This window comes from Protomyctophum bolini (genome assembly GCF_963924005.1).
Source record: "Protomyctophum bolini genome assembly, chromosome: 4".
NCBI lineage: Eukaryota > Metazoa > Chordata > Actinopteri > Myctophiformes > Myctophidae > Protomyctophum > Protomyctophum bolini.
The window spans coordinates 3,631,190-3,775,368 of NC_137865.1; the positions used below are offsets into that span (position 1 = coordinate 3,631,190).

Consider the following 144,179-nt stretch of genomic DNA (forward strand, 5'->3'; position numbering starts at 1 on the left):
ATCTTCATCTGTTGTCATACCTCCTTGTGGGTGCTCGTGAGAGCGCGTCGGCAAGTAGCAGGTGCTTTCCTGCAGGTGTATATACCAGCTCAAAATCATATCTCTGCAACTTCATCATGAGACGTTGAATTCTTGGTGACATGTCATTTAAGTTATTTTTGATAATCGCTACTAATGGACGATAATCTGTCTCCACAGTGAAGGTAGCTGTGAAACTTCTCTAGACCAAACACCAAGCCCAAGCACTCTTTTTCTATTTGAGCATATCTGCATTCAGTCTCTGTCATGGTTCTGGATGCATAGGCCACTGGTTTCCAATGCTCACCTTCAGCCTGTAGGAGCACTCCACCGATTCCATCTTTTGATGCATCTGTTGACACCTTGATCCTCTTGTTTGGGTCAAAGAAAGACAATGCAGGTGCAGTGGTCAGTGTATTTTATAGATTCTCCCACTCACTCTCATGTTTGGCTGTCCATTTAAATAGATTTTCCTTATGCAGTAGCTCACGAATGCAGGATGTTTTGACTGATAAGTTGGGAATGAATTTGCCAATGAAATTTAGCATGCCCATTATTGGTAACACACCTGACTTGTCTGTGGGCCTTGGCATGCTCTGTATGGCTTTTATTTTTTCTTGATCAGGCCAGTAGGCTACACTGTGACCAAAGGGAGTCCACATTTTAAAGCAACTGCTGAAGAAAGCTGCTGATAGTGACTCGGACTGTCACCTGCTGAGCTGCTGAACAACAGAAAGCTTCGTACTACATTGCCATGCATCTCAAATCAGCCAAGTAAACATCTGGAACTGAAACTGGAGCAGAAGATACTACAACAAAAGATGAAGCAGAAGTCATTCTATGACAGAGCAGCAAAACAGCTTCCACCACTGTCAAGCAATGACACTGTTAGGATTGAAGAGCCTGGTGGATGGAAAACAAAAGCCACTGTTCTTCAAGAAGTAGCTCCACGATCGTTCACTGTGAGGACAGAGGAAGGACAGATCTTCAGATGCAATCGCCGCAGTCTTCTTAAAACACCAGAGACTGTTGAGGAGCTCAGTGAAGGACCGACTGAGTCTCCACCTATCACAGATACACAAACACATACACAACCCACACCATCTACTTCTGTACTTAGGAGATCCACGAGAGACAGCATAAAGCCTGACAGACTGATCTTGTGAAACAGACTGTTTAAAAAAAAACTGCATTAAAAAAAGGGGAAAAAAAAGCATTGTAAAATTGAAAATATTGTCCAAGGTTTATTGCAGGAAAGGAAAGTCACATGATCATTTATGCTGACTACCTTAGTGTATTCGTTTTATACTTACTCTATGATTATTGTTGCCTTGTGATGTGTTTAGAGAGAGAAATAGCATTATTAGATATTTCACAGAAAGGGAGATGTGATTATCCTGATCATTATCTATTATCTTTAACCACAAGGTGTCAGTGTCTGCAGTGTCTGTGTCAGTAGTGAAATCCATATAAGGGCACACAGAGACAGGAAGTCAGAGGAGATAGAGTTCATGTCGAGGACAAACATTTGTATACCCGTTTGATTGAATAAAGAAGCCTTGGAGTCAAAGTACTTGGTCATCATTGGAATCAACAAACAGAACACATTGAGGGCTTATATTAGTGGAAATAGCCAAGACTGCACTTTTGCACAAAATAACACCTGGACCTCTTTGGTGGGGGACGTAACGACTTCAAATAAAGGTAAGAAAGCCGTCTAGCATGGAATTCTCCTTTAAATACAGATACACATTTACATTTCATAGCACTAATTCTGGAGATATACGGGAGCAGCTGGTTATTTATTCACAACGTATGAATTCTTGTTTCATGAGTTAGAGATGATGATGACTGCTGTTAACCCATTCTGACCGGGCACCCATTTTGGTGTTAGCATCATGTTACGCTTTATGTATTGAAAAATAGCAGATCTACAAGCTCATATCGCGCCACCGAGTGGCGCGCTATGAGCTTGTAGGTCTGCTATTTTTGAAAAATCTAAGAACGACTGACATTTTTAGAATCTGATCTCAGGTCAGAATGGGTTAATCAGACCAGTGTGTGTCCAGTGGAAACCTCGTATGAATCTGATCTCAGGTCAGAATGGGTTAATGATGACAACTGTCTTCTCTGACAGCTTTATATGAGCTCTAAAATGACTGCTGGGAGAGAACGATAGATAACGCTCCATGGCTGACAGCTTTTTACGAGCGCTGCTTACAAGCGGTAATTGTGCCGTGATTTGTCCTCCGGGAGGCAGGATGTGGACAGCATGTGATGTCTGTAAAGTATCTGGAATGATGAGAAAATTGTGTTCAGCGGTGTTTATGAACTTAAAGGACAACTTTAGTTTTTTTTTTCAACCTAGGTTCATGTTTTAGGTTTTTATTAGAGAGAGTAAAAGATGAACATTTTTCGTCTTAGTTTTAGTCGACGAAAACAACACTGGCGTTGATGTTTTGTTAACACAAAAACAGTAACAACAACACAATCCTTTTTGACCCGATGAGCTTGTACTTCGGCTAAAAAAAAAAAGTAAAAAAAAAAACTAAAAAATACGGGGAAGCAGCTTTTTGGTTCTACGGGCCGTCGGCATGGAACAAGCTCCCACTGTACCTTCGTCAGGCAGCCTCTGTAGACATTTTTAAAGCTCCTGCTCAAGACCCACTTCTACAACATTGCTTTTAATTGATCTTTTTTTTGTTTGTTATTCATGTCCTCACTGTATTGCATTACTGCTTTTTTTTTTAAATGTCGTTGCCTTGCTTATCTTTTATTCTCCATTGTTCTGTAAAGCACTTTGAGAAATTGAGAAATTATGTATACTGTAGATAAAGATCAGACACACTTTAATATGCTTCAGTTTATTTCATTTCACTAGACACGCACGCACGCACGCACGTACACGCAGGCACATACATACACACAGGCCCCCGTCTCTCTGCCCTCAGACTGTCATGATTGCCCAGATTTGACAGTATGAATGGAACGTTATACAAGTTTAAACGTGAAGTATAACGTATTTTTCAATCTGTTGTGAACAGCTATAAGAAGTATGAAGTATAGCGATGTAATTCAGAGGTGCTGTGGATGGAAAAGTTGTTTTCAACGGTGTCCTGAGCCACTGCACTATACACTTGGGGGTGGTTCCAGGGGGTACCCGGCATAATTAGTTAATAGCGTCAGAATCATTTTAACCAAATTTGACACTTATTTGATATTTGATATATCGCCGAAAATGCCAAAAAAAAGCATTTTCGGTTTGGTTGATTTGACCAAATCCAGTAAAACGCTGATGAATGGAGGAGTATGCAGCTGCGTCTCTCTCAGTACAGCTGACATTCCTCCCTGCACCCCCTTACACACGCACGAATGCACACACACACACACACACACACACACACACACACACACACACACACACACACACACAACTTTTCTTTTTTCACCACCCGGCAGTCTCAACTCAAGACAAGACCACTTTGTATATTATTAAACCAATCTTTGCTGTTGTCATCTTGAGTTAACCAAACAAAATCCACGCGTCAGAGGGTGTAACATTTAGCAGGTTCACCAGCGCTATAGTTAAGAGCCTGCATATTCGCAGCGCAAGGTAGCTTAATTATAACACCAGCTGCAAACGCTTCTGTCTTTGTGTGTGTGTGTATGTGTGTGTGTGTGTGTGTGTGTGTGTGTCTAACATGAAACTGAGATGACGTCCACGAGCATCTTGTTTATCGTGGAGGTGTTCTGGAGTGGGCTGCCTGCAGGGCCAGGGTGGTTCAACCTGGTGTAGGAACAGCTTCCTCATCCACATCCTGACATCTTCATATTTACATGGAAGCACCACTAGGTTGTCTCTGGGAATCACGCCCTATAGCTCTTTGCTGTTCATTGGGATGGCAGTGTAGCTCTAGTCACTAGATGGCACCATTATATACCAGAATATACCAGAACCTCTCAATGCAGTGGAAGCGGAGATTCTTCACCACATCCAGAATATAGCCACAAATCATTTGTCAAATGTCAGCGCAAATATAGGATATATACATATCAATTTGGGGGGGTTCCCGAAAAAGATGGGCTCCCGAAGTTTGAGAACCAGCGCTGTAATGGGAATTATGAACATGAGAATACTATTACTGCACTGTCTTGACATGCACGATCACATGAGTCATCACACTTAGTGTCCCTTTACACCTCACAGCATACCGGGAAGCAAGGCTTCCTTCTCAGTGGCCTTGTGGTTAGAGTCTCCGTCCTGAGACTGCGAGGTCGGGGTTCGATCCCCGGCCGGGTCATACGACCAAAGACTGTAAAAGTGGGACCCAATGCCTCCCTGCTTGACACTCAGCATCAAGGGTTAGATTGGGGGGCTAAGTCCCTGCGACATACTAGCGTCATGTCCAAGGCGGGGGTGTACTTGTACATCAAGCTGCCTCACGCTACGGAAACAGGACATAGGCTCCTGCCCTATATGGGCCTCATGGTTCGGCAAGGCTACTTACTTAAGGCTTTCCACCTGTTGGCTGCCTGTCAAACGAAGTGTTCTTACATAGCTCCTTGTTTGACCATGTCCACTAAACCACAACGCCAGTGTATTCGTGGTCTCTCGTTGTGTATAAGAGGGACACATTGTAAACAGCTCTGGCGGCTGCGTTGCACGCAGTCTCCCTGGAAGCTCTCGTATTGAAAGTGACATTGTTTCAGTCTGATGTATAAACTCTAAATAATCCACTATACCACCGCTCTTATTTCACCACTGGCTGTAGAGGTCATTCAATGTCATTCAATGTCTCGGCCCCCCCCATAAGATGCAGAGAGAGATTACTGGCTCACCTATATAATCAGAGCCATATAAGTCTTCCCACTCCATAAAAGGCCCATTTATCTGTCCCCCCCCCTGCTGCGTTGCGCCGCTGAGAAGCTAGAGCATTTTAGAGATTGACCATTTGTCAAAGCCATGGCGCTAGGCGGCCGCCACCGCCCGCTCCGCTCCGCCCCGCCCGCCCCGGCGCGGCCTCCGCGTTTTCGCTTTTCTTTGTGCTGTTGCACAGAAGATAGCAGAATTACGGGCAGAGTGTTAGCCGACATAATGCAATAGAGGCTCCCCCGTGGGCCCGGCCTAATGTGATTTCACCGGGTGCTGTTGTTCTGTCACACTGCAGTCAGAGATGCAGGAGATGCCTCGCTGAACTGAGGGGGACGAACGCAGAGGCAGAGAGAGAGAGAGAGAGAGAGAGAGTGCAGAGGACATAATGGATAATATCATCACTGTCGGGTGGAAACCTTGTGTGCAGTGATGGAAATTGACTGAGTACATTTACTCAAGTATTGTTACTTATTACAATTTTGAGGTCTAGTCTGTCCTATCCATCCTCTGCCACCGTTTTCCAGAGCCGTACCCGAATGGCTGGTATATCGGTGCATTAACAGAAAACAATCGAATATTCGACTATCATGAGGCTATTCTTGACACTGTAAATCAAAATGGTATCATTTGCTAATATATATATTTTTAATATATATTATTTTTTGGCTTTTCTACTGCAGAATATGCAGCATGTGAGCTCTGTTGTTGGTAGTTCTCCAACTTAAAGTATACTGATCCATTCCCCGGTTGATTGTTTTCATATCATGACATGACGGTCCCCGTCACTCAATGTAGGTGGCAGGCTGGCAGCATTCAAGAAAGCTTTTCTTATAGGAAAAAAAGCATGCGTCATGCGTGCAGGTATTCGAGCCTCAATTCTTAGGCTACTGGGGGGAAAAAACCCAGCAAATAAATATTTAAATAACTAAAAGGAACAATTAAAACCAGTGTTGGGCAAGTTAAGCTGTATGTAGCTGACCCCAACACTGCAGTGTTTGTTCAGTAACAGTATTAGCTCTATATGGTGACAGTAATCGTTGCTGTAGTTTTTGTTCTAACATTGTAAATAGCTCTATATTGTGATAGTAATCTTTGCTATAGAGTGTTTGTTCATTAGCATGGAGTTGTTCACTTGCTGAAAATAGCCGATCTACAAGCCGATCCACAATGCGTCGCATTGTGTAAAATGACTTATGACTTAAATACTGGATCTCTTGTACACTAGTCCCTTCCTGACATTTTAGTCTAGTTTGTATTTGTTGACAAAATAGTCAATATATTTAGTCTTAGTTTTAGTCATCGTGGCTTAGTTTTCATTTCGTTTCCATTTAGTTTTCCTCAGTGAAAATAGGTATTCGACGAACATTTTTAGTCGACAAAATCAACACTGCTACGCTCTGCCCACTCTGTTTTTCTCTCCCCCTTTGTGATGACCGTAGCTTAATTAGAGAGGCCGTCTAGTAATCAGGAAGGTTGTCGGATTATACCTCCCTGGCCCGGTCTAGCATGTCCCTGAGCAAGGGGAGTTTCGCACAGGCTGTATCCATTTGTCACTGGAAAAAAAAATACGTTCCATACAAAATTAGCGGAATGACCGTCCGGGTGGATCAACCGCTAGAACTATTATTCAATCGCGCAATTTGCTTCAGTTTTTGTTTACATCTGTTCTTCTAGATGATATGACAGGTTAGTCCATGCAGTGTTGTTGCTGCACTCTTCCTGTTCTACGTGGGCTGACGTTAGACCCCTCCTACGCTAAGGACCAGCGCCCTATCCACACTTTTCCTGGGCTGTGTGTGCGCTCCAGTTCCTGTCAATTTGATCCAATGAAAGCCAATGAAACTGGTCAGATGACCAATGATATCCAATGAAATCAACAGGAACTGGAGCACACACAGCCCAGGAAAAGTGTGGATATGTTTTTTTTTTTTTTTTTTTTTTGTCAATATACATAAAAAAACTGTTAGGAAGAAATCCCCCTTTAACTCCTAACTAACCGTTCCTTTTTATTCATGTTAAAATAGTGAAAATAACGGATCGACAAGCTCACAAGCTTGTATAGATCTGTTATTTCCGGATGTATCTATAGGATATAAATCTATGAGAACAATTTGACTGAATGAATGGGGGGGGGGGGGGGGGGGTAGTCAGTCACTCAATTCAATCATTGAATATTGAACACAGCATTTATTATAAATACATATAATTGCTATACGTACATATAATTAACACTATACATTTCATATATATTTATACAGTGTACCGTATATATACTGTAAATTACAACCACCATTACACAAATCCATGCAATAACATACATTACAGTTTGTGTATCTACAGTATTAATGAAACCTACAGTAGGCCTAATTCTGTAATATATAATACATAGAACATAGAGATTTCCATCTCTAGTATTTGTACACTCTATAGAACTATTTAAATTGCTGCTTTGGATATATTTTTTACCCATTTATTTTGTACCTTTCTTCTTTTATTCCCATTGGTCGTTTTGATATTAAGGTACACACAGTCAAACACTCAGTAGGCTATTACTTTAACTATGAGAGTGTGCAAAAAGAGAGTGTATACAGTATATAAACAGAACAAATGGACCCTTACTGTACGTGTCTGTCGTTCTGAGAGTGTATGAACAACGACAAGAAAAAAATCACACCCGTGTGAAGAAGTGAGATTTGCTCAGACACATGTGACGAAGATTCTCCATTCATTTTGTATAGAACGGAAATAATTGCTCGTCTATACATAATGACATCAATTCTCCATTCATTGTCAATGGCATTTAATGTCTGTGTTAGAACAAAAACCTATACATTTAGGAGGGGCTATATAAGCGCCCCATGAAAACCATAGCTCCGCTCGGCAAACATCACATTTCTCTTGTTGGGTCTCGAGCTAAAAGGTTTGGGAACCACTGGCAGAGAGAGTGTGTAGTGGATTTTGAATGAACGAATGAATGAACGAATGAATGAACGAACGAACAAATTCATTCATTCACGTGGTTGATAAACGTAAATAGCACATCAGGCACCTCCACAACATAATAATAGCAGACAATGTCACAGACGATAAAAAAAAAAAAAAAACACGATAAAGCCCTATAAGGCTTATTTCCACTGTATGGTCCTCCATTGTGGTAAACAATACTGTCTTTTGTGTGTGACACTATAATGTCGCCTCGCAAACCAAAAGGTTCCCCGCTTCACGGTGTGGACATTATCCGCCCAGTCGAGGAAGGGGCCGGCTGTGCTCCGTCAGTGCTCCAGCTCATTGTCTGTCCTGATGGCGGTCTAATAATCGACCCAAACGTCGACCCAATAAAGAGCAACATGTCCGACAGTGGCCCTTTTCACTTGGCTTCTCAATCTGGCCGTCTTGTTGAGCCTGATTTCCAATTAGGGTCACCTGTTACGTATTAGGCACGTCATTGCTGATTGGATATAGTGCTCAAGTGTCTGACAAGTGTGCGGGGCCTTTTCATTGTTTTTCAAAAGATACCCTTTTTAATGAGTGCTCCACCTCAACCAACGAGGGGCCTCGCTGTCCCCACGTTTGCCAATTCCAAGAGTGTGCATACTATAGCCAACACTTAACCCATTTTGGACTGAGGTCGATTAAAAAAAAAGGGCTTCTAAATCCTAACATTATTCTGAAAAACCCTATGTTTCTATGTGTCAGTGGTGCTCAACCTTTTTCATGTCAAAGGACCCCCAGAATTATCTCTATTAGGCCACGGACCCCAATCTCAAAATATGTAGTTTCAGGGACCCGGCCCCCAGAAGCCAATATTTGATATAGTTTTCACGTCTTTTAAAAAATAGCAGACCTACAAGCTCGTAGTGCGCTATGAGCTTGTAGGTCTGCTATTTTTCAATAGCTAAAGCATCATGCTAAGTTGCTAACACCAAAAGGGGTTCCCAACTAAAATGGGTTAACTCAGGACTTCTGAGTCACTTCCCTTCACACCCTCGGCGTGAGATCTGCGCCGCAGTGATTCCACATATAGGTGTCTTTCCCACTGCTGCCTTTGACCTCGGTTGGCTCCCACAGTGTCGGTTTCATGTCAGTATAGCCTCGAAAAACCCAGACGTTTTTATTTCCAGGGAGGAAAAAAAAAGTCTGGGTCCGAGTCCACTTCAATTCGGCATATAGAGTAGCGCAAACGTCGATCACTCTCTGCTGATTTCTGACCGTCTGCACCTTTGTTAAATTGACAGACACATGCACACCGCCCGTACACACACACACACACTCCTCTCTCTCTCTCTGTCGCTCTAATTAATTAGTCTCATGTCCAGCAGCTGAGCACAGTTTCTCTCGGCGGATCCTGCCGGGAGCTGCCTATATGCCATAGAAAGCATACAGTAGGTGAGTTCGAGGCTAGTTTGTCAGTTACGGGGTGCCTGACATTATAATTAAGTGCCCCAAGTCAGCCTCATATCCTTTTCACTCTCCGACCTCGTCTGTGACACCGTAGAGGTCGACGTTTATGACGACGGTATCTGCCCATGTGTAATGTGACAACGAGTGCCCCATTCAAAGCAATCTCGCGTGAACACTAACCCAGGGCCTTTTTTTTTTCGTGCCATGCTGTATGAGAGTGCCGCCCCAACAAAGCAGCAGTCGTCCGTCCTCCTACTGGACAGTAGTACTCTACATTTGTCCCCGGGGGTTGGTTCCTCTCTCTCTCACCTGCGGTCCATATATATCCTCCATGGAAAAATGTTAAACCGTTGCCAGGTGTGAGCTGCATGGTCTGGGGTCGACAGCCATGGGGGGGGGAGACAATCTGAAAGGACATCGAGTGTCTGCTGGTCGCCAATATCGAGCACGGCCGCACGCGCCTTAGCGCCGCCATGTTGTGTGTGGGCGGGGTATACAGAGACCGGTAATGACCGGTATTTTGGTGCCCCGCCCCCCCCCGCCCCTTCTTCCTTCACCTGGCCGGCCGGGAGGTTGTTTCTTTTGTGCACTTTGTGCAAATTAGTTCCTCCACTTGAAATGCGAAGCGCAGCGGCCGCCGCAACAACAACGCACGACTTCGACCGAAGAAGTGCAGGTGCGGCTCAAAAAAAGGCTTTTTCCGACGTCGTGGACACTTTGCTCCTTTTTTATATAACGAACGGCTCCTTTATTCACTCGGCGTCCTCGGAGGAGAGGAGGCATTTCTGCCGGGCCTCGTTGTCCTCCTCCTCCAGCGTTGTCACCGTCACCGTCTTGTTGTTCCTCTTCTTGTTGGGGTCCGACATCCACGAGTTGTGGACGACGGCGGCAGCGTTGGCGGCGCCGGGCAGAGGCTCCGCCTCCGTGATGGACACCGCCCTCTTCTTCATCTTGCTCTGCAGAACCTTATCCAACGGAACACAGTCGAGGAGTCAAGTTTGATTGACACGTCACAGGTTTACAGGTTAAAAAAACGAACCAAACTCTCTCTCTCTCTCTCATTAGAAGACAGTGCAGCACTAATACTATCTCTCTCTCTGTTTCTGGCAAACAGCGCCCCTACTGGTCATACTCGTGCTCATTAATACATACATACAGTAGGTGAACACAACATGAACACATAGGTGAACAACATGGACATTGCTGGTTTTATAGGAGTGGTTGCGCCACTCAAAAACTGGGGGAATTCAGTTTTTGCGCAAGCTCTATATCGTTCATGCTTTTTCAGAAAAGAATGGCGGAGGGTGGAGCAGAGAGAGGGAGAGCATAGGATAAAACATAGGCAAGATACAGGTCAAAAGAAAAGTCAAACATCTGTATTCTGTACATTATGTAATATAAAACATATTGGTGCAAAAAGTATAGTCGGGTACTGTGGGCTCCATCTTGCGTCACCCTTATCCCCTAAACTAATTTTGTAATTTTTTAGTATTTAAAAAAAGAATAACTTTTAAAATAGTTCAACTAGCCGATCTACATCGAGACATTGTGAGCTTGTAGATCGACTATTTGAACTATTTTGAAAGTTTAGTAAAAAAAATGGCAAATTAGTTTAGGGATAAGGGATAAGATATAGCCCTGTGTGTACATGAGGTTAGACATAAAGGTGAAATATACGTAGAAGGTGGAATTTAGCCTGGAATCCAGACTGATTTGCTGCGTTCAACAGTGGCCCTTTTCACTTGGCTTCTCAATCTGGCCCGTCTTGAGCCTGATTTCCAATTAGGGTCACCTGTTACGTATTAGGCACGTAATTGCTGATTGGATAGTGCTCAATGAATCACAGCAAAGAAGCGGCTAAGTGGCTAAAAATTCACATTGGACGTCTCCGGTCCCACCCCGCCCCCCCACACAGACCAATCAGAATCCCGAGATCTGTCCCCTTTTCAGGCAGGAAGCATGCCCAGGGAAAATAAAACGAATACATAAGTCAGCTTAGCAACCAATTTTGGGGCGGGAATCCCTTTTGGTGTTTTAAGCAGTATTACACTTTAGCTTTTGGAAAATAGCAGATCTACAAGCTTGTGTAGGTCTGCTATTTTTGAAAAATCGTGAAAATGTGATGCAAATCTTTGAATATATATATATATATATTCTTTCCGAGCAAACGTTTTTATAACTCAAACCTTTGTTTCTGGGGGTCGGCGGCCAATTACATAATATTTTTGGGCCTGCTTGACATGTTTTCAGAAAACTGTCAGGATTTTACTAGACAACGTTTATAGAATCGTCCCCATGGTCTAAATGGGTTTAAAGGTATATTCAGTGATTTCACTTAATTCAAATATCACTTATTTTTTTGTTTTGTTGTGATAATCCTCTCTACTATAGAGTGTGCTGACCATATAAGGAGTTCCTCCCTGTCCCCAGTTAACCCCTGGGGGATAAAAAACCTTAGGTTTCGTTTTTGACTCTATCCTGATTGGACGAAGGCTTAGGTCCCACAGCCAAAAACGAAACCTACGTTTTTTTGAGTGAAATCACTTACTCTACCTTTAACGCATAGCGAATCAGTCCATGGATTCCAGGCTATATATATATACACACATCATGCAGGTCACAGACCATATAACATAAGAAGAAGGGGGCGCAAATAAATAACTAACCTTCTGGAACTTCTGCCGGGTGAAGGCGTAGAGCAGCGGGTGGAAGACGGTGGTGCCGTACGCCATGACCAGGAAGGCCAGCCGCAGCCGGGCGGTGGCGTCGCTGGGCCCCGCCGCCAGGATGACGGCGTTGAGCACGGTGAGCGGCGACCAGCACAGCAGGAAGGTGCACACGATGAGCAGCGACATGCGGAACACGCGCTTCTGCCGCTCGCGCCGCTCGCGGTGCCGCTTGACGGCGCGCCGCAGGGCGATAATGACGGAGACGGACGTGCGCATGCCCAGCGCGGGGTATCGTCCCGCCCCGCCGCCGCTGCCGCCACTGGGGGCGGCGGCTTCGTCTGTGGCGTTCTGGCAGTCGCCGTTACCGCCGCCGTCGTCCTCGTGCTGCGAGGCGGTCATGGCGGTCATGGACGGTCGCTTTTTCCTGCTCGCCGCCTTGCTGTCCTTCTTCTTCTTATTCTGCGAGGCGTGGTGGTGGAAGCGCGCGCCGATGCGGATGTTGAGCGCCTGCGAGGCATTTAGAGGCAGGTTTATTCGCAGTGTTAATAGATACGTTTGATGCAGTAATAAGTTGTCCCGTCTCTGTTCCCTGGAGTGTGCAGCATGCAGTCCCTTCCTTGGAAGGTTTTTTCTCTTTTTTGATATCTATGCAAGTTTATTGGCGTTGCGAAGCACACTGTCGAGCCTGGGTATACATTTGAACTTCCATGCGCAAAGGAAGCTGTGTTTTGCGTCATTTCCGAGTTTTTAGACCGCTGGTAAAACACAGCTTCTTCTGTCCGCTCACGGAATCTAAAGTGTGCTCAGACCTAGCTCTGGTCCATAGCATTAATGCTTCGATTCTGCGAATTTCTTTCCTGCATTAAGGCTATGGGACTTTCCCTATTAAATCTCAAATCGAAATCAGACCAGCCTCTCCTCTTTAGTGGAAATCTCACGAACGTTTGACCTACTCACCAATACAAACACGGGTTGTGTCAATAGAAAGCCTACTTTCCTTAGTGGACGCACTCTGAGCCCCCCACCACACGTATAAACGGTACTTTTTGGCCAAAAAGGGATATTTTTTCACCGGAGGAAAAATATCCTCTATGAGGCAGTTCTCTGGGCAATATCAGTAGAGGGCGCAACGGAGTAACTAAAAATGTTTTTTTTCCGGTGGAAACAAAATCCCTTTTTGGCCAAAAAGTACAGTTTATATGTGTGGTGGGGGGCTCAGAGTGCTTCCACTAAGGAAAGTAGTCTTTCTATTGACACAACCCGCCTTTGTTTTGGTGAGTAGCAAAAACGTTATTTTTATTTACACTAAAGAGTAGAGGCTGGTCTGCATTCATGCGAGCGGCGGAAGTTGAAAGTAACATAGCTCTAAGGCACGCATTAGAGCTATGGACCAGAGCTAGCTCAGACCCTGTGTCGCTGCAGGCGGGCAGAGGCCTCGTATCTCCGTGCTGTCGCAAATTAATGCATACTGCATCGCACAAATAGCCGATCTACAAGCTCACACTCACAATGCAATGCGTCACAACGTGAGCTTGTAGATTGGCTATTTTTCCACCAGGCAATTGAAATATTTCGAGACACGACAATGATGTAATTTGTCTAAAGAAGAGGAAAAAACATCCGCACACTATAGTTTCTAGAGCTGAGACTTACTTTATCAAAGGCACGAAAATGCGTGCCTTCGACCCCGTCTAGCTCTTCATCAGGCACATGATGAAGAAAAACTCGAAACTAGTTTTTGCAGGATGTTTTTTTCCTGTTCTTTGATGTTTGCCTTGATGCCTGACATCAAGCACCTGGCCTACATATCTAGGCATTGAGATGTGCACACAATATTCTCTGTGTAATTTCTATTTATTTTAAACCAATTATAATGGTGACATTTTGAAATGAAACAAAAAGTAAATGAGTAGCAATTTATTTTTGCGAAAGCAGTGAGCACTGACTATGAGACTTAGCAGAACATGTCTGTCTGTCTGTCTGTGTGTCTGTCTGTCTGTGTATCACGCTGTAACACCACCCGCCCACCACCAGAGGGCGCAGCTGTATCACACACAAAACACACACACACACACACAAAAACTTAACTTAAAAAAAACTTAACTTAAAAAAAACTTTAAAAGAAAAAAACTTAAAAAAACACGCACGCACACATGAACACTAAAAAAACTACTTAAAAAAAACGTAACTTAAAAAACCTTAACTTAAAAAAAATATCTTAAAAAAAACACTTAAAAAAGGAGAACTTAAAAAAAGAAACTTAAAAAAGTACGTAATTTATTCGAATTGTTATTGCAATTTCCGAGCTGCGTTCGCGTTCGCGCGTCTTACTTGTTTTTTAAAGTAAAATAAGTAGTAAGGGATAAGAGAGAGAGAGAGAGACCTGCAGGATCTTGGAGTAGGTGACGAGCATGACCACGGCGGTGAAGATGAAGATGGGGATCTGGGCCAGCAGGTGGTAGTAGAGGACCGGTTCCGTGTGGTAGTGGCTTTTGGCGTGGAGCGCCACCGTCCGGTTGGGCTCGGTTCCGCCTCCCTGGGCGTAGAAGCCCACCTATAGGGTAACGGGAAGGGACCATGTGGAAGAAGATTATAAATAATGTCTCCATTATTGTGGCAAACAGTGTTGTTTTCGTCGACTATAAAACTTAAGACGAATTTTTTTTCGTCGACTACCTTTTTTTCACTGAGGAAAACTAAATGAAAACGAAACTGTGATGACTAAAACTAAGACTAAATCTAGGCCTATTGACAAGTTCTGTCAACAAATAAAACAATAAAAAATGCTAGGAAGGGACTAGTGGACAAGAGATCCAGTATAAGACATTTTACACTTGGTTGCATGCTGAAAATAGGGTGATCTACAAGCTCACAACGCATCGCAGTGCGACGCGTTGTGAGCTTGTAAATCGGCTATTTTCAGCAAGTGTAAAATCAGCCATTATACGACGGCATCAAGGCCCGCCAAAATACATTTCAGTCGACTAAATCAACTGTAGATTTAGTCAACTAAAATCTTATGATATTTAGTCGACTAAAACTAGACTAACACTAAAACATTCCGGGTGACTTAAATGTGGCTAACATCAAAACTGTCAAAAACAACACTGGTGGCAAAGAATAATCACAATCCCAGCTTGAGCTTGCCGAGCTGCTATATTTCCTGCAAAAGATTTCCTCACAATTAACAGAAAACAAAAACTACACCAACACAGAGCCCTGAGGGACTCCACTCAACCAACCATAGAGGGTTTTTGTGGTTCTTAAACAATATTATTGTGTTAATCAAAATGTGCTTAAAAGACTTCACACTGAAAATAGAAGTCGGAAACAATCATTTCTATTGCCTCTCTCATACATAATTTAACAGGAACGATAATGCAGTACATCATAATTGTTTCATTTCATCGGCATGGAAGCCTGCTTTCTACATGGCCGTGAAGATAAGTGACGGTTCATATTGTACAAATGACATTTTTATTTTTAGTAATTCACACAATGATTGAAAGATGTTTGAATTTGTTTAATTATATTTGTATTTATTGACACTGAAGTTTAATTATGTTTGTCATTGTCACCTGTCTCTCCTCTGCAGTGCTGGCACTCCTCTCCAGATTGGAGGGTGCCAAGTACTGTAGTGTAGAGGAGGAGTAGATCGAGGGGTGTTTGTTCATGTTTCTATCGTGTTTGGTCTTTATGTTAGGTTCTCTAAAATTAATTGGGCCTGTGATATGTAAATGCATATTTAATATTCCTTTAATGTATAGTGAGGTGGCATATTACTCAGCCTTAGAGCTATGGCCGTGTGGTTTGAGTTAATTATTTACCACTTAACTGGTTAGGGGATGGTTTGCCCCACCTGTATAAAAGCAGGATTGCTGCAGGTGGAGGCCGTTCAGTGTGATTTGAGGCCATAGTGAAAGAGACAACAGGGGAAAACGGCGAGCCAGGGCCTCTTTGCAGGAGGCATTTAAGCCTGTAACTTATAGGCATTTAGAAACAATGTTCCAAAAAAACTAAATGAACACTTGATGGCTAAACATAGAAAATAACAATCCAGACTGTTACAGGCTGTAACTATTTTTGCTATGTTTGAATTGAATTCCTGAAAAGAAATGGGGCCATTTTGTTTTCATTGGAATCCTGAAAAATAACCTTTTTTTATTTAATTTCAAATGAATTTAGTTATAGTTATGTCAACTTTATGAACTAAATCCAAACACATTGTTGGACATACAAAAGCGGGCCATGTTTGCATGTTTGGAATTGTATAACAGCTGAAATCAATAATATATCAGTATTCTGATATTAACCTGAGGGCCGCATTAAGTGAAGGTGGGCCAATAGCCTATAAGGTGATATTTCCCATGTATGAAGTAAGGTATTATTCATTTATGGAAAAAAAAACAACACAAAAAGTTTTAATATGAATAATGGAGATAAGAGGTTGCTGCCCGACAGGCATGTCGCCCGGTGTTGTTTTTGGCAGCAAATCTCTATTTTAGTTTAGTCATAGTCTCTGGAATGAAACTTAATTTAGTTTCAGTCACATTTTAGTCACCTGGAATGTTTTAGTGTTAGTCTAGTTTTAGTCGACTAAATCTACAGTTGATTTAGTCGACTAAAATGCATTTCGGCGGGCCTTGATGCCGTCGTAATGGCTGATTTTATACTTGCTGAAAATAGCCGATCTACAAGCTCACAAGTTGTCAGCTTGTAGATCTGCTATTTTCAGCATTCAAACCAAGTGGTAAAAGGACTTATACTGGATCTTTTGTCCACACTTCCTTTTAACACTTTAGTCTAGTTTTTATTTGTTGACGAAATTGTCAGTATATTTAGTCTTTAGTTTTAAGTCAGTGGAAAAAAAAAGGAAGTCGACGAACATTTTGTTGTCATAAAGGGCCTGGATTCTGTTTAGCTTTACGCTTGCGTTGTCGCGCCCCTCTTCAACAGACCTGGAGGAGACAGTGTGTGTTGATCCAGGCGCCACAATGCCTGCGTTAATAACCTCGCGTCACGTTTACGAGGCCCTATCGTTTTTTTTTTTCTTTTAATATATTTTTTAACCCATTTTTCACCCCTGTGCCAATCATCTACTGTGATCCTGGGCTCTACACACCCTCTGCCAACCTGGGGAGAGCAACGGACTTAACTCATGCTCCCTTCATGCCTGAGTGTCCAAGTTGCTCCTTTACACCTGACAGGGGGGAGTTTCCCTGGTTGGACGTATAGCGCCTGGAAGGAACACGTTATTCCAACCAGTTCCTTTCCCCTCCATCAGGCGCCCCGGCTGGCCAGGGGGAGGCAGTTTAGAGACCAGGATTACTGCATGTTTTTTGTGAGGGTACCTACCCTATAGGGGACACGGGGAGAACATGCAAACTCCACACAGAAAGGCCCTTTCGCCAACCCCGCCTTCGGGTATATGGGCACTGATGACGCGGAGGAGGAAACACGCCGCCAGCACCCACAGTGCCCCGAGCGGGAATCGAACCCAGGACCTTCTAGCTGTGAGGCGACAGCACTACCAACTGTGCCACCGTGCCCCGGCCCTATCGTTTTTTATAGTCGACAAAAACCACACCGTCGACGTCGACCTCCTCACACCACCCACCTCCATGAAGGGCACCAGGAAGCTGACCAGGCTGAGCAGCCAGATGGCGGCCAGCAAGGCGAGGGCGCGGCCCATGGTCAGTACGCGGTTGGCGGGCTTGACGGAGATGTCGTAGCGGTCCAGCGTGATGGCGAGCAGGTTGACGGCGGTCGCCACGCTGGTGAAGGACACGCAGGCCTCGTGGAAGCAGCAGACCAGCGCCGTGTCGCCCTGTGGCCAGCAGGGGGGGCAGAAGAGTAGTGTATGCTATATGAGACCTGACGAAGTTAAAGGGACACTTCACCCTTTTTGCAAAAAAATATATGTTAATGACGTTTAGAAGCTTTAGATCACTTTCCTGGGGGTATTTATGTGTGTAATATGTGGTTTTAGATATTTTAGATTGTAGCAGTGAGCCCGTTGTCTCTGATGTCATGGACACTGGGCTCACTTCCTTCCTGGACTACATGTTGTCTCAGTAAGACAGCTCTCCCCTATCCACAAGGAGGAGCAGTGCACCAAAGAATTATGGGAATTGTAGTCCAGGAAGGTAGTGAGACCAGTGTCCATGACATCAGAGACAACAGGCTCACTGCTACAATCTAAATTATCTAAAACCACATATTACACACATAAAGACCCCCAGGAAAGTGTTCTAAAGCTCCTAAACGTCATTAACATATATTTTTTTGCAAAAAAGGTGAAGTGTCCCTTTAATGAAAAGGTATGGAGTTGAAATAAACCTCGGTGGACTAGTAGCAGCTGGTGCGCCACAGTGATGATTGGAGGTATAATAAGCCTTGGATCAAGACCATATAACTCCAAAATGTTCATTTTTCAGGAAATCAAGAAAACCTTATATATTTTTTAAAACAAAGCAATACAGCCTCATCAAAGATGGTGTTGTAGCTTTATATATGGTCAATTACTTCCACGAGAGGGCGGAGAGGTGGTGGAGTTAGTTGCTTTATAGCAGACATTTTGATTGTCCAATGGAGTTAAGAGGTTTTGTCCAAAGCACTTTTTTACTACTTTCCATTGGTTCAATATTTTCGAACCAACAACAACACACATGACGTAAAGGGTGTTCAATTGCACTGGTTTATGCCAAAAAAAAAAAACTGTATCTCTCTCTCTCTGTTTCTGGCAAACAGCGCCCCTACTGGTACTCATTATACTGGTGCTCAATAATGAACACATAGGTGAACATGGGAACACGGACATTGCTGTTCCTTGGAGTGGTTGCACTACTCAAAAAAATATGAAAAAGTGCTGACCCTGGCCTGTATAGCCATGCATGTTCAGGGTTGTATATAGCACCAAATTCTGGGCCCTGGGACAAGCAATCTCTGTGGGCCCCACACGCAAAAAAATCCAGGCTTTTGAGCTCCCTCCACCCATAGTAAGGGCCCTATAGTAACTGACGCAACGCAAGGGAGAAATTTCCCTCACCCTCCGTTGCGTATAGTATTCTTGTGTCAATTACATTCGCCTCTGCAAGGCACTTAAGTGTGTCCTATACTTTCCCTCGTTACATGTATGGGAAGTATATGCGCTTTGCACGAAGATTTACAGTGACTATAGGGACCATGAGACCAAGACTAGATACGTAATAAGAATAAGAATAAGAATAAGCAATGAATGTCAGACTGGATAAAATACATCTGATAGTCTTGATTACCATTATGGTTAACCATTCAGGGCGGGAACCCCTTTTGGTGTTTCGAGCATTATGTTATATGCTTTAGCTATTGGAAAATAGCAGACCTACAAGCTCAAAAGCTAAAAGCTTGTAGATCTGCTATTCTTCGTGAAAAAATCGTGAAAATGTTGGCGCAAACTTATATATATTCTTTCATAGCGATTTGGTTTTTTTTAGCTCATATCTTTGCTTCTGGGGGGTGTGGGGTCCCTGGAACAACATATTTTCAGATGTGGGTCGGCGGCCAAATACATATATCTTTGGGGGTCCTTGACATGAAAATGTTTGAGAACCACTGATACAGAAACAGGTTTTTTTTCAGCAAACTGTCAGGATTTAGAAGACATTTTGTAGAATCGTCCTCAGGTCTAATGGGTTAGTAATAATAATAATAATAATAATAACCTTTATGGAGAGCAGGACCACGGTGATGGTGAGGGGGATACAACAGGTGCAGACCACCACGTCCAGAACGTGCAGGTTCATGGTGACCACGTTGCTGACGGAGCTGATGAGGTTGGACTTCATGCAGTACAGAGCCAGCACCGTCAGGTTGGAGCTCAGGCCCAGCACCATCTCCAGCATGAGGAACCCCGTCACCGACACCTGGATGGGATGAATACATAGGATTATACTACAACGGGTCGTTTCGAGGAAGCAATCTGATTGGTTTGAAACAGCCTTTTAGCCGTGGTTCAAACGAGCACCTGCGCGCTCCACACCTAATCAAAACAAAGAATTCAGCTGCTCTGTTCCCCCACTCGGTGGCTATAGGCTAGCTAGTTTCTTGGGACATCTGTCATAAAAAAAATATGTCTTTTCAGCGATTTTCTTATAGTTTTAAGGGTAACTGTTGTATAATTGCGATATTACACTCGAGGGTGTGTTTTAACGTGATTATTGCCACCGCAACACTGTCGTGGCAATAATCACGTTAAACCACGCCCTCTCGAGTAATATTGCTTAATTGTGTTACGGTTCGCTCTCCATCACCTCCACAATCCATGTGCTGTGATTGCTCTGTGCCAGTCAGCGCCACCAGAGGGTCCCATGAGCACTTCACAGCACACCTCAACGCAGGTGTTCCCCAGCTTCCTATTATCTCCACACCTGAGGGACATCTGCAAATCATCTCCTGAGGCTACAAGAGCCAGCCCCGCTCCGGAGCTCTGTGCCAGTTCCTCACCAGTCTAGGTTGGTAATGTTAGACAGCTGTGTTTAGTCATAGTCTTTGGACTGAAACTTCATTTAGTTTTCGTCACATTGTAGCCACCTGGAATGTCTTAGTGTTAGTCCAGTTTTAGTCGACTAGATGTCATAAGCTTTTAGTCGACTAAATCTACAGTTGATTTAGTCGACTAATGTATTTTGGCGGGCCTTGATGCCGTCGTAATGAGTGTTTTTACACTACAAGCTCACAGCGCATCGCAGCGCGACGTGTTGTGAGCTTGTAGATGTAAAATGACTTATACTGGATCTCTTGTGCACTAGTCCCTTCCTAACATTTTAGTCTAGTTTTTATTTGTCATCGTAGCTTAGTTTTCATTTAGTTTCCATTCGTTTTTGTCCGTGAAAAAAGGTAGTCGACGAGCATTTTTCGTCTTAGTTTTAGTCGACGAAAACAACACTGTTAGACAGCCAGACTTATAGGTTCTCAGTGTTTAGAGCTATAGCCAGTTAAACGTCACGCCGTTACTGTGCATTTGTATTCTCCTCTGTGAAACCTGCCACTGACTCAACCTTCTCTTCTCCAGTTTCCACGACCCGCGCTCTGTGGAGCAGCATACGGATCCCTGGCCTCTCATTGCCCTCCGTGTTTGTGAATAAAAGATCCGCCCGAGGGGGCCTTACTCTGCTTTGCCCTCTCCTTGTTGTGCTTTTGGGTCACAGCAGCACCACACTCGAGTCATAACAGTATGATTTAGAACCACCTCTGACACTATATATAACCTGTCACCAATATACCTGGAACTTAGGGGTGTCACAATTAATGACATCAAACAGGTGTCCAAAAAAGACTTCTTGTCTATAGGAATTGTTGTGTTTTACGTAATATTTGGTCTATTTGGGGAAAACGTCCAATTTCTCTTTTGGGTCTTGAGCTAAAACGTTTGGGTTTTTTGACCATGTATATCTCAAAAGCAACCAAATGTATGGCGCACCCCCCACGTCGGGACAACGCTCCACACGTCCCAAACTCAACGTTGGAGAGCTTCACTGGGGCCCTGGGTACGGGTATGGGATAGTACCTGGAAGCTGATAGGGTATGGGATAGTACCTGGAAGCTGATAGGGTATACGGGTATGGGATAGTACCTGGAAGCTGATAGGGTATGGGATAGTACCTGGAAGCTGATAGGGTACGGGTACGAGTATCCGGGTGCAGCCGGGGTCACAGTTAGGCTGATGGGCTCGGTGTTGTCGGTGACGGTGATATTCATGGTGGTTTCTGCTTCCAGCTGCAGGGGAAGGACGTGCATTCTCCTGGAGACGATGGAGGGACGACACACAGAGGGGCTGGTAAACAGCTCTGGTCCATAGCTCTAATGCGTTTAATTTAGAGCTATATGTTACTCTCAACCTCCGCCGCTCGCATGAATGCAGACCAGCCTCTACTCTTTGGCGTAAAAATTAAAAGAACGTTTTTGCTATACTCGCCAAAAACAAAGGCGAGTTGTGTCATTAGAAAGCCTACTTTCCTTAGTGGACGCATCCCACCACACGTATAAACTGTACTTTTTTGGCCAAAAGGGGATTTTGTTTCCACCGGGAAAAATATATTTTTTAGTTACTCCGCTGCGCCCTCTACTGATATTGCCCAGAGAACTGCCTCATAGAGAATTATGGGAAAAAAAATCCCTTTCTGGCCAAAAAGTACCGTTTATACGTGTGGTGGGGGGGGGCTCAGAGTGCGTCCACTAAGCAAAGTATAGGCTTTCTAATGACGCAACCCGCCTTCGTTTTGGTGAGTATAGCAAAAACGTTCTTTGTATTTACGCCGAAGAGGAGAGGCTGGGTCTGATTTTCAATTTTCGATTTAAAACTGAAAGTCCCATAGCCTTATACTATGCGCAGGGAAGAATCGTCGAAGCAGTAGAAGGCTATATGGACCAGAGCTAACGGGAGGCATGCTATGGTCCGTCGACGGAGCATTGGTTCGAAGGAGCATTGTTTTTCCGAGGTGCGTTTGGGGGCCGGGAGAGGGTTGGGGTTATAGGTTTATAGGTGTGCTGCTCCCGCGGGAGGTTAGGGTGAGGGTTTGAGGTGTAGGTTGCCGTTCGGGACCAATGCTCCGCCGGACCAAACACATGAGCCCCGGGGGAACAGCATGCAGTGATGGAAGACGTATACTCATAATTATGTTTATGTTTATACTCCCATTCTGGGTTAATGTTTGACATTTTCTGAAAAGTTCAGGTGAGTATTTAGAAGGCGCTTTTGGAATCGGAATAGTCGTAAATGGGTTAAGCAAATGTATCAACAATGCAATGTATATAGTCTGTTAATCTGTTATAGTCGAAGTAGAAGGCCTGTTTTCACAGCCAAATATGTTTGGGGGTCCTTGACCTGAAAAAAACATGAGAACCACTATTTTATGTTATAGGCATGAAGTCTAATGTATATGCATTATGCTATTCTTTAGATATTGAAAAATTGCAGATCTACAAGTTCATAACGAGCTTGTAGGTCTGCTATTTTTTTTTAATCGTGAAAATGTGGCGCAAATGTTTGAATATATATATTCTTTCAGAGGGAACGGTTTTCACTCAAATCTTTGCATCTGGGAGGTTCCTGGAACAACATATTTTCAGATGGGGGGGCAAAATAATAAAAAAACGGTGTCCTTGACATGAAATATTGAGAACCACTGATATAGAAACATGGCTACTTCAGAAAACTGTCATGATTTAGAAGACGTCTGATTCAGTTTTTTTTTTTAGGAATTTAATGCAAAAGCACGTTCCTAATCAGCAGCAGATCAGGACACACCTGGTTCCGTGTTCACTTATTTCAGTCTGTGTAGAAACGGTTGTAACGGTTTCCTTCACAGCCACACAGACCCCCGGTTCTTCTCATAGACCATTTTAAGCTCTTAAACCCAGGATACTTGGTTGGTTGAGCCTGCATGGCTCTGTATTATAGGCCTCGTCCATTTTTCCGTGTTACATTGAACTGATCCTTGCCGACAGTGACAGCATGATGTGCAAGCTTGCGCGACGAGTTGTGAGCATGCATGAGCTGCTGTTTTCACCAAAGATTAATGCTACAGTATATCCGTCCATCTTCACCAAGGACTACATTTACATTTAAGTTGTATTATTATTAATAATATTATTATTATGGTGAATCTGTATGTCAGCAAACAAGTATGTTCACAAAATGCATTATTGAATGCTTGATTCTCATTGGTCAATCGCTGAATTCATTAGATGGTTTTCAGTGTCTCCTTTTGTAATTTTTGTAATAACCGATGAACTCAATAACAGACCGATCAAAACACCTATAGGCTCATATCAATCTGCAGCTGCTCGATTTTGTGCCCCAACATGGCAGCCATGTAAACAAACACACAAATGATACGTATATAGCTTGCAGAGTGGTTATAGTTCAGTCAGATATACTCGAGGGGTTTCATGCCGTGCTCAAGGGCGCATACATTTACTCAAGGGGTTAATAAATATGCTGCATTACTATGTGGGTGTGTATAAGTGTGTGCGCAAAAACCCACACGTCATTCGCTGACGCGGCAGTCAGCTGACCAATTGGGCGGGCTACTTAAGCTCACTAGACTGCATGCTCTTCCTGCCTTCCTCTGCTCATGGTTCCTGGTTGTTATGTGATGTTTGCTCCCACCACCACCACCCCAGCACCACCGGTGGGCTCTGCTATTTATGCTCCCCATGGGGGTTTTATTGTATATCTATCTCCCTGCTCTTAATGTTTTATGTTGGTGCTTAATCGTGCCGAGCAGGGAGAAAATGCATTAGAGCCGAACGCCAAGATAAATGTATATCTATTCGTGAGTTGTCTGACTGAATGGCATTTACAGTAGCCTACAGCAGCTAGACTAGACAACACATGTAAGGTTTTTGAAAACATTTGAAGCAAGAAATAGACCAAATATTCATTTTATCAACACTTTTTATCAACATTCCAATTGGTGACGCGTTGCTGGGCACTGGCATAAATGAATGGCCTGCTTTCATTACCGCAAGCAATTACATCCTCCATCTTGTCGTTAATTTTGGTTCAATTTATGAATGTCCTTTTTAATTATGGGGAACAAGTTGTTCCCCATCTTTGCTGTTCTGCCGAAATGAACAATTAACAAGATGAGGATTTAATTGCTTGCGGTAATGAAAGCAGTCCGTTAATTGATGCCAGGTGTGCGCGGTGTAAAAGTCATTATAGAGAAATGAAGCCCAATCAGGGCTATGCATGCATCAGGGTCTAATCACCCTGTCTGGGTTTATTTCTCAACGCTGACCTGCTCCGCATTCATTATCCCCTGCATAACATACGTTTTTCATTTAGTTTTAGTCACATTTTAGTCACGTGAAATGTTTTAGTGTTAGTCTAGTTTTAGTCGACTGAATATCATGATAATTTTTGTCCACTACATCTACAGTTGATTTAGTCGGCTAAAATGTATTTTGACGGGCCTCGATGCCGTTGTAATGACTGATTTTATACACTTGACGCGTTGTGAGCTTTTAGATCGGCTATTTTCAGCATGCAACCAAATGTGAAATGACTGGATCTCTTGTCCACTATAGTCCCTTCCTAACGTTTTAGTCTAGTTTTTATTTGTGGACGAAATTGTCAGTATATTCAGTCTTAGTTTTAGTCCATCATAGCTTAGTTTTCACTCATTTGATAATCTTTGGAACACAATTCTAATTTGCTGTAGAAGAAGGCATGTCGCAAGGTGACGCTTTGTGCTCTTGTGTACATCTGCTGAACTGATGTTCAATCACATTGATGACATTGATGAGTGCTTTTACTTTTGATGCCAATACTTTTTCGGTAGGCTACTTTTACTCGAGTCAAACTTTGAGTCCTACTTTCTTTCACCACTGCGTATTGAGAAATGGACAGTAGTCAAGTAAAGTAAAACAGTACACATTGCATCTCACTTCAGTGCGGACTTAACTTAACCCATTTTGGCCTGACGTCGAAATTTAAAAAAGAATCTTCTAAAGAATCTCCAGTTTACTGAAATACTTATATGTTTCTGTATCAGTGGTGCTCAATATTTCATGTCAATAAGGACCCCCAAAAAATATATGTAATTGGCCACCGACTCCCGTCTGAAAATATGTTGTTCCAGGAACCTCTCAGAAGCAAAGACTTGAGTTAAAAAACGTTTGCTCTGAAAGAATATGCATTCAAAAAATGTGCGCCAAAAAATAGCTGACCTACAAGCTATGAGCTTGTAGATCTGCTATTTTAACATAAGGCTTGAAACACCGAAAGGGGTTCCCGACCCAGAATATAGGTTTTAAATACAAAAATCGGTGACAACACTCACCCTTTCCCTTCAGCACGAGCAGCAGCAGGTCTGTCAGATCAGATCAGACGTAATTCCCTTCAGCACTATGCGAGCAGTATAGGTCTGTGAGATCAGTCCCCGTGAGGTCCACCACACAGGTCACCATGACAACACTGCCTCGTCTGGGCCGGCCAAAAAAAGGCAAGGCAGCGCTTGTGAACCTCCACACTGCAGTTTGCAACAGCAACAGGGAGTGTGTGTGCATGTGTGTGTGTGCGTGTGCGTCTGTGTGTGTGTGTGCGTGTGTGTGTGGGGACAGTTTGTTTTGACAGCGGTATAGGAGTGTTTTCCAGTCGAGTGGATCACAGATAAACTGACGGTCTCATCTCCTGTTCCATGCGAAACTCCGTTTTATATTCCCAGGCAGGAAGAGACGAAGAAAAAAAGAAATATTCCCATACATCCAAAATGCTCGTATAATACTTTACTGTTTTTGTGCGAATTCTCGTCGTCCTCAGTGGACAAAAATGGAAATTATAGTTTGAGTTGTTATAATAGTCGTTGTTTTAGAGTTTGTATTCCACACATGAAGGCTGGTTCTTGTTCAAAGTGTTTGTAAAAGGTTGTTACTTTCAAAGTGTTCCACCTTAACGAGTCAGTGGAATTGGCTGTTTAGTTGCTGAATTATGCCAATTAACTATACGGTGGTTGTCCCGTCCGATCTCCTCTGTTTCTCCTTCTGTTTCGTCTTTGCAGTGGCATAAATTTGTCCCGTTCAATTATTCAAAGCACAGCTGGTGCTGCTGCTTAGCAAGGAATGGAAAAGCCAAAACAGTTTCTGTATTCCATTCACGGGCAGGGGTTTTTGTCGGTGCTGTAAATCAAACTGTGGACGTGTAGTAATAGTAGCCTGGCCTGCTTATCAGAACGGACAAAAGAAAAGAAAAAAAGATATCGGTTAATAGTATTCCAATGACGGAGGTTAATAATATCCATCCGGACCATGCAGCTTTGTCACGTATACTCGTTGATCGGTCCACAGAGTCCGTCTTGTCTGTCTGAGGATGAGGAGACCTCCTGACCTTTTTGTCATCTATCGTTAACCGGTAGCCGCTTGACCTAGCTCAATCGCTTGATGGAGGTCAGGTGACCCGGAGAAGATTGCTTATACATGTCTAATCACTTCTGTGCGTGCCGTGCATGTGCGTGCGGGTGCAGGCGTGCGTGCGTGTGGGGGATAGATTCAGCGGTTTATATAGACAGAAGGTCATCAGCATACAGAGGCAGAGGAGAGAGGATTCATTAGGCCGCTTTTGATTGACACCGCCGTGATCCTGAGATGAGAGGCGGGGGGGGGGGGGGGGAGGAAGGACACGGCAAACACCATCCGACTGGTGCTCAATGTGTCTTATTCACTGCCCTGGGGGGAGGGGGGGAGAGAGGGAGGGGGGAGAGAGAGGGGGAGAGAGAGGGGGAGGGAGAGGGAGAGGGGGAGAGGGAGAGGGAGAGAGAGAGAGAGAGAGTCAGACAGACAGACAGACAGACAGACAGACAGACAGACAGACAGAACTGTTTCACAAGGTGTCATCATGTATGACATGCGTCATTAAAATCTTCAGAAAATGACAGATCTACTATTTTCAAATAGATACAGTTTCAATAGGGCTGAAGTGGTTAATGTATGTTTTGCAATGATGATGAAAATCCACAAAGTTAACTTAGTAACTATACCGTTTTTCTAATAAGTGGAGAAAAAAAAATACAGCGTTTGCCTGTGAGTTGTATAGTGGAGTAGAAGTAAAAGTATTGAAAAAAAGAAAATACTCAGAACTCAGAAAAGTAAATGTACTTAGTTACTTTAAGTAAGGGTAGTAACTTACACACAGATACTATCCTATAGGTGTAGGATGACACATTTATCTCCTTAGCAAATCGACCAGCGTGCCGATGCGTTTTCTTGTCTGCAGTGTGTATCAATGGATCTCATTAACACTGATGCTAATAATAGCCCCCTCTGGGGGGGGGGGGGGAACAGACACAAACAGAAACATCTCTTTATAGGCATCAGGGGTTCAATAATTAATGTTAAATCCTCGAGGCACTGACAGAATGTGTCATTGACACGTTATCTGTCAGACACTTAACCCATTTTGACCCGGGGACGATTCTACAAAATGACAGTTTTCTGTAAAAAAAAAACAAACATGTTTCTATGTCAGTGGTTCTCAAATTATGTTATCTGTATTTGGTCCGCCGCCCCCCCCCCCCCCGATCTGAAAATATGTTGTTCCAGGGACCCCCCACCCAGAAGCAAAAGACTCTCTGAAAAAATATATTCAAACATTTTTTTGGGCCACATTTTCACCATTTTTCAAAAAAGCTCGTAGCTTGTATAGAGCTCAAAATGGGTTAATGGAGCACTTCACCCACTTTCAACCTTCAACCTTACCTTATCTTCCTATAATTGCTCCTCACTAATGCTCATTAAAATAGAGTACCGGAGTCCAGGTGTCACTCGTTAAAGTTTGTCTCTATAATGGAGAATTACATTAACCTGACTCTGCCAGGTGGGTGCGGTATTGGGTAACCATGTTTCCCCAACAACACAGCATCCATCTGAGATCGCTCAGGGGGGATTGAGCTATAACACCGAACCGCTCCGTGGTTCGAACCAATCGGCGTGAGCTAAGGGATATGTGCGAAACCGGATGTGACGCTATAATAGACACGTCAATATGATTGGTTGTGTTTGCACGCCCACGCGGTGATAGACAGACGGTCCCATCGAATCATCTACCAAGTATCTTGAAAAAAAAGGAACAGCCCGTCATCGAATTGGCTCCCGAGATCCCAGATCCCAATAAGCTGTGAAACAACCTTGTGTAGCAAGCTTCTTGGATCTGGCAGCGTCAGGTTAGAATTGCACGGGGTCATCTTAAAATCATATTGATAAGCATTGTGGTCCAAAAAGAAACAAACTACTAAAAGTCACTCCTATTTGATACAGTCTGTTTCTGGCGAATATGTAACTAATTTGGCGGCGGTAACAAGATGAACACGGTTCTTATTTGATGCGATATAAAAAAAGAGGAAAAGTCTATCGTCTGTGCTATATGGCAGAGCCGTCTAAACGAAGAGTTGCGATATTGAGGGGGCAGAAAACAGCACGGTCACGTGGTTCATGTTCTCGCGCGAGCCCATAGACTCCAATGCATTCCGTGAACTTCCGGTTGTCCCTATATTTGAAGCCTTCAAATAGGGACAAACCAATAGAAGTCTTATGTAGAAGAGCCGCCATTGACGATATGCACACGGCTGCCATCTTGCCAGCAAGGTGCTAACTATAGGTGCAACTTCTGCAATGTGTTTGTTTAATACAAATCCACTGTAGACATGTTATGAGCTACTCCCTGTCAAGAAATTCCTTGCAGATGATTTTTTTTGCTGGAGTTTGGAAGTGCTCGTTGACTATCACTCAACAGCCCAGCCCAAAACAGCTGGTACACCTGTTTTGAATTTGCACACAATGCAGGACGCAGCAGGAGGTTTTGCTTTACTGATAACGAGTGCTTCCAAACTCTGACACGTAGAAAAATAATCATTTGCAAGGAATTTCTTGACAAGAAGTTGCTTGCTCCAGCTTTAGGTGATAAGGGTGACCACCAAAAATGAAAGCGACTCACCGCTCATCCAGACACATCTCTCTGTTTTACTTTTTACTAACCACCGTTTCGGCACGCTGATGGGCAAGACCTACACATTTCAAAAAGCATTTATTTAAAGACCTTTTTAAGCCTCGTACAAAAGCCAACTCGAGTTGTGAGAAATCACGACGACAAACACAATTTAACGGCAGGATACACTTTTTTTGTGTGTTTTTCTTCTTTGTAATTATTTGTTTGGTCCAAAATATTTGTTGTTTGTCGTCATGATTTGTCACGACAAGAGTTGGCTTTGTACGCTTATATAAGGTCTTTAAATAAATACTTTTTGAAATGTCTATGGGGGAAAAATGCATTGGGAATTATTTCCTGGGCCCTAGCGTCGTCATGAGAGGGGGCGGGGCTCTATAGAGGGAGATCATGACAGGTAGATATACATATATTATGTATTGTATTACGTATTATATTATTGTTTTGTTATGATATATAAACACAGGGCAAAGTTATACTATATGCCTTTAAAGCCGAACAATGTTTATGCGCCGCAGAGCGCTTTCTGGTAAACACTAGTGTAATTTAATTTCCTCCTCGCTAGTAGTCGTCATGCTCAAGTCACTTCATTGATATTTTGATGCTATGTTCACTTAACCGTCTCAATGCTCATTTGAAGTGGTGGAAAGTAACTAAGTAACTAAGTACTCAAGTAAGTATTTATTTTTTACTTTACTGTAGTATTTCCCATTTGCAATACTTTCTTACTTCTACTCCACTACATCTCAGAGCAAATATTGTACTACTCCATTACACACTTATTGGAAAACTTTTAGCTACATGGTTACTCCTAGAATAATTATATCAAAACATACACTATAACCTGCACTTCTATTTGAAAATGAATATACAACATACGCAAAGCAACATTCTGCATAATGAGTACTTTTTCTCTGGCACTTTATAAGTGCATGTTGATGCCAATACTTTTATACTTTTACTCAAGTAGGCCCTACATTTTGAATATATCGGATTTTTACTATCAGAAGAATATAGTTTTGGTACTGATACTTCTACTTAAGTGAATACTAATGGTCAGGCTCTCTAGGTCACTTCATTGAAATGTAGATGTTATGTCTCTCATTACTCACTTACCGGTATTTATTTCTGCAGGAACATCGAACATACATAGCCACAAACGGCATTATCTTTTATAGATCGGCTATTTACCGCGCTTCAGAGGCTGCACTGTAAAAAAATAACACATTGGCACATTTGAAAGCAGCCGATCTGTTCAGCAATTTTTTCCAAAACATTTGAACCACACAAATCTTGTTTGAGAACAACTTGAACACTCACCGTGAGGCATGTATATGTAAAGCCAGAAGTTCCACAATCACACACCATCATGTCCTCATGACCCCATATAGTCTAGACTCTGCAGGTCCACATCTTCTATAGGTTCCTCAAGTCCACATCTTCTAAAAAAATAAATATTATTAGTCAAGAAGAAAATGACGATTAGAGATATTTTGAGCGGGACGTAGAATATACGCACATCGACAGGCTGGGGGTGCTGCAACATTGGCTAAAGAAACTTCAGTAGATATCCATCCCAGTATCTACTATAGATTAGAGATATCTTCCCAAATTGTTCAGCCCCTGGTGCCTTGTGGACAAGACCTCCAGGCTCGTGTCCTCAGGTCTTCTCTATAGACCCTCAGGCTCCTCGTGTCCAACATGTCTTTCAGCAGTAACGAAGCAGTGTTCCATGTCACTCATGTCATGTTCTCATCATCCATGGACAGGCTGCATAATATGGACCATATAGATACAGTCGATGCTCCTTTCCTCTACGGACAGTTTTACAATAGGGCATTTAGCAGGATCGCTCTTCAATCCCGGAGTGACTTACTATGTTATGAGCGAGGCAAATAATCACACGCTGAGAGTGCGTGCGTGAGAGAACAAGTGTGGTGGTGACTCCAAGGAACTATAGGATCCCATGGTCTTATATAAGTCTCCTCCACGCCAAAGCAATACAGTTGACAGATGTTGTAGTCCTGGCAGGGTACCGATATAATGTCCCACACCACTATACCGTCACGCGCAGTCCCTCTGTCCCCCCCGTCTGTCCAGACGCACAGAGAGACAGGTCTTTCTGTCTGTCTGTCTGTCTGTCTGTCTGTGACTGTCTCACTATGAACGCTCTGTCTCTCTGTTGCTCCCTCTCTCTACAATGTGTGTCTCTCTGTCTCTCTCTGTGTCTCAGTGTGGATGGGAGCTACGAATTGCCACGCGCTTGCTGTCGCTCTCTCCTCCTCCTCCATCCGCTGCTCTCTCTCTCTCTATCTCTCTCTCTCTCTCTCTCTCCCTCTCTCTCTCTCACTGCAGAGGTTTGCAGTGCTCTCCTCCTAGAGTCCTGATTGGGTCTTCTGTAATAAGTTTAACCCCCCCCCCGTGTGTGTGCGTGCATGCTGTCTGTGTGTGCGTGCGTGCATGCCTGCATGTGAGTGTGCATGTGCTGCACATATGCACATGGGTGTGTGTGTGTGTGTGTGTGTGTGTGTGTGTGTGTGTGTGTGTGTGTGTGTGTGTGTGTGAGAGTGTTGGGTTTTGACAGACTGCTGTGAGCTGTAATTTGTTGAGGCAGACAGACTGCTGAAGGCACACACACACACACGCACACACACACACACACACGTGCACGTGTGCACGCGCACACAGAGTAAAGTGTAGACAGTCACGCTGGAATGAGTTATTAATTTGGCATTGTCACAACGCAATGACACAGACATACAGTATAGAGATGACAGGATAGTGTGTGTTTTATATTCATTCACAGAACATGGTTCTTTTATGTGAATGTAATATGCACGAGAGAGAGAGAGAGAGAGAGAGAGAGAGAGAGAGAGAGAGAGAGAGAGAGAGAGAGAGAGAGAGAGAGAGAGAAGAGAGAGAGAGAGAGAGAGAGAGAGAGATCATCACAACAGTGATTGTAAAATGTACATATACAATTTACAATTTAGGCATTTAGCAGACGCTCTTAATCCAGAGCGACTTACATTAAGCAAGAACAAAAGCATGGGAATACATCACATAAAGCATTTATCATGAAACATGCATAAGCTAAGAAAGTAACAGTGGAATATCTATATAATGAAACTAACTATACATATAAACTATACATATATACTACTATGCTATACATATGTACTATGGCGTGCTATGACTATATACAATGCAATTCTGCAGTGCTGTCTATACATAACATGCTATAAGTCTGTATCAAATGCTATCTAAGTCTACAGAAATGCTATCTAAGGGGGTATAGGGTAAGTGCTATGGGCCATGATGGAGTCTGAGAAGGTGGGTTTTCAGACTATACGGCGGAAGATTGGGGAGTGATGCTGCAGTTCTGACTGCAATGGGAAGTGCATTCCACAGTTTTGGAGCCAGAAGGGAGAAGAGTTTGGGGACGTGTGGAGCGTTGTTGTCCCGGCGTTTTTTGGTGTTAAAATTTAGATTGATGTACACAGTGACATGACAGTGACAGTAGAGAGAGTGAGAGAGAGAGAGAGAGAGAGAGAGAGAGAGAGAGAGAGAGAGAGAGAGAGAGAGAGAGAGACAACATCATCACCACAACATATCGATTGATACGGTGATGGCGATTGATTGTATACATAATACAATTTAGATTGATACAGTGACACGACAGTGACAGTATACCGCATTAAGTGTCTCCTCTGCAGATAAGCGGATTGATGCAGTATTTAAGCTGTGTGTGTGTGTGTGTGTGTGTGTGTGTGTGTCCTGCTGCGCATACACTACTGTATAATATGTTAACCCATTCTGACCTGAGATCAGATTCATACGAGGTTTCGACTGGACACACATTGGTCTGATGAACCCATTCTGACCTGAGATCAGATTCTAAAAATGTCATTTTTCAAAAATAGCAGACCTATGCGCGCTATGAGCTTGTAGATCTGCTATTTTTCAATAGCTAAAGCATAACATGATGCTGACCTCAAAATGGGTTCCCAGTCAGAATGGGTTAACTCAGCCCTGTCCCACAGAGCCAGCTGCATGCACGGCAGACGAGGTGACAAGTCGCCGGAGTAAAATCTGAATCCCCCACCCCCCTTTTTCCCCACACTGTATACGTTTATTTTCCCTTTTTACCTCCCTTATGATGAAATCCTGTTCTGTTCTTTGACTATATAGAAGTGTCTATTTGTATACGTCTCTAAATGTTTTGATGAATTGAACACGGTGGGTGGACCCTCTTGTAAACAAGTGTAATGCTTAAATGGGGTCGTCCGCTCTACAGTTAACAGTTTTTGTATTGAGTCTGCGCTTGAAATGTACTGTAATTGTGCAAACTGTTAATAAATATTTCAATCAATCAATCAACGGAAACGCAGGTGCGCAACGGCATGGATTTTCGAAAACAAAATGTGTTCGACGCCAAAATACTGTGCTCAAGTTGCAGGAGACTCTCCGGTAAAACAATGAATGCTATATAGCCTTCCGGTATGGCATCATTGAAAGGAGTATAGCATTTGTATTTCTTTCACCGTGTAGTAATAAATGCTGCATTCGTGGTCTGGGGAGAGGGCAGTTGTTTTACAGACGGGGTAAAAGGGCAGGGGGCTGAACTGAAGCACCCTTTGACGTCTATGTGTGCACGTCCCTGTCGTCGAGTGACTCTCCATTCACGAGGAGCTATACTGCTATACTGACAGACCCTGCAGTGCTCGATCGATGGCCGTTATATACGGATGGCCGGCCGGCAGGCAGGCAGGCCTGGCCTCCCCTGACCTGACGTGCGACGTTCTGTGTCTTTCACCATTTTGGCATGCTATAGGGCGGCCCTATAGCATGCCAAAATGGTGGTATATAGCAGCTAGGCTATATATACACTCAGGGGAGGCCACACGTACGTCATTATCGGTGATGGCCGCGGCCCTCTTTGACGCATACGTCACACGTTCATAAAATGAACACTATATAACTAAATTCATCTGAAATGAAATAAAAAAAGGTTATTTCTTTCTCAGGATAAAAAAAAAAGGCCAATTTTTTTTCTTTTTCAGGATTTCAATTCAAATATAGCAAGAATAGCCAATCTATACAAGCTCACTGAGCTTTTGGCTATATTTTTGCTGCAACAGTAATACGCAACGTGTAGGAGTGTGGAAAATATAGTGCAGGCCCTCTCCCTGGTCAAAGTTGCCCACCCCTGGTGTACGTGGTGGTTGGTACCTTAGCCCTGGTGGTGGTACCTGAGCAACACACATCCACTCCCCATGACGTCCCACAGCGCTACCGTCAGTCCCCTTATCTTGTCTTGTCCTCCCCCCCCCCCCTCGGTCCAAACGCGTGGGGAGACAACCTCTCTCTCTCTCTCTCTCTCTCTCTCTCCCTCTGTCTGTCTCACAGTTTGATAAAGCACACACGCACGCACGTACCTGTGTGCGCGCACACATGCACACGGTCGTCATGCGCACTAGTCGCACACACTCGCACCGTTTTATCTCCTGCCTGCAGCAGGTGTAATATAAACTTGTATTTCGTCTCTGTCGGGTGGAAATAATAACAATGATCAAAACTGTTGTTACTTTTCGGGGGTTCAAATTGAGAAATATAGCAAAAGTATAGCAGTAGTAGTAGACGGAGTATAGTGGAAAGTTGGAAACATGCCCGACAGTCACAATTTGGTGCAGCTGTGATTTGCTCCAGATCAGCTCGAATGAGGCTCTGCTACTGATGGAGGGTCTGCTGCACAGCAGTGGTGCGTACAGTAACAGTATAAGTACATTTACTCAAGTACTGTAGGCCTACTACAATGTACTTTTGCTCACAGTATAGGCCTACATCTCAGAGGCAAATATTGTACTTGGGGTTGTACTTATATTGGGTCTTGTTCACGAGTGAGGGGAGGACAGAGAAGGAGATCAGCCGGAGAATTGAAGTGGCAGGGGGCGGTACTGCAGTCGCTGTTGTGACAAAAATAGAGTTGAGCCAGAAGGCAAAGCTCTCCGTCTACCGAGCAATCTTCGTTCCTATATACTCTCACCATATGGTCATGAAGTGTGGGTCAGTGTGGGTCATGACCGAAAGAATAAGGTCGTGAATATACAAAATTAGTTTTATTCGACGGGTTGTTGCTGGCATCTCCCTTAGGAATAGGGTGAGAAGTTCAGTCACACTGAGAGAGAGACTCAGAGTAGGGTCGCTTCCACTTTGTACATTTTAATTATTATTACAAAACATGCATTTTAATCACTTCAGCGCTATGTGCATATACATTTTCTACAAGCTCACAATTTGTAGATTTTCGAAAGATTTTTATAAACTTAGTCGTAAAGACTTTGATTCATAATCATAATCTTTTTTTCTTCTTCTTTTCTTCCCCTTTTTTTGGAAAGTATGGTCCTATACTCAATTAGAAAGTAATGATAAAGCAAGGTATATATATGCTTTATCGGGGACTGGAACTTCATTTAGTTTTAAGTCATATTTGAAGTCACCTGGAATGTTTTAGTGTTAGTCTAGTTTTAGTCGGCTATAGTGTCATGCGATTTTAGTCGACTATTCATCTATAGGTGATTTAGTCGACTAATATTATTTTTAATACTATTTTGGCGGGCCTTGATGGCGTCGTAATGGCTGCAAACAAACAGAAGAGCAGATCTACAAGCTGAGCTTGTAGATCTGCTGTTCTCAGCATACAAATATGAAATGACTGATACTGGATCTCTTGTCCACTAGTCCCTTCCTAAAATGTTTTTATTTGTTGACGAAATTGTCAGTATATTTAGTTTTATAGTTTTAGTCACCATAGCTTAGTTTTCATTTAGTTTCCTTCAGCGAAAAGTTTTCGTAGTTTTAGTCGACCAAATCAACACTGCTCCGCTCCCTGCATGCCCAGTACATAAATGCCGTGTCCCGGTGCACTTGTGGCCATTTTGTTTCAGCCTGCCACATCGGCACTTCAGTGGAACTATACCTGTGGATAGTCCAAAACGTAACACGGAGAAAGGTTTACTAAAGTATTGATGGTTTTAGGTCAGGGGTTCTCAACCTGTGGGTGTCACGGCCCCTGCCAGTGTCCTGTGTGTGTCTATTTGTGTTAGTCTGTCTGTGTGTGAGCATGTGTGGGCGTAGGCTTGGTTCCTGGCTTTCCAGATTGGCACACCTGGCTCTGATCATCCAATCTCACTCACCTGCCTGCCATCTTCTCATCAACCACCACTCCATAAAAGCCCTGGTTTCCTCGCCACACGCTGCCAGATCGTCCCACAGTTCTCCGTGCGTAAACGCTTCTAGCTGTTATTTCTTAGCGTTTCCTAGTGATAATTATTCCTAGTGTTTTTGCTCTACTATTGCTTTGTTCCAGTGTTTTTTTTTGTTTTGACTTTGGTTTTTTCCTTCTGCCTCAGTTGCCTGCCTGTTTGCCTGCCAGCCTACCTGCTATAGCCATGCAGCTCCTGCTAGCTTTCCGAAAAGTAGCCATTCTACAAGCTCATAATTTTGTTTAAATAAACACCCTTGGACTTTGCCCTCCTTGTCGTGTCTGCATTTGGGTCCGCCAGTTTGGTTAAACGTGACCAGCCACAAAACGTTGAGAACCCCCCATGCTTTTAGGTGGCTAAATGTCTGAAAATACACATTAATCCAACGTGCACTGATGACAGTGAGGTCAAACAAGTCTAGGAAGCTATACTACAATATGCAGTTGTGGTCCCTATAGCTGCTTGATCTCTCTCTCTCTCTCAACTAGGGGGTCCTCTGCATGAAAAAACATTTGGAGACCCGTGGTCTATATGGTTCGAAAGAGTCCGTTCCAGACATTGAGACACCTCAAACCTGCATGTATGGCAGCCCACGGCATCACAAAATAACAAAAACGGTCCCGTCCAAACATTCCATTCCAAAACTAGTCCGTCCCGGGTGTTTCCTGTCCCCCCTCATGATCATGATGACAGCCAGGGACGGTGTCTGGCTGGCTGACAAGCTGCTCTGATTGTTGTCTGCTCTGCTGTGTCCTCAGCCTGAATGTCCCCCCACACACACACACACACGAGTGAGCACACACACACACACACACACACACACACACACACACACACACACACACACACACGCACACACACACAAATGCTCCTCTGGGATCAGACGCCATTGACGGCACATGAAAGCAGCGACATGTCACATGGGGCTCGCTCGGCCCAGTAGATGACAGGATAGAAATGTCCCCTGTTCAATACAGCGTTCCTCCCAGGAGGACCATGCAGGCAAGAGAGATAAGACCACAGCTGAACTCCATTCAATGTTGATTGTGATTGATGCTGTGGGGAGAACCCAAATGCAGACACACAGTGACAGCAGGTATAAATTGTATATAGTATCAGAAAACAGTGTTGTTTTTGGAAGCAGATTTCTATTTTAGTTTTTTAGTCATATAGTCTCACCCGGAATGTTTTAGTGTTTAGTCTAGTTTTAGTCGACTAAATCTACAGGTGATTTAGTCGACTACAATGTATTTTGGCGGGCCTCGAAAGCTATATACTTTCAAAATGTCCAGCTTAACAAGATCTATACCCAGCAAAAAAACCCGAATATTATTTCATTGCTGAAAATAGTTTAAACTGTACCTGAGTGGGGCGTTATATATATAAGACAAACTGGAATGGGAAATGGAATTGGTATGTTTTTTTGTGTATATAACTTTGTAATACTGACGCAATTGTGCGCAACACTCTTGAACAAGTATTGCTTTGTGGGTTTGAACTGACATACCCTTTTCATGTCAATCAAGGTCACCTTAATTCAACCCCTTTTGGTGTTTTCGGCATTGTGTCATGCTTTAGCTATTGAAAAATAGCAGATCTACAAGCTCATAGCACGGCAGCGAGTGCCGCGCTACGAGCTTGTATGTCTGCTATTTTTGAGAAATCGTTGAAAATGTGCCTCAGATCTTTGAATATATATTACAGAGTGAACATTTTAACTAAAATCTTTGCTTCTGGGGTGGTTTCTGGAATAACATATTTTCAGATGGGGTTGGTGGCCAATTACATATAATTGTTGGGGTCCTTGACATGAAATATTGAGAACCACTGATATAGAAACATAAGGTTTTTCAGAAAACTGTCAGGATTTTGAAGACATTGTTTTTAATTTCGACATCAGGCCTAAATGGGTTAATATATTTAAATTGTATGCATGTATATATTATATATATATATTTTTTAGGGTCATGTCATGTGGTCTACTGGTAGATCACGGTCTTCCTATTGGGCAGCCCTGGTTTAACCCATTAAGACCTGGTTTTTAACCCATTAAGACCTGAGGACAATTCTAAAACATTTCTTGTAAATCCTTAACAGTTTTCTGGGGGGGAAAAAACATACTGATTTAATCAGTTTAATCACCATCAGAATTATATGTATTTGGCTGCAGACCCCCAATCTGAAAAAAACCAAAACATTTTGTTCCAGGGACCTCCAGAAGCAAAGATTTGAGTTAAAAAGTTGACATTCAATCACTGTGGTAGCATTCCAACTACATTTGAACCATGATCATCGAAAACACCCCCCCCCCCCCCCTCCCCATGTTTGTGGAAATGACTTTAATGACTTAATTGACTTTATTTGCTTTTGGTTTTGGCGTATTTGTAGGCTATTGCTTTGTTTTGATTGGTTTATTTTCTGTGTATATGTTTAGCCTGGAGGCCCCCGACGAAGCCCACCCAAACGTGTGTCCTGCCATGCACCCAATCAAAAGTTATGGGGAATAGCCAATAATAAGAAGTATAGGCCTACTGTACCACACAATATAATATTATATATCCATACCATTTTATCATGTCTGATTGGGTGGGCAGCATTTTTTGAGAAATGTAGACCCACCTGAACAGGCTGAGAGTGCTATAGAGAGGCAGGGGCTGAAATGCCATAAGAGGGCACTTTTGGCCCAAAATAGCGAACATATAGCAGATCTACAAGCTCAGCTATATTTTCGAGGCTCAAACCTTGCACTCTTTAGCTATAGTGGAGATGCGGTACGTGTTATTGTATACGACATGGGTTTCGAAACAAGGAGAGGAGCGGCATTTGCATTTCTTTCACAATGTAGTTTAAATGCTGAATTCGTGGTCTGGAGAGGCCGGGCAGCTGTTTTACAAAAAAGGGGTGAAAATGTCTATGTGTGCACGTCTCTGCACCTGAACACCGTTTTCAGATCAGTGCAGTTAACCGACAGGGTGCTGATGGATATTTTACTGTTGGTCAAAGAAGGAGATAAACTGATATGCATATAGTGTTTGCATTTTCTGGGGGTTTACAGGGATTTGACCCCCAAAAACATTTCCGCCCGAGCCGCTATATATATGCGACTCGTGCTGGTACACAAATCAATTAATAATTCTGCCCACCCTATAGTTCTAGGCAGGCTATAGAACCGGCCCTGTCCTACAATGTAAATGTCTGTAAATAAACAAGACTAGAAACATACAGTACCTGTCTCAAACATTCTCTGTCAGAGTCCCCTCTGACTGTAGTTTGCGCGGCATGGCATTTGAACGCACGCCTATATATACCCTCGAACTACGGCAAGCCGCAAGTTATGGAAATTCCAAGTGAGAGGGTATAGCCTACAATGAATGACTAAATGAGCGTGTGAAATAGCAAGCGTGCAGGAGTGATTGCGTGACTCTCACTCTCAACCGGGGAGACTTTCACTTGGCCCCATATAGCATATAGGCGTCCTCGCTCTTATTCATATGGTTATTTTACTGCGCTGGTCCTGAGCGAGATTTAATTTCATGTAAATGACAAATTACGTGAACCCATTTTTAAAGGTATATTCAGTGATTTCACTCAAAAAACCTTATAGGTTTCGTTTTTGCCTTGGGACCCAAGCTTTCATCCAATCAGGATAGAGAACCAAAAACGAAACCTAAGGTTTTTTGACCCCCAGGGGTTAACTGGGGGACAGGGAGGAACTCCTTATATGGTCAGCACACTCTGTAGTAGAGAGGATTATCACAACAAAACAAAAACATAAGTGATATTTGAATTAAGTGATATCACTGAATATACCTTTAATGTGAAAAAAAAACCCAAAAAGCTCCTATCACATAAATATTCGTCGGCACCCCATGTATAGTATCTCTTATAGGACCCCCCCCTCGTTGAACTGTGTACACACACAGTTTGGTTCAGCTACTGGTCGACGTGCCCCGCCCACTTCCTGTCCACAAACAAACATCTGTGCGCGTCGGATGTCGCCTGAGGCGTGGGAACACTGGGGGGGTGGTGGGGGGGAGAGCAGTGACCCGCACATACAGACACACGCAACCAACCCACGCACGCACGCACACTCGCTCGCTCGCGCGCAATGAACGCACGCGCGCACGCACGCGTGTACAGTATATGCAGCATTATATAGTGTCTCATTCAGCAGATTATAGTTTAGTTTAGTTTAATACATTGTGAAGAAGCCTGAACCCTTATAAAGGACCACTTCACCACTTTTCAACCTGTCTTCATATAATAGGTCCTCCTCACTAATGATCATGAAAAAAAGGGCGCAATTGTTTTCTACTCTGTCTGTCTCTCACAGGAGGCGGGCTGTGCGGGCAAATCAGAAACCGTCTTCACACAGTGACATCATCGGTGGGGAATTCAAGCTAATAGAAACTGCAGGCTTTCTATAGTCCTGAAAAGTTGCAATGCGAAAATGGAAGCCATCGTTCTCACATTTTTGTAAAAGAAAATCTTGTTTAAAAACAAATCTGCCTAATGAAGATGTCACTGGAAGACCGTTTCTAAACTGCCCACAGCCCTCCTATGAGACACAGACTTGAGTAGAAACAAATCGTGCCATTTTATCATGATTATTATAAGTGGTTAAATGTTATGTTTTCTAATCAATATTAAAATCTCCAAAGTAACTATAGTAACTAAAGTTTTCAAATAATTGTAGTGAAGTAAAAGTGCACATTTTGGCTCTGAGATGTCTGTGAACGCCGCGCGTCAAAACAGACGCCTCCGTTATATCTTCAATGAACCTATCCCACACCCGCTTCGTCAGACGCGCGCTGGCACGCGTCCGTGGGCGTGGCTGGCCAGCCGCGCGGTATAGCGTTGGCGTTGCTGTGCGGCTATGACGCGCGGCAATACTGTGCCGCGTCGCTGCGCTCCCGCTTCACAGGCGGTGAAGTACATTTTTTTTTACATCTGGAATTTGTCTTTTTGCATATAGTTCATATGACTTTCACTCCGCTACATTTCCAGGACAAATATTGTACTTTTGACTATATACACTCCACCACATATCTAGGAAGGAAGAAAACTACATATCAGTTAATCACTCGTGTGCCCTATTTCAGCTGTGGGGGGGGCTTCTAAATGACAGGTGAGTCAGTATAGGAGTATAATATAGGGCAGGGGTTCTCAACCCGTGGGGTCGCGACCCCCTCGGGACACATGGCATGGCCAAAGCATTTCCGGGGGTCCCCAGCCAAAAACGTTGAGAACCCCTGGAGTATATATATAGGGTACAACAACAGCTGACAACAATGACAATTAACCCAGACAGTTGTGGGCAGAACCCATTTAGCTGTCTACTCTAAATATGAGGGGGACGACACTTAACTCTTTCAATTTCAAAAACAAGAAATTATTGCGGTGGTAAAGCACATGTTTATTTTGCATTGATATGCTGCATATGCATATAACTATAGTTTGATATACATTACAACACAGACCCTCATTTGATACCGGTCTAAACTGCAACCTAATAGTCCTACCATAAAAGAGTTTGTTTACAGAAAAGTCGGAGACCTGTTAGCCTAGCATAAGCTAGATATAGAGACATGTATTCCCTTTGTATCCACATATATGCACATATATGAACCTGAATTATATGGCAATTTATATGCAGCATAGGCTATATTCTGCATTGCTTAAAATAAAACCATAGCACCACCGTTAGACTTTTCATGTCGCACACCCCCTATAGAAGGCGCTCGCGCACCACAAGGGGTGCACGCATCACAGTTTGGGAACCACTGTTCAGAGGGTTGAAGTGGTCTGGGAAGACGCAGTCCTGAGACCCTTCCTCATCAATCACCCCCCACACACAGACACACACACACTTTGACCTTGTGGGGTTTTCCTGCTAAATTCTGCTTGTTTGTCCACCCGGTGCGTTTCCTTTGAACAGCTATGTCTACAGGGGAATGGAACCATTAACCTCAGAGGGACCCCCACACACACTGACACGTACGCACTCTTGTGTACGCACGTAACATGACACACACACACACACACACACACACACACACACACACACACACACACACACAAAAAGATCAACTAGTCAACTAGTACCAACGAGGTCAACTGGATTTACTAGTCGACTATAGTTGAATAGTCGACTAGTTGTCGAAATAAAAATCACGTTGAAATAAAAAAAACGTTCGCTCTGAAATAATATATATTCAAAGATGTGCTTGGGTGACGGCAGACTGCTGGGCGAGCGCTGGCGCTTTGGCATCATGGGAGGGTCGGATCAACATATGGAATGAATTCTGTACTGGCCATATATGGAGCGTGTCTTGAGTGTACAGGGTTTGATGAGGTCAGATCAACAAAATGGAATGTCAGAAGAGGTCAGCTCCATTATGGAGATCTAAGGGTCGCAGCGTCTTGAGTGCAGTACTTGGTGAGGTCTGGCCATATATGGAGCGTGTCTTGAGTGTACAGGGTTTGATGAGGTCAGAACAACATATGGAATGTCAGAACAGGTCAGCTCCATATATGGAGATCTAAGGGCGGCAGCGGGGACAGTGTCTTGAGTGTACAGGGTTTGATGAGGTCAGAACAACATAATGGAATGTCAGAACAGCTCAGATCCATATATGGAGATCTAAGGGCGGCAGCGGGGACAGTGTCTTGAGTGTACAGGGTTTGATGAGGGCCCAGGTAGGGCCGGGCCTGAATTTCGGGGCCTATTGAGAACTATACTAATAACTCTTGGGGCAGGCCCGTGGGCCGTCTAGCATTTGAATGGACAGGTATCAGTCAAAAGGGAGACATAGAAGAGGAAGGACGGATGGGGAAGATCAACATATGGAATGTCAGAACAGGTCAGCTCCATATATGGAGATCTAAGGGTTTGAGGTCAGATGTATAAGTTGCTGGCCGGCACCATATATGCAGATGCATAGGTTATGGTCCAGTCTTCTCCGCATGTGTGGCTATCCAGGGTTTGATGAGGTCAGTGTCGTGATCTTCATATATGGAGAGAGCCATATATGGTGGTGTGACGTGTCACAAGGCCATTCAGAGAGAGAGAGAGAGAGAGAGAGAGAGAGAGAGAGAGAGAGAGTGAGAGAGAGAGAGAGAGAGAGAGAGAGATACTGTATATATAGCCAGACAGACAGACAGACAGACAGACAGACAGACAGACAGACAGACAGACAGACAGACAGACAGACAGACAGACAGACAGACAGACAGACAGACAGACAGACAGACAGACAGACAGACATTGTTTTTAATTGCCTGTGGATTACATTCCAATAGTAAAAGCATCACTGAATAAAAGTTATAGAAAACTACATCTTGGATCCCAAGACAATTCCAATGGTTTCAGTAGTGTTACATAATTATAACCCCCTATTAAAAAATGCTCAATGCTGACAGCTGGTCATTATATACCAAATTTGGCTGGAGTCTGGACTATCTCTGTTTTGAAAGTTGATCTGATAGATAGATGTCTGCAAGGAATTAATTAGGTTGCGTCTATTTGCTACCATCTAGTGGTTAAACAGGCTCACTGCACACAGAGTCTGTCTTGGATCATTTTTCAATCACTTCAAGCCAAGGCTTTGTAAAGTTAGTCTGGATGTTCACAGACTTTCGTAAACGTAGATTCACTATTTTTGCAGTAAAAAAAAACTGAACAATCTAAAGTAAATGCAGGCATGTAAAAACAACATGGCTGCCAGTTCTGACTGCACCAGACCGTACTGAATTATGACTAGCTGCTTAGCTTGCATAAGGTCTTCATACTAGGACTTAAGTCTATGATGTACAGGTCATCAGGATTGTCCCATTCTCCAAAGAGGATAAGGTAAGGTAAAGTAAGGTAAGGTAAGGTAATTTTACTTATAAAGCACCTTTGAAAACAATTACATTAACATCGTTACAAGGTAAAATAATAAAGGATAAAACAAGAGCACACAGCAGACAGTAAAACAGCAATAACAATGAGAAACAAAGCAACGAAAACAATACATGGAACAAGCAGAACAAGACTCAACAGAAAATAGAGAGCTAATCACTATAGCAAACCAAAAATATTTACGATACAAATGTGTTTTTAGCAGCTTTTTAAAAGTATCGACTGACTGCATTTTTCAAGTTAAGAGGTGAATTATTCCAAAGAGTATGGAGCTGGCACACACATCAGCATCACAGACTCCACATTTAGAAGACAAAGAGTGTGACCGACTCATTGTGACATGAATTTGCAGGATATAATAAAGGTAGGGCCGCGGTGCCAGTGACAAGGAAGATTCCATCTACGGACCACAATGAATCCTCAACAATCCTCCTTCACTGACCAGGAAGCAGACCTGTAATATTTCAGTCACAACGAAGACATACGTGAATTGCACGGTGGTAAAACCTCCGCATAGGTCCTAATTAGACACACCCTGTGTAGCGGGTCCCAGTCCCTTAGAGAACCAGTCTACCTATACCTTCTCTTTGAGCAGTATTTATAAACAATGCTTTTGTTGGATATCATAGAAAGCCTGAAGGAGAACCCTTACTTCGGGGCCGGGTTCGGACTGGCCGGCATGGGAACAGCGCGGGCCGCGGCTCGGAGGGGAGCCCAGGCGGGGATGATCTTCTTCCGCCGGAACGACATGATGACCCTGGAGGTCTCGAGCGGGGACAAGAGCTACCGCTGGCTGCTGAGCTGGATCTCCGAGCGAGCGCGGCGCACCCAGCACCTCAGCGTGGAGACGTCCCACTCGCAGCACGAGAGCAGCGGACGCGTGCTCACGCAGTTCCACCTCCACCCCAGTCCCGGGAAACACGTCGTCCGGTATACGGGAGCAGGTGGATCCGCGTGGAGAGGACCAGAGACAAAGCGGCGACGGCGTTGGTTGGATCCCCAGACACGAGCGCCGTGGGAGTCGCTCAGCCTCACCACTCTGGGCAGAGACAGGCGGATGTTCGTCGACATCCTACGAGAAGCTCAGGAGCTGGCCCTGAAGCGGGAGGAGGGCCGCACGCTCGTCTACACGGCCGCGGGGGCCGAGTGGAGGCTGTTCGGGTCCCCGCGCCGACGCCGGCCCCTGGGCTCGGTGGTGCTGGACGCGGGCGTGGCCGAGGGGCTCCTGGAAGACGTGAGGGAGTTCACCGGGAACGCTGCGTGGTACGCGGACCGAGGGATCCCCTACAGGCGAGGGTACCTGCTGCACGTTTGCAGTTTCATCACGGCGCTGGCCGGGGAGCTGGGCTACGGCATCTGCCTGCTGAGCCTGAGCGACCGGAGCCTCTCCGACGACCGCCTGCGCCACCTGCTGAACGCCGCGCCCCAGCAGAGCATCGTGCTGCTGGAGGACGTGGACGCGGCCTTCGCGGACAGAAGAGCCCTTCTTTCGCCCGCGGGGGAGAACCCTCTGGCCTACCAGGGGACGGGACGGCTCACCTTCAGCGGCCTGCTCAACGCCCTGGACGGCGTGGTGGCCTCGTCCGAGGCCAGGGTGGTCTTCATGACCACCAACTTCGTGGACAGGCTGGACGCGGCGCTGATCCGGCCGGGCCGCGTGGACGTCAAGCAGGCACGTGGGCCACTGCACGCGCTGGCAGCTCGCCCAGATGTTCCGCCGCTTCTACCCCGATCAGCGGCCGCCGGCGGAAGCCGAGCGGTTTGCTCGGCGTGCCGCGGCCGCCCACCGTGCCATCAGCGCCGCCGAGGTCCAGGGACACTTTATGTCGTACAAAACAGACCCCGCAGGAGCTGTAGACAACGTGGACAGAATTGTGGACAAAAGTGATGAGCTCGGTTAGCTAACCACAACCCGAGGGGCTCGTTCGGATCGTGACGAATCATGACAATGAACACAATATTTTGGGCCGATCAAATAATTTATAAGACGAAAAATAAAACAAATAGTGTTGTCTCCTGACTTTCTTTTCTTCTTTCTAATGATTTGATCGTCCCAAAATATTGTGTTCATTGTCATGATTCGTCACGATCCGAATTGGCTTTGTCCGCGGCGTAACCGTCTTTAAATAAATTATATTAAAAGTGCCGATGGGAGAATGCATGGGGCTTCCACTTCCTGGGCCACTCGCTTTTCTGAAAGGGGGCGGGACTGCGGCGCTCTATAGGGCACTATCTTGTACAGCACCTTACCCATAAAGGTTTGTACCGTCCTCCAAAGAGGATGATATGATCTTCTCCAGCAATGCAACAACAGCACATCCACAGTTCATTCAAGGACCAGTAACCGGTATGCAACCAAATATGTATACAGCTTTCCATTGTAAGAAAAGGATGAATGACCCCTGCAGCAGCGTCCTACTGGAAGTAGCTGTGTAGAAGGTGTGTTCAATCAGAACTTGGTCGGTCTCTGGGTCAAGTTATCCGACGTTGTCCTGGGGCCCTAGCCATCTTGCCCTGATGATGGTGGCAGAGTGACACCATGTAGCAGGGGATGGAGTGTCTCTGGTGTTAAAAGACCAGACCATTGTGATGTGTGTCCGACTTGTGGATGTAATCGGTTTCCAATCAGATTGCAGTATCCTCCATGGATCTACATGACCGTATACACAAGACACAGGCAGAGTGGTTCATCCTCGAACCATCTGTGGGTGTGAACATGCATAAGGTACAGTAGGTTAAGGTTACAGTAAGACACAGGATGTAGATGCTATATTCGATGAGTGTGTGGTCTTCAAGCATGGGGGGGAACCTCTTCCTCTTCCAGGTGTCACTGGGGGTAATTTCATCCAGCACAAAGACACTGTGTTGAATACATGCACATCAATCTGAGCCATGTCAGTCTCATTGTAACACCACCCTCCGAAGGAATACACTTTGTGTCGCACTGCTACAGCTGCGTGTTTATTTGGTCCTCCTTTCAGATTAGCAGATTAAAATAGATCAAACAGGTAGGCTACAGTGCAGTACAGGTAGGCTACAGTGCAGTACTGTTCTGCCTGAAAGAATGTGATGTTATTAATTGAAGTTCACTTAGCCTGTTTATATCTTGCCCTTGAATACAGTGCTATATATATATATATATATATATATATATATATATATATAGAGAGAGAGAGAGAGAGAGAGAGAGAGAGAGAGAGAGAGAGAGAGAGAGAGAGAGAGAGAGAGAGAGAGAGAGAGAGACGAGAGAGAGAGAGAGAGAGAGACCCACAGTGGCCTTGTGTTTAGAGTGTCCGCCCTGAGACTGGAAGTTTGGGGTTCAGTTCGATCCCCGGCCGGGTCATACCAAAGACTGTAAAAATGGGACCCAATGCCTCCCTGCTTGACACTCAGCATCAAGGGTTGGATTGGTGGTATAGGTCCCTGTGACATACTAGCGTCATGTCCAGGGGGTGTACTTGTAGCCTATACATCAAGCTGCCTCACGCTACAGAAACAGGAGATAGGCTCCTGCCCTATGGGCCTCATGGCTCGGCAAGGCTACTTACTTACAGTTTGAGAAGCACTAGTTTTTCAGCTGGTTCAGACAGTTAATTTTAGAATGAGGGACTGAAACTAAAACATGTAATGTGAGAGAGAAAGAGTTTCCCTGTAGGTTATGAAGACATGTAATACAACTCTAAATCTAAAATAAGAAATTATTGTCAGAAATAACAAACAAAAAAAGTCATAAACACTGTCCTTAAAGAACAACAAATCAGATGTGTAGTTTAAATGTGAAGATTTATTAAGCTGTGATCTGGCACCAACAACATAGCATGGCTTTATTTAGGAACATGCCATGGCATAATGCACATGGCATTCATTTTAACCTGTAAATTCTATATAGCTGTATTTCTTCAAAATGGATTTCAAAACTTGTATACGATGTAAATGAGGATAATATTGTAGCTTAACATCATGTAAATAACTTGTGGAATTATACTGACATCAGATGAAGTGTATTAAATGAGTTAAATGTGAGTTTTACAAAGATTATAAGGCATAAATTCTAACTGGCAATAGAACTACCCTATGTCTGCTCAGCAGCAGCTGTGTGGGCGTGGCCACACAGCCCTGTCCTGCTGAGTGTTGCCAAGTCTGCTTATTATAAGCGACGTTGGTCTTTGGTTTATCTGTAAAGCCGCTGTTAAATATATATTATTATATTTATTTATTTTTTGTGTGTCACGCACCCCCAAAAGTATATTCATGGTTTTGAACAGACAAAAAGAGAAACAGACAAAGAGAAAGAGATGTAGTCGGTACACTGTTTTGTATAGCTCCTGTTATGGTTTCCGGCCTCATCTGCCTGACTCAGCATAAGCATATTGATATCCATGTGACATGATGATTGTCTACTACTGTATCAGAGGGACTGACTGTACAATATGATATGAGATGCAAGCGTGTTCCTGCTCATTCTGTTCTTATCATGGTTTCCATAATCTACTGTAATCCTACTGTATACATTACTCTGTGTGTGTAATAAACTTCAGAATGCATGGTAACATGTCACTGCGTCTCGCAATGGATCTTCACCCATTCACCCAAAGGGATTATGTGAGACTTCTAGATGCCTTAGAGATGGTCGCCCTTTTAATCATTACAGCTCCCACAGGGATTTTATTTAGAAGGATGACAACGTTTCGACACCCTTATGGGTCTTCGTCAGGTATACCTCAGCCATACCTGACGAAGGGATCGAAACGTTGTCATCCTTCTAAATAAAATGCCTTTGGGAGCTACAAAAAGATAAGTACAGGAGCTCCTTCTCCTGTACGTATCTTTTTGTTCAGCACCTGGACGTTTTGTTTTAGAGATGTGCGTACTTTCCTTTGGATTGAGTTTTTGAACAGACCCCCTTCTGAAAATATTTTGTGCCAGCTGTATACCTGGTCGCTTGTTTCTCTTGCGACATCTGGCAACACTGGTCCTGCCTCATACAACTAGTCTGGTAAGATTTAACTGAGCAACAAACTATTTGTTTGAGTGTGTGTGTGGCTATTATTTCAACAAAAACAACGTGATTTCAAACTATTATGTCAACTACTAACCTCAAAATTTATTTGTATATTTTTTATTTGATTTTTTTAAGAAGCCTGGAACAGCTAAAAGGCAATGAATGAATGCTTACCAGTGGGCAGGTCATGTGTACATTTACATTTAAAACTGTATGTCCTACTTTTATGGGATATTTTATTTCACTTGTTTGTTGAAATAAATGTTTGGGGTCTTTGGGGTGATTTTAAAGTCTGACCAGTCCTTTTGTGTACTGGCCCCTTCCTATGCAATCCCACTTATTAATCTGAATCCTGAAAAGTAACAGTTTTGGAGATATGAGGCTCTGAATATGTCCAAAACTGTTCACGTTCTTTCTTTTTAAATAAATAGCAAAAAATAGCCAATCTACAAGCTCACAACGTCTGGTGATGTGACACATTGTGTCATTAATAAGTTTCATCAACATTTAAAAATTTCCACTGCGTATACAGAATGAGTTGTGTCTATTGCATAGTGTATTACATGTTTCTATTACTCTTTGCTACACATTTAAAATGACAGCGTTTCTTCATTAACCACTTAAAAGGACCACTTTTCAACCCATCTTATTCTTCATATAATAGGTCCTCACTAAACTAATAATCATTATAAAATGGCACCATTTTTTGTGTCTGTGTCTCATGGAAGGGCTGGGGAATCGATGGGGAATCCAAGCTAATAGAAACTGCAGGCTTTCTATGAAAAAAATGGAAGCCATTGTTCTCACGACAATACAAATCTAAACCTTTTTGTAAAAGAATATTGTTAAAAAAGAATCTGCCTAACGATGATGTCACTGGTAGACTGCCCACAGCCCTCCTATGAGACACAGACTGAGTAGGAAAAAAATGTGCCATTTTATCATGATTATTAGTGAGGACCTAAATGAAGATAGGTTGAAAAGTGGTGAAGCGGTCCTTTAACCACTGAGTCACTGAACCACACACAAAGCATCCTAAATTATTGTGTAAAAAAAAAAGCCAATCTACAAATTCACATTGCATTGAGACGTGCTAGCTTGTATAGACTTGATATTTTCGAAACATTTTCAAAAATGTTCAAATTTGTTTATCTTTCTTCTCTTTTGATAATGAAGCATTATTGTAACAGTGGGGATGTCTGGGCTAAAGTCCACACGGTCCAATTAAGTCTATCCTGTGTTTAGGATTTAACAAAAATTGGTTTCTCAGCAGTACCGTCAGTGCATGCTACCGTCATGAGCAAAAGGGAAACTTGGCTGCAAAGGTGAGAGGATGCAAAGGTCTTTTATTTAAAAGAGGAGAGTCTCATATAAGGACCGGAGTTCTACTTTTTCTTTCTTTCTTTCTTTCTTTCTTCCTTCCTTCCTTGATGAGATAGTCTAAGACCTGAAGGAATGCAGTGTCACAACTATAGCTTCCATCTAAAAATGTCCCACTCACAGTGCTGTGTATCCACACCCTTATTGTCTCCGGTCGGCCTCTGAAGGTGTCTGTAGGCTACAGGGGGGCAGGTGGTGGTTGTGTGTCGTTAAGGTGGTCTGTACTCTGTAGGCTACAGGGGGCAGGTGGTGGTTGTGTGTCGTTAAGGTGGTCTGTACAGAGGACAGGTGGTGGTTGTGTGTCGTTAAGGTGGTCTGTACTCTGTAGGCTACAGGGGGCAGGTGGTGGTTGTGTGTCGTTAAGGTGGTCTGTACAGGGGGCAGGTGGTGGTTGTGTGTCGTTAAGGTGGTCTGTACTCTGTAGGCTACAGGGGGCAGGTGGTGGTTGTGTGTCGTTAAGGTGGTCTGTACAGGGGGCAGGTGGTGGTTGTGTGTCGTTAAGGTGGTCTGTACTCTGTAGGCTACAGGGGGCAGGTGGTGGTTGTGTGTCGTTAAGGTGGTATGTACAGGGGGGCAGGTGGTGGTTGTGTGTCGTTAAGGTGGTCTGTACAGGGGGCAGGTGGTGGTTGTGTGTCGTTAAGGTGGTATGTACAGGGGACAGGTGGTGGTTGTGTGTCGTTAAGGTGGTATGTACAGGGGACAGGTGGTGGTTGTGTGTCGTTAAGGTGGTATGTACAGGGGACAGGTGGTGGTTGTGTATGTCGTGATAAGGTGGTCTGTACAGGGGGCAGGTGGTGGTTGTGTGTCGTTAAGGTGGTATGTACAGGGGACAGGTGGTGGTTGTGTGTCGTTAAGGTGGTATGTACAGGGGGCAGGTGGTGGTTGTGTGTCGTTAAGGTGGTATGTACAGGGGACAGGTGGTGGTTGTGTGTCGTTAAGGTGGTATGTACAGGGGACAGGTGGTGGCTATGTGTGTCGTTAAGGTGGTATGTACAGGGGGCAGGTGGTGGTTGTGTATGTCGTGATAAGGTGGTCTGTACAGGGGGCAGGTGGTGGTTGTGTGTCGTTAAGGTGGTCTGTACAGAGGACAGGTGGTGGTTGTGTGTCGTTAAGGTGGTATGTACAGGGGACAGGTGGTGGTTGTGTATGTCGTGATAAGGTGGTCTGTACAGAGGACAGGTGGTGGCTGTGTGTCATGAAGGTGCAGGTCTGTGCAGGGGGCAGGTGGTGGCTGTGTGCTCAGCAGTCTGTTGATAAGCTCCACGCACTCTGCCAGCTGGCCCTCGTCTTCAAACAGACGACTCCGCAGCACAACTATACTAACTATAGTTTTGTTTGGCTCAAGGGCAAGGGCTCTTTGATTATATATAGTGAGCTAACTTTCAGGTCGGAGGTCTGAGGCTGTGGGGCTTTCCACCGATTTTGGCTGTGGACTTTGTGGAGTGTTATTGTACCTATAAACCTGTTATTAGCTATACTATCATTGGACACTTTGAGACACTCGATTGGCGGGGATATGCTTTACTTGTTTGTCCAGTTGTTCCGTCCTTTGCCTTGATAGCAAACAACAGCTCCTTAATTGACCTGCAGTCTGTTTTTGCACCTGTCCTCCTTGACAGAAATCTTTGCTTTAGTTTAAGTCATAGTCTTTTGAATAAAGTGTTATTTATTAGGGTTAGACTTGTTTGCCATTCGATTGTTGTTAAAATAACTCTAAACAAAGTTAAAAGTCCATAGACTTGGCTGCCATATGATGTAATCTCAAAACCTTTTTTTTTTGGGCAGGTCAAGGACACCTTAGCTGAGACAGAGATGAAGCAGGTCGACTAAAACTAGACTAACACTATAAGACATTCCAGGTGACTAAAATGTGACCTTATCTAAATGATAACTATTCAAGAGACTATGCCTAAAACTCAAATCAAAATGTGCTGCCCAAAAACAACACTTTTGAGGACCTATAGCTGTCTCAACAGGTCCCCGGGGCTCCCTGTTGAAGTATATCAGTGTGTGAATAATAACACCATTAATGTGCTATTGTCTGTGCCATATTGTCTTGTCCGTCAGTCTGTCAGTGCGTCCGTGTGTCCGTCACCATGGGTATCCAGTGGACGGCTGTGGCGTTCTTCCTCTACGCGGAGATCTTCGTCATCCTCCTCCTGTGTGTGCCCTTCATCTCTGCCAGGAGGTATCACAAGCACGCAGCTATATATATACTCTATTGTCACAGCGCAGGTTTACACATGTAAAGAAGTATAGTGGCCAAAATTCGTTTTTTTGGGGGGCTCGGAAACCTGTCTAGGGTTTATTACACGCCAGCGATAATAAACCCATGAGATGAACAGTGAGCTGTCTTTTCTCTGCTGGAGGTGTAAAAATCACACACGTGTGAACTGAGTAGTGCAATCCCCCCCCCCCTCCCCTCTCTCTCTCTCTCTCTCTCTCTCTCTCTCTCTCTCTCTCTCTCTCTCTCTCTTTCTCTCTCTCTCTCTCATTAGAGACACAGCACTACCCCTCTCTCTGTTTCTGGCGCCCCCTACTGCTATTAATAAGTCACATACTCGTGCTCATACAGGTACACAAACAAACAGGTACACGGACATTGCTGGTTGTAGGAGTGGTTGCACCACTCAAAAACAGAAGGGGGCCTTCAATTCATATGTTTTGGTCATGCAGTGCTGTGTCATCATTTTGGCATTCAATTGTAGATGCTGTTTCATCCTGCTTGGGGATTTCTGTCCCCCTTTCGCCTCGCCTATGCCTTTTTGGCACTGGCGGGGAGGACGGTTGGGACAGACACCAAAATAAATACATATAGCTTTTCTAGCAGCAAAGAAATGTATTACCTTACATTGGAAGTCCTCTACCCCTCCTACAGTCTCACACTGGCTACATGAATCTAGTTACACTCCTCTAGACAAGATTCATTATAATATTAAGAATAGGCAACAGGACTTTTGGAATGTCTGGCAGCCCCACATGGATTACTTTGCAACTATACCCATACCGGTGTAGTCTGGTAGTAAATCTGAACTTGTACTGTGATGCGTAGAGTCCTTTCCCTCCTCCTCTCTAGCCTGGCTAATAAGCCAGACCGAATCAGCCGTTGGCAAAAATAAAATTGCCTGCCGGCGGATTACGGTCTGGAGAGGCTCAATTGTACGCCCATTTCCTACACCAGAGAACTGGCGTGGCCAATCGGGACACGGTATGCAATATGGGCGGGCTTTGGTACAGTGATGTTCAATGCTTGAGACCTTTGACTGACAGTAGCTCTGACCAATTGCGTCAAAGAGAAAATGTTTGAGCCCGCCCCCCGGGAAACAAGATCCATACACACAGCATCTCCAGAGTCAAATACCACATGACAGTATGATTTGAGTCTGGCTTTAGCCAGGCTACCTCCTCTCCCCCCTCCTTTTTCTCTCTTATTTTTTAAATGTTTTTCTTTTTTATTGTCTCCCTCCTTTTTGATGTATAATTATATATATATATATATATATAAAGCTGTCCAGTAGTCCAAATATTATTAAATTACAATTCAGAATGGTAGACCTGAGGGCTACCATACCAGGGCTCAGGCCTACCATTGCGTGGCACATCTACTGTTTGCACGGAATGTCTATGTTCACAGGCTTCTGGGCTTCTAGAGGGCATTCTGAGCATGTGCAACACCATACCTCTTACACCATGTGTCCTTTGGGAAACCGGGCCATTGTCCTTGCATTTATAATAATAATAATAATAATAATAATAATAATGCTAACGATCGTTTTTTTGTGTTCACGGCAGGCAGTTCCAATATAAATGTCTATGGCCTGTGTACACCGTCTGCCTATAGCGATGATGTCTGTCCTGTCAGCGCAGAGTGCATTCGCTCTGTTGTGTCTACAGGTGGCGCTCTGTGTTTAACTGGAGCTTGTGGCGCTCGTTGTCTCCGTACTGGAACAGAGTTTTCTACGCTATGATCCTGGTGCTCGTGATCCTGTTCATAGGTAACGTTAACATCAATTCTTTATTACGGCGTATATAGGCCTATACTTTGACACTTTTGAGCAGCTTAATGTAATGTAATGTTAATTTAATGTTATGGTCGGGGTTGTGCGGCCCATGCTTTGCTCAGAATGACACAACAAGATGTGTAAGTGGATCTAAAACGACACAACAAGATGTGTAAGTGGATCTAAAACGACACAACAAGATGTGTAAGTGGATCTAAAACGACACAACAACATGTGTAAGTGGATCTAAAACGACACAACAAGACGTGTAAGTGGATCTAAAACGACACAGCAAGATGTGTAAGTGGATCTAAAACGACACAACTAGATGTGTAAGTGGATCTAAAACGACACAACTAGATGTGTAAGTGGATCTAAAACAACACAACTAGATGTGTAACAGCTGTGGCTTCCAGTGATATGAAGTAACTATTAACTAAAGCACGATGCCCGCCAGAACCGTAGAAACCGTAAATAAGCTTTAGTCTGGTCGCCCGTCAAAGGCGTATAGCCTATACGCGCCAAAAATGCTCCCCGACAGCATAATCGGAGCAAATACCGGGCAGTGTGTACGAGCCATAACGTGTTGACTACACTACACTACACTAATAATTACACATAATAATAACTAATAACCCATCCGTTACTACATGTGGAGTCATCTCCCGCGAAATTCTAGTGTCTTTATATTCTTTAATCCATGTTTTGATCTGATCGAGTCGACCACGTCCACCACTGCGGACTCAAGAACCTGAAGGGCATTCCGACTGAGTAGCAGTGCTTGAGGTCCAGAAGCATTCAGGTGTTTATTATTGTGTGCGTGTGTGTGCGTGCGTGCGTGTACTGTGTAGATGCACTGCGCGAGGTCCAGAAGTACTCGGGACCACAGCAGCAGCAGGAGGCCAAGCTGAACCCCAACGTGTACGACCATCTGCACATGAAGCTGTTCAGATCCCAGAGGAACCTGTACATCTCTGGCTTCTCACTGTTCCTCTGGCTGTAAGCAAACCGAACTTCTAAATTGACCTATAGCCTGACACTCAGTCTGAATTTTGATTTCGTCTCACTGCATTATATTCAGACTGAAAGCCCTCCCCACGGCAGAAGTTTCCTGGGATGGGCGTTGTCAAAGCGGCAGTCTTTGGCGATTGGTTCATACCAACCAATCAGAATAGTATAGGAAAGCAGATGACGTTGTTGTCAATCATGTGGCTATGGCTAACCCGGTTGCTAACCAAACAAACCACAGTCAACGAGCGCTACTACCATGTAAAAAAACATGTCGGATGATGATGTTTATAAAACCTGCCATTTCTGTAAAGATTAATAGCCAGATTGATACGGTCGCGAGTTACTGCAGCGGGGGCAGCCATGTTTGTCGTTTGACGTAGGCAGCGTCACCAGACCTGAATCACCAGGACATTTTTTTTAATGGTAGAGATTCAGGGCTGGAGCCAGGCTAGAATTGACCCTCACATCTGTAACACTGCATGTGAGTTAAGGGAGGGTTTGACAGCCACTAGCTGCTCTACCATATGGCACACTGTATGGTTCAATTACCTCTCCTCTCCTCTCCTCTCCTCAGTGTTATGCGTCGTTTGGTGACCCTGCTGAACCAGCTTGCTGCGGCCACAGACAAACCAAAAGCCAATTAATCAGACACATGAATGAGGACCACCTGCACACCAAATAGGTTGGAGGAGCTCCTTAATCAAGCCTTGATTGATTGAATACTGTATAAGACAGAAATGTAAACAGCGCACGGTACGGGGGGCACGGAGCATTAGTGGTGCATGCATCACGGACAGTGTTTTCTTGAGCTATACGGTAGATGATATTTTATGTGGTGTAGCTTAGTTGATATAGATTGCACCGCATGGTTCTCCAATGTTTTAATCCATTCTGGACGGGAACCCCTTTTGGTGTTTTAAGCATATTATGTTATACTTTGGCTATTGAAAAATAGCAGATCTACAAGCTTGTATATAGCGCGGCACTCGGTGAGTCGGTGCCGTGCTACGAGCTTGTGGTCTGCTATCTTTGAAAAATCGTGAAAATGTGGCGCAAATCTTTGAATATATATATTCTTTCAGAGCGAATGTTTTTAACTCAAATCTTTGCTTCTGGGAGGGTCCCTGGAACAACATATTTTCAGATGGTGGTCGGTGGCCAAATACATATATTTTTGGGGTCCTTGACATGAAATATTGAGCACGACATGGGTAAACATGGGTAATTCAGAAAACTGTCAGGATTTAGAAGACCTTTTCTTTTATTTCGACGTCGAGGCCTAAATGTTCAATGTTCAAAGGTCAAGGACACCTTTGGTTGCAGTAGACACATATAGACTATAGTATGACTGTCTGTGACCAACTAGGAATAGTAAGTTGCCAGTAGCTGGCTTAGGATGCATGACCCAGAAGTATAGTGGTAACCCAAAAATGTATTCTGAGCCAGCTGTGTTTGATGGTCTATACATTGAAATGTGTTGATCTAGGATTCTAGGAGGTTTGTGTGTGTTTGAGGTTTGTGTGTTTTCATCTCATAATGTGTGTGTGTGTGTGTGTGTGTGTGTGTGTGTGTGTGTGTGTGTGTGTGTGTGTGTGTGTGTGTGTGTGTGTGTGTGTGTGTGTGTGTGTGTTTAAACAGAACGATGCAGACAAAAGGTCGCTGTAACCCTGGGCCATGATGATGATGATGATGAGGACAAAGGCTGGGCTGGATTTACTGGTGGGAGGGGGAGGGGGGGGGGCTCCATGCTTCTGATGTTGATATCCCCTCTCTGGTCATGATTTTTTACATGTTTAACATGTCTGTCTGTCTGTCTGTCTGTCTGTCTGTCTGTCTATTTCCGTTTGTCTGATATGTTCTGATATTTATGTTTGACAATACCGTATGACTATTTAACAATGTAATTAAAGAACAATGTTTCTCTTCTAAACATTAACATCCACATTCATTGATGGTGCATGGCCATGGCGTGTTGTGCAAATATTCTAAATGTGAGTCATAACGTTCTCCCTCAAAATGTATAAGGTATAAGACAAACTGTGCAAACTGTTAATAAATACTTCAATCAATCAATCAATCAATCAATCAATCAATCAATCAATCAATCAATCAATCAATGTAATGGCAGTCCTACTAGTAGGCTACTACTCTGCATGACCTAACTATGTTATGTCGGTTAATGAAGTCTGAATGTAAATGAATCCTTACGTTGTTTTAAACGTTATGATAATAACAGTGAAACAATATCAGAAACCCAAGTCAAAGTTAATTCTTTGATCGAGGAACTGTATAAAGATCCCATTGAACTATAGTTTTTAACCCATTTTTCCACCCGCGAGTTGTGCTTGAAATGTACTAGTAAACTGTAATCCTGGGTGCTATTCTCTATCAACCTGTGGCTGTTACCTGGGATATTTTGATGAGAAATATTTCTATGGATTGGAATATTACATCGGGTAAAATATACACAGTAACCCAGGTTTAGATCTTGATGGTTTGACAAAAGTTGTGTTTAGTGTTCTAGGGATTTTTCTTTTTGATACTTTGGTACTTTTGCTTAATTGTATTTTAATATAATTTTAAAAAAGCAAAAAGTTTTGGAGCAACGGACGGACTGCTTGGATCATTTGACTGAACCTCCTTTGCAGCAGGGGGCGGCGATGAGCTGCTTTTGACCCTGGCTGCTTCCCGTAGTAGGTAGTAACACGCACGCACGCTCGCACACAGACACGCGCGTTATGGTACACACAACAATATCAACAAATCAACATGGTCGTGGAGAAGAAGACCTCCGGTCAGTCTATGATACAAACCTTTCCATGATTGATTTCCTTTTATATCACATGTTTATTCTGCTCGTGGAAAACAATGCTCAGACTGATTTATCCATAGAGTTAAGGGTTTCTTTCATGTGTTTACCACAGTGGAGCATGCTAATGTTAGCCTCGGATAATCGCCGTTTGTTTTCATGTAGCTCCGAAAAGTCACAAGTGTAACCACAATTAGCAAATCAAACGAATGAGTCCTCCTCCGGCTCCTCGGAATTTAATTAAAGACATTCAAAGAGGCACCCGCGCAATGGAATGACAATTAAATCGCATGTTTTACTTTTCACCTCGTCCTCGATTAATAGGCTGCATGTAATCCATGTTCTATGATCTAGAATAGCATCTTTATTTACTTAATAAATATAATTATTTTAAACTGTCTGCCTGCCTGTCTGTCTGTCTGTCAGCCCGGGTGGAGTCCGGTCAGCGTAGAGTTCTAGATGAAGCCACCAGGCTAAGGAGACTGACCAGACAGCTGGAGGCTCTGGAGAAAGACAACTTCCAGGTGTGTGTGTGTGTGTGTGTGTGTGTGTGAGTGAGAGAGAGAGAGAGACACACATAGAGAGAGCGAGAGCACATGGAATCCTGTCCAAAAAACACCTCACCCCCTGAACCCACCTCACCCCTGCCCACTTTGACAGGCTGCGATGGCTTAGGGTCGACGACAGAGTACAGCATCTTGCAATGGGTCTGGTCCACAAGATTCGATACACCACCAAGATACCCATGTACCTGTCTAGATACTTCCTTAATGTTAACGAAGTCCACACCCACAACACCAGAGGGAGTGCAACGAACCATGTACAGCCCAGATTCGGCACAAACAAGGGACTAAATTATTTTCGCTCCTATGCCACCAAAATGTGGAACGCCCTACCAACAGTCATTAAGACGTGCGAATCCCTTGACTCCTTCAAAACCGCTCTCAAAGGGCACCCACGGACGGCTGCAATTCGAAACTGACCCCCGTAAAATCTGAATCCCCCCACCACCCCTGCCCCCCTTTTCCCCTCACTGTATATGTTTCTTTTCCCTCCTTTATGATGAATTCCTGTTCTGTTCTTTGTCTATATAGAAGTGTCTATTTGTACGTCTCTAAATGTTTTGATGAATTGAACATGGTGGACCCTCTTGTAAACAAGTGTAAATGTAATGGTCGTCCACTCACAGTCTTTGTATTGAGTTTGTGCTTGAAATGTACTGTAATTCTGCAAACTGTTAATACATATATCAATCAATCAAAAACAATATTTTTTGCACCAACGTCAAATTGCATTCTCTCTGTATCACTATCTACAAGCTACAATTACAAATGTACAATGTTATAATGTAATCTTCTAGGCTTTGTGGCATTATGTTTAGACAGATGCTAGATTCATTGTGATGCAAGGTCATGCCCAGAAAAGTTAATCATGATAGGTTAAATTAACTTATTCATACAAGAGTGTCGCACAAAAGTAATGAAAATAACACAAGGTCTACAAGGTAAAAACCTGTATCATCACAACATGTTTTGAACTTGTAGATCGGCTATTTGCACTACTTTATATCACTTTAAATGGTAATAAAAAAGGAAGGTTTTATTAATTTAGGTAATAATGATGTTTATGTGGTTTTCCAGGACGACCCGCTGTCCTCACTGCCTCCCCCAGGTCCTACTGCCCGTCTTCCTGCATTCAGCGACACAGAACAACCTGGTGAGACACGCGCACAGTCACACACACGCATGCGCGCTGGGCTTTTTCACCCTATTCCGCGTGTGCACGTTCATTTTCCAACAGCATTAATTATCCTATTTATAGATCTGCAACGACAAACAATCACCGATGTAGTGACGCATCCATATCCCTGGAACAATATATTTTCAGATGGGGGTCAGCGGCCAAATACAGATAATTCTGGGGGGCTCTTTGACATTAAATAGTTTGAGAACCACTGACATAGAAACATACAATAATAACAATAATGCTATCCGACACTCGCGAACCCCCAGTAATGTGATCCGACGACCGAATTTCGTTGTGCATTTAGTAGTGCTCGGTGCTCGAACGACTCCCCGCAATATTAACAACAACAGGCGACATGGCGGTGGTTTCAGTATCGTCATCAGTCTGCCTTTCTGAAGGTGCTGGTGGGTTTATAGAGTTTGGTGTTTTGGCTTTGAGCCAGTTCCTAATATCCATGATTAAATTTGACCGGTTTGGGTTTTTTTTCACTGTGACTGAAGTCTGAAAATATTTGAAGTGACCCGCCCTGTGTGGCAACACAGGTAATGACGTAGCTTTTGGTGCGCTGCATCAAAACGAATCCGACTAGGTGCACCGACTAGGTGCCAGTGTACTTTTTATTATTGCATTTTTATAACTATGAATTCATTAGAAAATGTAAATGTATTATAAACACAAAGAACATGAAAATAACACATTATATATATTTTAAACCTGTAAAACATTTAAAAAATAATGGTGGGGTAGGGTTCTGGACTGGGGGGGCACAAAGTCTATCTGGGGGGGCAGCGCCCCCTAGTGCCCCCCCCGTAGAAACGGCACTGGAAAAATACCAATACGACTTATAGAAAATTGTGAATAAATAAATCAAATAAAAGAGACAGATCCCCTGAGATGGAGAAAATAGGGAAAAGATAAATTTCGTCATTGAGATCTGGGAAGTGTGTGGCTATTTAACCGGCTAATGTTAGTCTGTCACCGCTATCTATTAGAGGCCTATTGGATAGATGTCATGTCACCGCGGCAACCATGGTTGCACACACACACACACACACACACACACACACACACACACACACACCCCTGGATCAAAATATTTGAGATGGGGGTGCCAAATCCATAACATTTTGGGGCTCCTTGACATGAAAACGTTTGAGCAGCACTGACATAGCAACAGAAGTTTTTAGGAAAACCGCTAAGGTCTAGACGACATTATTTTGTAGAATTGGACTCAGGTCTGTAGTGGGGGGGGGGGGGGGGGGGGGGGTATTGACTTTTTTTGTTTTGTTGTAAGATTGGGATTAAAACAGAACAGACTTGTTGTGCTAGACCAGTCCTCTCTCCATGCCCTCACAGGCTCATATCTATTAGCCTATGGCATTATTAGCCAGACTGATGACGTGAATTCACATTGCTCCACGGTAGCACGGAGCATTGGAGCAACGTCTGACTGAATCCACGTTATCATTGTGGCTATATATACAGTAGTGTGTGCCAAGGTTATAATAGTCAACTAAAACGAAAACTAGAATTATCAAAACATTTTAGTTAACTGAAACGATAACTAAACTGAAACTGTATTGTGTGTCCTCAAAACGAACTGAAATTACAGACAGAATACCCATAGTTTTAGTTTCTATCAATATTTATATGCCTTTCGGATATTTATAATATAATCCTTTTTAAATTCATTCAAATTTTTACGGCAGTTTTCAGCACCGTACGGCAGCATGTAGCCATGCTAACCCTAAACCAAAGTACGAAAAAAACTAAAACTAAACTATAACTAAACTAAAACTAGGCATTTTCACCAGAATAAAAACTAAATAATCTGAATTAGAAAAAAAAAAAAGTCAAAACTAACTAAAGCTAAACTATAATATAAAAAAAAAACTATTATAACCTTGGTGTGTGCATGTCTGTCTGTCTGTCTGTCTGTCTGTCTGTCTGTCTGTCTGTCTGTCTGTCTGTCTGTCTGTCTCCAGGTAAGAAGAAGAGGAAGACCAGAGGAGATCATTTTAAGCAACGGTTCAGGAAGAACTTCAGCACTCTGCTGGAGGAAGAGGTGAGGATGATTGATTGATTGATTAATTGATTGTTTCAAACAAATAACATTTTAATCAGGCCCTAAAACCTACTTTAAGTCCTTTGCTGCCCCCTAGTGTTAGCATGGTTGTACTGCCTCAGGGGGCCGCCCCGTCCAGGCCCACTCTCAGATTAAAATAGGGTGCATTTTGCATCCCTAAACGCAGTTTATGGTTAAGGGATGCAATGAAACAACGACCTCTGCATCCACGGGATGCACTACTGTACTGTTTTTTATTTCTAGTTTTATTTTGCTTGCTTTAGTTATAATAATAATAATTTCTTCTTCTGTTTTCTACATGAATATAACCACATTATAACCATATAAAATGAAATGGGAGTTAAATGCTGCAATTTGTAAAAAATGGCAAAACATGACTCCTAACGTTGTTGAAGTAGGACTCATTTCTAAAAGACCATTTCCCATTTCTAAAAGACCATCCCTGCATCCTGGGACTCATTTCTAAAAGACCATCCCTGCATCCTGGGACTCATTTCTAAAAGACCATCCCTGCATCCTGGGACTCATTTCTAAAAGACCATCCCTGCATCCTGGGACTCATTTCTAAAAGACCATCCCTGCATCCTGGGACTCATTTCTAAAAGACCATCCCTGCATCCTGGGACTCATTTCTAAAAGACCATCCCTGCATCCTGGGACTCATTTCTAAAAGACCACCCCTGCCTATTTACCATATAACCTATTTACATCACTGCACTCTATGGATCTTGTTGTCCTTCCGGGTTAAACAGGAAGGTGGGGCTTCGGCTATCGGCACTGTCGGGGCAGAAACCTCATATCTCCATATTCAAACTATGTGCTTTTCCGTAAATCAACGCCCTACTTGATCATACTACAGCGTCACGCGACGCTTCGCACCATATTTTGAGCTTGTAAATGCATCTTCTAATAGTTTAAATTTGATACAGTTTGGGACATATGATGTTTCCACCTGACGGAGACAATACATACCTTGAGCCATCCCAAGTCGATAGGGATTGGAACACTTTCCAACTCGGGGCTATCAAATCTTTTCCTTCCAGACCCACAGGAACGCACCCAGGGTGCCGGCACCGATTCCGGCGAGCCGCCCCGCGTCCGAAACGGTCGAGAAATGACAGAGTTACCGTGTGGGCGTCCCTCCCCTACTGTACTGTCACTGTACTATACTGGCACACCCAAAATCACCATATAATACAGTTAATATGTGCGTGTGTGTTTGTGTGTGTGTGTGTGTGTTAGGTTGCGCACAGGTGGTGAAAAACAACCATGCTGTTTTCGTGCTCAGACGCACCCAGCCAGCCAGCCACCCAGGCAGGCAGGCACCCATACACATGCTCACTTAAGGAAGTGCACCACTTAAAAATTCGGGTGCAGTGCTTAGTTTAGACAGTTTTTTATTTAGACTAGTCATTGGTTAGACCAGTCATTAGTCCTACAACTACAACCTATCTCAGACCCTCACCCTAAACCTAACCTCCCACGGGGCAGCACACCTAAACCTAACCTTAACCCATGTCTAACCAATGACTAGTCTAAACTAAGTATGCACCCCAAAAAATCCTATCACATAAATATTTGGTGCCCCCCTCCCTGTATTAACTGAGTCCTCAGTAGGGGTAGACGGTAGCGCCATTCTGCCATGCGTTCCTCACGTTATCTTTTCATTGCCTACTTTGTCCGGTCACCTGACTTGTGTCTGTTGTGTCCGATTGGCAGAACCTGTCGGAGCGCCCGGAGCCCAACTACCAATCGGCTACGGCTCCGCCCTCCTCTCTACCGCCCCGCCTCTTCTGCTCTGTGTGCGGCTTCCTCTCGCAGTATACCTGCACGTCCTGTGGAGGGCGCTACTGCGCCACCAAATGCCTCCTCACGCACAGAGAGACCAGGTACTAACTATATTACACACACACACACACACAGGGTTCCTACGCAAGTGTGGAATTTGATTGAATACATTTCCAGGTCTGGAAAATGTAGTTTCGAAAGTATTTTGCTATTCTGGAAGAGTGTGGCCCACAACCTGGCCATTGTTCGGAGTAGAAACAAGTGCAAGTCTAGCCCAAACCGCAGCAATGCAACTATAGTCGCAACTCCTTGCAACAAAACAGCTTTAAGGTCAACTGCACCAATGCAACTCCTTTCAACTAACTGCCATTGGGGGATAATGGTTGCAAGTACTGCAGTTGTACGTCGTTTCATGGGGAATCATTGGTGCGGTACGTTTGAAAACAACTAATTCTGGCATTTATGCATGTTGAAAGGTATTTTTGCAACAGTCCCCGAGTGTTTGTTGTCATGATTTGTCACGACTCGAGTTGGCTTCGTACGACGCTTAAAAGGTCTTTAAATGAATACTTTTGTCTTTGGGAAAAAATGCATTGGGAATTATTTCCTGGGCCTGGCGTCGTCATGAAAGGGGGCGGGACTGCGACGCTCTATACCTCTCTGAAGCCCAACACACACTGTCTGCGAACGCCGCGCGTCAAAAAACAGCCGCCTCCGTTATTTTCAATGAACCTATCCCACACCGGCGGCGTCCGACGTGCGTTCACGCCTCGCGTGACGCTCCGATACGCCACTGTTCTATTCCAGGCGTTGCCGCGCCGCTGTGTGTTGGGCTTAACTCTCTGTCTGTCTCTCTCTCTCTCTCTCTCTGTCTGTCTGTCCATCTCTCTCTCTCTCTCTCTCTCTGTCTGTCTGTCCATCTCTCTCTCTCTCTGTCTGTCTCTCTCTCTCTCTCTCTGTCTGTCTGTCTCTCTCTCTCTCTCTGTCTGTCTGTCTGTCCATCTCTCTCTCTCTCTGTCTGTCTGTCCATCTCTCTCTCTCTGTCTGTCTGTCTGTCCATCTCTCTCTCTCTCTGTCTGTCTGTCCATCTCTCTCTCTCTCTGTCTGTCTGTCCATCTCTCTCTCTCTCTGTCTGTCTGTCCATCTCTCTCTCTCTGTCTGTCTGTCTCTCTCTCTCTCTCTCTCTGTCTGTCTGTCCATCTCTCTCTCTCGCGCTCAGGTGTTTGAAGTGGACGCTATAGTGGTGTGTCCGTGGCAACAGAGTCGAGGATTATTATGGGATGTTGTGACCCGGGGGCCCTTTGGTTGCAGAGCAACATCATCTGTGATGCCACCGCGGTAACGGTTCAAGGAGGGTTCAGTGCCTGGCTCGTGGGCACCGTGACAGTCTTGCGTGCACACACGTGCACGCACATACACACACACACACACACGCACACACGCACGTACGTACGTTAAAGTTCTGAGGTCAAAGCTGGTTGATGTATTTCGTTTTTTATACTTTATATTGATTTAATGTTGTTTACACTGATCCCGAGTCAGAAATAAAGACGTTAAACTGTAAGAATACTGTCTGGTGTTTTGATGGTACCGCCAGGTCCCGGGGTCGGACACATTTTTTTATATTTCAATAATAGTATCTGTAAGAAACGTAAGAATAATTACAGATATACAAGCTCACATCTGCTATTCTTTTTATATTTTTGAGAAATATTGAATACGCTTTTGAATCATTTAGAGTTGTTTTCTTTTTGTTGCACAGGTCAATTCAATTTAAATTCAAAGGGCTTTATTGGCATGAGAAAACATACGTTTACATTGCCAAAAGCAGAAAGAACAATACAACAATACAGCAATACAATCAAAACAAAAATGATGTACATTTGAAGGTCAGAATCTTCAATAGATCAATTTCTATGTACCAAGATCACCCGATGCAGGTATAGTGCAGGAATATACACAATGGTTAGTCTTTAGGGTGGTTGTGTTCCATTTGATATCCTCCTCCTATCACAGCAACTTGAACTCACACATCTTGCTGCTGTGTTTTGCACATTGTCGTACTTCGCCCAGCAGATATGGGAGTTTTTTGTCATTTGGTCATGTTTTCAAAAAATCTCCGTGTGTGTGGTTGTAATCTGTGGGAAGTGTGTGTCTCTGATGTCTTGGTACAATGGACAGATGGTTAGGAAGTGTTGCTCGGTTTCCACTTCATTTTGTGTGCAGCATAATATCATGCATATCCTGCAAGCATATCATGGTGGACGGTCCTTGGCACAAAACATTTTGAGGAACAGATTAGTGGAATCTGCCTCAGGTCTTAATGGGTTAAAGACCTTTGTAGTTGTTACGTCCCCACCAAAGAGGTCCAGGTGTTATTTTGTGCAAAAGCTCCTTATTGGCTATTTCCCCTACCATAAGCCCTTAATGAATTGAATTGAGTTGAATGGGAATTGAATGGGGCTATGGGGTGTTGTGCTAATTCGCTTATTTCCATCGCTCAAAATTATTATTGTTTTGTATATATCCTCTCTTCATAATGTAAATATTATCCCAAGCGGCACACTTTACTACTTATTTCGATGGAAATAAGTGAATAAGCACAACACCCCATAGCCCCATTCGATGCAATTCATTGGGGGCTTATGGCAGGGGAAATAGCCAATAAGGAGTTTTTGCACAAAAAAACACCTGGACCTCTTTGGTTGGGACATAACAACTACAAAGAAAGGTAAGAAAGCCTTCTAGCATGGAATTCTCCTTTAAAGGAACACTTCACCCTTTTTGCAAAAAAATATATGTTAATGATGTTTAGAAGCTTTAGATCACTTTCCTGGGGGTATTTATGTGTGTAATATGTGGTTTTAGATATTTTAGATTGTAGCAGTGAGCCTGTTGTCTCTGATGTCATGGACACTGGTCTCACTACCTTCCTGGACTACAATTCCCATAATTCTTTGGTGCACTGCTCCTTGTGGATAGGGGGGAGAGCTGTCTTACTGAGACAACATGTAGTCCAGGAAGGAAGTGAGCCCAGTGTCCATGACATCAGAGACAACAGGCCCACTGCTACAATCTAAAATATCTAAAACCACATATTACACACATAAATACCCCCAGGAAAGTGTTCTAAAGCTCCTAAACGTCATTAACATATATTCTTTTGCAAAAAGGGTGAAGTGTCCCTTTAAGGATTGTTTTTTTCCCCCAACAATTCGTTTTGTGTTACATTTTCAACACAATACAGTATAAAAAGCATATTGAAGTCATGGCAGACTAGTTGCAACACAGCTGCACCAAACAAATCATTAATGAGTAACTTTAATACACGAATGATAATGTGTCCACTCAAGGAGCAAGGGCATGCCAGTGTGCAAGCATGATAGACAATATTGACTACACCTCAAATCTAACACACCCTCGGCGACAGATGGAGAGGGGTAGACAGACAGACAGAGAGAGAGTAATAAATAAAAAGGTGAGTACGGTACTGTATGTGAATACCAATGATAAGTATAGGCCTATACCATTTCAGGAATTGTTTACTAATGAATTAGCCTACATTGTTTCGGTACTGTGGTGTTTTAACTTGCATTCCTACTGCATTCCTACTTTTGCTAGTGTTAACTAAACAACTATTCTCTTTCTCTTTCTCTTTCTCTCTCTCTCTCTCTCTCTCTCTCTCTCTCTCTCTCTCAATTTAAATGAAGGTGAAGTAAAACTAAAATGCACTAAGTTGCGGCGAGTCGGTAAACTGGATACCTATCAAACAACATAAAAATCCATAGAAGCAGAAAGCTGCTTCACCATATTTCTTAAGTGCCATTTTTTTGGGGGGCTTTTCAAGTTTTTCAAACAGACCAGCAGTGGCGGACCTAAGGGGGGCGGTTCGGGATATACCTGGGCAGGCAGTCAAGAAGGTAGGTGGGTGCAAGACCATTTAAAAACAAGCTTTATAAACAAGTCAAATAACTTCCTAAAAACAACTGGGAGCCAGTGTAAAGAGGCTAAAACTGGAGTGATATGTTGTTCTCTTCATCTTAGTTGTAGTTACAACTCTGGCTGCAGCATTCTTCACAAGTTTTAACTTGTTTGTTTGTTTTCTTTGGCAGGCCAGACAGGGAGAGAGGTAGTCAGACAGACAGACAGAAAGACAGACAGACAGAGAGGATGATGGGAAGTCATATATTTCAGGTCTAACGGGTTCCACAATGTCATTCGTTCAGTCAGTGTTCAGAACACAACAACAATCACAGACTGCCTGCCTCCCTGCCTGCCTGGTGAGTTCATTCATATTTGCTTTACCTCTGAATGCGGAAAAAAACAAACATTTTAAACCCATTAAGACCTGAGGCCGGTTCTACAAAATGCCTTCTAATCGGTAGTTCTCAAGCTTTTTCGTAATTCAAAATCATTCGACATTAATTTTTTCAAGACACTTTCAGAACTTTTTTTCAATTTGTTCTTTCTACCAAAAAGAGCAGATGTACAAGCTCGCAGCGTTCGCGCCGTGCTGTGAGCTTGTAGCCCACATCTGCCATTTTTGAATAGCCAATGTATACAATCTAAAATGACAGACGCTTTCCAGGTTTTAATGGGTTCAAATGTGTATTTGTATGTGTGTGTGTGTGTGTGTGTGTGTGGACAAGTAGTACGGCCTGAAGCTAATATAAAGACATCTCTCCCCTTGGACAAGTGTCCAATATATTCCCTGTGTAACTATACGTAGGTCGTAGGTAATCTGATCTGTACCTCTGAGAGTGTAACACGTGTAACCAAATGGACCCTTAGTGGTCTGTAACTCTGAGAGTGTAACACGTGTAACCAAATGGACCCTTTCTGGTCTGTAACGCTGAGAGCGTAACACATGGAACCCAATGGATCCTTTTATATTGATCTGAAACTCGGAGAGATTATGGAACCAAATGGACCCTTGCTGGTCTGTGACTCTGGGTGCATTCCATTCCATTCCATTGTCTACAGTAGGTAAATGTTTACACATGGCATACTGTATTGTATGATAGATGATGGTTTTATTGTTCCTTTGATCAATAAGTGTAATGTATGTGAGGGTTTTAAATGAAAGCTTTGACCTTTATTATTATTGTTGTTCTTGAGTTTAATGTGTACACTGGAAACATGTAAGTGCCGTGTTCATGTTATGGTCATAGTGACAGCACACACACATACACTCCCCCTACTTTCTATCAGTTTGTCTGTCTCTCCCTCTCACACACACGCACAGTCGCGCGCACACACACACACACACACACACACACACACACACACACACACACACACACACACACACACACACACACACACACAGACAGACAGAGAGAGACATGCACACGCCCCTGTTACCTTTTGAAAAGCAAGTTAATAATTAGACCAACTGAAATCCCACAGTCTTCATGGTCAGAGAGAGAGAGAGAGCGTGTGGCAACGCAGCGAATGCAAGCCGAGTGAAAACAACTTTTAACACCACAACATTCTCACTGCTTTTAGAATTAGAATTAGTCGTGACTCGTAAGCCTACAACAACACAACACCACAATGGACTGAGCCACGGGGGTCCCCATAAGTGAGGAGAAGACACTGGAGTTTTAACCCCTCGCCACACACGTACAGTACACACCTGACTGTACATGTCATGATGGACGCGCCCGGCGGACATTACGACCAGACGCTGGACCGACCGTCCAGGCTCAGCTACCACGATTACCTGCAGGAGGTCAGTGCTGCTGGACGAAAGTGTATACTTTGATGTCTTTACTTTGAACCCATTCTGACCTGAGATCAGATTCTATAAATGTCTTCTACATCCTGACAGTTTTCTGAAAAAGCTATGTTTCTATGTCAGTGGTTCTTTGATTTTTCAAAAATAGCAGACCTACAAGCTCGTAGCGCGCCACTCGGTGGCGCGCTATGAGCTTGTAGATCTGCTATTTTTCAATAGCTAAAGCACAACATAATGCTAACACCAAAAGGGGTACCCGCCCCAAAATGGATTAAAACACATTTAGACCTGGGAACGATTCCACAAAAAGGGTCTTCTAACTCCTGACGGTTTCCTGGAAAAAAACCCATGTTTCTATGTCGGTGGTTTTCAAACTGTTTCATGTCAAGGACCCTCAGAATTATATGTATTTGGCCCGCCGACTCCCATCTGAAAATATGTTGTTCCCCGGAAGGAAAGACTTGATGCTCTGAAAGAATATGTATTCGAAATTTGCGCCACATTTAAAAATAGCAAACCTACAAGCTCGTAGCGTGGCGCCACTCGGTGGCGCGCTATGAGCTTGTAGATCTTCTATTTTGCAATAGCTAAAGTATAACATAATGCTTGAAACACCAAAAGGGGTTCTTTCTTTGTAGTTGTTACGTCCCCACCAAAGAGGTCCAGGTGTCATTTTGTGCAAAAACTCCTAAATTGGCTATTTCCCCTACCATAAGCCCTCAATGAATTGTAAATTAATTGAGTAAAAGTACAGTTAAACAAGGTAAAACAAGAACTTAGACTCTGTCTAAAACAATATATAGCCTACTATCTAAATCGCTGGTTCCCAAACATTTTAGCTGAAGCCCAAATTAGACGTTTTAGAATTATAGGCAAATTAGAAGTAGCGAAAATAGACGATCTACAAGCTCACAACCATGCAGTCACTTCGTGTGGAGAGCTAGTATAGTTGAACATTTGTTTTCCAATTAATGGAAATTATTTTGTAATTCTTTTGATTTTGTATGTATGTATTTATTTACTTATTTTGAAAAGTCGTTACATTTGTTTTTAATTCAAAATTTTGTTTTTTAATTAAAATGAAAATGTATAGGAAACCAATGAAGGGATAGTTAACTTTAAAGGTAGAGTAAGTGATTTCACTTAATTCAAATATCACTTATTTTTTTGTTTTGTTGTGATAATCCTCTCTACTATAGAGTGTGCTGACCATATAAGGAGTTCCTCCCTGTCCCCAGTTAACCCCTGGGGGTCAAAACACCTTAGGTTTTGTTTTTGACTCTCTATCCTGATTGGACGAAGGCTTAGGTCCCACAGCCAAAAACGAAACCTACGGTTTTTTGAGTGAAATCACTTACTCTACCTTTAACTTGTGATCCATACAAATTGCTCCGAGACCCACCAATGGGTCCTGACTCCTGAGTATATGACCCAGCTTTTGGGAAGCAGTGATCTAAATAATATAGTGTACATTTGAAACTAACAATGAAACTATAGTATCTGTCTCAACAACAGATTTTTAAGTTGATTACGTTTTAATATAAAACTCATTGTAACTTCCAAACTCCATTTTAACCATGTTAGATTCATTGAAAACGCACGCCCTTGGCTCTGGCAATTGATGTTCTAATGTGTGAGGGGGGACGTGTTTCTAATAATACTTACACAAAATTAAAAATAAAACAGTCACCGGAACCTATAGGACACGTGTTTTCAATTGTTTCCGTCAGTGGTGCTCAACCTTTTTCATGTCAAGGACCCCCAGAATAATCTCTATTGGGCCACCATCTCAAAATATGTAGGTCCAGGGACCCCCCCCCCCCCCCCCCCCCCCAGAAGCAAATATTTTAGCCACATTTTCACGATTTTTCCAAAAATAGCAGACCTACAAGCTCGTATAGCGCGCCACTCGGTGGCGTGCTATGAGCTTGTATAGATCTGCTATTTTTTCAATAGCTAAATTATAACATAATGTTTAAAACACCAAAAGGGGTTAAGTAAAAAAAACACTTGTTGCCAAAGGTGTTCGAAGACGAGGGTGTGTACGAGTCCTTGGGTGATTTCGACCAACAACAGTGGACCGACGATGAGCCCAACGCCGCCACCCAACAACAACAACAACAACAACAACCCAACCGGTCGGGCAACCTCCCCCCTCCCGTCCCGCCCCGGACGGGACGGCCCCCCCTCGTCACGCAGAGGAGGTTCAGCTGTGACTTCTCGGTGCCGTGGGTCAAACTGAACCGAAGCAACACGGTCGACGGTCAGGTGAGTGTCGGTGTTATACGTTTGTCGACTGAAATGACGGCATGACACATTCTAGTCTATACCCTTTTTGTCTTTTTTTCACTGAAAAAAGCGAAATAAAAAAAACTAATTTAACATGCTGAATATAAATGATTGGCAATTTCACGCACGCACACACACGCACGCACGCACGCACAAACACACACACAAACACACACACACACACAGAGGACTTCTTGTCCGCCCCTATTCGCACCAATGGCTGCGGAGAGGGGCACAACCACGGGGCGGACGGACTTGACAATGGGGTGAATTATAAGGCCAAGTGAATTTGGACCGTCGATTGAAAACCTTTATTATTAACACGATGAATTAACAGCACGCCGCGGGATGATTTTGATTGACAGGACGACGACGCGTGGAGCGTGGACCTGACCGATGCTCCTCAGGGCAGCACCGAAGACCTGACCTCCCTTTGCACCCTGACCTCCAGGTATACTGCCTGTCTGTCTGTCTGTCTGCACAGTAGGTGTATGCATGCATGTCTATCTGACAGTTTAATTTGTAATGTTAATTGTGTTTGTGTGTGTGTGTGTGTGTGTGTGTGTGTGTGTGTGTGTGTGCGTGCGTGCGTGCGCCAGCCTGGTCTCCAGTCTTCCGCACACAGACAGGTGTACTAATTCGGGGGTGGTGCGGAGTCGGATTCTGTCCGTCCACCCTGCCTTGCTGCAGAAGGCCCAGGCCACCGTCACCGTGACCACCGACTGGGACACACACCCGCCGATCCCTATCCCCACAGCCTGTGAGAGAGACACACACACACACACACACACACACACAATAAATCTCAAGGTGTTCCCAGGCCAGTGTGGACATATACTGTAATCCCCTCATCTTGGTCCAATGGTCTGCCTGGGTGTCTGCTCCCTTTATAGGGAGACGCTGTACTAGATACCTTAACCGCCTAAGCTCAGCTGTATACTAGATACCTGAACCGCCTAAGCTCAGCTGTACTACATACCTGAACCACCTGAGCTCAGCTGTATACTAGATACCTAAACCGCCTGAGCTCAGCTGTATACTAGATACCTGAACCGCCTAAGCTCAGCTGTGTACTAGATACCTGAACCGCCTGAGCTCAGCTGTATACTAGATACCTGAACCGCCTGAGCTCAGCTGTATACTAGATACCTGAACCGCCTGAGCTCAGCTGTATACTAGATACCTGAACCGCCTGAGCTCAGCTGTATACTAGATACCTGAACCGCCTGAGCTCAGCTGTATACTAGATACCTGAACCGCCTGAGCTCAGCTGTATACTAGATACCTGAACCGCCTGAGCTCAATCAAAGAGCAGCGGCTCAACCCCGAGTCTCTCACGGATTGACTGAACTTCTCACCCTATCTTCTGTTAGGGAGAGAACATTCATTCCGGCTCCGCTTATATCCGCAAATCTTATTCTTTCGCTCCTCACACTCCATGACAATTGGGTCAATTCTCTTTTTTGCGGTACAGAGACTGCAATCCCGCCGGTGTCTTTCGTCTGGCTTATTCTTATTTGATTTGCTTTGTGATTGTTTGACCTCTCTTCACTCGCTCAACTCAAGAACCTCAAAGCCTGAATGAGTTCACCTTTGACCTTTTTGACCTCCAGTGAACCAGACGGTGCGGAGCCTGATGGAGACCATATTCCGTCTGCTGGACATGGACGAGGCCACCAGTGGGCGCTATGTCCTCAAACTGTGTGACTCCGAGGAGTTCCTGCACAAGTAAGTGCGTGCGTGCGTGCATGCGTGTGTGTGTGTGCATGGTCTTGTATTAATGTACTTGTGAGGACCATTTTCCTGCTACTCACAACATGAATTGTTGTTTTATGGTTTAAAAAAAAAGCATGTTTAAAGATTCAGGTTGGTTGAGGTCAGTGTGTTAATTGTGTTAATCGTACAGTGATGAACAGCTGGGTTTGTGTTTAATTTTACAGCGATGAACAGCTGGGTTTGTGTTTAATTTTACAGCGATGAACAGCTGGGTTTGTGTTTAATTTACAGTGATGAACAGCTGGGTTTGTGTTTAAATTTACAGCGATGAACAGCTGGGTTTGTGTTTAATTTTACAGCGACGAACAGCTGGGCTTGCACGAGAGCGTTCGGACGTACGCCAAGTTCAACATGGACGTCCCCGTTCGCCTGCTGCACGCGGACCGACTTCGACACACGCTGTACAGAGACGTAAGTCACTGATGACGTCACTGACGATGTCATTGATGATGTCACTGATGTGATGTCACTTCAAACGCAATCTGTCCATCGTTCGCCTGCACCGCTCTCTCTCTCCCCCACAAGCTCCTTCCTGTACACGGTCAAATATTATTAATTAATTAGTATTTATAATAATCCGGTTGTATCCAAATTGAGCCATTTTGGTTAAATTTGTACGCTGGGGTTCCAGTAATTATAGTTCAGTGATTTTACCACCTTTCCACCAAGGACCCAGAGTTTGATATTATTAGACCACAGACCCCCCCATTTGATACTTTTATTTTATGTTATTTTCATCGTTGGGATCCCAATGTACACTGTATAGTCATCACTGTTAATAAGTTAGTAACTCTGAGGGGTCCATTTGGTTCCATGTGTACTGTACACTCACGCAGCGGCGTGCACAGACATTTAGAGGGGCAGGTGTTGTTAAGTGAATAAAGGGCACCTTGTGCAGCGCAGAACCGGGCCGGTTGCCTTAATAGTGTGAGATTTATAGATTTTGGGGCATAAATAATATATTTTTTATCGATCAATGTCACCATGGTCTACATGCTGTACAATGTACTTTTTTTAATATTTTTTTTTACAAAGGGCACATTGCTGTCCAGAGGGCAAGGGGCAGGTGGTGCTCTATAGCACCCCCTAGAGTCTTATCTGTGCACGCCACGGCACTCAATTCAATTCAATTCAAAGGGCTTTATTGGCATGAGAAAACATACGTTTACATTTCCAAAGCAGAAAGAACAATACAACAATACAGCAATACAATCAAAACAGAAACTCACTCACTCACTCACTAGCCTGGGATCAGTTTGTGATCCAGTCATCAGGCCGGTCGGAAACATAATTATGACAAAATAATTTTAGTTTACTATAATCATTCCATTCCCTAGCTGAATGGTTGGAGAGCCTGTCTGAAGAGAAGAAGTTCTCCTGAGGTTTGAATCTCAGTAAGCGATGCTGAGAGGTGGCTCACCACATCAGGTGGGATGAGATGTTGATGATCCATTATTTCTTGCTGTTCCTTCGTCTGGAATGTGGTCTCGGTTGTTATTGTTGTTGTTGTCGTCGTCTGTTGTCGTTGGTTGCCATGGCTGCCAGTTCCCACCTGATGTCGTGTGGGAGTTCTGATTGGTCCAGAGCGTACTGAATAACTTCTAGCTTACATAACGTCTTAAGACAAGGACTCAAGTCTAAGATGAACAGCTCATCAGAGATAGTGGAACCTCCTTTCCTTCCTCCAAAGAGGATGATACGATCTCCCACAATGCAACAGCACATATCATTCATTGGACATGGTCCTTTCCCCTTGGGCTCAACCTTCTTCCAGGAGAAGGTCTCTGGACTGAATTTCCACACATCATTGAATTTCTGGTTACTGTTCCAGCCCCCAAATATGTAGAGCTCTCCATTGTAGGTAAATGCTGAATGACCCAAGCGTCTTTCTGGTAGAAGTTGTGCAGAAGGTCTGTTCAGCCAAACGTTGGTCTCTGTGTCAAACACTCTGATGGTAATGTAGCCCCCCTGGGGCCTCCAGCCCCCGAATACAAACATCTTGGTACCAATGATGGTAGCAGAGTGAGCTGATGAATCAGGAGGTGGAGTTCCTCTGGTGTTAATTAAAGTCCAGACCATTGTGCTGGTGTCCAACTTGTACATGTCATTAGTGTATCCAGTCAGCTTGGTCTGTCCTCCATGGATAAACATGACCTCCCCCAACACACAGGCTGAGTGGTATTTCCTCTCATCTGGAACAGTCCCAGCAACCCTGGGTTGGAACCATCTGTGGGAGTCAACATCAAATGCATAAAGCACATTGCACTGATTGCAGTAAGGATAGCCTCCCCAGATGTAGGCTGTATCTTCAACTAACACAGCTGTGTGGCCGTAGTGCTTGGATGGAACCTCAAGGTGGCCGTCTCCTCTTCCTGGTTCCACTGGGGGTAACTTCTTCCAGCATAAAGACACTGTGTTGAAGACATGGACATCCATCTGTTCCATGTTGTTGGTGGTCCTTCCATCACAGCCTCCAAAGAAATACAGTTTGTTCCTCACTGCTACAGTAGCATGACGGACTCGCTTTGGTGCTCCTGCTTTGGAAACGGTCCAAGACCACATCAGTCTGTCTGTCTGTCTGTCTGTCTGTCTGTCTGTCTGTCTGTCTGTCTGTCTGTCTGTCTGTCTGTCTGTCTGTCTGTCTGTCTGTCTGTCTGTCTGTCTGTCTGTCTGTCTGTCTGTCTGTCTGTCTCTTCTCTCTCTCGACGTCTACAGTAATTTTCAACGTGGTGCATCATCTTATATCTTCTGGTGTGAAGTCACATGAGACACAAACTCTTGCCATGCACGCCTTAACGATGCCAATTAGTGCAGCTGTTCTTCATCTGCACCCTTTGAACTCTACTGCTATATTTATTACTTCATTGCGGCTACCTTGGGGTCTATGGATCTATGGGTCTTCCACACGTATAGGATAATATACTTATAGTATATATGTATAGTTTATAATATAGTTTCATTATATAGATATTCCACTGTTACGTTCTTAGCTCACGCATGTTTCATGATAAATGCTTTTTATGTGATGCATTCCCATGCTTTTTTGATCTTGCTTAATGTAAGTCACTCTGGATTAAGAGCTAAATGCCTAAATTGTAACACATGTACAGTAGACACATGTACAGTAGACGCATGTATAGTAGACGTATGTACAGTCGACGCATGTACATTAGACGCATGTACAGTAGACACATGCACAAGTAGACACATGCACAGTAGACGCATGTACAGTAGACGTATGTACATTAGACGCATGTACATTAGACATATGTACAGTCGACGCATGTACAGTCGACCCATGTACAGTAGACGCATGCACAGTAGGCGCATGTACAGTCGACCCATGTACAGTAGACGCATGCACAGTAGACGCATGTACAGTAGACACATGCACAAGTAGACACATGCACAGTAGACGCATGTACAGTAGACGTATGTACATTAGACGCATGTACATTAGACGTATGTACAGTAGGCGCATGTACAGTCGACCCATGCACAGTAGACGCATGTACATTAGACGCATGCAGTTGCAAACCAGTGTTTTCGTCGACTAAAACTAAGATGAAAAATGTTCGTCGACTACCTTTTTTCACAAGGAAAACGAATGACTAAAACTAAGAATAAATATACTGACAATTTCGCCAACAGATAAAAACTAGACAAAAATGTTAGGAAGGGACTATAGTGGACAAGAGATCCAGTATAAGTCATTTTACACTTGGTTGCATGCTGAAAATAGCAGATCTACAAGCAGATCCGCTATTTTCAGCAAGTGTAGGTCAAAGCTGATTATCAGGGCTCATTATCAGGGCTATAAAACTTTGCCCTGTTTGCCAATGACGACGTGATTGTTTGACGGCAATAAGGAAACATTCCTGCTTTTACCGTGCGTGTGTGTGTGTGTGTGTGTGTGTGTGTGTGTGTGTGCGCGTTGTAGTGGCAGGAAACTCACCCCCTGAAACCCCCTCAAAGACCACATTCTCCTTCTCCTTCTCCTTCTCCTTCTCCTTCTCCTTCTCCTTCTCCTTCTCCTTCTCCTTCTCCTTCTCCTCCTTCTTCTGTTTAAAACCTTTCTCTCCAGAATACATTTCAGTCTGACTGGCTGCTAATAATATTGATTCACTTCAGTGATGCTTTGCGGAACTCGGCTATAAAGCCTCCTGTCCGCATCACTGCTGTGCCAATAATCACGGTAAATCACACCCTCTCTCGTGCACTGCGATATTGCTTAAATTCAACCCTTGATACTGCCAAGCAGGGAGGTATTGGGTACTAGTAGTCGTAGATGCTATTTTGTTATGACCCTTCCAGGGGATTCGAACCCCCGACCTTCCAGTATCAGCATGGACACTCTAACCGCAAGGCCACTGAGCTGGTGTATTTCCCAGAGTACTGTGCGTGTTTTTTGTGTTTTTGTTTTTTTTCAGTACATTAGACTTCTGTGATTTATTTTTGTGCTTGTATGCCTTTGATCATAGAGCAGTAGATTGGCAGGAAATGGGGAGAGAGAGAGAGAGAGAGAGAGAGAGAGACGGGGAGTGACACGCAGCAAAAGTCATGAACCCATTCTGACCTGAGATCAGATTCTAAAAATGTCTTCTACACATCCTGACAGTTTTCTGAAAAAGCCATGTTTCTGTGTCAGTCGTTCTTCGATTTAAAGAAAATAGCAGACCTATACAAGCTCGTAGCGCGCCACTCGGTGGCGCGCTATACGAGCTTGTAGATCTGCTATTTTTCAATAGCTTAAAGCATAGCATAATGCTAACACCAAAAGGGGGTTCTTTCTCGCCCAGAATGGGTTAACATTGTGCTTTCATTCCCAGGCAGAAGATGCGGCGGCTCCTTGTCATCTCTACCAGCTCCTGGGATCAGCCTGCGTCCACGACGTCTCAAGGTGACACGACCGACCAACAACACCACGTTTCAGAACATTGTTTGTTTTCATGGAAAGCTAATTTTCCATGAAAAGTTCACACGACATGTCACGTTGTTGTGGGGGGATTTTCTACTTCGCAATAGCCGAAGCAATGTATAGAATAGGTATGTTGTTCTTATCTGAATAGATTGTATGGCTTTTCAGAGAGTATCGCACACCGTTTTGCCTCTGTCAGACTATTCTAATTAGTCTGTCTGTCTGTCTGTCTGTCTGTCTGTCTGTCTGTCTGTCTGTCTGTCTGTCTGTTTTTCTGTCTGTCTGTCTGTCTGTCTCTCTTAGGTTGAGCATACAGGATGTTCTGAACAGCTACCGCAGAGAGGTTAAAATGCTCATGAGAAATAAGGTGACTTTAGAAATAATTTAAAAAAAAATCTATTTAGAATAGATTGTTTTTCAGACTTATGCTAGGTTAATTGTTTACCTGGCCTGGCATTCTATAGATAGAGCGTCCCGCCCCCCCCCGACGAACAGACGTTTCACAAAGTATTTATGTAAAGTCCTTATGAGGGCACACACAATAATTAGAACAAATAATTAGAAAGAAGAAAAAAAGGGGCAGGGTATACAACACTTTTGTTTGTTGTTTTTCTTTTTTCTAATTATTTGTTTGGACCCCAAAAAAGTTGCTGTACTGCTGTACGTTGCTGTACTTTATGAAACGTCGAATGGGGAAAATGAATGGCAAATTCTCTCCCGGCCGCTCATGGTTGGCGGGACTGTGACGCTCTGTATGTTCATTTGCGTAATATTATGTTAGTGTAGTTTTTAAGTTAGCTGAATCCTGGACCCAAACTAGTGCAAATAGCAGATCTATACAGTACTAGCTCCTCTCTACTTCTCTACATTTAGGGAATTTATTTGACTATTTCTTATTTTATATTACTCCTGAAATTATTTTAGAAAAATGTTTGATTGGTTTAATTAGTTTTAAACGCGTGAAAATGTGTGATTTGTGTGGAAATCCTTAACAAAGATTTTTAGACTGATGCTGGGTTCATTGTTTAGTGTTTACGTGGTGTTGAGGCCACTGCACTGTCTCTCTGCATTCATATTGCACGTGTATGTTTTACCTGGCTTATCGTCAGTCAGTCTGGATACGAGCGTCGACTAAATGCACACATTGTATACATTGCGATAATGTATATTGTATACACAGGTTCATGTGAACCCATTTAGACCTGAGGACGATTTTAATTCTATGAATGCCTTCTAAATCATGACAGTTTTCTGAAAAAAAAACCCTGTGTTTCCATGTCAGTGGTTCTCAAACTATTTCATGTCAAAAGAGCCCCGGAATTATCTGTAATTGGCCGCCGACCCCCCCCACCCCCCACCCCCCCCTCCGAAAGCAAAGATTTTAGTTAAAAAAAGCGTTCGCTCCAAAGATTTGCACTACATTTTCACGAGTTTTCTAAAATTGCAGTCCTACAAGCTCGTAGAGTGCCGCGCTACGAGCTCGTGGGTCTGCTATTTTTCAATAGCTAAAGTACAACATAACACTTGAAACACCTAAAATGGGTTTAATGACATATTATTATTATTCTACAGACTGGGATGAACGTCAACGTGCTCGTGGACCAGGTGCGGACCCTCAGCAGTCTGATCTGTGGGGTCTCCTCTCAGGGGCTGGAGGAAGCCATCGGCACGCTGAACCGAGTCAAACCCACCGCACTGGTAAGAACGCACACACACACACACACACACACACACACACACGCGCACACGCAAACACACACACACACACACACACGCACACACACACACACACACACACACACACACGCACACACACGCGCACACACACACACGCACGCACGCGCGCGCGCACACACACACGCGCGCACTGGTCCTTTAATCCTGTGATGCTGTGGTTTCTCAAACATTTCCATGTCAAGGACCCCCCCCCCCCCCCAATGGATATGTATTTGGGGGGTGGGGGGGTTCACAAACTATTAATGTGGGGGTCCTTTTGAGAACGACTTTATAACATTTCCTGGCGCCTTATTGCAGCTGTTCTGTTCTGACATGCTTCTCTTCGTGTGTGTGCGTGCGTGTGCGACTGTGCACTGTGTGTCTGTGTTTATTGGTTCCACGTAGCGAACCTGTTTATAGCAGCCCTCATAATAATGTGCCACATAAGCCACTCCTTGTCCTCCACCACAAATATGCTGTTTTTACCTCCTCATTCCTTGACAACAGGAATGAGGAGGTGTTACAGACCGGTAACAGAGCGGTTGTTTAAACGTCTAGACCATCTATATATAGACGTTTAAACAACCGCTAATCAACGTCTAATCTAAGAATAGACGTAAAAAAAAAAAAATCGCCGTTTTTTATCGCATTTTTAGACGGCCATTTAGACGAATATTAGACTGGAAGGGAACCTGTGACAAGTTGACAACCAGGACTTTTGGCTGGCCTCCCTAGAGTCACCCATATGGGACACTATACTGCAGTGCTTATCAGTGTGATATGAGCCACACCTGTGGCGTTGTTGTGTGATGATATGTTGACTGTACCTCCTCATTCCATTGAAGCTGTGTGTGTGTGTGTGTGTGTGTGTGTGTGTGTGTGTGTGTGTGTGTGTGTGCACGTGCGCGTGCACGTGCGTGCGTGCGTGTGTTAATTCCTTGTAGAGTCGTGAGGAGATGTCTGACTGTGAATACGGTAAGTCTGTTGACATTCCATCTCCTGTATTATTATTATTATTATTATTATTAATTATTATTATCACTCACAATGCAGATTTTCTCCCCCTCTTTGCGTAAAGAATTCCCCACAGTGATCAATGTATGATTATGATGATGTATGATTATAATTCCCCTCATATTCTTTCCCTCGTCTCTGCTGACCCCTACTGGTGTGTTTGTTAGGTACACAGGTGGAAGACACACTGGTTCAGTGCATAAACTACTACTACTGCAGGCTAGAACAGACAAACAGTGTATATTATGTTTTTATTCATATTTGCGATGCGAACATCCACACCAGTGCTGTTTTTGGCAGCACATTTTGATTTTAGTTTGTTTTAGTCTCTTGAGTAGTTTTCATTTAGTCACATTTTAGTCACCTGGAATGGTTTAGTGTTAAGTCTGGTTTTAGTCGACTAAATATCATGAGATTTTAGTCGACTAAATCTGCAGTTGATTTAGTCGAACACATTTTATTTTGGCGGGCCTTGATGCCGTCGTAATGACTGTTTTTTTTTTTTTTTTCACTTGCTGACAATAGACGATCTACAAGCCTACAACGTGTCGCGCCTGTGACGCGTTATGAGCTTGTAGATCGGCTATTTTCAGCATGCAACTAATTGTAAAATGACTTGTCCACTATAGTCCCTTCCTAACATTTTAGTCGAAATTGTCAGTATATTTAGTCTTAGTTTTTGTCATCATAGCTTAGTTTTCATTTATTTTCCATTTACTTATTGGGGGGGGGGGATACTGACAGGGCACCTGGTAGTGGTGTATATATGGGTGTATACTTAGTTATTTGAATATAGCCGATCTGCAAGCACTTTTTAAGCATTTAAAAAACCCATATATTTTCTATAGTCTTGTCTGAGCGTTCTCCGTACTTTCTTCACCTCTGTGTCGTAAACCATAGTGATGACCTTTCCCTCTATAGCCAGGGTGACGACCCCCTCTTGTGTGTGTGTGTGTGTGTGTGTGTGTGTGTACATGGTGATCGGAATCAGAATCAGTTTTATTTAGACTTTCACAATATGGACTATAGGTATACGAGGGATCAAAATACAGTTCTCCACAACTCATGGTACATTACATTACATTACATTATATCAATAGTGGTAGTCACGGTGACGACCTTTTCCCTCTGTGTGTTGTGCGGTAGCCAACAGTGATGACCTTTGCCCTCTGTGTGTGTCTGCGGTAGCCAACGGTGATGACCTTTGCCCTCTGTGTGTGTGTGGTATCCACGGTGATGACCTTTGCCCTCTGTGTGTGTGGTAGCCACGGTGACGACCTTTGCCCTCTGTGTGTGTGTGTGTGTGTGTGTGTGTGCGGTAGCCACGGTGACGACCTTTGCCCTCTGTGTGTGTGCGGTAGCCACGGTGATGACCTTTGCCCTCTGTGTGTGTTGTGCGGTATAGCCATGGTGATGCTGCACCAGGCGCTGACGAGCGTGCTGCAGGTCTTCTTCCGCAACTTCCAGTCAGACTTCCGGTGTCAGGAGGTCACGCTCCGCCCGCCCAGCCGCGACGCTCAACAGAGCCAGGAAATCCTGCAGTTCAACATCGCCGCCCTGTACAAACTGCAGCCCATGTGGATCATCAGGTATAAGCGATTTTGGAAAAAAAATAAATGCGAGAGGGCAACTTTGTCTGGCCACGCGAGACTTATGTAAGTTTGTAGTCTGGCGTTAAACCAGACTGTTGACTCTCGCAAATTTCCAGATGCTTCCTTCCGTCATAATACAGTCTGGGGCCAACGGAAGAGCTGTCATGCGCAAAGCGATAAAGCGGAAGTGGAGCCTCCCTCGCCCCACTTCCGTTTCGTCTTTACAGTCGCGCACATGTATTCTAAGATAAATAGAAATCATCTAAGGCAATCATCTAGAAATCATCTAAGCAATATAGATATTGGGAAGATCATGGGCCTGTCTTCCCCCCCCGATGACTCCCCAAGCCATTTTTGAACAGACTGTATAGTAAGGCAAGCTAAGAATATAACCTCTGACCCCTCACATGTTCTGTATTCCGAATATGAATTAATGAGATCAGGAAGAAGGTACAGGATGCCACAGTGCAAGTACAACAGATATAAACACTCTTTCATTCCTCTCTCTATAAAAATGTTGAATGGGTAATTGGTACCTTAACGGGGTGTACGCACCAGCAGGGGTGTATTTGTTTTGTTTTGCTGTAATGTCTCTGTCTATGTGATTATACGTATGTTTATATGTATGCAGCTGTGGTCCTGTCTCCAAGACAAATTTCTCCCAAGGGAGACGAAATAAAGACAACCTTGAACCTTGATATAATTGCTTAGCAGAAAAGAAAATATGAAATTAAAACGGAAACGTTTTATTTTTTACAGCTTCCTAAGGGCCGATTCATACTCCTATTTTACCACTGTATAGTGCCGAATTTCGGCTCTTCAGAAATTAGCACCCGCCCCCCCCCCCCCGCCCCCCCCCCCCCGAACCTTAAATGACGTCACATTGTAGGGCTCTACAGAGCCGAACCGACTTTTATTCGGCTCTAAAATAGGAGTATGAATCGCGCCTTACTCAGCTCATGGGGGCTGTAGTTCCAGACTCTATATAGCATTCCTTGCTCAGCTCATGGGGGCTGTAGTTCCAGACTCTATATAGCATTCCTTACTGCAGCTCATGGGGGCTGTAGTTCCAGACTATAGCATTCCTTACTCAGCTCATGGGGGCTATAGTTCCAGACTCTATATATAGCATTCCTTACTCAGCTCATGGGGGCTGTAGTTCCAGACTCTATATATAGCATTCCTTACTCAGCTCATGGGGGCTGTAGTTCCAGACTCTATATATAGCATTCCTTACTCAGCTCATGGGGGCTATAGTTCCAGACTCTATATATAGCATTCCTTACTCAGCTCATGGGGGCTGTAGTTCCAGACTCTATATATAGCATTCCTTGCTCAGCTCATGGGGGCTATAGTTCCAGACTCTATATATAGCATTCCTTACTCAGCTCATGGGGGCTATAGTTCCAGACTCTATATATAGCATTCGGGAGATTGTGGAATAGTTGTCTGTGGCTTATACGCGAGACTACTTTAAGTTTGTAGTTTTTGACTAATACTTCTCCATTTCCCCCCCCCCCCGGTATGTGTTTCTTTGTGTGTGTGTATACAGTTTTGACCACTTCTCCATCTCCTGTGTGCTGTCGTTTGGCGGGAGGAAGATCAGCGACAAGGCCGTGTCGGAGAACATCAGCTGCGCCCTGTCGCTAGGCAACAAGATCCAGTGCGACCGCATGTACGTAAGGACGCGCGTACGTAAGGACGCGCCCCCTCACAAATGTTACCACCTCAATCAAAGTTTAGACTTGTTTCCCCAAATGGGCATGTCACCGGAGGTGAACTAAGGTTCTACTGTGTGTGTGTGTGTGTGTGTGTGTGTGTGTGTGTGTGTGTGTGTGTGTGTGTGTGTGTGTGTGTGTGTTTAAGGATGGTGTTTCCAGTCCCCGTCAATCAGCTTCCATATGAGTCCATGTTGACGTTTCGCCTGCTGGCCTCGAAACAGGGCAAGAGTCAGGAACTGCTGCGCTGGGCCGTGCTGCCCCTGTACAGTCACAGGTCATATATATAACTTTATTAAAAATGCCATGCTTTAAGTACAGTCAAACAGGCCGTAACTTTATCATAGTAGTACCGTTGCAATGCGACGTGTCAAACTCTAGGTGTTTTTTCATGATTCTGAATCCATTCCCAAAGAATTAGTTTTGCACGAAAAACACTCCACAGCCCACTTTCATGGGCTGAAAAACGGCCTTGGCCGTCATCACAAAATGTGATGAGGTCAGCACATTTTGGGCCCATTTGGGCAAGTGGCTATGGCCGGATTTAGGCCAAGGAGTTTTTTTTTCATGTAAAACTATAATGCTTGGAATGGATTCAGAAACATGAGAACCCCCTAGTTTGACACGTCACATGCTACTTAAAACTTAATGCATAATGACAAATTTAAGAAAATGTTGCTTTTATAGGTTGTCTATGGTGTGGAATACAAAAAATGTCCATAACTTATTTTCCGCAATGTTTTTCCGGCAGAGCAGGCCTCTCATTCTGTGGACCTTAATGACGTGTGTGTGTGTGTGTGTGTGTGTGTGTGTGTGTGTGTGTGTGTGTGTGTGTGTGTGTGTGTGTGTGTGTGTGTGTGTGTGTGTGTGTGTGTGTGTGTGTGTGTGTGTGCGTGTGTTGCGTGTGCGTGTGATCAGAACTCTGGTGAACGGGACAGTGTTACTCAGTATGTCCATGTTGCCTGAAGTGCCTCTATGCCCCGCCCCCGCCTTGACAGACAGCCACAGGCAGCCAACCGGAGTGGTTCTGCAGGTCTGTTTTTTTTTCTCCCAATTTCGCTCTTAACCCATTTAGAATTTTAGGCCTGACATCGAAGTTTAAAAGAATGTCTTCTAAAATCATGACAGTTTTCTGGAATAGCTATGTTTCTATATCAGTGGTGCTCAATATTTCATGTCAAGGACCCCCAGGATTCTATGTAATTGGAGGCCATCCCCCATCTGAAAATATGTTGTTCCAGGGACCTCCACCCCAGAAGCAAAGATTTGAGTTAAAATGTTCACTCTGTAATAATATATATTCAAAGATTTGAGGCACATTTTCACAGTTTTTTTTAATAGCTAAAGTATAACATAATGCTTTAAAACACCAAAAGTGGTTCCCAGCCCCCAAATTGGGTTAAAAATCCCAATTCCGCTCTTAATCCAGAGCGATTTACAGTAAGCAGGAACAAAAGACTGCATGGTAATACATCAAATACATAAAAAAGTCATCATTAATCATACGTATGCTAAGAACAGTGGAATATCTATATAATGCATACTATGCATTCTATAGTGCTGCTGGCAGAATCATAAAACATATGTGTGAGCCGAATGTTGGGCAAATTACTCTGGAATAAGCTAGTCATCTATTATTTCTCCATAAAAAATGTATATTACACGGCTTGGTTAAATGCTTGATTCTGATTGGTCAGTCACTGAATTCAGCGGTGTGTTATAACTCAATAGCAGACTGCTGTCTAATCAAAGCCTCAGAGCGCCACCTGCTTCGATGCTTTGATGTTTGCCCTTCCTAACATGGCAGCACAGAAACAAACAAACACATGATGTCGTTTTCGTTTACGGCTACACGTTGCTCTCAAGAATGTTTTGAAAACGTTAGAAGCGAGAAATAGACAACGTAGTAAAAACATTTATTCTATGGCATAAATTAAAGGTGTATATTCAGTGATTTCACTTAATTCAAATATCACTTTTTTCTTTTGTTTTGTTGTGATAATCCTCCCTACTATAGAGTGTGCTGACCATATAAGGAGTTCCTCCCTGTCCCCAGTTAACCCCTGGGGGTAAAAAAACAATGTAGGTTTCGTTTTTGGCTATAGGTGGCCTTCATCCAATCAGGATAGAGAGGGGCTTTCTGCCAATCATGATCGAGTGGGGGCGGGCCTTGGTGTGTGTGTGTGTGTGTGTGTGTGTGTGTGTGTGCTATTGGCCTGTCGCGTGTCCCCCCCCACTGTAGTGTCTGTATGTGCACATCTTATTACCGGGGGCGGACCGGGGCGTTTTCCAAATCACCCAAATCACTGAATGCTCCTTTAATGCAATACTTTCATTAACGTAAACAATGACACCTTCGCTGTTATTTTTTTGGGTCAATGTATTAATTTGTAAATAAGTTTAGGGATAAGGGGTAAAGGGTGGCGCAAGATGCAGGAGCCCTAATTCTCTGTACGTCTGTGTGCCTGCATCACCACAGATCTAATCTCGTCTCATTATGCCATTCCATCTCCAGCTGGAGTTCCCAGATCAGACCGAGTGGAGGTACCAGCGCCCCGTGGCTGTCCCAGGCTCCGCGGCCTTCAGTCCGGCGTGTGAAGAGCTCCACAAGAAGCTGTCCGCGGTCTCCAAGAAGCTCTGCCTCTGCTTGTGAGTCACGCTGTATGACTCTGTGAGTCACTCACTGCTTCTGTCTGGGAGTCACTGCTTCTGTCTGTGAGCCACTGCTTCTGTTTGTGAGCCACTGCTTCTGTTTGTGAGTCACTGCTTCTGTCCGTGAGACACTAGTCACATTACAATAACCTACATCTCTTCTCACTCACTCACTCCACACTCAGTCCTCCAGTTCAAGCCGGAAATAGTTTTGTCCCAAATGGTAATGTATATTTTGGAGAAGCCGAGACCGGAAGGGCGAATGAGCTCTCCAAGCCGATTGGAGCATCAAACAGTGCGAGGCTTGAGACACAAGAGCACACTCTTGAGACACAAGAGTGTGTAGGCTTGCGCTTCAGCTATTCGTCGTGTTGACTGCCTTTCTGTCCTGTTATTGGATGGACCGTCTCCTCGGGCTATGGGAGGGGAAACCAGGACTATACGCTCAGTACGCTGTCTGGGAGATGGGGGTAAAAAAAACAAAACAGCACTTCCGTCATGTCGGGGACTTCAAAGGGATGTTTTAGTGAGGACAAAACGTTGTTATGCGTGCGCATGTCCTAAAATGTAAAGGTGTATTGAACGGCATATGGGTAAAGATATAACCATTTTTGACTGAGGTCGATAAAAAACAAGGCTTCGAAATCGAAAAAAAAGTATAACATATAACATATAAACAATGCTTGAAACACCTAAAGGGGTTCCCACTTCCCGCCCCAAATGGGTTAAACTGCAGATATACTAAAGTGCATTTATATAATTCTGGAAAAACAGTGGTCAAATTCAAAACTACTGAAGCAACAAATTAACGTGGGTTTGATTTTGATTTTGGCTATAGCTGTTTGTGACTCAAACTCGGACTATATGCCTGAAAAGTGAGTCAAAAAGGGCCGGGCTCATTGAAAATGAGCTATAGGCGCGTTTTATCGCTCCCCGTTTGCAAGGCCCTAAACAGTGATTGACCCATTCTGACCTGAGATCAGATTCATACGAGGTTTCCACTGGACACACACTAGTCTGATTAACCCATTCTGACCTGAGATCAGATTCTAAAAATGTCAGTCGTTCTTCGATTTTTCAAAAATAGCAGACCTACAAGCTCGTAGCGCGCCACTCGGTGGCGCGCTATGAGCTTGTAGATCTGCTATTTTTCAATAGCTAAAGCATATAACATGATGCTAACACCAAAATGGGTTCCCGTTCAGAATGGGTTAAATCAGGTCTTTCAGCCCATCAGAGACTGACAACAAACCTTGCCTTTCAGCCTATCGGAGAACGAGAAGGCCTTCCTGTGGGAGAAGCGCCACAGCACAGACGGAGGGAACACCTTCCTGCACCTGGTGCTGGGTGGCGCCCCCCGCTGGACGCCTGACGACCTGTCGGAGATCTACACCCTCCTCGACCACTGGCCTCTCCTGCAGCCAGAGGAGGCGCTGTTCCTGCTCACTGACAGGTAGAGAGAGAGAGCAGCTTTCACCTCACAGAACAAGAACCATGTTGCTTTATGACATGGGTCCAAAAAGGCAGTGTTGTTTTTGGCAGCACATTTCTATTTTAGTTTTAGTCATAGTCTTTGGGAATGCAACTTTTAGTCATATTTTAGTCACCTGGAATGTTTTAGTGTTAGTCTAGTTTTATTTCACTAAATGTCATAATTTGTGTCTTTGTTACCGCGACGCTGCCGCCATGTAAAAGCTTCTGACGAAAGGTAAACGGTGTGTGCTTGTTCCAATGTGTATAGCGAGTGTGTGTAGCGGGCAAACTCCGTCTTTTAAAGTGAACGCGGCGCGTATGGTGGCACTGGGAACTGGGGTTTAAATGCTAACAGCTAGCCGCAAATTATAGAGTCAATGGTACTTCCGGCAGTCTTCTGGATGCTTCAAAACGCCACTGAGCAAACTTCCATTGAAATGAATGGCGGGGTGGTCGGGGCTGGTGCTCCCGGTCCTCACTGTATCCTTTATAACTCTATGCATGTCCTCAGCGTTACAAATCTTTCTTTTTTTATATATATTTTTTTACATTAACCACCACAAGTCTCCTATACCGAAGATTTATTTCTCTCCTTTCTTTCTTTACATTTTTATCCTGCGATTTTGTAAACCATTTTTCACCCAAGTGTCCCAATTATTGCTTAAACTGTAATCCTGGCCCGCTATATATACTCTCCCTCTGCCAACCTGGGGAGAGCCCTGAACTGAGCTCATGCTTCCTTCAATGCATGAGGAAGGAAGGTTATAGAGAGCAGGAATACTGCATGTTTTTGGGGTATACCTACCCCTAGGGGACACGGGGAGAACCCGCAAATAACTCCACACAGAAAGGGGTATTGCATTTTGCGTTTGACGTCAACGCTGTTTTACGTCTCGCAGTTTCCATGACCAGACAGTGAGGGGCGCTGCCGTTCAATTCTTTGAGCAGATCTCTGACGGAGACCTGGAAGAGTTCCTGCCGCAGCTGGTCCAGGTAGGGTCGTTAACAGTCAGTGGTGGAATAGGTATACTCATATTGTTGAGAGGCGCTAAGCCCCTCCTATATACAGGTTTAATGTTTGTTTTCCCTTAAACAAACATTAAAAAAACGCCATTGACATGGACAGAGTTTTATGTTTGTTTGTCTGGTCTGATAATTACGTCATAAAAGATGTATATATCTCTGCTGTCGAGAGGAAACCTCATAACTCCAAAATGTTCATTTTTCAGGAAATTATAAATATACATTTTTTCAGGAAATTAAGAAAACCTTATAATTATAAAACAAAGCAATACGGCCTCATCAAAGTTGGTGTTGTAACTTTATATGTTGTCAATTACTTCCACGAGAGGGGGGAGAGGTGGTGGAGTTAGTGGCTTTAGCAGACACTTTGAGGGTCCAATGGAGTTAAGAGGTTTTGTCCAAAGAACTTTTCACTACTTTCCATTGGTTAAATATTTTCAAAACACACAGATGTAAAGGGTGTTCAATTGCACTGATTTATTTCCAGAAGGGGGTCCGGCGGCCAAATAAAGATAATTCTTGCAGCCCTTGACATGAAATAGTTTGAGCACCACTGACATTTTCAGAAAAGGTTTATATAGGATTAAGAAGTATTTTTTTTTCTTCTAAATGTTTTCTTTTCTAAATGGGTAAAGTAGCGTGTCCTGTCATGTCCTTGTCCTGCAGGCATTGAAGAACGAGTGGCAGCTGGACGGTCCTCTGGTCAGCCTGCTGTTGACCAGGTCAATGAAGAACCTGAGGATCGGCCAGCAGCTGTACTGGTGATGAGCGCAGCTGATTCAAATCACCATTTTTCATGTTATCAAAAGGAATATGTGTTTTGCGGACGGTGTCTGTCGCTGTATATATTTGGCATATATTTGTCTCTGTCGGGGGGGGGGGGAACCTCATTATGTCCAGAACTGTTAAAAAAAAGGATTAAAAAAAGAAAGAAAAGGTGGCAGATCTACAAGCTCAAAACACGTCACTTCGAGCTTGCAGATCTGGGGAGACAAGTCAAAAATATGTATCTACACATACGTACACATGTATTTATTTATGTATGTATTTTACTGTGTGTGTGTGTGTGTGTGTGTCAGTGTTGTTTTTGGCAGCAAATTTTGATTTTAGTTTTAGTCATCATGGTCTCTTCAATAGTTTTCATTTAGTTTCAGTCACATTTTAGTCACCTGAAATGTTTTAGTGTTAGTCTAATTTTAGTCGACTAAATGTCATAGGATTTTAGTCGACTAAATCTACTGTTGATTTAGTCGACAAAAATGTATTTTGACGATGCCATCGTAATGACTGTTTTTACACTTGCAACCAAGTGTACAATGACTTATATACTGGATATCTTGTCCACTATAGTCCCTTCCTAACATTTTAGTCCAGTTTTTTATTCATTGACGAAATTGTCGATATATTTAGTCTCAGTTTTAGTCACCATAGCTTAGTTTTCATGTCGTTTCTATTTAGTGTTCCTCCGTGAAAAAAGGTAGTCGACGATTTTTTTTTCATTTAGTCTCAGTCGACGAAATCAACACTTTGTGTGTGTGTGCGTGCGTGCGTGCAGGTTGCTACACGACACTCAGGGAGTGTCAGGGAGTGTCACCTTACTGTACCAGGGCTGGTACAGTAAGGTTCAGGCCGCTCTCCGCCACAGCGCCGGAGGCGCGCTCAGGCAGGAGCTGGAGAACGAGGCCCGCCTGGTGGCGCTGCTCACGCAGACCGCGCTGAAGGTCCGGAGAGCCGACAAGACCCGACGCAAGGTATATATATACCCCGACCCCTAACCCATTCTGACCTGAGGTCAGATTCATACGAGGTTTCCGCTGGACACACACTTGGTCTGATTGACCCATTCTGAGCTGAGATCAGATTATAAAAATGTCAGTGGTTCTTCGATTTTTCAAAAAATAGCAGACCTACAAGCTCGTAGCGCGCCACTCGGTGGCGCGCTATGAGCTTGTAGATCTGCTATTTTTCAATAGCTAAAGCACAACATGATGCTAACACCAAAATGGGTTCCCGTTCAGAATGGGCTAAACCCCTAACCCTCACGCCTTATACCCACCCCGAATTTTCGTCACCGCTATACCTCCTTTTCGTCACCGCTAAACCCCTTATCCCTAAACTTTTACTATTTTCTATAGTTATATATATATGAATAGTTATATAAAATGGCCAGTCTACAAGCTGCACAACCTGTCAATGTAGATTGGCTCGTTGAACTGTTCCAAAATGCTTTTCAAAATAGTAAAAAAAAGTTTAGGGCTGAGGGGTTTAGCGGTGACGGAAATGGAGCCCCTATAACCTTTACCCAATCCCTAAACCCCTAACCCTCACCCCTAATCCCCTTACCCAAACCTAAACCCCTAACCCTCACCCCTAAACCCCTTACCCAAAACCTAAACCCCTAACCCTCACCCCTAATCCCCTTACCCAAACCTAAACCCCTAACCCTCACCCCTAAACCCCTTACCCAAACCTAAACCCCTACCCCAAACCCGACGCAAGACCTGAACCTTCATCATCCTCTCACCTTTGACCTCGTCAATCACTTATAAAGTCACTTATATATCTCTCATCCATTCATACAAAGTAATATCTGCAGTCATTCGAGACCACGTTAATGATGATTAACAACTTGGATGTGTATCCACACTTTTCCTGGGCTGTGTGTGCTCCAGTTCCTGTTGATTTCATTGGATATCATTGGTCATCTGACCAGTTTCATTGGCTTTCATTGGATCAAATCGACAGGAACTGGAGCACACACAGCCCAGGAAAAGTGTGGATATATGTTTTTGTTTTTGTTTTTGTTTGTTCTCTTGTTGAGCTCTATGTTATTTCGTCTTGTTGTTCTCTTTTTTAGGGTAGGGTTAGGGTTAGGGTTAGTTGTTTTTTTGTTTATTTTATTTTGATAGGGGCAGGTATAAATAAGATTTATCATCTTCCTGCTCCTTTTCTTTTCAGATATGGAATATGTAAAAAAATATGTAAAATGAATATAATCATGAAAAACCATAACTGAAATGAAATAAATAAATATGAAATGAAATGAAATATATAGCACTTTGCCAAAGAAAAGTTACATATAGTTCTTTACAAAACAAATGGCAGTAAAAATAACCATAAAGAAGAAATCTGAAAAAGAAAAATATAAAATTATGTTAATTAAAGCGAGCATCGTCGTTCTTTCATAGCACCATTGTTATGTGTCTAATTATTATCTAATTATTATGTATTATTATAAATAATAATAAATGACATGACAACACATGTGTTCCGTGTACGCAGGAGGTTTTGGAGGAGGAGAAATGCAAGCTGGAGTCTTTCTTCAAAGACGGGACGACGTGCCGCCTGCCCGTGAACCCGGCCGTGCACGTGAAAGCCCTGGACGTAAGAACAACGTTCAAATCACTTTTATTGTTATTTGCCCAAGTTTAATTTCAGAAGAGAGCTATAGATTCAAGCTCACGTGATGACGCGATCCGTCTCAAAAGACAAGATGTTCCAGGGAAGAACATGGGTATGGGGTTGGAACCGTGATCTAGATGTCAGTCTAGATGCCATTCCATTAACTTCTGGTTAACGAGAAGTTAAGGGAGAAATTCTTAACCCATTTAGAACCTGAGGATGATTCTTACAAAATGTCTTCTAAATCCTGACAGTTTGCTGAAAAAAAAACCTGTTTCTGTATCAGTGGTTCTCGAACTATCTCATGTCAAAGGACCCCCCAAAAATATATAGTAATTGGCCGCCGACCCCCGTCTGAAAATACGTTGTTCCAGGCACCCGCCCCAGAAGCAAAGAGTTGAGTTCAAAACGTTCGCTCTGAAAGAATATATATTCTACAAGTATGAGCTTGTAGATCTGCTATTTTTCAATAGCTAAAGTATTATAAAATGCTTAAAACACCCAAAGGGGTTCCCGTGCAGAATGGATATTTATTATTTAAGTGAATGTCGAGCAAAGAATAGCTTCCTTCAGCGAGTCAGATACCATTGAGGGCTTATGGTAGGGGAAATAGCCAATAAGGAGCTTTTGCACAAAATAACACCTGGACCTCTTTGGTGGGGACGTAACCACTACAAATAAAGGTAAGAAAGCCTTCTATCATGGAATTCTCCTTTAACACCGGTTTCGACTGTTTTTTTGGTAGTAGTCAGACATGGGGCTATCTTTGTTGCAATCCAGTGTATCCCAGTGTACTGGACTATAGCCCAGAAGGTACACCGCGTGTACATTTTGGGCTGTTAAAGGAGAATTGCATGCTAATAGGCTTTCTTACCTTTCTTACACTGTCTTTGTAGTTGTTTTACGTCCCCACCAAAGAGGTCCAGGTGTTTTTTTTGTGCAAAAGCCTCCTTGTTGGCTATTTCCCCTACCATAAGCCCTCAATTAATTGCATTGAATTGAATGGGAATTGAATGGGGCTATGGGGTGTTGTGCTAATTCGCTTATTTCAATCTAAATAAGTAGTAAACTGTGCCGCTTGGGATATTATTTACATTATGAAGAGAGGATATATATACAAAAAATATATAATTTTGAGCGATGGAAATAAGCGAATTAGCCCAACACCCCATAGCCCCATTCAATTCCCATTCCATTCAATGCAATTCATCGAGGGCTTATGGTAAGGGAAATAGCCAATAAGGAGCTTTTGCACAACTTAACACCTCTTTGGTGGGGACGTAACAACTACAAATAAAAGTAAGAAAGCCTTCTAGCATGGAATTCTCCTTTAATACCGGTTTCGACTGGTTTTTTAGTAGTAGTCAGACATGGGGCTATCTTTGTTGCAAGTGTGTTCATATCGTGTGGAACTTGGGGATGCCCAGCCATGCACTCTTTGCCATGCTCTCAGCTGTCTCTCCCCCCCCCCCCCCCCCCCATGCAGGCCTGCAGGGTCTACAACTCAAACGCCGCTCCGCTGGGGGTCACCTTCGTCTGCAGCGACCCCCTGGCCAAGAACGTCAGTGTCATCTGCAAGGTCAGGTTTCAAATGAACACTCACCACCTACTGTATACAAGCCCCTTCCCTCTTCTCTTTGACCTCCTCAAACCTCATGTCCTCTTTTATATAGTTTTAGTCATAGTCTCTTGAATAGTTTTCATTTAAGTTTTAGTTACATTTTAGTCACCTGGAATGTCAGTCTATAGTTTCAGTCGACTAAATGTCATAAGATTTTAGTCGACTAAATCTACAGTTGACAAAAAAATGTGTTTTGGCGGGCCTTGGTACCGTCGTAATGAAAATAGCCGATCTACAAGCCCACAATGCGTCGTTGTGGGCTTAGTAGTACCGAACCTGGGGCAATAGAGCTGTTGCTGCACCAACCCTGTGGAATGCACTCCCCCAATACTCCATATGTACGCAAATTCCAGCTTTTCACCAGACTAGAAAAACGAGTTAATAGCACAGGCAGACTCTTCACATACTAACTAGAGCAGTGTTTCCCAACCTGTGCTACACGGAGCTATGGTGCTCCTCTTGATGTCTCCAAGTGTTCCGCCTGATTTTAACTAAATTAACACTATCCCTCCCCCGAAAGCAAAAGCTATTGAGCTGCAGGCTTCCTATTGTTGCGTCGTTGTTGTCACACGTCTAACCATTAGACATTCGATAACTACAACACGGAACAATAGACTCTAACGACCCTCGGCCATTGAAATGTTAATGCTTAGATGCATGCAGAAGACGCTACATTTCGCTCCCTCCAGAAAGACTGGAGCGCGCAGAGTGCATATGCACGTAGACGGCAGACACATACAGTCCCGACCCAAACACTGAGGAGCTAAACGTGACGTTGTTGTGATTAAACATAATGTGCCACGAAAAATAGCTGTCCAAAATAGCTTTCCATAGATGTCCAAACATGATCGCCTCGTTCGGCCAACAAAATATATCTCCCTCCCTTCACAGAAGCGCAGCGATGCCTGATTTATTCTTTGTCGTACACGTGTTATGCTTGCATGCTGAAAATGGCTGATCTACAAGCTCACAGCGCGTTGCGGACGCAACGCGTTGTGAGCTTGTAGATCAGCTATTTTCAGCACGTGGAAATAAGCAGGCTGTGAGAACTGAGACCCTTCACAATAAAAGCATGCAGCATTCACAAGTTGGCTCATAATAAAGAAAGGAAAAGGATTATGTGGCATTTCACATTTCATATGAGCAATTTTTTTGAAACTGAGGCTGTCTCTGTCCTTTTCTTTCTCTTTGAAGTTATTTGATGAGTGCTGTCATGTGTGTTTTTAAAAGTATATTTACTTTTACGTTTTACTAGATATATTTAATATATATATATATATATGGGACAAAAAAGGTTGGGAAACACTGAACTAGAGCATGTCTGAAATAAGTGTCAGAGCTGAAATCGACGTGTAAATATGAAATACATGCTTAAACATGTAGCTATAGGTGTAATGTTAGAGTTGAAAGTGAACCTTTCAAGCCTGTTTTCTCAACTCACTGTTTCTCTGCAAGACATTACTCTATAAGCCATATATATCTCCAAAACTGGTGGGTCAAACAGAACAACCAATGTCAATTTGAAGCTATGATTCCCTGCTTTCACATGACATGAAAAAACAAAAATTACAAAAAACCCAATGACAGTCCCTCAGTCAAATTTGGTCACATATTATGTCCACAATTCTCTACTTTTTGTGTGTTGTCGTAAATGCAATGAATGTCCCGTATACACACCGTCATAAAGAGTGTCACACAAAATAAGTAGCGGAAAAAATCCACAAGCTCAGTTTTCTATTTATCTTCTCTAGTTAAACATTGAAACCAATGAAAAGCATTAACAAGGACTTGTGACTAATACATTGTAGCGTGCGTGCGTGCATGCATGCGTGCGTGTGTGCTTTGTGTGTTAATGTGGGTGTTTTGTGTTTGTGTTTGTGTGCGTGCGTGTGTGTGTGCTACAGACGGGGGACAACCTGCGTCAGGACATGTTGGTCTTGCAGATCATCCGGGTGATGGACAGGGTGTGGCTCCAGGAGGGCCTGGACATGCGCATGGTCACCTACAGATGTCTGTCCACCGGCACAGACCAGGGTCAGTGTGTCCCTCTTATTGAGACCACAGACCAGGGTCAGTGTGTCCTTCTTATATTGAGACCACAGACCAGGGTCAGTGTGTCCCCCTCTTATTGAGACCACAGACCAGGGTCAGCGTGTCCCTCTTATTGAGACCACAGACCAGGGTCAGCGTGTCCCTCTTATTGAGACCACAGACCAGGGTCAGCGTGTCCCTCTTATTGAGACCACAGACCAGGGTCAGTGTGTCCCTCTTATTGAGACCACAGACCAGGGTCAGTGTGTCCCTCTTATATTGAGACCACAGACCAGGGTCAGTGTGTCCCCCTCTTATTGAGACCACAGACCAGGGTCAGTGTGTTCCTCTTATTGAGACCACAGACCAGGGTCAGTGTGTTCCTCTTATTGAGACCACAGACCAGGGTCAGTGTGTCCCTCTTATTGAGACCACAGACCAGGGTCAGTGTGTCCCTCTTATATTGAGACCACAGACCAGGGTCAGTGTGTCCCCCTCTTATTGAGACCACAGACCAGGGTCAGTGTGTTCCTCTTATTGAGACCACAGACCAGGGTCAGTGTGTCCCTCTTATTGAGACCACAGACCAGGGTCAGTGTGTCCCTCTTATATTGAGACCACAGACCAGGGTCAGTGTGTCCCCCTCTTATTGAGACCACAGACCAGGGTCAGTGTGTCCCTCTTATATTGAGACCACAGACCAGGGTCAGTGTGTCCCTCTTATATTGAGACCACAGACCAGGGTCAGTGTGTCCCTCTTATATTGAGACCACAGACCAGGGTCAGTGTGTCCCTCTTATATTGAGACCACAGACCAGGGTCAGTGTGTCCCTCTCTTATTACAGACCAGGGTCAGTGTGTCCCTCTTATATTGAGACCACAGACCAGGGTCAGCGTGTCCCTCTTATTGAGACCACAGACCAGGGTCAGTGTGTCCCTCTCTTATTACAAACCAGGGTCAGTGTGTCCCTCTCTTATTACAGACCAGGGTCAGTGTGTCCCTCTTATTGCCCTTGGCGGTATTGACGTAGTGAATTAATTAATAATCCCTCACTACCATTGGCAGTATTGACGTAATTGTTTTGTTCCCTATAATCGGGGGTTAGGGTTAATGTCCACCCGCGAGATTTTTTTTTTTTTTCATCTCAGTTTTAGTCGACAAAATCAACACTAGGGTAGACGTACACCTGGTAAACTATGATCTTGTATAGCATCTGTCTAAACAACGTGTATGCGTGCGTGGTGGTGGGGTGTGTGCGTGCGCGCACTTGTGCGTGCGTGTGTGTGTGTGTGTGTGTGCGTGCGTGTGCGTGTGTGTGTGTGCGTGCGTGTGTGTGTGTGTGTGTGTGCGTGCGTGCGTGCGTGCACAGGTCTGATAGAGGTGGTGCCCAAGGCGGTGACGCTGGGTCAGATCCAGCAGGAGTGGGGCGTGGGGGGCGTGCTGCGCGAGGACACCCTGGAGAAGTGGTTCCACATGAAGAACAAGACGGAGGAGCACTACGAAGAGGTCAGAGGTCACACACAGGTCACACAGAGGTCACACAACACGCGACACAACTGTAAAAAATCCCTGAGTTCATTTAAAGGAGCACTTCGCACATTCATTTTCAACCATGGACCCAGGATGAAGGCCTGCATGAGCCTGAACGCAGTGGGGTTTTTTCTCTCTTTCTTTCTTTGCTAAACTAAAATGTGTATGTGAAGAGTCTGCCTGTGCTATTAACTCATAAAAAATAAAAAAGTTTTTTTTTTTTAAAGCTGGAATTTGCGCGATGGCAGTCTCTCAGTCAAATCTGGTCACATATATTCTGTCTATCTATGTCACTTTTTGATTATGCCTGAAGAAGGTAAGTAGACCGAAACCTTGCTAAATAAATGCATTGATTGTGTGTGCAGAGCTTCTCTTTATTTTTCCTCATTTTCCCTTTGTGACTGCAGTACCTCACTTAAGTTTTTTCAGCAGATGAGCGGTAGTTCTTTTTTTTACAGAAATGTCTATGGGGAAAATGCACGGGGAATTATTTCCCGCGGCCTGGCGTCGTCATGAAAGAGGGCGGGACTGCAACTGCTCTATAGGCTGTAATAAACTCTGTATTATTTTCCTATAGAGCGTCGCAGTCCCGCCCCCTACCAGGGCCCAGGAAATGATTCTCTGTTCATTTTCCTCATAGACATTTCAAAAAGGTATTTATTTAAAGACGTTTACGCCGCGGACAAAGCCAACTCTTGTCGTGACGAATCATGACAACAAACACAATTCTTTGGGCCGAACAAATAATTAGACAGAATTTTGTTGTGGTCCAAAGTATTGTGTTTGTTGTCATGAGTTGTCACGACTCGAGTTGGCTTTGTCCGCGGCGTAACCGTCTTTAAATAAATACCTTTAGAAATGTCTATGCGGGAAAAATGCATTGGGAATATTTTCCTGGGCCCTGGCGTCGTCATGAAAGGGGGCGGGACTGCGACGCTAGTCTATACAGGCTGTTTCTAATAAGCTCTGCGTTGTGTTAACTATCGCCCCTGACAGGCGGTGATGAACTTCGTGCACTCGTGCGCGGGTTGGTGCGTGGCCACGTTCATCCTGGGCATCTGTGACCGGCACAACGACAACATCATGCTCAAGCACAGCGGGCACATGTTCCACATCGACTTCGGGAAGATCATGGGCAACGCGCAGAAGTTCGGCAACATCAAAAGGTTTGTCTGTCTGTCCGTCTGTCTTGTCTGTCTGTTGGTCGATTTATGGGGGGTGTATGGTGGGTGGAGGAAACTTAACCCATTCTGACCTGAGATCAGATTCATACGAGGTTTCCACTGGACACACACTGGTCTGATTAACCCATTCTGACCTGAGATCAGATTCTAAAAATGTCAGTCGACTCTTCGATTTTTCAAAAATAGCAGACCTACAAGCTCGTAGCGCGCCACTCGGTGGCGCGCTATGAGCTTGTAGATCTGCTATTTTTCAATGGCTAAAGCATAACATGATGCTAACACCAAAACGGGTTCCCGGTCAGAATGGGTTAAAGGACAACTTTAGTTTTTTTCAACTAAGGTTCATGTTTTAGGTTGTTATTAGAGAAATTTAAAGGTGAGTGTTAAATTTTCTTTAATTTGCTGCCTGCTTTTGTTTTTGGGATTTTAGCAGTTTTTGTCAGGGGGGTGGGGGCATTCGAGCATGGGGCTAAATATGTGGTTTTTTTTACAAAATATTACGGCAATTTTTTTTATTTATTATTTACTATAGTCCTAATAAACCCCAAGAAATTACATCTGACCACAAAAGATCACAGGATCTATTGAATATGACAAACTGACATATTGAGCCTATACACACACAGTATAAGCCTTCCCCCAGTAGGTAGATCACATTCAGTAGATCCTGTGATCTTCTGTGGCCAGATGTAATTTCCTGGGGTTTATTAGGACTATAGTAAATAATATATAAAAATAAATCACCATAACATTTTGTAAAGAAATACATATTTAGCCCCATGCTCGAATGCCCCGCCCCCCCTGTGAAAAAGAGCTAAAATCCCTAAAACGAAAGAAAGCAGCAAATGAAAAATAATGAACACTCATCTTTTACTTTCTCTAATAACAACCTAAAACATGAACCTTGGTTTAAAAAAACTAAAGTTGTCCAGTTTAAGTTATCCGTCCTATCAATTAGTATCGCCCAGGACGGAGATTAATAAAAGGACCGAGATGTATTGATATCAAAGCCGATCGCATCGCTCCACAGGCTGTTGCGCAACATTCAATGTCATTTCCCGGTCGGGACGCCATCGAAAATGCCCCCCCCCATTTTAGCGGATGAGACCAGAAAATCTTAAAAAACGTGAATAACTCTTTAACCCATTCTGAACGGGAACCCATTTTAGTGTTCGCATCATGTCATGCTTTAGCTATTGAAAAATAGCAGATCTACAAGCTCGTAGCGCGCCACCGAGTGGCGCGCTACGAGCTTGTATAGGTCTGCTATTTTTGAAAAATCGAAGAACGACTGTGACATTTTTTTTAGAATCTGATCTCGGGTCAGAATGGGTTATAATCAGACCAGTAGTGTGTGTCCAGCGGAAACCTCGTATGAATCTGATCTCAGGTCAGAACGGGTTAAAACGTTGAATCCTCGTCTCCTCTCCTCTCTCCCAGGGACAGGAGGCCGTTCGTGTTCAGCTCGGAGATGCAGCACTTCATCACGGGCGGGGGCCAGCGGCCCCAGAGGCTGCACCGCTTCGTGGAGCTCTGCTGCGACGCCTACAACACCATCCGCCGCCGCTCCGCCCTGGTGCTCAGCCTGCTGCAGCTGGTGAGGCGCACGCACACACACACACGCTATGCACGCAGTGGAGTGCACCAGATAGACACTAGGGGGTGCCCTTTTGGCAATGTGCTAAAAAAAAAAAAAAAAGGAGGAGGTTTTCTTTTTTTTCCCTAATTTTTAGTGTGTGGACCATGGTGACATTGATCAAATCTTGATATAAAAAAAACGCTTCTACTATATTATTTAGGCCCCCACAATCTAAAGCTATGTTTCTATGTCATTGGTTCTTCGATAAAAATAAATAAATAGCAGACCTACAAGCTCGTAGCGCGCCACCGAGTGGCGCGCTACGAGCTTGTAGATCTTTTTCAATAGCTAAAGCACCAAAATGGGTTCCCGCCCCAAAATGCGCTGCACAAGGTGCCCTTTTTTTTCACTTGAGCACCTGCCCCCCTCTAAATGTCTGTGCATGCCACTGTATGCACGCACGCATGCACACAATGTCACGTGTAGGTGAGGTATAAGAACCCAAACGCAATGACAGCCAGGCATGGTATAGTGTTCACTTTGTGAGCCCCGCACGCAAAACTTTCAAAAAAATCACTTTCACCTAGAAACTCCATTCACACTTTTTTTTAATAATTCTGCTGACTGTGGAGACACATGCTGGAACTTTTAACTTTGAAATTAGTTATTTAACTTAAACTTTTTATTTAAAAAAAAACGGGGAAAAAACAGACGTCTGTCTTGGGCACAGCACGCGGGGGTAATACCAAAGACGTTCCACAGACGTCTTGGTGCACAAAATATTACAGAAGACAGGTGACACACGAACAACTTAAAACAGGTGGCAGGATACAGTGACTCAATTAAGGACTGACTGGGGGGAACAAGACTGATATACGCAACATGAGGGGTTGATTACAAAATGAGACACAGCTGGAGAAAACAAACACAGAACCAAGAAAACTAGACCAGGGAACAAAACATAGACATACAAGACCTATAGACTGTACAATAAATGACAAAAGTCTGTGACACACACACACACACACACACACACTTGAGTTTTAATCATAGCGATAGCCTTTTGGATACATGTATTAGTCCCATGTGATGTGAGTCATTTTGACATGTTTTGGCTTTATTCTACTTTCAAGTTCCTATTTTAGTTGCCTCATTGTGTGTGTGTGTGTGTGTGTGTGTGTGTGTGTGTGTGTGTGTGTGTGTGTGTGCGTGTGTGCGCGCGCGTGTGTGTGTGTGTGTGTGTGTGTGTGTGTGTGCGTGCGCATGTGCGCGTGTGTGCTAGATGCTAGATGCAGGCATGCCAGAGATGAAGGACACTCAGGCGCTGCAGTACGTCCTCAACAACCTGAGACCACATGACTCCGCCCTGGAAGCCACCTCCTACTTCACCAAGTATGACGTCATCAGCGTACACCTGCACAGTGTTGTTTTTGCCAGCACATTTTTATTTTTATTTTTAGTCATAATATAGTCTCTTGAATAGTTTCCGTTTTGTTTTTATAGTCACATTTTAGTCACCCGGGGAATGTTTTAGTGTTTAAGTGTCTAGTTTCAGTCGACTAAATATCATACGATTTTCGCCGACCAAATCTACAGTAGATTTAGTCGGTAAAATGTATTTCGGCGGGCCTTGATGGCGTCATAATGACTAGATTTAAATTTACACTGCAACCAAGTGTAAAATCTTTTGTCCACTAGCCCTTTTGACTCTAGTTTTTTAATTTGTTGACGAAATCGTCAGTATATTTAGTCTTAGTTTTAGTCATTATAGCTTAGTTTCCATTTCGTTTTCGTCAGTGGAAAAAGGTAGTCGACAAAACATTTCCCGTCTTATTTTAGTCGACTAAATCAACACTGGAAGATAGTCCATCCCAATTGGAGCCACTATAGAGGCTAAATAGTATACACAAATCCTACAAATGGTCTCCTAAATGGGTGTGGTTGGTTTCTCCCCTGGCAGATTATTTTTTGAGGGGTCCTAGCCCCTCCTACATTGTCCTAGTAGGGGTCTTAGCCCCTCCTACATTGTCACCTGTGGCACACCCATTATGCGATGGTCAGCCAATCGCAGCGCAGAATGACACACCTTCCAAGCCAATCACAGCTCACAATATCTGCCGACGCAGTCCCCGTCTTCAAATCCCGCCCTCAGAATGTCGTCATCGTATTAGTTAGTTAGTTAAGATGACAGCCTATACAGCTGCACAAAGTGTTGACATTGTGACAGACTGAACAGACTCCGGTTAACCCATTTAGGCCTGAAATTTAGAAAATGCCTTCTAAATCCTGACATACCTATATGTTTCCGTATCAGTGGTGCTCAATATTTCATGCCAAGGACCCCAAAAAGTATATGTATGTTGGCCACCGACCCCCATCTGAAAACATGTTGTTCCAGGGACCGCCCCAGAGGCAAAGATTTGAGTTTAAAACGTTCGTCTGAAAGAATATACAGTATATTCAATGATTTGCGCCACATTTTCATGATTTTTCAAAAATAGCCGACCTACTAGCACTTGGTGCTATTTTTAAATAGCTAAAGTATAACATAATGCTTAGAACACCATGCTCAGTCTAACCCATTCTGGGCGGGAACCCATTTTGGTGTTTGGTGCATCATGTCATGCTTTAGCTATTGAAAAATAGCAGATCTACAAGCTCATAGCGCACCACCGAGTGGCGCGCTACGAGCTTGTAGGTCTGCTATTTTTTTTTTTAATCGAAGAGCGACTGACATAGAAGACATTTTTTTAGAATCTGATCTCAGGTCAGAATGGAAAACTTGTCAGGATGTAGAAGACATTTTTTAGAATCTGATCTCAGGTCAGAATGGGTTAATGCATGTACTCGTGCGTCCTCCTCTTCTGTCCCTCCTACACCAGGAAGATCAAGGAGAGCATGGACTGCTTCGCCGTCAAGCTCAACTTCCTGTCTCACAGCCTGGCCCAGGGCAAGAAGCCCGCAGGCTCCGCCCCCCAGACCCCCACCATGGCGTCCGAGACTAACAACATACGGCAGGCCGTGATCCTTGGCTTCCTCGGAAGCGGCAAGGACCTGGTGAGACTTTTATAGCTATTGAAAAACAGCCGTTCTAAAACGGGTAGTCCCAATACTTGATTCTGATTGGCTTGGTTACCGTCAAGTGACCGGTGTAAATTCCACCGATAACCCACTCTTCCTTCAATCACTTTATATCATTCGCAGGTGATTCCATATATCTGTATAGCTGTACTGCAGGGGAAAGGGGAGCGCTTGATTGCTTTACAAACACACGCCGTGCGGGGCGTCTATCTAAGCACCGCCCGGCTCATACGACTGTGAATGTGTGGCTCCAGGCGGCCCCCGTAAAGACATCAAGCGCTATTCTCCCGTCACATAGGCTATACTTGCCGAGCAAAACAAGGAAGTGATGTGGCTCGCTCTGGTGGAGCAAAGCGTAGCTACTGAATTTAATAGTTTTATTAGGTTAATATTGCTATATGTTTTGTAACCGTTTTAGAAAAGCAATAAGCCACTCCAGGCCCCAGCTTAACGGGTATTTTACACTAAAATACCCGGTAACCTGAGACCTCTCGTGGCTTATTGCTTGAATCTACAAGCGCACTCGCGCCACACTACGTGCTTGTATTGTAGGTCTGCCATTTTTGAAAAGTCGTGAAAATGTGGCTTTTTCTTTGCTACTGGGGGGGGGGGGGGGGGGGGGGGCTGAAACAACCTATTTTGAGATGGGGGTCAGCCGGCCAATTACATATATCTTTATAGGGTCCTTGGCTCCTTAACATGAAAGTGTTTGAGAACGACTGTTTTTTTTTCAGAAAACGGTCAGTATTTAGAACTTAGAAGACATTTTGTAGAATTGACCTCAGGTCAAAATGGGTTATAATAAGGACCTGGTGAGACCCCCTATAGAGCGTCGCAGTCCCGCCCCCTTTCATGACGACGCTATAGGACCAGAAGTGAATTCCGCATAAATTTTCCTCACAGACATTTCAGAAAAGTGTCGTAACCTGCCGTTTTCTTCTTCTTTGTAATTATCTGCCCCTCAGTCGACTAACAGCTAATGTATTCATATCATATAGTCGACTATACAAATCTTTAGTCGGGGGACAGCCCTATAAACAGCTGCAACACGTGTGTTGATTTGGTAGGTGTATGAGCTTGCATCATCGTGTGTGTTGATTGGTAGGTGTATCAGCTGCATCGTGTCGTGTGTGTCGATTGGTATAGGTGTATGAGCTGAGGGTGTCCATTGACGACGGCTTTCTGAACATTGAGAAGACCTACGGGCAGTTTGAGCTCATTCACAAGCAGCTGCAGAAGCATTTCATCGAGTCTTCTCTGCCACAGTGAGTATACCATAAATCAGTGTTGTTTTTTTGGCAGCACGTTTTTATTTTTATTTTTTTAGTCGTAGTCTCTTGAATAATGGTTTTCGTTTAGCTTCAGCCACATTTTAGTCACCTGGAATGTTTTGGTGTTAGTCCTACTTTTAGTCGACTAAATGTCACGAGATTTTAAGTCGACTAAATATACAGTTGATTTAGTCGACTAGAATGTGTTTTGGCGGTGCCTTGATGCCGTCGTGACGGCTGATTTTACACGAAATTGCCGATCTACAAGCTCACAACGCGTCGCAAGGCCGCAGCTTGTAGATCTTGCTATTTGCAGCATGCAACCAAGTGTAAGATGACTTATACTGGATCTCTTGTCCACCATAATATAGTCCCTTCCTAACATTTTAGTCTAGTTTCTATTCGTTGACGAAATTGTCAATATATTTAGTCTTAGTTTTAGCCACCATAGCTTAGTTTTCATGTCGTTTCCATTTCGTTTTTCCTCAGTGAAAAAAAGTATCGTCGACGAACACTTTTCCTTTCAGTATTAGTCGACGAAACCAACACTGGTCCATAATATCCACATCATACGTTGTATATAGATCTGTTCTGCACAACCATGCAGCAAGTATAGTATTTCCGTCTGGTACAGGAAGTGATGTAACAGGAAGTGATGTCATGTTTTTTTTTTAATGTTTTATAGGTTCCCGTCGTCGTACAAGATGTCGTTCACGGCCAGCAGGAAGATGGTCCTCCTCAACAAGTACCTGAAGCAGCTGTTTGACGGTCCATGCAAAGGAGTGAGTCTGTCTGTCTTGTCTGTCTGTCTGTCTGTCTGTCTGTCTGTCTGTCCGTCTGTCTGTGTCCGTCCGTCCGTCCGTCTGTGTCATGTCTTTCTCTCTGTTGTCTTAATGTCTGTCTCTCTGTGTAACTGACTGTCTCTGTCTCTGTGTCTGTCTCTCTGCAGAATGAGTTTGTCTGCAGTTTATTCCTGGACGGACCCAAGACGACGGACAAGAATGTGGTGAAAGGTAAAGTTGTGTGTGTGTGTGGGGGGGGGGGGGGGGGGCGTGTGCGTGCCTGCGTGCGTGCGCACGTGTGTTCCTTCCTTGACCGACGATGGCAGTGTGTGTGACGATGACGTCGTCACAGTGTGTGTTTTTTGACACCGTGTCCTATCCGTGTCATCGCAGAAGAAAGTCCTCAGATCCAGCTCTTCATGTCCTACTCAGAGCGTAAGCTGTCGGTCCTCGTCAAGTACCTCAAGAACGTTGTGAGTTCAACCTCTTTCATAGAACTATAGCCCTTTTAGGCCTGACAGTTTTCAGAAATACTTATATGTGTATACATATAGCGTGATACTCTCTGTGTCAGTGGTGCTCAATATTTCATGTCAAGGACCCCCAGAAACTGGCCTCCGACCGCCATCTGAAAATATGTTGTTCCAGAGACCTCCACAGAAGCAAAGATCTGCGCGACATTTTCACGATTCTTCAAAAAAATAGCAGACCTGCTATCTTTCAATAGCTAAAAGTGTAACATGATGCTTAAAACACCAAAAAGGGGTTCCCGAGTATGGGTTAGATTAAAGGAGCACTTCACCCAAACTTATCTTCATTATGATCGCTCCTCTACTAATCCTCTTTGACAGCGCTTGGCCAACGGTTCGAACCCCGACGCGTACGTGGTGACCCGCCTGAGGCCCGACCCCCACAAAAGCTCCAAGAGGAAGACCAAGGCGGTCCGCAACAACGACAACCCCACCTTCAACGAACTGGTAGGCGGATTATTAGAAAAATGCACATTTTGGGCACAGTTGGTAGTGCCGTCGCCTCGCAGCTAGAAGGTCCTGGGTTCGATTCCCGCTCGGGACGCTGTGGGCGCTGGCGGCGTGTTTCCTCCTCCGCGTCATCAGTGCCCATATACCCGAAGGCGGGGTTGGGCGAAAAGGCCTTTCTGTGTGGAGTTTGCATGTTCTCCCCGTGTCCCCTAGGGTAGGTACCCTCACAAAAAACATGCAGTAATCCTGGTCTCTAAAATGCCTCCCCCTGGCCAGCCGGGGCGCCTGATGGAGGGGAAAGGAACTGGTTGGAATAACGTGTTCCTTTCCACGCGCTACACGTCCAACCAGGGAAACTCCCCCCCTGTCAGGTGCAAAAGGAGCAACTTGGACACTCAGGCATGAAGGAAGCATGAGTTCAAGTCCGTTGCTCTCCCCAGGTTGGCGGAGGGTGTGTAGAGCCCAGGAATACATTAGATAACTGACACAGGGGTGAAAAATGGGTTACAAAATATGGGATAAAAAAAAAAAGAATTGCACATTTTGTTTTGGAGCAGGCTTTTGCGAGGGGGGGAAAAAAAGCATTGAAGAGCTAGAAAGATGGGGAGACTCCTTTTACTGAACAAACACACATTGTTTAAAGATGGAGTGCCATGATTTTTTCATCAGGTCTTATTGTTATATAAGGAGGAAGATTCTTTTCAAAAAAGTTGTTAAAATGTCGTTTTTATGTGGGCACCCCCACCAGTTCATTAAGTATGCCTGGTTTGCCTGGTGGTGGGTGGTGATGGGTGGTGACCCACCTGAACTGAAGCCGCACCCACAGCTGTAGTTGTATGATAAAGGGGGAGGGGCTTAGGGGAGGGGATGATAATGTGATGTCACTATATTACCTTTATTTTTCATTGGCACGTTTGACTGTCAAGGGTTCAGCCTAGGGCATTCACTTCCAACAAGGTCGACTAGTGGATTTACTAGTCGACTAGTAAACTAGTGCTTAATGCCCTAGTCCAGCCTCCAGGAAGAAACCCCAAATACAAAGTTAATACACCATTGCACATAAAAACGACTCCAGGGTGTCTAATGAAGTATACACTGTCACCTCATAGACACATGCACAACTGGAAAAATACAAAGATTGTGGCACTCCATCTTTAATAATTAAAAACATGTGTCTCCTGCTGCGCGTCGACAGCTGGTGTACAAGGACGTGACGTCGCTTCACCAGAAGGTCCTGGAGGTGACGGTGAAGAGCAAGAAGGTGTTTGTGGCCGCCACCAACATCAAGCTGGACGAAGAGTGGCTCAACCGAGAGCAGTGGTTCGCCCTGGGGAACTGCCCCGTCTGACCACCGGGGGGGGTAGTAATGGTTCGCTCTGGGGGAACTGCCCCTGGTTCGCACTGGGCAGAGTAATCTAATAAGAGAGTGGCGACACCATATAGCGTTGACTCCCATTGTAACAATGGACAATTATTGCGGAAGTGCTCAGTCATTCTATCTCAATGGGATAGTTCCAATGTTTGTAACTATAGCCCATTTAGGCACCGCTCTTTGATGGCGAGATCAAAGCGTGTCACCACTCTCTTACAACTTTTTCTCTGGCTCTGGGGAACTGCCCCGTCTGGCCACTGGGGGGAGCAGTTGGGAAACTGACATGAATTGCACTGACACGTACTGACAACCTGCCTCCACTGGGGGGTGCACTCTGTACTGGAATGTACAATGACCTCATTTATTTATCGGACACCTTATGAAGTATGATGTAATGTGTTTATAATACCAGTGGTTCTCAACCTGTGGGCCGGGGGGGGCCCACTGAGGGGCTTGTGGGGGGTCTTCCAAGTGGGCCCCCAAATAATATTTTAATGATAATATCATACATTTAAATCCAGAAAAGGTTTGAGAACCACTGTGTTATATACCATACTGTATTTGTACAGTATAAATACTATTACACCATATACTGTATAGCCTATATTATGTGTATATCTGTATGTGTGTTTTTGTACTCTTTGGGTGATGTTACAAATCCGAGTCACAGTAAGACTCAATGCGATGGTTTACTGTGACTCTGCTGTCTGTTATAATCTGATCGCCCATATGGCTGTGTACTTGTACGTGAGCACACGGTGTACTTGATATGTATCGTGTCACAGCGTACTTGATATGTATCGTGTACTGCCTTGAACTGTCGCATACTTTATAGTTAGGCCACGAGAGACATCTCAGACAGCAAGGTCAGCCTTGCTGCAGTTAGAGGTTATTATGTCTCAAGTGTTATTGTCACATCATTAGGATCCAGCTCTATATATATATTCCTGTATGTGTAATAAACTTTGTGAACCTTTTAGCGTGACACTGTCTCGTGTCGCGTTATTTTTCTCCCGGGCCCGCCGCCGCCGCTGTCGCCGCACCAAAGGTATACTTCAACCGGATCGTCACACACACCACCCAGCCGGCACACACACTACCCGTCTGTCAAACCAGACGAGGGTCCAGTACTTAGAGTTTATACAACAGTCTGTCACAGTATTTTCTTTACGGCCATCAGTGCCATCATGCTCTATATACAGCAGCCATATTGGACAGAGATTAGATTGTTATTGGTCTTATTGTTCTCTCCCCTGATTGGACGACGATTACACGCCTATACCTTTTTCAAGTGCATACAGGGTCGACTTTTTTTTATTGGACAATATAGACTAGGGTATGCGCGTGACATCATCGTCATCATACCCGGAAGTTATGCTGGAACGCCTACTGACGTGGTGAGAAGCTACCTTCTGGCCTTGACAGCTCCATATGCTGTACATCCAAACGGAAAAGTCCTATCTGAATGCATTAAACGACGTTAAACTCACTTGTGTTCATGTCCTCCTCTGCCTTTTTCTGGACAATCATCCGATTGGACAATAACCATATGCGGACTTTGAACTTGACGCCAGGGGGTGCGACTGCTTGGTGAGCGACTTGTGTATGTGTGTGAGCTGCTGTACTACCTGAATAACTCATTTTTTTTAACCTTTATTTTTATTATTTTAGCGTTTTTACAATGCCCTAACCCCTAAAAATGAGTTATTTAGGTAGTACAGCAGCTCACACACATACACACATGCACTACAGCCGTACAGCGAGTCATCATATCATGATAAGAGAGATGATTACAAACTACAGTCAGAAGCCATAAGTTAAGTTTGAGTTTTTAAGTTTTAAGTTAAGTTAAGTTTTTTTTTGTCAGGGGGTGCAGTGCACCCCCTGCACCCCCCCTAAATCCGCCCATGACAATAACTCCACCAATGGGTAAATAAATTATTGAACGCATCAACGTTTTTTCCCCCCAGTAAATGTATTTTCCAATGATGCTATTCGCATCATTCTTTCACCACACGATTGGTTGCGACCGAATGTCACGGTTAACTATGGAATCATGCATTTCCCGTTAGTGCGTGTGTGTTGATTGGTTGGTTGGTTGGTTGGTTGGTCGGGGTCACGAGACATCACGTGACATCATCAGGGATGGAGATTTGCAGATCCCTGATGTCATCAATATTAATTTAGAAATAATATTATTATTTGTATTGTGCGTATTATTACTTTTTGTTCTCTCCTCTGATTGGACGACGATTACAAGCTACAATTGCCCTCACATGATTGGACAATGTGCGGTGCCATCGCGATATGTGTATTATGTCCCGTCCTCTTCTGATTGGACAGTATTTCTATAGAGGAAAACATACTCGCAATTCCCCGTGATTGCATCTTTCTACTTAGGGGTCCAAGCCCATTATTGTTTTTATATATATATTATATATATTTTTTTCCACGAAATTCGTCAATATGTTAGAAGGCCGTGAGAATTCCTCGGGAACTGAAGCTCATTTGTCCAAAAACCTCTGACCTTTATAGCTCTCCCAATGAGTAACGGTGGCGACAAAAATGGAGCCCTTTGTATATTGCTTTTTTTTTTCTTTTTGGGCTTGACCCCTGTCTTATAGCTGCTTGCAACTATATTTATATGGCGCTACGCTGCGTGTGGCTTTGTATATACCTCCGTGACGTCATGATGTGTGGCAGCCAAGTCTATGGACTTCTCATGGAACATTTTATTCCGTATCATCATAATTACACTTCCTGAAAAAGTGACAGTTTTGGAGGTTTCCACCCGACAGAGACGACATCTACATTTTTGTCTCACATGTTGTTAATTAATTTGAGTGTTTTTGAAAAGATCTCCGGCGGGACTCATTACCTTCATTAAGACTTGGAAACTAATTATCTTCCCGACTATTCCATCATCCCATGGGCCACATGTCATCATCAGTGATAAACACACCGCACCTTTGCTGGCCCAGTTCATGTTTAATTTTCATCCACCCCATGGGTACGGCCAGTCTGTTGTTGTTGTCTGAGTCAGACGATTAGAGATATGTCTGCCTACAGATGCGTTTGGACACTTCTGAATGCAAGAACACAAAGCTATACGCCCACTGCTTTATACAAACCAACCATAACACCAGCAAGTGTTGTTTTTGGCAGCAAATTTTGATTTTAGTTTTAGTGGAATGTTTTAGTCTTAGTAATAGTCTTAGTTGACTTTAGTCGACTAAATCTACAGTTGATTTAGTCGACTAATATGTATTTTGGTAAGGAAAGGAAAGGTACTATGTTTACCCAGGGTAAGCTCAAGAACTTGTTTACAGCCAGGCCCTGCTCATATAGAACATTTCATGGTAGGGGTTCAATGCATTGTCCAAGGGGCACTTCAACGGTGGTAATTTTAACGTGCCGGTCCGGGGATACGAACTAGCGACCTTCCGATATCAAGACCGCTCCGCAAACCGTTCGGCCACCGCTGCCTCAGGCTGGTTGGCCTTGATGCCGTCGTAATGGCCGACACTTGCTGAAAATAACCGATCTACAAGCTCACAACGCATCGTGTTGTGAGCTTTTAGACTTTTGTCCACTAGTCCCTTCCTAACATTTTAGTCTAGTTTTTATTTATTGACTCAATTGTCGATATATTTAGTCTTGGTTTTAGTCATCGTAGCTTAGTTTCCATCAGTGAAAAAAACGGTAGTCGACGAACATTTTTCGTCATAGTTTTAGTCGACGAAATCAACACTGACACCAGCCCAGTGTGGAGGACCGCTCCCTGGTTCTACAATGTTCTCCTAATAGTTTCCTTCAATGAAGAATGAGGGAGTGCATCATTCTCTCTATATAGCTTTAGTGAGCTGAGACTCACTGGAAATAAACTCAGAAACAATCTGTTGCTTTTTGGGGAGGCCGCCAAATCTTTGTGTGATATTATAACCGCTTGTACCCTCATTCAGGGGCTGGTATTCTGGCCATATTCCTCTCAGCCCCGGTCCTCCTCGAAACTGTTATTCACGCCCTCATATCATCACGTCTCGATTACTGCAATTCCATCTACTCTGGCCTTTCCGAAGAAAATGACATCCCGTCTACAATTAATACTAAACTCCAGTAGCGCTGGAAGGGGGGTGCGGAGGGTGCGCCAGCACCCCTTGCTGGTGGGGAGGAGAATTTTTGGGATTTTTGGGATCTTTTAAATTTTTTGTAAAAAAAAATATATTATATATTATATATTATATATAAGTATATACACACATATATATAGTAAAACAATAATGTATTTAACTTTTGGGAATAAAATTGTTGTTGAAAGAAGTGTTTTAGTTTCACCTGTGACCTGGCTGTAGCCTGGTGACCCGGTCGTCATTAGTTAGAACGGAAGTTTATTGTTGAGAGAGACTGCGCACTGTGCCGGTGACGGGTGACCGGTCTGTGCTGTGAAGTGATCGTCAAACAGTGGAACTTGAAGAAGAGATCATAATACGTTTGATTTGATATATATTTTTTATTTGGATATATGAATATTTCAGCCTGTGCCTGTGGCACAATATTATTTAATTGAAGCCTGGGTGGCGGGTGCGCACTGTGTGCCGGTCTCGTCTGTGCTGTGCTGTCAAACAGTGGAACTTGAGGAAAGGATCAATAGGCCTACATTTGATTTGATACATTTTATTATTTTTGGTATATGAATATTTCAGCCTGTGGCACAATTTATTTTATTTTATTGAAATAAATCCCTGTTCCTTCACCAACGTCTGGTTGTGTAACTTGTAAGTGTAATGCACGGCCTGCCGGGCCTGGTTAATAATAATGCTTGTCTGCAGCGCATAGTTTTGCGGCACCAAAATACTGTTTTTGCGCGCGGACCCGACCCGCGCAGGCCCGATTTTTCGCGCGGCCGCGCTACGCGCGGCCGCGGTGTCGTTGCCAGACAGCTCCCCTGAGCTCTGATGACTTCCAGCGCGCCTGCTAAACTCTGCTGCTCGACTACTGACTAACACAAAGAAAACGGGACCATATAACACCAATACTTCACTGGCTGCCGGTGAGCGCCAGATGTGACTTTAAGATTCTACTAATTACGTTCAAAGCCCTAAATGGGCTGGCCCCTATTTACATCCGCGATATGCTGTCCCTCCCTAAATCCGGGCGCACCCTTAGATCCTCGGAAAAGGCCCTCCTGGTTGTCCCTCAGACGAACCTATAGTTACCCGCGGTGACCCGGGCACCCGGGCACCCAGACCGTGGAACGCGTGTTTTTTAAACTATTTAATAGCCATTTGTACGTATACATTCTTGTGATTGTTTTGTGTGCCATTTTCATTTTGTTATTGAAAAGCATTATGTTTTGAAAAGCGCTATACAAATAAAGTTCATATCATATCATAAACACTGTTACGTGTGCATGAATTCTCTATATAGATACATGTACATTCTGTGGTGTGGCTGTCAGACCCCTGAACACTCAGGGGAGTGTCACGTTTGGTGTGGATTGGAGCAACGGTTGCGCGCCTGGACAAATATGGCCCCTGGAGCCCTTGTACAACATGTGGCCCTTTTTAAAGCCCATATGAGACAGGAAGATGCATTGTAAAATGTGGCCCCTGGGTGTGACTATATATACTGTCATGGCAGACCCCTGAACAATGTTTGTGGCAAGTATATATGGTGCAGATCGCAGAGCAACTGATCCAGATGGATGGTCTGTGTTATACGTCCGCCAAAAGTAATACTGTACCCTTCCAAACCAGCAGGCCTTAACTATTGACTATAGGCAAGTCAGTGACACCTCCGAAATAGCCCAACAAGCACGGTCAGGACCTGGACGAATTAGTGACGTCTTGATTGTGGCCCAGATCGAGTCAAAGACTAGTCACATCTGACTCAGAATATCACCTTTTTCAACCAACATAAATTCGACGGCTCTCCCCCGGTGCTCGGAATCGTGGGTGCTGAATCCTCGGCCAATTCCATTGCCGTCTCTAGTGTGTTAGGTTTGTACAGAGTGCCCATGGTAAGTGTACTATACGTGAAGCCCCCCTGCTAAACACAGTGTAATCACCGTGACCAAATTTGACTGAGATTTGACTGCCATTTTGGATTTTTTTTTTAATTTTTCGTTTTTTCAGTTTGACCCACCAGTTTTGGAGATATGGGTTATAGAGTAATGTCTTTTGCGGAAAACAGAGAGTTGCGAAAACAGGCTTTAAAGGTTCACTTTTGTGGTCTCTAACATTACACCTATCTACATGTTATTTCATATTTACATGTCGATTTAAGCTCTGACACTTATTTCAGACAGTACAGTATGTGAAGAGTCTGACTGTGCTATTAACTTCTCTTTTTTGGGGGGGGGAGGGGGGACATTTTTTATCCTCTGGTGAAAAGCTGGACTTTGTGCAATGGCAGTCTCTCAGTCAAATCTGGTCACTGATGATTTTGTTGCTTATCAAATATAATATGATGTACAATGTTAAGTATATAGTATTGTTAAAGCTTGAAAGACATAATTATGTACTTGCAGGCAAAATTAGAATGCCGGTTTTCATTTAAGGTCAGGGTGCAATGCATTTTGTGTTCCACGTTTGATTCATCCTTTGACCCGGATATAATGTCTTGGTTGGGGAGTAAGCTATTTGGTTTCATTTTCAGAATGTGTTATGTTGTGGAAATTGAACATTTCCTCGTGAGATTTTCCTTTTCTAGACATGTCTTCATGTGTGTTTTTAGATTGCAATTCTGACTAAAGCCTTTTTCACAAACTACACATAAAGGGTTTGATCACCACAATCACTTTTGGCATCTTCACTTTTCTACCCTCACTTTTATCTCCAATATATTCTTTGCTCAGCCAATAAAATCATCACTATGGGGTGATCAGCCAATCACAAGCCAATGTTTGTGTTCACACACCTTATGTAACTTTCCTATTCTACCCCGGATTTGAACCTTGTTGCCCAAATATAAAACAAAATAGTACAAGAGCAAAAACAATGAACGGAAATGAATGAAACTATTTAAATATATTACATTAAATGTCAGTGTAGAATAATAATTACACCGTCTCAATGTACGGAAGCAGCAAACATGCATGCATGTTTTAGCTGTGATTTAAAATAACAGCTAGATGGTCAATTAATTCATTTTGATTGCTTAAATCCATTATCTAGAAGCTGAGAACACATTTTAAATGTTTCACTCATGTCATCAAAACAGGAAGAAAGTATGCTGGTGAAATATCTTTCTGTACATGGCAGCAGTAGAGAGGAAATATATAATCACGGAGAGATTATTTATCCCATCCTGCCGTTTTAAACATGTGTGAAATTTAGATTTGACCATGAGAGAATTAGGGGTGACAAATAGCTTGAGTTGTTTTTGTCCCCTTTCAGATGTTGATGTTGTCGCAGGGATGCTAAGTATTTTCCAGTCTAAGTCATTTGAATGCAAATGATCTTAGGTAGGCTACATGCACTCTACTTATCATACTAAAAGGATCACATGCAAATTGGTTGGCCCATCCTTCCATTCAGCAATAGGGTTACACACCCTAACCCATTATCACCTGTCCATTTGCAATGGGACATATATCCTCCAAAACATTCCACAACATTCACAACCAAGGTCTTCTAACAACGTAGGCAAGGGTGGAATTCCCATAGCCTACGACTAGAAATAATAATGGAATGATTTGTGTTATAACTGGTATTGTACAGTAGCATCATCCTTACTGTGCATGTAATCCATACACATCAACTGACTCAATCGTCCATCAAGAGTAAATTGTCAATCCGAAAGACATGTTTCACATGTTTCATTAATACCAATTGTCAGATAACATATCAACTCCATGTCCACAACTACTATTACTCTGTCATAGTTTTACCATCATCACAGTATGACTAAGGGAGGTGTCACCATCCTTAAACAAAACTGTTAGAACATGAAGCATTTCTTATTATATGCTAGATGTACAAGTAGGCCTAGTTACAGGCTAAGTACAATGGAAAGTAGGCCTACATGTTCAATGTAGAAAGTTAAAGTAAAATACATGTAGACTGTACAATTATACTCCTATCATGCTCTAGTAATAGTTTGGTATGAATAATGTAAAATGTAGCCGTTCTTTTCACTGTATTGTTCACAGTAGATGTCCATACTTAAAGGAAGTGAAAGACATGTGTTGTGATGAGCTTTCTGTAATGAACATACAAAGGATCTGTAGCTGTCAACCCTTTATTTGTAAAAGAAGAAATGGGACAGTGATTTTTTACAGAGTAAATATTCAAAAAAATTGTATGTTACCTTGCATTCTATGAAGACAACATACTACAGAGAATCTACACAAATAATGAAACTAAGTGATTGAAGTACACTATGATAATGTTAGTCCAAACAACACATGTCAACACACAATGTGGTCAAACACTACTTCTCATATTGTTATATCAGTGTCAGCAGGCCATTTTACAAGTTGACATCTATTTTTTTTTAAAGCACACTAGACATGTCTTCATGTGTGTTTTTAGATTGCAATTTAACAAACTGTACACATAAAGGGTTTGATCACCATAATCACTTTTGGCGTCTTTATTTTCTGCCCTCACTTTCATCTTCAATATATTCTTTGCTCAGCCAAATCAAATCATCACTATGGGGTGATCAGCCAATCACAAGCCAATGTTTGTGTTCACACATACCTGGGAAGCTGGGCGTAGATGGGGATAGCGCCCCTCAAAAAAGCACTAATCATTTAACAGCTTTGTTCCTCTTTGTGAGTCTTCATGTGTGTTTTTAGACTTCCATGCAGTCTAAAGCCTTTTTTACAAACTGTACACGTTAAGGGCTTTCCCCCTTTATGAGTCTTCATGTGTCTTTTTAGATTATACGTTTGACTACAGCCCTTGCCACAAACTGTACACGTAAAGGGGTTTTCCCCTGTATGAGTCCTCATGTGTCTTTTTAGATTAGTCTTTTGACTGCAGCCCTTGCCACAAACTGTACACTTAAAGGGCTTTTCCCCTGTATGGGTCCCCATGTGTCTTTTTAGATCAACCGTTCGAACAAAGCCTGCGCCACAAACTGTACACGTAAAGGGCTTTTCCCCTGTGTGATTAATCATGTGTAATTTTAGAATATGCTGTCGACTAAAGCATCTGCCACAAACTGTACACGTAAAGGGGTTTCCCCCTGTATGAATCCTCATGTGTCTTTTTAGACTAGCCTTTTGACTGCAGCCCTTGCCACAAACTGTACACTTAAAGGGCTTTTCCCCTGTGTGGGTCCCCATGTGTCTTTTTAGATCAACCTTTCGAACAAAGCCTGTGCCACAAACTGTACACGTAAAGGGCTTTTCCCCTGTGTGATCAATCATGTGTAATTTTAGAATATGCTTTCGACTAAAGCATCTGCCACAAACTGTACACGTAAAGGGTTTTCCCACCTTGTGGGTCCTCATGTGTAATTTTAGATGATCCTTTCGACTAAAGCCTGTGCCACAAACTGTACACGTAAAGGTCTTTTCCCCTGTGTGATTAATCATGTGTAATTTTAGATTATACTTTCGACTAAAGCATGTGCCACAAACTGTACACGTAAAGGGCTTTTCCCCTGTGTGAGTCAACATGTGTAATTTTAGATCACTAGTTGGTTGTGATGTTCCGCAGTCCTCTACATCACCTTGTGTTTCCATGTGTTCAGATGAGGTGCTGGCTACAGGTTCTGTTAGTATGTTTTCATCATATTCATGTTTCACTGATAGTAATGTCTCTGTTGATCCACCATCCTCCTCTGATCTTTGAAGTAGCTCACCATGTTCCTCCATCTGTGGAGACTCTGGTTCCTCTTTGATCAGACTGGAGGTTATCTCCTCCTGTTCCTCTTTAATCTGTAGAGACCCTGGTTCCTCTTTGACCAGACTGGAGGTTCTCTCCTCCTGTTCCTCATTAATCTGTAGAGACTCTGGTTCCTCTTTGACCAGACTGGAGGTTCTCTCCTCCTGTTCCTCATTAATCTGTAGAGACCCTGGTTCCTCTTTGACCAGACTGGACGTTCTCTCCTGCTGCTCAGGGAATACCTCCTCTTTACACACAAGGAGGTGTATGGAGTCTAGACAGAAGATACAGAATAGAAACACATTATTACACGAAACTTCTGCTGTTAGTTCCATATCTGTCCCAATGTTGTTTTGTCTTGATTCCAGTGTGAAGTGTCACACAAATTATTGTTTCTTACCTCAACACTGCTAAAACAAGCCTCTCCTTGTTTCTCAAATATAATTTATCATTAGCTACAACCTATTGCTATCAGATATATCCACAGAGAATGCAAGTTTAACCCAAACATGAATGGATTGATGCAGTTGGAAGAGTTACCATGTTCAAACATGTTCAAGCCTTTAACCGTTAACATAGTATAGGTTAACATAGTAAAGGTTTTACCAACCTGTTCTGTGTAGTTTGACGATTGGTTGTAAAAACATATCCAGTAGACTGCGTTGGTGGTCAGTTTCTTGCTTGATTTGGAAAGCTTCATCCTCGTACTCTGTTAGAATTCTTCCAACAACCACAAATATCTCTTCAGCCGCAGCAGATAGTCTCTGGTTGACCAAGGACTTCAATGTTTGTAGTAAAGAAGCCATAACTCAAAACCTGCCCACATAAACTGATACTAGAGGGTTTTTTTAAAGAGCAAAAATATTAGAAGATGAAGTAGTAAAGTTTAAGTAGAACCAAAACAAAGCTAGTGCAGAAAGGAGATGTTCAGCTCTTAACAACTAGCAGAGATTAAAGTGACTCCAAGCATAACAAACTCCTGTTAAATACTAACAGAGGACCCTGATGGTCCAATCAGAGTCAGGGGGGCGGGACACAACAATAGAACTAAATTGGCCAATCACTGCTCCCAACAACAAGGTTTATATGTTTTATATCAAACATTAAGCAAATTAATCATTATAAAACGACAATCAGATTCAGTGAAAAATAAAGATTAATTAAAAGTGTTCTATTCTACCTTGGATTTGAACCTTATTGCAAAAACAATAAACTGATAAAATAATTAATTTAAATTAAATGTAGAACATTATTTACACCATCTCAATGAAAGGCAGTGACAAACATGCATGCATGTAACACTGTTACAGTAGTCAAGCCTACTGAAGATTAATACATGTGGGCAAGTTATTCTAGCACCTATTTGGACATATAAGTAATTTAATCTGACTTTGATTGTGCTAATGTGGCTGCTTAGAGTTCTGAGTCCATGACTAAGTCAAGGTTTGAAGCTGAGCGCTGGGACTTTTCATCCATCATCCTTGATTCCAAAACAATTACTTCAGTTTTGTCTTTTTGTCACTGTATTGTTTACAGTACAAGATGCACATACACATGTCTAGTGATGATCTTTCTGTAATGAACACACAAAGGTTATGTAGCTGTCAACCCTTTATTTGAAAAAGGAGAAATTACGGACAGTGTTTTTTTACAGACTAAATATTTTCTGTTACAATGCATTCTATGAAGACAACTTACTACGGATAATCTAAACAAATAATCAAACTAAGTGATTGAATACACTATGACCATGTGGGTGTGGTGAATTTAGGAATGCTTAACCTTGTAATGTCCAAATGTAGGGGTGACAAATAAGTCAAGTTGCTTTTGTCAACTTTCAAATGTTGTCTCAGGGATGCTAAGTATTTCCCAGTCTAAACAATTTACATGCAAATGATTCCTAATCCTCTATAATGTTCCACTCCATTCACACATACTGTAGGAGTAGGCTATAATCTACTTATCATACTAAAAGGATTACATGCAAATTGGTTGGCCCATACATTCAGCAACCATTCTCACCCGTCCATTAACATCCTCCTAAAAAATCCACAACATTCACAACCAATGTATATAAATGTGTAATTGCCATAGCCTACGACTAGAAATAACAATACGTTGATTTGTGTTATAACTGGTATTGTACAGTAGCATCATGCTTGCTGTACATGTGAAGACACATCTACACACAACTGACTCAATCGTCCATAAAGAGTAACTGGTCAATCTGAAAGACATGTTTCATTCATAGGCTACCAATAATTGTCAGATAACATATCAACTTCATGTCCACAACTACTATTATTACTTGCGCAAGCAGAGCGTGCAAGTAATAATTTCGCCCGGTCCGTATGCACCGTGCCAGCCAACCCACTTGATGCGTATGCAAATAAAACAGCAAATGTGTGCTGGGTGCTGGGACCAGATTACATAAATGACCATATTTCTTACGTCATCATTTAGAGCTAGTCATACATATATACTATATACATAATCAGTCAAATAAAATAGCAAATTGTGCCTGATTTGCTGGGACCAGAGTACATGGTGTGTATATGTATGACTAGCTCTCAATGATGACGTAAGAAATATGGTCATTTATGTAATCTGGTCAACCCTTTATTTGAAAAAGGAGAAATTACGGACAGTAATTTCAATGCATTCTATGAAGACAACATACTACGGATAGTCTAAACAAATAATCAAACTAAGTGATTGAATACACTATATGACCATGTGTGTGTGCAGTGGGTGTGGTGAATTTATTCTGCCTGACTATGAAACGTGCTGCTTCACGCTTGGCGTCCGAGAGCGTACGCTGGTCACTGCCCTTAACCTGACCAACTTCTTCCATTCTCATCGACTGAGACTGGAAGGCCCACTGCTATATATATGTCCAGGCCATAGTCACTGCCCTATAGCCAGAATACATGACGCCTGAAACACGAGAAACGTTCTCCTTGCGTTCAGTTGATAAAACCTTAGAACTTGTCGTCTTGCTGCCTGCAGGGTCTGAAGCTTGCCTATACAGAGGAATAGCTGCTTGACTTCCCTGTATGCGCCCGCTGCTTAACCCATTCTGGGTGGTGGCCCCTCTTGTTGTTTTAAGAATTTTGTTATACTTTAGCTGTTGAAGAATAGCAGATCTACAAGCTCATAGCACGGCAGTACAAGCTTGTAGATATGCAATTGTTTTTTTAACAATTCCAGGGGAGGTCCCTGGAATAACATATTTTCAGATGGGGGTCAGTGGCCAATTACATAATATTTTTTGGGGTCCTTGACATGAAATAGTTTGAGAACCACTGACATAGAAACAAAACTGTCAGGATTTAGAAGACATTTGTAGAATCTAAATAGGTAGGTCTAAATAGGTTAATAAGTACCTAGTGAGGGTGTGCTAACCTCCCTTGTTAAGACATAATTTCAGACAACAGTAATGGAAAAAATCACACCTGTGTGAAGTGAGGGCCACTCATATCCTCATACATCATCTCATTCCTTCCTCAGTCATGTAAAACCATGAATGAAATTAAATGAAATTCCGGCCAATCACAATTTGCATCCTCACTTTTATCTTCAATGTTTGTGCTAGGACAAAGTTTGTGTTTACACGCGCACTACAAGCTGGACTTAGCCTTCAATACAACATAAATAAATAATAGCCTAAAAGGAATATGAATTGTATTTCTGTTACATAAAAACCACACTCTTCTAATCTCATCATTTAGTGCCCTCAACTCACATTAAGTCCATAGACTTGGATGGCAAACGATTTAATGTACGTCATAAGCGTGCTCTAAACAAACACTGTGATATCCTCAAAGTCCATAGGCGTGGCTGGCAAAGGATTTACGTCATAAGTGCTCTAAAGTTTAGAGCACTTATGACGTAAATCTTTTGCCAGGATAGTACGATGTTTGTTTAGAGTCTAAACAAACACCGTAATATCCTCAAAGTCCATAGACTTGGCTGTCATATGACATAATGTTCAAAAGTAGTGCATTGGTATTTGGAGGGGCAAAACAAAATCAAACATTGTTCTTTCTCTTTCTTCTTCTTAATAAAGTTGTGTAACAGAACAGATATTTTGTTTGTTTTCCAGGTAAGTTACTATGCCATGTGTGCGTGTCTGAGTGACCGGAATCAGTACCCTTCCTTCTTTAGAACCATCATGAGTACCACCATCCAGGTGAACCTCTCTAAGTAGTACATGTTCCACACAGTTGACAATTACTTCCCTCTAGTGAGTGTAATTGATATTGCATGTCACCTCTCTTTGCTTGTATGCAACTACTGGAGACTTGACAGCATTGTGGAATCTGTACAGGAGATTCAGACAGACAGACAGACTGACTGACTCACTTTGTGAATAAATTAGTCTAATCTCTTGTCCATCATTCTTTGCCCATTCAGGTGCGAGCCATGCTCCGGATCATGAGACGGTTCGAGTGGACCTGGGTGGGACTGCTGTTTAAGAACGACGCCTACGGTCACGACGTCGCCCAGATCTTCCAGACTGAGCTGGCCCAGTCCGGTTGGGGCTGCCTGGCGTACGCGGAGGTCCTGCCCTGGGACAGTGACCCCGCCGAACTGCAGAGGATCGTCTCTGTGATGGGGAAGTCCACCGCTCGTGTGGTCGTTGTCGTTGAATATGGGACCCGTGCGATTAGACTCATGGACGAGGTTAGGGTTGTGATCCCATGTTTACCCATTTAGATATGAGGCCGATTCTATTTTTATTTTTTTTACCTTGTAAATCCTCACCAGGAGCATTCAGTGATTTGGGTGATTTGGAACACCCCCTGGTGGTCCGCCCCGGTAACAAGATGTGCACATAAGTGTGTGGGGGGGGGGGGGGACACAACAGGCCAACACCACACACACCAAGGCCCGCCCTTGCTCGATCATGATTGGCGGAAGGCCACTCTCTATCCTGATTGGATGAAGGCTGGGCAGTGGGCAACCTAGCCAAAAACCAAGGATTATTTTTTACCCCAGGGGTTAACTGGGGACAGGGAGGAACTCCTTATATATGGTCAGCACACTCTATAATAGGGAGGTTTATCACAACAAATCAAATAAGTCATATTTGAATTAAGTGAAATCACTGAATATGTAAAATACTTGCATACATTCAACGCACGCACGCACACACACACACACACACGCACGCACGCACGCACGCACGCACACACACACACACACACACACACACACACACACACACACACACACACACACACACACACACACACACACACACACACACACACACACACACATGTATATATAATGATTATATATATATACTGTATTCAACAGGTGGTAAAGCAGAAGGTGACGGGGCTGCAGTGGATAGCCGATGTGGCCTGGACAACAGACTCAAACCTCCAGGTTCCTCGCTACATACCGTACCTGAGAGGCACCCTGGGTGTTGTAGTCCGTCGTGGAGAGATACCAGGCCTCAAGGAATTCTTGTCGAAAATACACCCTGAACACTACCGTGACGACAGCCACGGAAACACCATCGTGAGTCTTTTGGTTATACTTGCAAGGTGATCTTTATTGTTAAAACCGTGTACAGGCCGTCTACATAATACCTTTCTGCAGGGCTTGGGAGCAGGGGGTTCATTAGCGTTTCTCAAGCTTTACTACTGGCTAGTTCATTCAATTGTGTGATTGTCCTGGAGAAGAAGGAACTGCCACTGGCCTTATGTGTGGTATTAATGGTAAATAGTGCATTTCTATAGCGCTTTTATCCAAGGCACTTTACAATGTGCATTATAGCACATTCACCCTTTCACACACCGATGGCAGAGGAAACCAATGCAAGGCATCAAACTGCTGATCGGGAGCAATTGGGGGCTCATGCTGTGTCTTGCTCAAGGGCACTTCGACACACTAACTCTGGGGAAGCCTGTTCAAGCTCGGGAACCTTCCGAATTTCGTATCTAAGCTGCAACTTCAATCTCACGTGTTTTTGAAATACTCAAGGTTTTATATTTCTGTGAAGTCTTGATTTTTTATTTTCTTCAGGTGAGGCAGTTTTGGGAGCACGCGTTTCAGTGTAAATTTGCACCCCTTCCGTCAGAGTGGGTGGACGCCGGTGGGAGGGTGTGCACTGGACAAGAGGACCTGGGGACAGCAGAGACTACCCTGTTGGACGTGTCTGACCTCAGGATAGAGTACAACGTGTACAAGGCTGTGTACGCTCTGGCCCACGCCCTCCATGACATGCTGCAGTGTGTCCCAGAGAGAGGGCCTTTCACTGGGCACAGCTGTGCCAGTTTGCAGGCAATACAGCCATGGCAGGTGCATGCATGTGGTATTAATTCACAGTTCTCAAGAGTTTCTAGTTATGGACTTAATTTTGAATTAATACCAATGTCAGTTGTTTGTTTGATTATTGGGTGGGAAGGATGTATTTTTTTCTGCATGTGCTGGGAAACAGAAGCAAACTGAATTTGCGGTTTGAAAAGGTGTCGGGTTCAAATTGGCCTCATTTCACTCATGGCAAATCAGGTGTGTGTGTGTGTGTGTGTGTGTGTGTGTGTGTGTGTGTGTGTGTTTGTGTGTGGGGGGGGGTACTTTGCAGGGAAAGATCAGGAAAAGTGAACACAGGTGTGAAGAGGGCAGATGTCGTGTCTGTCGCAGCTTGTTTAAAAGTCTCTCCTTCATCATTTTGTTGTTCACCGTCATTTCCACAGCTTGTGTATTACCTGCAGAGGATCAACTTCACCACGTCGTTTGGCGATCACGTGTTATTTGACGAGTACAGCGACGCCTTACCCATCTGTGATGTCATGAACTGGGCGTGGTTCCCCGACGGAAGCGTAGAGGTTCAGAACGTAGGTCTGTTCAAGGAGTCGGAATCCGCAGGCGAGGAGCTCGTCCTTGACGAAGACGGCATCTTCTGGAACTTTGAAAGCAAAAAGGTCACTTTGGCTGGCTGAAAATACCCTGTATTTTAGTTTAGACTGAATTGATCAAAATGTTTACTTACTTTCCTCCATAGCCTCCTCGGTCCGTGTGCAGTGAGAGCTGCTCCCCTGGAACCCGTGTGGCCAGAAGGAAAGGAGAACCGGTCTGCTGCTTTGACTGCATCGCTTGTTCTGAGGGAGAGATCAGCAACGAGACTGGTATAGGTTTAGGTTTACATTATGAATGTGTACAGTAGGTTATCTTTAGGCTGATACTGTACATGTCTGTGACTTTAATAGCCTCTCTTTTGTTATAGACTCTACAGAGTGCACCGGTTGTCCAGAGGACTTCTGGTCCAGTCCCCAGCGTGACCACTGTGTCCCAAAGAGCGTGGAGTTCCTCTCCTACCACGAGCCGCTGGGAATCTCCTTGACATTCATCGCATTGCTCGGCACACTTATCTGTGCCGTTGTCCTGGGGATCTTCATCTACCACCGAGACACGCCCATGGTACGTGCCAACAACTCCGAACTCAGCTTCCAACTTCTGATGTCACTCAAACTGTGTTTCATGTGCTCACTCCTGTTCATTGGCCGTCCCAGGCTCTGGACTTGTCAGCTGAGGCATGCAGTGTTTGGGATCAGCTTTGTGCTCTGTGTCTCGTGTATCCTCATAAAGACTATGGTGGTGTTGGCCGTGTTCAAGGCCTCCAAGCCTGGGGGTGCAGACATTATGAGGTTTTTCGGTGCTATGCAGCAAAGAGGAACAGTTCTGGCTCTCACTTCCATCCAGGCAATAATCTGCATGGCCTGGCTTGTCTCTGCCTCACCAACTCCTCATAAAAACACACAATACAACAGTGGTAAGATAGTCTATGAGTGTGAAGTGGGATCAACAGTTGGTTTTGCAGTGTTACTAGGTTATATTGGTTTACTGGCACTCCTCAGCTTCTTCTTAGCATTCATGGCTAGGAATCTTCCAGACAACTTCAATGAAGCCAAGCTGATCACTTTCAGCATGTTGATCTTCTGTGCCGTGTGGATAGCCTTCATCCCAGCATATGTCAGCTCTCCAGGCAAATATGCAGATGTGGTGGAGGTATTTGCTATTTTAGCATCTAGCTTTGGTCTATTGGTGGCGCTGTTCGGACCAAAGTGTTATATAATAATTTTGAAACCTGAGAGAAACACTAAGAAGTCCATCATGGGTCGATGTGTCACCAAGATGTAGAATAATTCAAAGATAATATTTGTTTATGATTATATGGATATATTTGATCACCGATCACCTTGTTATTATTATTAATACTTGCGCAAGCAGAGGGTGCAAGTATTGTGGTGTGGTTCGCGCTGGTACGAATGCACGTGTATGCTTGGTAGGTATTGATGGTGACGTAATTAAGATATCTATCAGTGCCGGGTTATAACTGGCTTTTGATGGTGACGTAATAAAGATAGGTTTCAGATTACATACGTGTATACATACAGACATTACCTTTAATTCGCCCGACACTGAATATCCTAATTATGTCACCATCGAAAGCCAGACATTGAAAAATATCTTAATTACGTCACCATCAACGTATATACATGACATATATACAATACAATACCTCCGAGCATACGCACATAAAAAAGACAGCCGACCGCAGTATAGTAGCCTACTTTCAATTTACAATTCTCCATACATGTATACAAACATACGTTACCCGTTACCCAATCAATACTGAAACGTATCGTAATTACGTCACCATTGACAGCCAGTTATAACCCGACTTTAGTATTTAATTTCAATGTTTTACAGAGAGGCTGAGATGTTGACATTTCGGTCGACAGTACTTGCGCTCTCTGCTTGCGCACTAGTAGGCACTTGACAGAGTGCACTTCTAGTTAACTTGTTATTATTTATCTTGTTACTTGCGCAAGCAGAGCACGCAAGTAATAGTTTTCGTCCAGGTATGTCGCGGTTTGATGTGTATGCGCCGTGCCAGCGTATGACGTAATGTATTAATTACATACATGTATACATGACATGTATACATAGGGGCATTACCTTTAATCCTCCCAACACTAAAACATATAGTCATTACGTCACCATCGAAAACCAATTACACCCTGGCATTGGGTCCTTTAATCCACATATTTATTACGTCATCATTGAGGGCTAGTTGTACCAGTTATACCCTGACGTCATTATGCTGGGAAGGTGCATACGCATCAAACGGGGCATACGCAAAGTAGCCACAGTGTACGGCTAATCAACTTACAAATTACATATAGCCTACATATACATAGAGGCATTTCCTCTAATCCACCCAACACTGTACTTGCGCGCTCTGCTTGCGCACTAGTAGGCCATTTATGGCCTACTTGTGTGCATCAAGCAAGTAGGCACTCGACAGAGTGCAGTTCTATAGTTATTATTATTATCTATCTTAAATAAAGTTGTGAAAGGTTAAAAGACTACGTTAGACAATGTGTACCTCTTCATTGTCTTTGACTCAATCAGGTACTGTATGTCACCTGCCCTATTACATAGGTTTAAAAATGGGCAAATCTACCCCTATAAGCTATTATTTTCTAAACACATTATTTTTTAAAGCCTCTGGGTTTCAATGGGTTAAAGATGCTTTGTGTGCTATTATCATGGTAAAAAGATTCACACCCGTGTGAAGTGAGGAGCGCTCTTATGCATTGTAGGCCATACATCATCATGACGTAGAATATTATTCTATATTATTATTTGCTCAGACACTGGCGTACAATTCTCCATTAATTGTCAATGGGAATGTAATGTTTGTGTTGGTGTAAGACAAAAATAGACGCTAAGCTGATTTGCTGAGACACTATGACGTATAGCCTATATATACATTCTCCATTCATTGTCAATGGGAATTACATTTTTGTGTAGGACGATAATCTACACTAATAGCTGAATATATACAGTATAGGAGGGAGAATCAATATTATCTCCATGAATGTTTCCCGCAAAGCTCTAGGGGTGTAAGGATATACAGTGATACGAATCATACGATGGTGATATGGTTGACGATATCATGATTACAGTAGGACGATATCCCTTTTATTGCAGGGGCAATACCCAATTTCAGGAACCACAGTGGAGGACAAATATATTTACCTATCTAAATCAATGAGTTTAAATAACTATAAAGTCATAATTATTACTAATACGTCAGAGTTGAAATCAGCATGTAAATATAGCATAAATAGCAACTTACAGTACATTGATCTCTATAATACGTCATAGTAAATTAATTTTGCTTAATACAGTCATACCGTAGCAGTGGCGTCCATGTTGCGGAGCTACAGATTCACATTAATTTTTCCCATATAGTTTTTTGACAATATTGATATAAATTATTTTAAGCCTGGCACCCTGCATGCAGCCATCCAGGCTCCTGCCAAATCATGACCATAAAACACTTGATTCTGTGTCAAAAACGGGTTGAAAACTGCAAAAAAGGGTATTTATTAAATATCATAGTATAGCCTACCATGAGACGCCTGAGGGCGAGGTCTCGAGCATGGCCATATATGGAGCGTGCCTTGAGTGTACAGGGTTTGATGAGGACAGATCAACATTATGGAATGTCAGAACAGGTCAGCTCCATATATAGAGATCTAAGGGTGGCAGCGGGGGGGCAGTGCCTTTAGTGTACAGGGTTTGATGAGGCCTTAATTTCCGGGCCTGTTGAGAACTCTAGGTCTCGCCGGCTGCCGGGCGCGGCTGCACTAATAACTTTGGGGGCAGGCCCGTCTACAGTTTAAATGAACAGGCCATCAGTCAAAAGGGAGGACATCGAAGAGGACGGATGGATGGGGGAAGGATCAACATATGGAATGTCCGAACAGGTCAGTTCCATATATGGAGATCATAAGGGTTTGAAGGTCAGATGTAGAGTTGCTGGCCAATATTGACGACATCCGGGATCTCCTGGGCATTCCCATATATGGGGCTTAATATTGATGACATCAGGGATCCCTGATGATGTCACGTGACGCCACGAGACCTGGCGTGACTAATAACTGACTGACGGGAAGTGGACGTTCTCATATAGTAAATGTGGTCGCAATAATTCATTTTTCTAATATTTATTATCACGTGACAGAAAAAAGACAACAAGCAAACAAAAAACAGGTTTCCTTTTTTTTCCCCAGTCATATTCTCCGCAATCCACCTCGCACTCTCACTCGAGGAAGTACAGCTACGCGGATGAACCGCTCGTTCTATACTCGGCGAGCCATCCTGAACATCGATGTCTTCATACCTGAAGACCTGGAGCTTCAAGCTCATATCATTGATACGTCTGCATTAAACAATGTTCTCTCACCTGTACAACAACACACAAAATGAATGTGATGGTTGACAAATGTCCGGCTATAACAGTTCCATCCCTTCCCCCCCACGTACGTCGGTGTGAAGCTCAACAGAACTTGTGTCGTACTGACACACCATCTATCCGGTGTTACATGTGCGCAGCCACCATAAAGACATTGCACAGTATAGATCTCAAGTCAAGAGGCTGGATGCTATACCCTCTGGAAGACTGTACGAGTCCCTCCAACTAACCGACTGCCTGTCCTCACGGGAATCGCTCCAGACGGGAAGCAGCCATGCGTCTCCATGAGATTGTTATGGAGACACCACCAGTGTCTCCATAACAATTCCCAATTCCCTCAATTCCTCAATTCCCAGAACCCCTTTTGCCACACGCGCATTCCCAAGAACTTGTCCGCGGAGTCCACGCCACAAATGACACCGCCAAGGTCTTCCTGGCTCAAGGCATGGACGTCAGTTCCCACCTGATGTTGCGTGGGAGTTCCGACTGATCCAGGTCGTACTTGATAACCGCCAGTTTGCTTAACGTCTTCAGACTGGGACTCAAGTCTAATATGAACAGGTCATCGGTGGGCGTGTCGGATCCCTTGTATCCGGCAAAGAAGATAATACGATCTCCGACCATGCAGCATCGCATCAGATTGATCTGAGACGGGCCTTTCCCCTTGGGCTGAACCTTCCTCCAGGAGAAGGTCTCCGTGTTGAACTTCCACATGTCGTTGAAGGTCCGGGACGTCTTGAAGTTGTTGCCGCCGAATATGTACAGCTCTCCGTTGTAGATGAACGCCGAGTGAGCCTTGCGCCTGTCCGGAAGGAGGAGCTGCGCGGAGGGCATGCAGGCGAGCCAGCAGTTGGTCTCCGTGTCGAACTCCCGGGTGCTGTTGTAGTAGTCCCACCCGGGGCCCTCCCAGCCCCCGAACACGAACATCTTCGTGCCGATGATGGTGGAGGAGTGGCGCGACGAGGCGGGCGGCGGGGAGCCCCGGGCGTCGACCAGGGACCAGACGGCCGGCGGCGCGGCCGTGTCCAGCCGGTAGAGGTCGTTGGTGTAGTACCCCGTCAGGAGGGTGTACCCGCCGTACACGTACATGACGCGGCCCAGGGCGCAGGCCGAGTGGCCGCACCGCGCCACCGGCGCCGTCCCCGAGGCCTCCACGGCGGACCACCGGTGGACGCCGACGTCGAACGCGTACAGGGCGTTGCAGTGCTCCCCCGTGCACGTGCGGCCGCCCCAGACGTAGATGCTGTCCTCTATCAGCACGGCGGTGTGGTAGTAGCGCGTGGAGGGCACCTCGGAGGCGCCGCCGCCGCGCTCTTTGTTCCCGGCGGTCGTCGTCGTCGCCGCCTCCTCCGGCGGCAGGTTCATCCAGTGCAAGGACACCGTGTTGAAGACGTGCACCTCGATCGTCTGCTCCTCGTTGGTGGCGTTGCGGAAGCCTCCGATGACGTAGACCTCGTGTCTCACCGCCACAGCGGCGTCGTTGTCCTCGTCCTTCGGCGCTCCGTTCAGGTGCATCGTCCAGCAGAACATGTTGCGATATGAAGCTGTTTCAACGTGCCGTTGCCGTATATTGGTGCGGCTTGCACGACGCCACGCGAAGCTTGGCCAGTTATCTGCGAGACCGACTGGCTGTGCAGGGTCAGGTTGTCCAAGCAGTGAAGTTTGTTCTTTGACAGAAATCTCAGAACGAAAATACATCGCATACAGTAGATCGGATGCAACTGGGACGTATATCCTCAGTGATGTATCCCATGTTCATCGGGGGGCTTTCGGGTCTCGCGAACATCACACCCCTCACTCGGGTGACCCAGCCGGGGGTGATCAAGTCCCGACTCACGTCCCAGTAAGCTATACCCTCGATCAGACCCACTAGGGAAAGACCAGGGCCGCATGCACACAATCCGTTGGAACCACTTCCGGAACTACTGTGCCCGGGACCGAGAGAGGTACAATTCTGGCATGTGGAGAGGGACTATAGGCTCTGTGGGTTGCCTCCTGGCCGGGCCCCTCCTATACGTCCACTCCTGCTCTCACCAGGAGTACAGCGAGGACCTGTGCGTTTGCACCAGACTCCCATATAGCATCAGTGAGTGCTCTGTGGGTATACGTCTGTGTCCTTTTGTATCGTCTTCATCGATGGAACTGCCGCGGAAGGGTCCTTGTGGTATACACATCGAGGAGAAGCTCAAGGGGGGACTGTGGGACACACACCACACGTGAGGAAAAAGGCCCAACAGCTAATATTAGACGGCCCAACAACCATTGCTCAAAATTATAATTTCTTTGTTTATATCCTCTCTTCATAATGTAAATAATATCCCAAGTGGCACACACTTTACTACTTATTTCGATGGAAATAAGCGAACTAGCATAACACCCCATATAGCCCCATTCAATTCCCATCCAATGCAATGCAATTCATTGAGGGCTTATGGTAGGGAAAATAGCCAGTTTTTGCACAAAAAAACACCTGGACCTCTTTGGTGGGGGCGTAACAACTACAAAGAAAGGTACGAAAGATAAGAAAGCATTCTAGCATGGAATTCTCCTTTAAATAACACATGTTTCAGAATTTGACTGCCTGTGATTCTGTCAGGCCGAGGCATACCTGTTGTGATGAAAGCGAAACATTGATACTATAGTTGCATTATTCATAGGCTATTTTATTCACGTACCTCTTTTTCTTGTATTACTGTGCAATAGCTATTTCTCAATAGGATATGCGTGTGACATCATCATCATCATACCCGGAAGTTATGCGGGAATGAGTGTGAAAACACTGTACTTTCTGGACTCGACAGCTCATACATCCAAACAGAAAAGTCCTATTTGATGATTCCATTAAATGACAACATAAAATTCACTTTGCCACTCCATCTTCCATTCACTTTATGCATGTGCATACCCTCTATAGTCATAGGCGGCCTGTGTGTGTGTGTGTGTGTGTGTGTGTGTGTGTGTGTGTGTGTGTGTGTGTGTGTGTGTGTGTGTGTGTGTGCGTGTGCGCGTGTGCGTGTGTGTGATATATGTATTGATCTGTGCAGTATTAACAGTAGGAAAGCACTTACAACAAGTACAACCCCCCCCCCCTCCCCAGTGCGCATGCACACACATCCCCATAAAAGTGTTCTGTTAATGAGATATATGAGCTATGGCTTTATAGAGAGAGGGAGACAGAGAGGAGCAGTCATTAAAGCACATGGCCACCATTCCTTTCTTCCATTTTTCCCTTTCTTTCTTTCTTTCTTTCTTTCTTTCTATTAGCGCTTTAAAGGACCACTTCACCACTTTTCGATCTATCTTCATATAACAGGTCCTCACTAATAATCATGATAAAATGGCACCATTTCTTTGTATACTCGGTCTGTGTCTCATAGGAGGGCTGTGGGCAGTTTAGAAACCGTCCTCCAGTGACATCATCATTAGGGAGATTTTTTTTATACAAAATAAATTCGAAAATCTTCCATTTTCGCATTGCAACTTTTCAGGACTAGAAAGCCTGCAGTTTCTATTAGCTTGTATTCCCCATCGATGATGTCACTAGAGGATGGTCTCTGAACTGCCAACAGCCCTCTTATGAGACACAGACCGAGTAGACAAAAATTGTACCATTTTTTTCATGATTATTAGTGAGGACCTATTATATGAAGAAAATGGTGCAGTGGTCCTTTAAGTGTTGTTCTGGAAGTTAGCCTCCAGAAGATACTTTGCGGCATCTTATTGCGACCACGCCTCCATATATGGTCACGCCTCGTGACGTCACGCCTCCATATATGGTCACGCCTCGTGACGTCACGCCTCCATATATGGTCACACCTCGTGACGTCACGCCTCCATATATGGTCACGCCTCGTGACACCATGCCTCCATATACGTCTGGTCACGTCTCGTGACGTCACGTCTCCATATATGGTCACACCTCGTGACGTCACGCCTCCATATATGGTCACACCTCGTGACGTCACGCCTCCATATATGGTCACACCTCGTGACGTCACGCCTCCATATATGGTCACACCTTGTGACGTCACATCACCCTCATGGCACGTCACGCCACCATATTGGCCGTCTCCATAATATGAAGATCACAACATTGACCTCATCAAACCCTGGATAGCCACACATGGAGAAGACTGGATCTTCACTTAGATCTCCATATATGGAGCTAACCTGTTCTGACTTAAGCATATGTTGATCCTACCCCACACCCGTCCTTCCTCTTCGATGTCTCCCTTTTGACTGATACCTGTCCATTTAAACTCTATAGACAGGCCCGCCCCAAATTAGTGTAGCCGCGCCTGGCAGCCTAAAATTAAGGCCCCGGCCCTACCTGGGCCCTCATCAAACCCTGTACGGTGTACACACTCAAGACACTGCCCCCGCTGCCACCCTTATAGATCTCTGGATATGGAGCTGACCTGTTCTGACATTCCATTATGTTGATCTGACCCCCCCCATGATAACAAAGCGCCAGCGCTCGCCCAGCAGTCTGCCGTCATCCAGGCCGATGCATGATGCACGCGACCTCGCCCTTTTGAACGAGGTCGCTTCACGCCCTCATGGCGTGAACCATGAATGATTAACCTCAGAATGATTACAGGGGGTCCGCCTTTGTGTGACGGGGAACATTAGCCAAAAATAGCCAATCTACAAGCTTTAATTGAGCTTAATTTAGCCATGAATCCAACATGTTAATGGAAACACTGTCACCATCCGTGACGTTTTCTGTTTGTGCTTTTGTTTTGTAGTATTTTTGGTCCCTTGGTTTCCTCCGTTGCTTTTGTTACCTGTGTTGTCTCACCACCTGTGATTATTAGTTTGCTCCACCTGTGTTCTGTTGTTGGTCTCTCAGCCAATCACTGTCTTGATTTTGAGTTTTGTTCACCTGTGCCCTGTTTGTGTATTTATAGCCCTGGTTCTTTTTAGTTCCTTGTTGTATCCTGGATTTTGGGTGAATACAACCTCTAGCATTTAGACTTCTCTGCGCCTCCCTGTCCTGCATTTGGGTCCTATACCTTCTTGATTCACACCGTGACAAACACGAATACAAATGTTGAAGACCCAATATAGAGCTATTTAACACTTTTTTAAAACACTAATAGTGAAAATAGCAGTCTCTTCTGAAAATTGCATTCGTTGTGACGTGTTGTTGTGAGCTAGACTGGCTGTGTTTGGTGCACTTGAACCGTGGGTGCGTGTCGTCCATCTGTCAGGCTGCCTTTAAGACAAGTGGGGAATCAATCATTATTGATTGGGGACTATTCAATATCCCCCGGTAAATGCACGTGCTCGTACACGCACAGACACGCACATGCACACACATTCTCTCATGATGTGTAATTCAAGAGTCTAATGTGCAGAAAACAGTAAGTACACCTGCACACCGACATCACTTGAACATGCACACACACACACACACACACACACACACACACACACACACACACAAAGACACATTAAGACCATTCATTGATTAATCTAAAAGCTTAATCGATGGAATTAATTCCTATAGTAAATGATGTGTAGTTTTATCTGTAGACCAGAGAGGGTTGCGGTACATTAAATTTATGTCGGTGTCAGGTGAAAACCTTGTATGTCAAAAACCATGTTTAAAAAAAAAAAAAATCTTTCTCATTATTCTCCATTTTTAAACATTTAAATAGAGAAGATATAGCCTATAATAAGACGTGCTGTGAGCTGCATGTAGATCGGCTATTCTCACTACTGTTGTGCGACACTCTTGTGTAGAGGACGAAGCTATAGCAGGGCATTCATTTGCGACAAAAATACATTAAAAAAGCGGAAACACATGGAGACATGAGGTTTCTTGCCTGACGACAATGATTTCTTTTTTCGAGCAGCTCTTGGCCCGAACTGTCTCTTTGGTCCTAATCCATAATGTGCTACTTAATCCATTCTGGACGTGGAAAAACCCCTTTTGGTGTTTAAAGCATTGTGTCATACTTTAGCTATTGAAAAATAGCAGCTCTACAAGCTCATAGCGCGGCACTACGAGCTTGTATAGGTCTGCTATTTTTGAAAAAGCGTGACAAATGTGGCGCAGATCTTTGAATATATCTGCGCCAACGTCAGAGCGAACGTTTTTAACTATAAAACCTTTGCTTCTGGGGCCGGGGGCCAATTACATTATATTTTTGGGGGGGTTCTTGACGTGAAAATGTTTGAGAACCACTGACCTATATAGAAACAGGGGTTTTTCAGAAAACTGTCAGGATTTAGAAGGCATTTGTATATAGAATCGTCCTGCAGGTCTAAATGGGTTAACCCATTCTGAACGGGAACCCCTTTTGGTGTTGGCATCATGTTATGCTTTAGCTATTGAAAAATAGCAGATCTACAAGCTCATAGCGCGCCACCGAGTGGCGCGCTACGAGCTTGTAGGTCTGCTATTTTTGAAAAATCGAAGAACGACTGTGACATTCTTAGAATCTGATCTCAGGTCAGAATGGGTTAATCAGACCAGTGTTTGTCCAGTGGAAACCTCGTATGAATCTGATCTCAGGTTAGAATGGGTTAAGCATAAACGCTGCATGCGCAGCCAGGGGGGGCGACGCACGCGTGCACGCGCGCAGTATAGATCTGCACTCATGAAGATGAGAGCCCCTGGGATGTGTGATGTCAGCACTGGTCGGCTTATCCCATTCTGACCTGAGATCAGTTTCATACGAGGTTTCCACTGGACACACACTGGTCTGATTAAAACCCATTCTGACCTGAGATCAGATTCTAAAAATGTCAGTCGTTCTTCGTTTTTTTTTCAAAAATAGCAGACCTACAAGCTCGTAGCGCGCCACTCGGTGGCGCGCTATGAGCTTGTAGATCTGCTATTTTTCAATAGCTAAAGCATAACATGATGCTGACACCAAAAGGGGTTCCCGTTCAGAATGGGTTATTTATGGTCATCGGCCAGTGCAGAAACCTCATATGTCCAATCCCATACTCCAACTTTTTGTGTTTAAAAAAAAAAAGAAAGAAAAAAAGAAAACGTGTAAATTAATGCCCTATACTTTGTCCGGAAAAGTGCGTCGCACTAAAGTATTACAAAATAATGCAGATCTACAAGCCAGGCGAGGCTATATATGTGTGTGAGCTCGGACATCTTGACGTTTGGAAGGGAGCTTGTAGATCTTGAAGGCGATATTTGTTTTGCCATTTTCTAATAATAGTGAATAGTGGAAGCTGTGTCAGTATACTGTAGGTTTTATAAATATTGTCATATTGAGCTGATGAAAATGTAAAGCGTTAACAAAGGGCTTGTGACCAGTCAGATAATAACCACACTGGATTCTTTCTTTCTTTCTTTCTTTTCCATTTCTTCAAAAAGTAAGGTTTTTTTTTTACCTATACTGTACGTGTTCTCCGGGCCGACAGAGGACGGTATATGCATTAAAGGAGTGTAAATCAATTGCTAACCAGTTGCACACTTTAATCATTCATCTGTTTCATTACTTAACCACCCGCAGCATAGGGAGGTCGGAGGAGGAAGCCATATATGGCAGCCTGCGAGAGTCCGGACAGCAATTTATACTGCTGATATCATGATGAGTCAGGAATGTATATGGCGTACGTTTGCTGTACTATATAGCCTGCCTACTGTACCAAGACCTACTCGGGTAATATGTCCATGTCCTGTACCTGTTACTCTTCTATTTTAACCTCGTGTATAGTGTTACTGTATTTGTTAAAATCTAGTTTTTATGTGGACACGCCCACCAGTTCATTAAGCATGGTTTGGCCTGGTGGTGGGTGCTGATGGCCGGTGGCACAGTGGTTAGGGGAGGGGATGATTATTGTGATGTCACTATCACTGTTTTGTTTTTTTTCATTGGCACGTTTGACTGTCAAGGTTTCAGCCTCCGGGTATAGGAACCTTATATAGCTAAATACAAAGGGAATACATCATTGCAAATATAACAACCACACCAATGGGTCTAATGACGTATGGTCAACTCAGAAACACTCATGGCACTCCATCTTTAAATTGCCAAATGGTGATAATATCAAACATAATGGGACAGTCTATGCATTTCCTAAAAGTAAATGCATGTATTTCAGAATACTGTGCGTGCGTGCGTGCGTGCGTGTGTGTGTGTGTGTGTGTGTGTGTGTGTGTGTGTGTGTGTGTGTGTGTGTGTGTGTGTGTGTGTTTGTGTGTGGTAGCACTTGTGTGTATTAGGCTACTTGTGAGGGCCAAATGTCCTCACACAAGTATAGTACTAGAATGTGAGAAATATACGTTATATACGAGGACCTTAGAGGTTAGATGCATTTTATGTTAGACATTTAGAGCTTCTAATTTGCGTGCGTGCGTGTCCACATCAGTGAACTGTATATACGTGTGTGCACTGTGCAGGCTTGATCTCCTGGCATGCCAGGCAGAGGCATTGTACCACCCACTGTACCCACTGTACCCACTGTACCCAGTGAGCTGTGTGGTTTCCACTCCGCTGTTCGACAGCTCTGTACAACGCACAGCTCTGTGCTATATGCCTGTCAGCGCAGGCACTAGAGGCAGCGGTGGCCGAACGGTTTGCGGAGCGGTCTTGATATCGGAAGGTCGCTATAATATAGTTCGTATCCCCGGAACCGGCACGTTAAAATTACCACCGCTGATGCACAAGGCATTGAACCTCTACCATGAAATGTTCTAACTTCTATGAGCAGGGCCTGGCTCTATAAACAAGTCCTTGAGCTTATAGTCCAGTTACCCTGGGTAAAAATAGTAGCCTACCTTTCCTTTCCTTACTCAGCTCGGAACACACATCAATCTGTGAGTTTTCAAACAATTGTAGTGCGCAGTGTAGTGCGATATTAGTACATTTCCCTGCGAGATGTAGTGGAGTATAGAGTTGAAAATTGGATGCACTCCAACAACGTAGTTCAAATATATGACTATTGAAAAGGTTGCGAACCACTGTACCTATAATACAGCAGGGCACAGAGTTGTAAACGTGTAGCACCACCTGGGTCTGCAGCTGTACAGTAGCCTATATATCTGCCCCAGTACAGTCAGGTGATTATGACTCTCATAACGTCATGGTTGCTTGGTCATTCTCGTCCTCTAGGAATATATATGGCACACAAGTTAACAAACAGTGTGTGTATAGGTGAGAAATGGACCGTGATGTGTATATTTGCACAATACTAATTCATTTCACATCGACGTTTTGTGCACACATGTGTGCATTCACTGCATTGTCAGCCATACTGTTTTTCTTTCAGGCTTCATGGGACTATAGTCTGCTGTTTCCCCCCCGCTGTCCACATCATATAATGGTCCACAATAACCACTTGAACCCCAGCAGTATATGATTGATTGATTGATTGATTGATTGATTGATTGATTGATATTTTAATAAGAAAACATTTTAAACTCCAATCTAAATATACCCCCATATAAAAGTATGCTTTTATATGGGGGTTCGCAGCCAAATACTGTACATATACTTTTTGAGGTTTCCTTTACCTGACAAAGTTTGGGAACCACTGATATGCCGCTAGTGTTTCATATGGATAATGGCACATGCTTCAGTAAGGCTCACACACAGCATATAGGTATAAGGCAAAGGTCAAGGTCAAGGTAAGCTTTATTGTCCACAAGGGACATTTTGTCTTGGGCTTTCACCCCAGCTATACAGCCACACATAAAACACCAATGACGAACAGAAATACATTTACAGAGGGATCGACACGACATTACACAATTGCACACATGATGTGGATGATCCAGCCTCACACAGTTACTGCTGTTTCAGAGCCAAAACACATTTCAACAACACAGCAATTGCGTTATACATCAAGCAAAGGAAACGCAATTATAAAATGACACTTAGGATGCATATACACTTTGTATTTCATGTTATGTAGACAGGTGGCAGGTTCATTTTGTTGACCTGCCGTCAAATAAGTGTCATGATCTGTCACTCCACAGACCATGACTCCTCCCTGGATTCCATTCCATCACACTGCACACCTGTCTCCAACTCCCTCGTCAGCCCACCTGTGAACACTTTGCCCATTACCTGCTCCCTATATAACTGGACTCCTCACAAACACAAACTGTCAGAACATTTGTCCTCGTCCCTGAGCTGTACCCCTGTTGTTCCTGGTTCTCCTTGAAAGGTTTGCGTTTTTGGACTTTATGATTTACTGCCTGGTTCTGTACAGTTTTGCCTTTTGGACTTACTAGTTTGTTTTGTACCTTTTTGAAATGCTTTTGAATGGCGTTTGAGTTTCCTGAGCTTACAGCTTCCTTTGTTTTGTTACCCTTACTACCTTGGCTTAAATAAATCCTTGGATTTTGAATCTGGTTTGTGGCTCTGCATTTTTGGGTTCAGTCATCCTGCGTACAGTAACAATAAGTTTGTATACAGTTTGTACAGTGCTCTTGTCTTCATGTCTTTACTCTTTATGCATGTAAATTGTCTTGTTCTTTGTGTTGTGTCAAATGTGTGTACTGTATATGTGTTCTGCATACTCGGCTGATGGGTCGCAAGACACATTTCAGTGTGAACTGACCATAAAGTAGCCTACTATATCATATCATATCGTATCGTATGCCGTATAGTTTTAATGTACAGATGATTTCTTCTTTTTATGTTAAACTGATGATAAAACCCCTCCTGGTTTAATGTTTGTTTTCAGTTCAAAGTTTGTTTTAAAAACGCCATTGACTATGAAGGGAAAGTCATCTTGTCCCTATAACACAAACAATAAAGAGAATTTAACGTTTGTTTTGAAACCGTTTGTTTTACATCATCATTACATCACCTAAGAGCGCCCCTCACTTCACACATGTGTGTGATTTATATTTAAATTTAATTTAAATTTAAAATGTGGTTTACAATATTATTATTTTTCACCATGGGAGCCTGGATGGCTTGGTTCCAGGCTTAAAATATATATTATAAATACTTTTGGAAATCTCTATGGGGGAAAAAAATGAATGAGTCTGGACAGAGAACTGGACAGAGAACCTAGGAAAAAAGGTCCGTTTCAGTAGGAGTTTTGTCCCCTCAGCCATCGTGGCGGATTAAACAAACTGCCCCGCCGATATAGAATGTTTCTGTTCACAGTGGGGACCTCATGTTTTTGTCTTGGTGTTATGTGCTCTGTGTTGTTTGTGATGTGGGTGTTGCACAGACTGAAGACGAATATCCTCCGGGACGACAAAGATTATTATTATTATTATTAACCACAACATGAAACCACAACATGCTATATGCCCCTAAGGTGGGAAAGCAAACAACCAGGTGACTCAGCCTCTGTCAGATGTCATATACTACACAGAGTAGTCGGCTACATTAGAGGTCAGATTACAGGCCGGAGCTCTAGCTGTTCTGTTCTGCCACACACACAGCCACGCAGGCCGGGACAAAAGGGCTCAGTGTTTGTCATTTGAACAGGTACGCTATTAGAAGCCCTGCAGTCCCCCCGGGGGGACCTTCTAATAATGGAGGCCCTCTGGGGTCTTTCTCTAAGGGTGTGACCCTGCAGCAGCTGGAGGCCCTTACCCATTCACCTACCCTGTGCTGCTGTACAGTGAGTACATCATGCACCTTATGTCTACCCTCAGGTATATATATAATGCACTGGATAGCAAGTGTTGTTTTTCGTCGACTAAAACTATAAGGCGGAAATTGTTTCGACTATACCTTTTTCCACTGACGAAAACAAAATGGAAACTAAGCTATGATGACTAAAACTAAGACTAAATATATATACTGAGAATTTCGTCAAAATGTAAAAAAACTAGACTGAAATGTTATAGGAAGGGACTAGTGGACTAGACAGCCAAAATACATTTTAGTCGACTAAATCAACTGTAGATTTAGTGGACTAAAATCTTATGACGTTCAGTCGGCTAAAACTAGACTATCACTAAAACGTTCCCGGGTGACTAAAATGTGACTAAAACTATAAATGAAAACTATTCAATAGACTATACGACTAAAACTAAAAATCTAAATGTGCTGCCAGAAATGAAACATTTTCTAAATATGAATTCAAGCACTGTATGCTACTTCTGTCTCTGCCTGACTTACTGTCTTACTGTCCCTATAGTCTATCCTTCCCTTTCTCTTTTTTATGAAAAATAAAAAATAAAAATATATATACTCATATGTGAAGTAAACGTATCTCAAAATTGTACTTACTGTAAGTACAGCACTTGATTAGGTGTACTTGTATTCAGCACACCACACACAAAGTATAGCCGATACACAATGGTAGCACACAGGCACACACACGCGCGCACACACACACACACACGCACGCACGCACGCACGCACGCACGCACGCACGCACACACACACACACACACACACACACACAGTCAGCCTTTCACACCAATACAAAGCAGGGTTATCCAACACCACTGTGTGTGTGTGTGTGTGTGTGTGTGTGTGTGTGTGTGCATGCACATGTGTGCGCGCATGTGTGCGTGCATGAGCGTGCGTGTGTGCGTACTGCGTACACGTGTGTGATGTGCGTGACGTGAATGTGTGTGTGTGTGTAAGGCTGACACTGCATTCCTATAGGAATACAATGACAGGGGGCGGAGACCATGTACTCGATGCAAAGGTGGTATTGGAGGTGTGTGTGTGTGTGTGTGTGTGTGTGTGTGTGTGTGTATTTGCAAAGGCCAAATGCCCCCACAAGTACAGTGGAATTTGATAAAACAGACATTGTGAGGACCCTGTTCCTGGTCCTCACAAGATAAATGGTTGTTGTTTTGGTTTAGAAATAATTGTGCCAAAGAGTGCACAGTTTACAAATATATAACCAAATGGGCTTTTGTTTAATTCAGCACTTTGTGATGTTAGAAGACAATTGTAAATAGCTCTGTGTAGCACTATATTGTAAATGTAAGGGGAAAATCACATTTATGAATTACTCAATTCAAGGCTCATACATATATGTAAGCCCTTCTCTCTGTTTTTACTCACCACCGCTCAATGTTATTTCAGCTCCGGTGGTCAGCTCACCACCGAAAATCCAGACTATGTATGAGCCTTGAGCCTTATTTCAAATATATTATATAAATATATCATTTCTATAGACTGAGTTGTTCAGTAACAGGAGTCTAAATGTATATGTCACAGACACACACACACACACACAAGAAAAATAACAGACACAATATTGTAGCTGGAAAATTATAAATGTGTATATAGGCCTACTCTCTCCTGGTTGGCTGAAATTGGCAACCCACCACTGGCTTGGAGACCTGTTACTGAATAAACACTCTATGGCAAAATATATCTATTTAACACACGTTTGCTTTAACCCAAAAAGTGTAATTCATGTCACTTTTAATTATTTGTAAAAGCATGTAGGGTGTAGGCTACTTTTGACTATTTACGTATCCGAGGAACTTTCACTTGTAGTTGAGTAAAAATTGACCAAGAGTATATTCTAATGGGCTACTTTGACTCAATTACTGGAGTTGAGAGACTGTGTCCGCCATCTGTACACATGGGATGTGATAGGTGGATTCAATTACACTCAGGTATAATTCCATAGATGCGATTGGGTGGTTTCAATCGGTGTCACACCAGGTAGTAGGCTATAATAATAAATCCCCCGCAGATGATCCACTTTGCTCCACTTGTCAGCCGTTGCCACGGTTTCAGCCGTTACACGGAACTCGGTGGCCTATTGGAATGTGTCACCACGGAGGGGCGCCATTTGTACACTACACAGTACGAGTGTAAAAGTAATATAAATCAGGGGTCTTCAACGTGTTTCTGCCTGAGCCCAGCAAGGACCCCCGAGCTGTGAGAGAGATGGAGCACAGACCTCCACTACATATTGCATAACATTGTGTTGTAGATTTAGACAGCTCCATCAGTGTTTGA

The 144,179-nt window shown here is 43.7% G+C and overlaps 6 protein-coding genes and 1 pseudogene across 8 annotated transcripts; 5 read left to right on the forward strand and 2 right to left on the reverse strand.

Annotated features, from left to right (window-relative positions):
* Nucleotides 1–10,044: 10,044 nt before the first annotated feature.
* LOC308313880 (G-protein coupled receptor 22-like) lies at nucleotides 10,045–21,738 on the reverse strand (the record flags this gene model as incomplete). The annotated part of the gene is made up of 6 exons (XM_080761207.1): nucleotides 10,045–10,257; nucleotides 11,959–12,468; nucleotides 14,345–14,515; nucleotides 17,579–17,788; nucleotides 19,665–19,865; nucleotides 21,604–21,738. 6 exons carry the CDS (start codon nucleotides 21,736–21,738, stop codon nucleotides 10,045–10,047), a joined length of 1,440 nt encoding a protein of 479 aa, XP_080617333.1.
* A 23,477-nt stretch (nucleotides 21,739–45,215) lies between these two features.
* LOC308313881 (mitochondrial chaperone BCS1-like) lies at nucleotides 45,216–46,509 on the forward strand (annotated as a pseudogene). Its single transcript has one exon. The product of its transcript is annotated as a mitochondrial chaperone BCS1-like (transcript).
* Nucleotides 46,510–49,568: 3,059 nt separating this feature from the next.
* Nucleotides 49,569–57,939, forward strand: LOC308314200 (B-cell receptor-associated protein 29-like). Of its 2 annotated transcripts, none has more exons than XM_080761680.1 (6): nucleotides 49,569–49,604; nucleotides 53,058–53,178; nucleotides 54,885–54,985; nucleotides 55,843–55,990; nucleotides 56,577–56,684; nucleotides 57,641–57,939. In XM_080761680.1, exons 2-5 carry the CDS (start codon nucleotides 53,087–53,089, stop codon nucleotides 56,644–56,646), a joined length of 411 nt encoding a protein of 136 aa, XP_080617806.1. In that variant the 5' UTR covers nucleotides 49,569–49,604; nucleotides 53,058–53,086; the 3' UTR covers nucleotides 56,647–56,684; nucleotides 57,641–57,939. The 2 variants fall into 2 exon arrangements, with proteins under 2 accessions (XP_080617806.1, XP_080617807.1); XM_080761681.1 differs by lacking the exon at nucleotides 49,569–49,604 and adding an exon at nucleotides 50,859–50,935.
* Nucleotides 57,940–58,712: 773 nt separating this feature from the next.
* znhit1 (zinc finger, HIT-type containing 1) lies at nucleotides 58,713–65,984 on the forward strand. Its single transcript, XM_080761679.1, has 6 exons — nucleotides 58,713–58,796; nucleotides 59,238–59,335; nucleotides 60,452–60,527; nucleotides 62,543–62,622; nucleotides 64,363–64,532; nucleotides 65,651–65,984. The coding sequence occupies exons 1-6, from the start codon at nucleotides 58,772–58,774 to the stop codon at nucleotides 65,670–65,672; spliced, it is 471 nt and encodes a 156-aa protein (XP_080617805.1). The 5' UTR covers nucleotides 58,713–58,771; the 3' UTR covers nucleotides 65,673–65,984.
* Nucleotides 65,985–68,315: 2,331 nt separating this feature from the next.
* pik3c2g (phosphatidylinositol-4-phosphate 3-kinase catalytic subunit type 2 gamma) lies at nucleotides 68,316–110,120 on the forward strand. The gene is made up of 34 exons (XM_080761664.1): nucleotides 68,316–68,711; nucleotides 69,940–70,165; nucleotides 72,194–72,439; nucleotides 72,826–72,911; nucleotides 73,060–73,220; nucleotides 74,074–74,188; nucleotides 74,536–74,647; nucleotides 79,066–79,136; nucleotides 79,458–79,521; nucleotides 80,727–80,852; nucleotides 81,815–81,845; nucleotides 83,290–83,473; nucleotides 85,029–85,151; nucleotides 85,343–85,471; nucleotides 86,113–86,227; nucleotides 87,710–87,843; nucleotides 89,111–89,299; nucleotides 90,219–90,312; nucleotides 91,009–91,103; nucleotides 91,898–92,093; nucleotides 93,625–93,726; nucleotides 95,231–95,323; nucleotides 97,270–97,399; nucleotides 98,767–98,903; nucleotides 99,924–100,093; nucleotides 101,552–101,708; nucleotides 102,973–103,082; nucleotides 104,573–104,747; nucleotides 105,918–106,036; nucleotides 106,728–106,824; nucleotides 106,992–107,055; nucleotides 107,218–107,297; nucleotides 107,676–107,801; nucleotides 109,000–110,120. Exons 2-34 carry the CDS (start codon nucleotides 70,085–70,087, stop codon nucleotides 109,150–109,152), a joined length of 4,065 nt encoding a protein of 1,354 aa, XP_080617790.1. The 5' UTR covers nucleotides 68,316–68,711; nucleotides 69,940–70,084; the 3' UTR covers nucleotides 109,153–110,120.
* Nucleotides 110,121–123,189: 13,069 nt separating this feature from the next.
* LOC308313882 (extracellular calcium-sensing receptor-like) lies at nucleotides 123,190–127,169 on the forward strand (the record flags this gene model as incomplete). Its single annotated transcript, XM_080761208.1, has 7 exons — nucleotides 123,190–123,207; nucleotides 123,432–123,701; nucleotides 124,341–124,547; nucleotides 125,055–125,330; nucleotides 125,726–125,953; nucleotides 126,034–126,157; nucleotides 126,256–127,169. The coding sequence occupies 7 exons, from the start codon at nucleotides 123,190–123,192 to the stop codon at nucleotides 127,167–127,169; spliced, it is 2,037 nt and encodes a 678-aa protein (XP_080617334.1).
* A 3,568-nt stretch (nucleotides 127,170–130,737) lies between these two features.
* On the reverse strand, nucleotides 130,738–131,829 carry LOC308313883 (kelch domain-containing protein 3-like; the record flags this gene model as incomplete). The annotated part of the gene is made up of 1 exon (XM_080761209.1): nucleotides 130,738–131,829. One exon carries the CDS (start codon nucleotides 131,827–131,829, stop codon nucleotides 130,738–130,740), a length of 1,092 nt encoding a protein of 363 aa, XP_080617335.1.
* Between the last annotated feature and the right edge of the window lie 12,350 nt (nucleotides 131,830–144,179).

Bases quoted from the DNA above. Each gene is read 5' to 3' on its own strand.
- LOC308314200 (XM_080761680.1), top strand. From the start codon at position 53,087: ATGGGTATCCAGTGGACGGCTGTGGCGTTCTTCCTCTACGCGGAGATC. The intron at 53,179-54,884 runs GTATCACAAGCA...TTGTGTCTACAG, and splicing joins CCCTTCATCTCTGCCAGGAG to GTGGCGCTCTGTGTTTAACT. The intron at 54,986-55,842 runs GTAACGTTAACA...TGTACTGTGTAG, and splicing joins GCTCGTGATCCTGTTCATAG to ATGCACTGCGCGAGGTCCAG.
- pik3c2g (XM_080761664.1), top strand. From the start codon at position 70,085: ATGATGGACGCGCCCGGCGGACATTACGACCAGACGCTGGACCGACCG. The intron at 70,166-72,193 runs GTCAGTGCTGCT...TTGTTGCCAAAG, and splicing joins ACCACGATTACCTGCAGGAG to GTGTTCGAAGACGAGGGTGT. The intron at 85,152-85,342 runs GTACGTAAGGAC...TGTGTGTTTAAG, and splicing joins AAGATCCAGTGCGACCGCAT to GATGGTGTTTCCAGTCCCCG.
- znhit1 (XM_080761679.1), top strand. From the start codon at position 58,772: ATGGTCGTGGAGAAGAAGACCTCCG. The intron at 60,528-62,542 runs GTGAGACACGCG...GTCTGTCTCCAG, and splicing joins CAGCGACACAGAACAACCTG to GTAAGAAGAAGAGGAAGACC. The intron at 62,623-64,362 runs GTGAGGATGATT...TCCGATTGGCAG, and splicing joins GCACTCTGCTGGAGGAAGAG to AACCTGTCGGAGCGCCCGGA.